Source organism: Solea senegalensis, linkage group LG6 (assembly GCF_019176455.1).
Source record: "Solea senegalensis isolate Sse05_10M linkage group LG6, IFAPA_SoseM_1, whole genome shotgun sequence".
Taxonomy (NCBI): Eukaryota; Metazoa; Chordata; class Actinopteri; order Pleuronectiformes; family Soleidae; genus Solea; species Solea senegalensis.
The window spans coordinates 19,524,830-19,659,645 of record NC_058026.1 but is presented as its reverse complement, the minus strand read 5'-3'; the positions used below and the strand labels follow the sequence as shown (position 1 = coordinate 19,659,645).

The 134,816-nt window shown below is 39.5% G+C and overlaps 2 long non-coding RNA genes across 2 annotated transcripts; one reads left to right on the top strand and one right to left on the bottom strand.

Annotated features, from left to right (window-relative positions):
* Positions 1-69,985: 69,985 nt before the first annotated feature.
* Positions 69,986-112,371, top strand: LOC122771446. Its single transcript, XR_006360604.1, has 3 exons — positions 69,986-70,030; positions 110,288-110,396; positions 111,476-112,371. It is a non-coding gene; the product is annotated as an uncharacterized LOC122771446 (long non-coding RNA).
* LOC122771445 lies at positions 85,650-102,420 on the bottom strand. Its single transcript, XR_006360603.1, has 2 exons — positions 102,218-102,420; positions 85,650-85,921 (listed from the first exon to the last, which is right to left on the bottom strand). It is a non-coding gene; the product is annotated as an uncharacterized LOC122771445 (long non-coding RNA).
* Positions 112,372-134,816: the final 22,445 nt, after the last annotated feature.

Below are 134,816 nucleotides of genomic sequence, written 5' to 3'. Positions count from 1 at the left end.
CAAACGGCTGCAGGCCTCGACGAAATTAGACTGAGTGCAGTGTAATGAAGAGCATGCCAGGGAGAGCTATGATATTAAATGTCACACAAACACAAACCACACAGACACACACACACACAGAGTCACCACACCCACAAACAGCTACATAATAACGACAGGACTCATGAAAGTTTTTGAAGGATGACGAGAGCTTGTTTGTGCGTGCATCATGTTCCCCAAATGGAAAGACGGCGATGGTACAAGCGAGCGCTGTGCTCCTGAATACATGCTCCATTAAACTGATTGACTACGAGAATCCAGGTGAAAGCCCCAGTCCAGTATTGATCCCCTTACTTAGAAATCCATATAAAATCCAAATCACTAGTTAAATTAAAGTCAATGTTGATCAAGATGAACGGGAGACTCGGGTTTTCAGTGAATTTGGATGCTCTACAACAACAGAAACAAAAGTTGGTCAATATCAGAAACATGTCTGAATTTGGGAAACGTTTCACAATGAATGTGGTGGCAGGATACAGGTCTGATTCCTAGGATGCAAAACAACAAAGGCTGTAAAAGGGTGAGGGAAGGAGAAATAAGCTGGCAGACAAAGGAGAAAGAAGTAATAAGATTCAAAGCAACGTGGTGAAAAAGGGTAGACGGTGTTCAGTGAGGGAGACGCTCGGAGGCGGAAGCAAGCTTGGGGAAAGATAAATGGAGTGGACAGTGAAGCAAGCAGGCTGACACGCAGAAGGAAATTTTAGGTAGATGGAGAAGATTGGGAGTGAAAGCAGAAGGGAGAGATGTGGGGAAGATGGATAGAGAGTGCAGCGCTCAAAGGCAGAGGTTGGCTCAAAGGTTAGAGCAAAAGAGACGAGCAAGACCATAAAAGAGAGAGGTGGAGAAAGATGACAGAGGGAGCGGGGGAGGAAAGCGGCGAGGTGGTTAGTTGGAATAAGAAAGAGAGATGGAGAGAGAGAGAAGGAGGGAATGATGGATGGACAGACAGTGGCAAAATGGAGAGGTGGGCTTAGTGGTGATGAATGAAGCCACAGTGTACACACCGTCTGCGTCTCGCTTGGTCCCTTTGGATCCTTGTGTGTGTGTGTGTATTTGTTAACTCTTTAGGATCTGTTCTGGTTAGGTTCAGGTTAGGATTAGACACTAACTGGTTATGACTAAAGTTAGTGATATTGCTTTGTTTATGCCGTCCAAATGAATGAAAGTCAATGAAGTGTCCTAAGAAGAAACACCTGTGTGTGTCTGTGTTTGTGTCTAAATGCATGTGTGTATACAGGATACTGTATAGTATAGTAGAATAATACATGTGGTAACTTTTTTCCTGCTCACACCAAACTGATTAAAATGTTCTCAATGTGTCAAACAAGTTACAAAGTCTCCATGGAGAATCCTCCACTGCAAATTCACAACACTGGTTTGTGGATTTTGGAGTTGTCTTTTCTTTCCCTTTTTTTTTAAAGCTTTTTTTTAATGAGGAGAAAGTGGTTGTGGTGTATGTCTGTCCTCATCATTCCACCTCCTTCTTGTGTTCTCCTCACACCTGCTCACCAATCAAGAACAATCAATCAAGAACACCTAATCAACTTACACTGAAAAGCCTGCACCTGATGCCAGGCCCTGCTGCCCTTGCTGTAGCACACATGGTAGTTCTCTGTGCAACTTTAGCCCACTGTTACAACCACGGTTTGCCAGAGGGTTCCTTGTCTTCCTGAAAAACCCCCACTCTGATACTGTACTCTGCTTAAGATTCCCCTGCCTTACCAACTGTCAACTAAACTAAACTCCTCAGTTTTAAACCTCATCATTAATCTTTATCTGTATCATCTTTATCATTGAAACTTGAATTCATTTACTACATTGGGTGTTTTGCCTTGATCGAGATAGAATGATTATATCATCTGCATATACATTGTACAGTTAAAATCCTTTAAAGAAAAATGTGCCTGTGTTTTGCACAATGAATCCTACATCACAGATTTAAAGAGAGAGACCCTGTCTCACACCTTTGCACACTTTAAAATAGGCCCTGGTGTTCTACCAACCAGGACATTGACTTTCATTCAAAATGGTTTTAAATATCTTTATTTCTTCAGAAATCCCATCACTGCTGGTGGCTTTTACACGCCCATGCCTTGCGGGGCTGTTAACATTTCTTGTAACATCAATGGTGTCTCCAAACCTGCATAGATATAAGCACACTGCTCATTTAAATACATTATATCTCTAGACTCTCTGAGCTCTTGTCCAGTCCTAGATCACAGAGCATGAATAGACCAGTTTGACCCACATCTCTTTGCAAATCCAAATAGATAATAGAAATTAGATGGTGAGGCACTCTTACACTTTTAACATGATCTTGTTTTCCAGGACACCGTTCCAACATCTGAAGTTATACAACTTCAATCTCCAGATTTTCCATAGTGTTCCTTGTGTTTTACTGACAGAGCAGATTTATTTCCACTGGAACACAATTCTGCCACTGTCTCAGAGATTTGAAATCTGTTTTCCTGCTCTTGAAAACTCTCCAAATGATATAAACCAATACATTTATTGGTTTAAATTAAGAGTACTTAAGAGTACTTTGGAGTTTTGTAATGGTAATTAAAATATTACAACATATACATTTAAAACAATAAAAACTGGTCTAAGCTAGCCAGGGTTATTACATTACATTTTCTCATACACAATCCCATGTACTGTATATTGTCTCAATTCATTCAGTGTTTCCAGAAGCTGCTTCAACAATAGTTGAGGCAGCAAAGTCAAACGAGCAAATTGGTTTTGGTCAAAAACAAGCACAAGCCATTTCAAGAGCAGAACACTGGTTACAGGTATAGGATAAACTAAGGATTTCACGTCCGAAGCACATAACCAGGCACATGACAGATGGAAATGCAGGTGGGATACGGAAAGTTGGGCAGGTGTGTAAGGGCAGGGTGAGAGGTGGTGATCGTGGGTTACTGCAGGGTCAGTGGATATGGGTGTCTGGACAGCTGGTCAGGGAAGCATCTGGTGGATGAGTAGAACATGAAAATAATTGAGAATCTTCACTGAAATGCTGGGACTTGTGTGGACATGACTGACAAGAGGAAAAAGAGGCAAAATGAATGACTTTGACAGGACAAAGTAAGTGATGTTCACAATTTATTTCAACACCACACATCATCTTTTCACACTTTGAAACTATTTGGTTTCATACAATTTTATTTGATGACCGTTAAACATGATTCCTGGATTTTGAACAGAGCTAGGTTAATTATTGTCTTGTTTCCCTGTGTCTGTATGCAGCAGGAATGTGTTCATCCAATTCTCAGCTAGAGAGTGAATTGAGTCAATTCTCAAAATGTCACAGTATTTTTCTTTATGGATTTGTTCAATACACAAACTACTGTCCAATATCAGTGTTATCACAGAATGTTCCCTCACAGTGACATGATTTAATGTGTACTAGATCCCGTTATTCTTCACTTTATGTAATGATATCATCAGCAAATTATATCGCAGCACTTTATCAAAGATTTAGGTTTTGGCTCTTTTCGGTCTCATTTGGTCATGTTACAGGGATGAGTAGCGAATGATTGGTCATTTAATACCACTTAGTTCTACAATATGCTGAAAAAGCAGCATTCATGATGGAATGATTCAGAGGATGAATATGATGTACTTGTGTACTTCATTTATTTATGCATCACATATGGTTATATGGTTGTGTTAAACTATTTTAAGTGTACATTTCTCCCTTTCAGCCTAAAATTAGCAGGTAATTACAAGATTTTTTTCAAACCTGGGTGAAGCCGCTTTAAAAGAGACAATCAACATTCCCAATCTGATGTGTGTTGATTTGTCCTCCATTATTGTGTCGCATTTGATGTTGTTGTTTGTTGTCATTGCACAATTTGTCTCGCTTGATGTGGCCTTACTAAGTAATGGTACTGTTCGACCCAGGGCTTTACTGTACCAAACAGAACATACCATAATGGAAACCTGGCATTTGCCTCCCTCAGTCCTATAACACAGCAGCATCACTGTACTGTAAAACACGCACAACGAGAGCCGCTTGGAGCTGTTAGGCTCCACCAGCATTGTGTGAAATAATTTGGCAATGGCTTAAATGTAAAGGACATTACTTTATATTTAAAAGTTACGCACTTCCGCTTTAACATAATCATTAGTTGATCAAGTTTTTCTCTTTTTGCGTGGTCTGTGTTACAATCACGACTGGGACCGGCTCCATCTCCCCCTGCGACTTTCGGAGGATAATTTATTTTAGGACCGCTGCCAACATTTGCGGCTAATTATTTTCTCTGTTGATTAATCAGACTATTTTTTAATTAAAATTTAAATTGATTGCTTTATTGTTTGGGCTATAAAACAACATAAATTAGTGGAAGATGTCAGATTTTTATTAGGTGCAAGATGTTATCTTAAAGGGCACACAGGTGTCAAATTACTATCACACCTACTAATAAGAGAAAGTCAACACTTTATAAAGGAGCTGCAGCCATGCTGTGTGGTTTATAAACTTAATGATCTGATTGTCTAAATAGTTACAGATTAAAGCTGCCGTGGTTGGTGATATTATTGTCATTTTGTATAGTATTTAGTCAAGAAAGAAAAGATGCGTTGTATGACGCGTCCTTCATTGGAAAATGAACTCAGACCAGACTAATGGAGCATGTATGTGTGTCTGTTAGAATAAAAACAAACCAAGAGGGGCGCACATAAGAATTACAAAAAGGCAATTATACCACTGCTTCCAAATGCAGAACTATTACTATACTATTATACTAATATATAATAAATCTGTACATTAGAGCTTGAAAGGTTTAACTAACAGCTGAATGACTGGGTTTTTGAACACAATTGTTCTTTCATTCATACTTTTTTGCAGCTGTCTTGCTCTACTAGCACATTGTTCCATTGTACCTCCTTCTGTTTTGACTTAGCACTTCCTGTGTGCAGTGCAGGAACAACGCCCGTCACCACTACACTGAGAAACACAGAGAGATGTGTGGAGCTTAATCAGCGCCGTGTGAACTCATTTGTTTATATTTAAAAGTTACGCACGGCAGCTTTAATGACATTTCTATTTTGAACAATTGTTTCAGCTTTACTGCAGCTACTGGCTCCAACCACATTTGGACATATTGTATTTCCGATGCTTTCAGAGGAACAGGTAAAGCTTCAGTAAAAATGTAGACCTCCCAAAGCCTTTGTACTCAAAGCTGCACTCAGAATGAATGCAGTGTTAGATGAAAGAAGAAAATAACAGAGGTGGCAGAAGCAGAAGGGTGCAATGAAAAGAAGAGAGGGAAAAGCTACAAATAGCAGAGTAAAAGGACGTAAAATTAGAGGGGGTACGGGTAGGTTGTTCCATCAAATGAATACTATCACATAGGTGGAGCAGGTGCTGAATTAAGGGGTCAGCTTGAAAGCTGCAAAGAGAGAAAATGGAGAACGAGAGGGGAGAACATTGAAAACATTGAGGACAAAGCCACTGAGCAAAGAAAGTAGCCTGCCTCTTGTCTAGCTTACTCAGTGTGGACAGCTGATAGAGATTAATGTCTCGAGTGGGTGGGCAGAGGGGAGAGAGAGGTTTAGACTGGCTGTGTGTGAGTTGGATGCATGATTGATGGAGGGAAGCAGCTCAGGGCAAAGAGACGACGGAAGAAGGTGAGAGAAAAAGGTAGTTAGGGGCGAGAGGAAGGAGTTGAGAAGTTCAGCGTGGTGGAGCGAGGCGGGAGAGACAGACACGAGCGAGGCGAAAGGGATCGGTCGGCGTAAAGAGCACCGCACTCGAATTGAAATGCCGAGGCTTCACGCGACAAATCCAGGTCTCCATTTTCATGCAGCGCAAGCAAACAACTCTCCTGCCAAGTGCATGGATATGAATTTACACGTAGTTTGGACACCACACCTACTTCATCAAATTCTTTCCACTCCTCTCATAATACGGTGGTGAAAATATAAATTTAGTGGGAACGTACACACACACTGCCACTATGGAGATAAGCTGTAATGAGCTCTACCAGCACCTTCTACACACCTTTCACAGTCCTGCAGCTGTGTATCTCTCTATTACCTCATTCTGTCCATTCTCTTATCTGTCGGCCTTTCACCTCGATTACTCTCCGCCACTTCGTCTTTTCCGCCCCTCCCTTCCTCCATCCTCACTCCTTCCACCTTCTCATCAACTTTCTCCTTTCCTCTTCCTCTTTATCTCCAGTTCAGTCTTCAATGTCACTTTTTTTTTTTTTTTCAATTTTAATATACATGCCTTTAATCACATTGAACTCAAAGTGCAGGAGACATTCTGTATCACCCGTCACCCAAATGTGCAAGAGTTAGACTAAGATTTTAAAACACACGTCTGCACTATCATCATGGGATCACACGAGAGAAGTAAAGTCAATTCATTTAATGTGTTAGAACTTGCAATATTAGACATATTGATTAAAAATCTCCGGAGATCTTATCTTTGTCTTGGCACATATGACACAAATAATACCATGATTAGGATGTAAGTCAGGACTGTTAACAGATTGCATCGTTAATGGCTGCCTGCAGGTGAAATGAGAATGGGAATTTAAGGAAGCAACCCAGAATTAAGAGCAGCTGATGTGTTAAAACTTTATTAGAATTGCTTTTCTATTATAATCTGACATTTACTTAATCGTGCATATGATCATGATGATCATGGCCGTTGTATAATTGTTAGTTTTGGCCTTAATAATAAGTATTATATAAGAATTTAACGGAACGGGTCAATTAATTGGAAAAGTAATTGACAGATTAACTGATAATGAAAACAATCATTAGCTGCAGTCCTTTACTCTACATCTGATGACTTTTATTTAGTTGATTTATATTATGAAATTTTTGTTTAACTTTAGCTGTATTGTGTTTCCCTTTGTTGCTTCTTTCCTTGTACGTCTCTCACTTTGATTACTTCCTGCATGTGTCCTGTTGGTGATTGTCTGCACCTGCATCGCAGCCCCTGTGCTCCCTGTGTTCTTTGTTGATTTGTTTGTGCAGTTCTGTTTGATCTTTTCTCTGTGCTCACTTTCACGCTCCTCATTTGTGCTGCTTGTGTTTCACTTTGCCTTTTCAGCCTGAGGAATTCAAATTCTGGACTTCTACATGTCTGTGCCCCCGCCATGAAGATCTGTAAGCCATCTTATTAAGATTTAAATCATCACTTCCTTCATCTGCTTGGCTGCGTTCTGGGTCCTGTTTTCTACCAACCACACATAAAGCTAATTGATTTTCACGTAATATCTTAATGTTTGAGTCATGTCTTGCTGTAGCTTCATGTTTAAAAGACATGTATGTAAAATTATATTCATGCTTATTAATTTAAAGACCTTTTACCTCTTACACAGAGGCCCTAATGTGTGGTTCTTCTTAAATATGACTTTTTAGACCTCTGTAATGGCATGTTGTTTGGTTTGGTTGCTCCATTCTTCAGAGTGTTGTCTTGGGGGGAATTATTTAAAATATAGTCCTGATTTAGAGTTGAGGATGAGCTGATTCCAATTTGATAGTCAAATTCAAGGTTGTTGTGACGTCACAAACCTTTTTCTGTCAGATTTGGCACAAATATTCACTTCAATTTACATTAAATAACTGCTCAGATTTGAGTGAGTCAAGGTGACCTCACAAACATGGTGGTCAGACGAGGCATTAATCCTCTGAGTTATAAACCTAGTTTACAGACTTTGTTCTGTGTTTTTTTTGTTTTGTTTTTTTGCATTAAAGGTATTTCAGAGATCAGAAGATAAAGTGAGTGAATTTGGATGGGAGGAAATTGGCAATGATGGACGATCCTGGGAAGAAGATGAGAGCGAAGGAAGTGAATTAGTTCCAGGTCTGAAAAACTTTCCCATCCACTTTAACTTTTGCTGCATTTTTATGCAGGATAATTTTTCAAAAAATGCAAATGCAAATTAACTTTAGATTATTTTTTACGTGGGCTTTTACATTCTCATACATCAAAAGTTGTTGTCTTCTGCTGGGAAAAAAAACACAGTGTTGCCTGCATCTTACACTCCAAAGACTCCACAGTGGATGAACATCTAGTAAATGCTTCTGCTGAAAAAAAAGAGAGAGAGAAAAATGGCAGAAGGAGCAGCTGGTTATTTTGCACACTCTGATTTGTTTGTAATTTACTACCCACTTGCATCTTTGCATGATCCATTCATATAAATAATGTTCAGTTGATTAGAAGGCAAAAGCGTCTGGGATTAAATGTGTGTGTTTGCAGTGACGGCTGAACTCTGAATACAGCACAGATTATACGGCTTTTCCTGGCATTTGCACATGTTAATGTTTGTCAACATTGGGCCCATAGAGTGGAGTCTGTCATTTGATATTTCATTTATTGGGTGTTGGAGAGAAGTGGAGTGAGTTAATGTGGTGAAAAAAAAAGATTTGGATTTAGATGTATGTGAATTTTGACCCAGGTTCGAGCCCCGGCTGAAACAAGGGCTTTTTCTCCATGGAGTTTGCATGTTGTCCCTGTGTGTGCGTGGGTTTTCTGCGGGTTCTCCGGCTTCAGTCCAAAATGCAATATGGAGGTTAGGTAAATTGGACACTCTACATTACATTTACTAGAGATGCTAGCATTATTAGCATAAGTTACAGTGACAAAGCCTTGTTATACGAGGGTGACATGTCTCTGTCAAGTGATCTGAAACCAGATTTAGGTAAACTGATTGACTAATGCATATGCAGATTTGCACATTCCTACCAAAATATGTCATAATCCATAATTGTAAATAATCTTTCTTTGTGAAAGAAAGCTCACAAATCAGACCTTGCTAATTAACCTAAAACAACTCATTCACATATGAAGACACATATGAAAAATGATGCTGTACTGTAGAGTGAGATGGTGCCTTTAAATCCAAGTAATCCTCCATTTCTGTTTGTTCTCGTTTGTTCTTTTCTATCGTTTTTCTTCCATGTGCTTCTTCCACAAAGCCTCTTATCACACTTTCACTTCAACTGCTCTTTATGCTCTCATCAATCCCACTTACAGTTGTGCTCTCGCTACACTTCAGCCATTTCTGCATACATCCATATCCTTCTTTCATTTCCAACGCCTCCTACTCTTTCTCTTTCTTTTGGCTCCTCATTTCTCTACATTCCCCTTGATCCCCTTTCTCTCACTCTGGTGTGTGTGTGTGTGTGTGTGTGTGGTAGCAGGCTGCGCGTGGTTATTTTTCAGGCAGCAGCCCAGAAGATTGGACTGTCATAATCTATGGTCCTGAGTTATAAGTGTTTCTAACCCAAACCTGGGGACAGGAACATTTTTCCTCTCTTCTTCTTCTTCATCACCCCTTCTCTCTCTCCTTCTCTTTCCCTCTGCCCCCTTTTGTGCCACTTCTCACATCATCCCTCACTCTTCCTCCTGTTCCTGTCACCACGCGCCGCCATCCATTTTCTGCAGTGACCGCAATTCAAGCTCTTGCTATTGATCACCACCCATGGGGACATGGCATCTCACCAAACTTGAAGTTTACTGTTCCATTATTTGACTGGATGGAGCATTGGCAGGTTAACCTTTTAATAGTTTTTGACTAGCCTTCTAAACTTCTTCCAGTTTGGATGAGCAAATCCTGAGCTTTGGCATCTTTCTGAATAAATGAATGAATGAATATGCTGTATATACTATACTATTATCACAAATAGAAAGTTCCTGCAGCCGTTGCTTCCCCACAAATCTCTCTCATAGGTAAAGAGGTGACCCTTTCAGCCCGACCTCTTCGAAAGTTACCATAAAAATACCATCTTTAGGGTCTAGTGTGTACTATTTTGGATGGTCTATTGGCAGAACTGTTTATATAAGTATATATTTGCTTTAAAATAAAAAGAAAATGCTTAGTTTATAGCATGAAAATGAGATGTTTATATGCACTTTATGCAAGGGCCTTGCTTTACGGCCTTGCTTTGAACAGACAAACCAGCTAGAGTGGAGGAAAGAAGAAGGAGGAAATGGAAGTGGACATAGTTGTGAAAGAGTGTTTGGATCGTGTCCGGTATGCAAAGGTCATACTTCTAACAGGCTTTAGAACGGGAGGGGAGAAATGAGGTGTCTTCAGGTCCACAGGACCTTTAATGTAAATATTAAATTTGCTACAAAATCCACGGCCGGATTTTTCACATAATATCAATTAGAGTTTGAATGCAGAACCTGGTTGTTTGGGTTTCAGGTCGGCTCTGTGTTGAAAATGTGTTGACCCACAACCATTGGAGGCATAACGGAAACACTGCAGCATAAACAGATGTTTATTTATTTATATGTCTTAAGGCATATATTTGCATTTTTTTTTTTTATGCGCAACGTGTGTGTGATGTTATTTTTCTCTGTTTGTGTAGTTTTGGGTGTTCTTCAATAGTCAATGTCAATTTCTTTTTTTAATTATGTTCCGACTGAGTTAAAATAAATGATAAAGCATGGCACATATGAGTGGACACCAGTTCGATTGACAGCTGATATTATAAGTATACCATCCAACCATCCATCCATTATCTAACGCTCTAATTCTCAGATGACATAGAGCAATAGGCAGGGTACACCCTGGACAGTATACCATGTGATAATAATAATAATAATAATAATAATGATAGTAATAATAACAAACTGCATTTATAGCACTTAACAAATGTTACAAAGTGATTAACATTTCAATCAAGCTTAATCAAAGATTTCAAGGTGGCAGAGCCAGACTCAAAGATGTGCAGCCATCTGCCTCAGCTGGTTGGGTTGAAAGGGAAATTATAGACAGATGAGAGTTGGGGACATAATTGGGGAGAGAAAAAAGAGAGGACTAACATGGAGAGATGAGAGACAAAAAAATCAACATCTCAAAGCTAGTACAAAAGAACACACTAGAACCACAGCAACATGACCAACAATAGAGTAATGACAAATACAAGCCTTACCCAAAAGCAGCCCAGTTGCAGGTGACATCTGTGAACTTCCACTTGTGAAACATCAACATGGTGGCATCACAACAAGCTGCCCGTTGACTATGGGATAGAAAAAAGAGGACATGGGAAATAAGTAAATCAGTCAGAAATTTGCTTTACTCACACAAGGAAACGTGTGTGTGTGTGTGTAAGACAAGAGGGCATGTATGGGGTTTTTAAAATTACCCAAACAGAGGGTAAGTGCATCTTTAAAAGCTCTTCCATTTGTGCAAGTAAGTCAAGGCAAGGCCAAACACAAAAAGATGGGGTTAAAACAAATTGATGAAAATCGACACTTGTTGGTTCCAACAGGGGTGAAGTAGGAGGGAGGAGAGTTTAAAAGCATCCTCTTCCCTTTTCTCTTTTATTATGCTCTTCCATCGAGGGTCATTTCTCTATCTCCATTATTGAGTGTACCTCTTTGTCAGTATTTACATCACCTTGGGTTCCGTCTTTGCTTCAACATGTATTGGTAGAACAGCTTGAAAATGGTGTTTTTCAAAAAGCATCAGGCAAAACTGGAATACCCACGGTAAAAAGAATCAGGACTTACATAACCCTGAGTGAGCACTATGACATAGCCAGTCTCATTTTATTTTTCTCACAGTCTTATTTTTTCATCCCTCATCTATCAAACCAAGAACGATAACAATATTGACATGGAAGACATCATAACCCCATGGCAATTGGACATTTAAAGCCCCTGCCCCCTATTAAACCCTGTCAATGTGATGAAACTCCAAATCCTGCAGGACACCACCAGAACCGAAAACGCTTATCCCACACAAATCAGAACACACACCCGACAGGATTCAATTGGATTCTATTTCACCGGATTCCGAGTTTTGCTGCCTTCCTCTGAAAAGCAGATGGATCCAAAGCAACTCTTTCATCATTCACTAATCAAACGAGAAAACAGCAATAACAAGGAGGAGCTGTGGGAGAGTGTTTCTCAAAATCTGCAACTGAGAAGCTCGGAAAGTCATTTTGTTTCACCCCCCAAGGCCTTGTATACTCTATCAGGTAAGAGCTAGAGATAATATCGACTAATCTCAGGCACTAATCCCCCCACCTTTTATAACAAAAGTGCATTGTACTTGAAAAAAAATCCCACCGGCTACGACTTATCTGGACAATAAAGAAGCACCACAGATCCAAAAGCAAGGGTCACAAAAACAGAAAACAAAGAATGAAAGGATAAAGAAGGAGAAAAAAAACACAGATTTATGAAAGGTTGGGAGAGGTTTATGAGATTTGGGAGCCACATTTGTTGGGAGGGAGAATATGATTTGCTTTATCAGTGGCAAACAAGATGTTTTTTATGAAATAAGAGGATGTTTTGCTTTGTTATGAGGGCAAGGTGAAACATACAGAAGAGGACTTCTGCACTGGTCTGTGCTTCACTTTCTTTTCCTCTGTTTTTTGATAGTGTTTGGGGAAAATGCAAGTCATGCTTTTATTATTTTAAAAAATTCTATTCTTCAACAGCGTTATGTTAAACAGTTCTTGCTCACCTTGTACACGAAAAAATATAGGTATATAGGCTTTGAGCTAAGGGCTGGGTCAAACCATGTTACAATGCATGAATCGGAGCGTGTCCTGCCACCTGCTACCCTGACCAGTGGTCTCACCCCTTACCTGGAAGACCCAAACACCACCGATTTTCCAGACCCAGTTCTGTGGAAAATGTCCCCAAGTTCATGGCTGAAAACGGCGTCATAGATCATTGCTGTCCTTTGTAGTAGAAATGCTTGGCCCCCTCCTTTCTGCCTTTTGAATCTCTTACCTCTCTGTCTACCTGAATATTAATCACTGTGTGTTTTTAACCTGTGTTTGATCATTTTCCCGGATTCAGCTCCTGCTGCACTCATCCAAGCTGGACTCCTGCCATCTCTTGCCTCAGCCTAAAACTCTCTGAACCAACCTGTTCGACTCTATTACCACCTTCAGTCTTACAGCTTTTTACAATAAACCTTTAGAACACTCTTTTGTTGCTGCTCCTGGGTTGTGCCTTAAGAGTCCACTCTTTAATTCAAACTTTAACAAGCGCTGAGGGTCTTCTTTTCCCTCGAGGAAACGTTATTATTTCTCTTCACTCCTGAGCTCAGTGGTTTTACTAATGGGAGTGAGCAGTTTAACGATGCAGCGTACACTGATATAGTATTTGACAGTTTGGAGAAGGACCTTTCCTGTTTTAGTTTGACAGAGTTCATCTGCTCAAAGCCAAGTCCATAAAAAGTCCATCTTACGCCTGTTGGTGTTTAGTCCTAACCTCAACCCCGTCCACGAGTGACAGAGCCAGGTGTTATCACCCCACATCAGTGCTTCACCTCACTTGTCACTCATGTTACGTGAGCTGCTGTATCTTTACATTATTGCAGATGGTTTTGCTCAGTGTTGTGTGTGTTTTCCTGTGTTTTTGAATTTAGCGTTTGTTTAAAGGCACCAGGTGTAACATTCAGTACCGTGTACTGGCAGACACTGAATACATATACTTGTGTTCGGATGAGTGTATACAACCTTTTTTTTTTGCATCATTAGAATAAGCCTTTGATGAGTAAGCATGTTGCATTTTGAATCAAGTTTTTTTTTTTTTTGAAAATGAAAAAAGATCAACATTCTTTTGCAGACTTGCTTGGGAAAGGAAGGCTAGTGGATGAGTCTGGATCTGCAGTCTCCCCATTATATGTCACTAATTATTACACACTGAACGTCAAGGCCAATCTGACAAAAAGGTATAGAAAAGAATCTGAGACTGCAAATATGGAGTGTTCACATATCTAAAAAGAGGGAATACTTTGTGTTCAGAGAGATGGATAATGGGGTTCCAATATGGAAGACATTTTAAATCAGAGCTGAAAAACACTGCTGCTGCTGATGATGACAATAAAACAAAAGTAGGACCTCTGAGCATAGGCTGTGATGTAGAGATGTCACATGTTAAAAGCTGAGGTCATGGAAGGGTGGAGGGTCTCCATGGTGTTGACAGAAGAGCGAGAAAGAGAGAGAGAGAGAAACACCTTTAACGTTGACAGTAAACAAGTGATTGGTGACAACTGAACATGTCAGGTTGTGACTGAATGACGACATGAATGAGCTGGTGAAGTACTTGTGAGGTAGAGGACATAGTCTGCACTTCCTGCTAAAATCACATACTTTTGACCATAATTGATCTTGATAATTGCTCAAATTCAAGAGCGATGTGACACTTCCTGTCTCTTTACTGACGTCCGCATCGCTCTCCTCTTCTCAAATCCCACATTCCCTTTATTTTTCCATCTCGCACGTCTTGCAAACATCAAAACAAGTTCTGTTTGTGTAAAAGCGACATGTCCGTTTTCCTCTTGATTCACTTCACTCCACTCTGCCTGGCAGCCTTGCAAGGTTCACTGTCAGTCAAAGTTTGAATGACAAGGGAAACAAAAGAACTGCCACCATTGCTGATGGTACAGTAATATTGGAACTGGCAGAAAGTAAAATGGAACAAAACCACAGCTTAGAAACTGCCTCAAGAAACATAGGTGCTTGTCATTTACTCTTTGTGTGTGTGTGTGTGTGTGTGTGTGTTCGCATCTGTGAGAAGTCACAAAATAGAAAATGCTGACCCATGTGCTCATTACTGCGCTTTGTCTCCTACCAGTAGGATCAGGCCACACTGACAAGAGGCTTCCACACATTTCTCTGGCCCTACAGTCACCTGAAAAACATGCTGACAGACAGGAAAGTATGAAAACTCTTTGATTAAGAAAAAAAAAGAAAAAGTATACCAACAAAAGTTTTAAAGAGATGAAAGAATATGCATGTTTTCGGTGCAATGAGCAATGTCTACACTCACTTTGAGTGCTTAATTGAAATGTCTAATCAGTCAATCACATGGCAGCAGCTCATTGCATTTAGACATGTTCACATAGTCAAGACAATGTTCTTTGAACAAAGTGACTTTGAACGTGATTGTTGGTAACAGAGCGGGGGTTTCAGGAACTGCTGATTCAATGGAATTTTCATGCAAAGTCATCTCTTGATTTTACAGAGAATGTGAATAAGCGAAACATATCTAATGGGTAGAAATTGCAGAGGTCAGAAGAGAATGACCAGACTGGTTCAAGATGATTTAAAGGCAACATAAACTCAAATAACCACTTGTTACACACACACACACACACACACACACACAGCACGGCGACCCTTGAACAGACAATAGATACTACTCCTGACACTTATTTATCCTCTTTATCCTCTTAAGCCCTAAGCCTATTTTTTAGGTCTCTGCTCGAATATTTCATTCTCATAATATAATGAGTATATATCTGCAACCACAAGGTCTATTTTAATACTTTTGGTGTCATAGTAAAGGAAAAAAATGTGTTAAGATGTGTTAATATCAGTGTAAGTGTTACTGGTACAAAACAAAATGAAAATAATTCAGCTTCGCCTGAAAAGATAATAATAATAATGATGATGAATATCTCTCTGAATGATGGAGAATCAGCTCTAAACTCATTCAAATCAAATTAAAACCTATGAAAATAATCTCTACAAAGTTGGACTTTAATCAAGTGAAGCAGAATAAAATTAGAGAGATTTTAGAGCAAAAATTCCAGACGAGGACTCATTTGTCACATTTTGGAAACATCTGTGCCATTTGTATTTAAACCATGTATTAAACTACATTCTTCACTTTTATATAACTATTAATGTTCAATAAAACTATTTCTGGCATTGTTTTATTATTTAAGTTCCTGCAGACTTTAAAATGTTTTCCATTCAAAAAACAAACACCAGGTGGGTCCATTGAGACTTGTCTCTCTTTGCTGGCCTGGATCTCAGCGAGGGAATGGTCTACATGACTGGATGACATCTCATTGGCTTCCTTACGGCCAATAGAAGGAAGCTGTTGTCTCCAAATGTTGATTGACAGCTTCGTTAGCCAATGAGAAGCAACAGAGCATGCGGCTGTGACCTGACTGCTGCCTTAGGATAGGGTAATGCTTCTCAAAACCTGATGACATCACCTAGAGACACCCGGAAGCTTTTGAATGTAACACATGAAGTCAGTCTAACCGGGGAGTGCTTTGTTTGCAGTGAAAGATTAATTTTTCACAGAGAAAAATTGAAGGTAAGAGCAATTTTACAGTTGTTGTTCAGCGAACGACTTTCTGTTATCTGTATTCTTTGGCTTTCATCTCCGTAATGCTTTGTCCTATACTGCTTGGGAGTAGAGCAGAGTCTCAGCTTTCATTTGAGCCATAGGGTGTGTGTTTGGCGGAGCATGAGCTCCAGAAATGCGGCAAAATGCGCAATAAATTAGTTTGACACGTAGTTATTTGAGCAGTGTTTGTCACATTTAAACTAGAGCTTTATAGCCCAGATTTTGCTGAATTATTATATTTTATATATATACATTTTTTAATTATAATAATTATTTTATAATTATATTTTTTCAAAATTCACTTTTTTTCGCAATCCTTATCGAAAATAGGCTGTGCAGACTCCGTCAGAGTCTCCGAATTGGGGGACCTACGGGCTTAAGAGGATTTATTGTGTACACTGTGTACACAATAAAGCTCACCATGCTGTGTTTAGTACACTAGTTAGATAGTACACCAATATTTGACTGTTTAGTCATGTAACTGCTCCAACTTTGTTTACTTCTACTTGACCATTTGGCATTGAACAATTTGACTCCAACACTTGCTGATTGGTCAGCGCTCCTTCAGCACTGACACCAATTTGGTGGCACATTCCTCCTGTCCCACTGACTGCAGTTGAATGATTACGGTACAGCCTGCTTGAAAGGGTGGACTTTCACCTTAAATAGGGAGAGTACTGGCCTAAAGTGCCTAAAGGTGTTTCCATTCAGAATTTTGGACTGAGGGGGATTTTCCTAGTTGACAAAAGGGACTCTTTACACCCCGCATCCGTATATTCATGTTGCATTCGATGGTTTCTCTTTAAATGCATAATGTTTCTCTGTGTAGTTTGACCCACTGTTTTTTTAACCATGAGAAGCTGAATTTAATTTAAAATCTCTGCACACTTTCGTCTCTATAGTCTCTTCCTTTTAGGTTCTGACCTCTCAGTCTATCTGACTGAATCATGTATGAATGAATGATGTGTGCTCCATGATTCACACGTGTTTTCTATGCCTGCAGCACCCTAACAGGTGAAGTCAATCCTTCATTGTCCTTCATTTATTGACAACAATTAAATAATCAGATATCCCATGCATGTAGATCTCATATTATCTGGTACCTTCAGACACCATGCATATCTGTGTGTGTGTATATATATATATATCTATATATCTATCTATCTATATATATATATATACATACATACATATATGTATGTATGTGTATATATATATCTATATAGATATAGATATATATATATATATATATATACATACATATCTTCTCTATCAGTTTCTCCACCTCATCCAGCTGTAAGGTGATAATATGAAGAAACTGTGAAAGACAAGAAAAGACCTGTGAAGATGCCATTTCTTGCTGGTGACATAATCTTTCATTTATTCAATATTATATTTAATTTGTTGTTCTATCTGTATAAAATGTGTCACTGATATTATGACCGTTGTAAGGCTATTACTTCCACAAAAAGAATAAGAAATCTTCCAGCACTTATGTGGTTGTTTTGTTGTTTGTATCGTTGTATGTTTCCATATATTTTGAGTAAATGTATTATTGTTTTAAAGGATGGTTTGGTTTCCATGGCCGTAGAATAATCCTTTTATATGTACTTGAGGCAAAGGTCTTGCTTTACAAAGGCCACCAATCTTGCGCAGCCACGTTTCTAAAGCAGAAACGGACATGCAAAGTGGAATCTCACTATACTACAAGGCACTCATTGAAATACTTGGAAATTAAGTTTCCACCCTATAACAAGACTTTTTGCATGTCTTAGAAAACCAAGATCCATGAAGGTACCATTTATGGTTCCTTGCCCGTCTATGGTACAAACAAACGCAGAAGACTCAACTTTTGCCTTTTGGAGCTGCACTGACGTTTCGAGCATTGCAGGCCTCCACTGATTCATTCATTTCAAGATAAAGCTTTCTGTGAGGTAGCTGAATCTCTGCTGATTGCCTGGGGGAAATCCTTGTGTTTCTGAGATCTTGCGCTAACGCACAGTACAGATTCAGATATCTGCGGAAAGACGTAGTTACCACTGTACACTTGCAAGTTAGTTTCTTTGGGAAAGAGTTGTTACATTTTTTTCTGACAATACAGACAATACTAAGTGTCTGTATATCTATGTCATTGTTTTTTTTCTTTATGTGTGATGGTGGGGAGCAGTATCAAAAACATGGATTCACATGGTATCTGTGAGAAACGCTGGCTCTTGTAATAGCCTATCATCAGTTAAGTTTTTTTTTTTTATCTTACGTGGAAGCTGATTGTAATCTCACAGAAATAGGATATATTCAACACAAGAGCAGTCATACCAGCCCATTCAGGTATATAGCAAAACGAAAATCCTGATAATGAAAGTAAATTTTTCATTTCAGCCCAGCTTTAAACAAACCAACAGACCCATTGCCATATGTTTTTTTTTACTCCCTCTCACTGCTTCTCTTTCTCTCTCACACACACACAGCTACCACCACAATTCTTCACACAACATGTGATCAAAAAGACATAAATATGGGCGAAGCAAGAGTCCAAAAGGTTTTCCAGACAGCCTAAAAGATAAATGTGTGTTTCTGTGGCTTTCTTTCTGCTGTAACTCAAGTAAAGAAAGGCACCTTAACTCAGTGGCTGGAGCCATTACTTTCCAACTGTACTGTTATACTTTATGTCAAACTGTGTTGTATAACACTCCTATTAATTTGCTTGCTGTCTGTGAGGTAATCAATTGGATTGTCGCCATCTGACAGAAATAGATCACTTACATTAAAAGTGTGATATCCACTTCCCGGAGATGCGGTTGAAAGTTTTGTATAAAGCTATTACTTGTCAGGAGCACTCAATGCTCAAATTTCCGTCTTCTTGGACATCATTAATATAGATTGCTGCTGCTGTAACATGACTTTTTGAGACAAACACGTGGAACATGCAGCATACATAACAACATAACAATCATAAGCCACTCACATGTTTCACTCAGGTTTTTGTTGTTCCTTGTATCCTAAAGTCGTTGTTTTATAATTCAGCACAGGAGTCTAAATGTAAGACCACAGCAAATTAAAATCACAATTCACAAACCTTTGTATTTAGTGACCCACTTTTAAAGATGACAAACCTTTTAGTTCCAATTTACGTGTTAAATATAATCACAATGTCAGATCGTGACATGTGCAAATTTTGTTCCGACTATTTTTTCCTGCCATTCCTGGAAGAAACTAAAATTATTTCAAGTAGTGTGATTTTAATTTTAATTTAATGCCATTTCAAACATTCACACACACAGTTTAGGTAAAAGTGCTGCAAATGTAGTCGCCGTGGCAACACAAGTGGCTCAACAAGTCGTACAGTAAAACAAGAGACTAAAATGACAGTCATAAAATGAGCAATAGAGCAACAAAGTGAATGCAGTGCTGTTGCTGTATCCATCTGTCTTTAAACAGTGAGCGCTGAATTAGCATTACATTATAGTTATGAATATGTCTCTTTCAAAAGCAAACACCTGTTTAATCGTCCAAAAGGAGTTTCAGTTATGCCACATTTCCAGATGGCTTCAGTGCAACAGGGTGAAAAAAAAGAGGAAATAACGATCAAGACTTCCTCTACTGAGAGTCTTAACCCATTTAAGACATTATGACACATTCAAGCAGCAAATGACCATTCCGGGGCGAGCACTTAAATGTCCTTTTAGCCTCTTGCTGCACTGCTCAAAGACAACACACACACACACACACACACACACACAGTCCTAATGTCTCCTGCTGTCACAGCTATTGTTTCCGATGAGGCTGCCAGTGAAGTTGATGAAACACGGGTCTCTGACAACAAAGTGGTCCAACGTTTAAAGATAGATAAGTGCTGGTGATCTCCAGAGCCATTATAACTTTGACAGAGGAGACAGAAATGCTGCTGGACAGATTGAACAAACCTCTTCTTTAAGATCTCTACAGGTCTCCTCATCAAAGCTGCAGCTCCTATAACTTCAAGGTCCAGTGTGTAAAACTGAGAATAAATTATTTTTGTTTAAATTGAAGATCAAATAATTATACTTATTGTGTGATTTTACTTTTTTTTTATTACCCAGAATAAACTCTTTTCTTTAAAGGAGCAAGGTTAGCATGGACCACCATGTTTTTGCAAGAGACCACAATGGACAAACTAAATATCTTGTGTGTTTGATGCTAACTGAAATCTACATACATTACATATGACACACTTGCAATGGAAAGGGTGAGGTTAGAGATATTCAGCTGCAACATGCCACTTTGCCAATTACTGTTATAACTATATGCACTGTACCTTTAACTCTACAAAAACAACAATAAGCAGCACAGTAAAGTTTGTGTGTTGGGCCCTTTCCATGATGTTCACATCAGGTCCTCACCTTGTTCTGAACTTACTTAGCTGTTGCATTATTATGACAATTTAAATAAGTTCTAGTAACAACTTGCATGGTTCTTGCATTAGACTAGACAGAAAACCTTTTTTGTCCCATAGAGGAAACCATTTTTCGTTGAGTGAAACATGCCAGGCATGACACAAGAAGTGGAATTAACACAAGACACATTGACCATTTGACACAGCCTAAGAAATGTGACAAATAGTCTAAAGTTGTCCATAATATATACAAGAAATTGCCACTTTATTAGGTACACCTTTTAAACTTCATGTTTCAAACAGAGTATCAGACTGGGGGTGAACAGTGATTTATGTTACTTTTATGTTTGTTGATGATAGTCTGAGTTTTTCAGAAACTTCTGATCTACTGGGATTTTTATTCACAACCTTCTCTAGGGTTTACAGAGAAAGGTCCAAAAGAATTAGGAACATATTCACTGTGCTGCAGTTCTCTGAGTGAAAATGCCCAGATGTCGAAGTATGACCTTAAGTGTCACTTTAGCCACTTTATTAGGTGTCCAGTGTACCTAATAAAGTGGTGGGGAAGTGTATGTTTACAGTATTGTTTCATGAATTGTACAAAACACAATTTGAAGTATTCAACCATACTAATGCCCACAGAATCATCATCACCTCTCATCCACTGTAAAATACATTTTTAAATAAAAATGACATATATGTATATTACACGTGTATGTCACTATATGAGGTGCAGCATTAGTTTTAGTCATTTGTGACTGACTGTGACTGCTGTGGCTGTTGTACTTGCTGCAGTTGACTCCTGCACTGTTGCTGAGAGGCTTGTTGAGTCGCTGGCCGTGGTGCTGATCCTCACAGAGTGATTCACATGACAGAGGAACCTCTGTAGCTATTCACTCGCATTCTCCACCCCATTTCCCTTTCTGTGGACTTAGCAATAGCCTCTGTATAAGGCTGTGATCCGTATTCATAGCATTTGCCATCCTCCACTATACAGCTTATACATTATTCTATATTATGAATATTGTACAGTTTCCCTCTGATTGTTTGTTGCCAAGTGTTGAGTCTTATACATGTGTTACTCTGTCTCTCCTGTTTTGCAATGGCAAATTTGTTTTGTTGTTTGCTGTATTTTCTGCTGTGGCAATATTGTGTTTTTGTAAGGCTATAAAACACAATATTACAACAATTTTGGCCAATTAACCCCATTAAATGCTACACACTGTACATTTAAATCAATTAATGGCATTTGTTGCTGGAATATTTTCATAACGTGAGTCATAGGCTGTTGTTGGGAAAGTTGAACATTAATTTCTCAACTGCTAAAACAAAAAGAGACTCCACAATATAGTTCAACAGTCTGTGACAAAGCTCCCTGCACAGTGAATAAGAAGCATTTCATTAAATACTCTCCTTTGCGTTATTTATATTCTTCTTGTACCATATGGCTTTAAATATGTCTGTCTCTTATTGAACAACTACGGATAAAAAATAAAATCTAGAAGAGGTGCATTTCACAAGAAGTGATGAATGTTTCCAACAATTGTTTCCTGCACTTTATCCAACTGTTTGGAGTAAAGGCTTACAATGGTTTCATTCATTTTTAATAGAAAAAAATCACAAATTAATGAGAAGGTTCAATTCAAAAAAAGTATAAATAGCATAAACTATTTGGATGTTAGCAGGAATGTCCGGCACAAGCTCAACTTCTTATTTGTGAGTTTCTCAAATTGGCTGAAAAATGTTCAAGGAGATCGTGACATAATACTACTACTAATAATAATAATAGTAATGTCTATATAACTTTTGAAAACAATGTTAGAAACTCAGAGCAATACAAGCAGTAGGAGAACAGAAACAACAAAACCAAGTTAAACCAGTTTCAATAGGGTTCTTGCAGCCCTTGTTGCTCGAACCCTAATTAAAGGACAAGAGGGAGATGAGGTAGAGACAGAAGAAAGAGACCAGGAGCAGACATCCCAAACTGTCATTTGGTAGCTGGTTCCACAGGAGAGGAGCCTGGTAACTGAAGGCTCTGTCTCCCATTCTACTCTTACAGTCTTGGGAAACCACAAGCAAGCCTGTATGTTAGGACCTCAGTGATCTGTTAGGGTGATAAGGTAAAACTACTTATTTCAGGTATGAAGGGGCATGATCATTAAGTGCATTGTATGTGAGGAGGAGCCATTTTGCATTGGTTTTCCTCCTCGTACCACTGTGTGAGTGCTCGGGCTCTAATGATGTATTCAAAGTAACACATATTGGAGTTGTCGGAATAATTATTGCAATTATTAGATGGTCTTTTTGAAGAAGTGAGTTTTAAGAGATGACACTTAAGTGACTTTAAGTGGAGAGGGGATAATGAAAACAAGAACATAAGAGTTGGGAATCACTAATTTAGTCCCATCTTATAAGAATAAATAAATAAAACAGGAACCCTAGGAAATGCTGACTCAATGTTTCCACCTAAATAAGATATCAAAACCTGATTTTTATGCAGTGCTTTTTTTATTTAAACGGTACTGTCATTGTGCTCAGACATAATTTACTTTTGTATTAACACTGTTTGCTGCTTCCTGTGTTAATTCTATCACATGGACCTAAAAACATTTGTTGATTAGCTCTGAATATGAATGAAGTTTGAAAGTTCAGTAACTGCGAGAACAAACCTATCCAATATTCAAGCTGCATGAGAAGGAGAGACAGCTGTGACATTATATTGCAGTAAAAATGTAAATTTTTCGATTTCTATCCATTTCAACTTCCATTTCTATTCATGTGTGATTTATTCAGCTCTTTCCCTCAAGTCTTAAAGCACTAACCATATTCCAAAAGTAAAGTAGAACTTTGATTGAGATGTGACGGATAACGTATGAACAATTTCTAATGTTCATGCTCTTTCCAGTCTACTTTTATGGCTTTCCTAACTTTTTCTCATACTGACAAACAGATGCAGGTGCATACTTATAACAACTAATCCAAGTTCCACACACACACACACACGCACACACGCATACACACACACACACACACACACACACACACACACACACACACACACAGATCAGATTCACTTTTTTTAATTAGAGGCAAAGCTGCCTCTCTCTCCTTGTTTTGTCTCACACGGCTTCCACTTGCGACTCATGGCAATCTGTTCATTGTGCCATGATATTAGGTGATTAAAAATCACCATATTTGGAGACGAGGAGAAGAGAGCGAAAAAGATATAAGAGAGAAAGAAATGCTGCGGTTGCTTGACCGGCACCTGAGAAGAATATGGAATTTGCCAGATGCATCTGCGCTTGCTATTGATATTCTAAGCAGCTTGCATGTGGTGAAAAAGCCCATCCATAAAATAAAGAGAGCAAATAGATAAAACAAAAATCACAAAAACAACCCCCTTGTTCTAATCTTCGTTGCTGGGAGCTATTTGGAAATCAGGCTGATGGGCATTTCTCCTGTGTGTGGAAGCAATAACAAAACCCTTTCCCATCCACAATACAACAAATAACAGTGGTGATTCAAAGGGATATAAAGAGTCAGACTTCTATGCTAAAACAAGGGTGGCGAAGTGTATAAACTGATCAAATTCAGCAGGTGTTACTTCAAAACTGGCAAACCGATAACTCATTTATTTCATCTATGGGAAGGATAATGCATTTTGCTGTCATCCATAGCAGTAGTGTGTATCCTAATGGACAGAGAGGAAGCGAGTCACAGCGGTGTTCCTGTAGCTGTACGAGACAACAAATACAGCAGACCCGGCACAGTGGGGAGGCGCTTTTTAGCTTCCACATAAACACCACTCCTCATACGCAATGGTGGCGATGATTACGATTCTGATCACAGTGAGTCAATTATCCCGAGCTTGTTTCCTGTGAGGGTGGCAGGAAGGAATTTGATGAAAGCTCAAACTCGCACTAACTAACTCCCCCCTCGCTGCTGTCATCCATTTGCATCGCATTCATTGCACAGAAACAAATATAAATCTCTTAATGTTCTCCGCCCTAATAGAGTAGATGCACCTTGAATTGCAACACTGTTAGATTAAAAAAAACAGAAGAACAACAAAACTTTCCCATTGTTTTCAAGCAAATAACACACTATTCATACAGATAATCAGAGTGTAAAACTGTTGACTTATCATGTTCCAACGGAGCTATTAGGCTTTGTTGATTAAGATAAACAGCGGAAGGAGCAGAAATAAGGTTCACATCACACATTAGGTTCCAGTTTGTAATGATCGACGGTATTTAACATTATTTTATTGATATAATATAAGTTGTATTTACAGTAATTCAAGAAATGTTTTATATTTAGATGTATAATCGATGGTAAGCAGTAAAGCAAGGTGTCTTTGAACTGGAAAGTTATGGGCAATAACTCCGAAAACACAACACTGCATCGTTTAAAACTTAAAGTCTTGCTCTCACTGGTTGTTTTTAGGAGCATGCTGGACAACTTGGAGGCAGACACATTTGTGTGTACTTGTTCTTGGGCTTTTATGATTAAGATGGTGATCCTGAAAATTGGACATTTGATTATTTTGTTAATGTTGTTATATGGTATGTATGGCTGCTGACTGTTTACATCTCAATGTGGTTTGTTTTTCCTGGTTAAATAATGCATTTTATTTTTTTATTTTTGTACACTCTTTTTTACAAAACAAACAAACAAACAACAATAGAAAACAGTAAACAGGACGACAGTAAACAGATAATGGAGAGGAATTAGGCTATTTTAAACAGGTGGGTTTTGAGTCTGGATTTTATGAGGGGAAGAGAGTCAGAGTTGCGGATGTCTGGTGGGAGTGAATTAGATGGGGAGCAGAGGAGCTGAAAGCTCTGCTCCCCATGGTGCTGAGGCAGGCAGAGGGTACAGTGAGGTGGATGGAGGAGGAGGCGATGTGGAAAAGGTTGGAGAGATAAAGAGGGGCGAGGTTGTGGATGGCCTTGAAGTCATGCTTTTTATTTGTATTGATTTTACATTGAATTAAATTGAAATTAAATAAAAAGTCCATCCTTATACCGATGACAGTCAGATTTATATGCCACTAAAACAGGAAAATGCAAATTGTGTGAAACTAATACTAATAAATATTTCAGAAATACATTTTTTGCCCTTCAACGATAACCTGGGTGTATGACTGGTTAGCGATCTTAAACTTGATGCACAGATTAGCTCAGTGGTTAAGTCCAGCTTTTTTCAATTGAGACAACTTGCTGCAAGAGGTGCTGCTTGCTGCTTTTAACTTGTACGGATAACTGAGAGTACATTACTCCAATTAATAATAGTGTCACGTCATTGGCTCCGGGTTTATTTTTGGATTGATATTAAAATGATTTGATTTGTTATTTTTTATAAATAGTCTTGCTCCACATGATCTGCTCAACCTGCTGCAGTCATGCGCTCCCTCATGTTCTCTCAGGTCGGCGGATCAGTCATTGTTGTTAGTCCCGAACACTAGAGGAAGCTTAGAAGTGACTGCGTTTTCAGTCGCTGAAAATGTGCAATGAGTTGCCTTTGCACGGCAGCCCAACTCACTTCCTTTTTAATTCTCTCTTAAAGAACGTTGTTTCTATTTGGTTTTTAACTCAGTTTGAATGTTGTTCTTTTTTTACATTTGTAATTATCCTCATGTCTGTGTGGAGCACTTTGTCAAATTTTCTTTTGCAGACTGCAAACTCTGTTTAATCCTTTTATTTCAACAGGTTTTTTTTCCCCCACTGCTCTTCTTTAGCATTGCGTTAATAATTACAAATGTACTCTCACACTTTGTTTTTGTTTTAATTACATTTTTGAAGCACTCTGAGCTACATATCATAACATGAACAAAATAAAAAACAACATTTTCGATCAAGAACAATGTTGTTGGAGAAATGAGGTAGGGTGCATAAAGTCAAACCGTTACACTCTGTCGACAACATTCATCTGCTTGAAGAGGGAGACGAGAGAGCTGGAATGAGATTTACACATTGTTTAGCTAAGAATGTGGACAGCAGAGAAAATGTGTTGTATAGCCCAAAACATCAATAACGTTCTAACATTATGCATTATTTTGTATATTTCCAGATATTGGACATAAAAAACACCAAAAAAGCCAATCTTCCACGGTATAACACAGCTTTGTGTTGTGTCTATGTGCGTAGGAATATATTAGAGCGATAACATGGTGCAGCAGGAAAGAGGTCTATACGAGCATTGAGGTCAAAATTGTCTATTTTTGCATGTTTTGTTTACTTGGTTGAACTCGTGTCTCTTCTGGTTTCAGGTCCCTTCACTTTGTCTCCCCTCTGCTTATTTGATCACCTGCCCCGCCCTAATGAGTGTCACCTGTGCCTCATTAGTTACACCTGTGTCTCATTAGTCTTTACCCCCCACCTGTGTGTAATCTCACTGCTCACTTCGTGCCAGTCTGTGTTTGACATTTAAGCCTCAGTTTCTTTTGCGCCATCATTTATGATTCTATTTTTCTATGTTTTTCACACAGCGTTTACAAGGACATCGCGTTTTTAACTTAGCTCAGTGACTCTGTGCTTCGGTCCAATGTACATTCACTAGTCCAAGCGTGATCATAACTGTGGACCAATTAATGTTTGTCCATGAAAAAAAGGGAATTGGCCTGTGATTATTTAATTACTTTTAATTCATTATTTGTTTGTGCACGAGTATACATTTAAAGTGTAGCTTTTGTTGGAGAAAAACAACAAATTATAACAAAATCTGCATTGAAAAGCTTGTTAGCCTATTAGCTGACCTCTATTTGTATTTTGTGGCCTGACGTATTTAAGATGTAATTCATTAGTAGAGATATTTTTCTTTCAATAATTGTTCAGCTCAACAGTGTTGCTTTATTAACATGCAGATTATTATCAGTGAAGTCACTTTTCCCCACTGTTGAAATGTTTTTCCCTCTTTAAATTCATAGTTTTGTCTACAAATATACTGAATTGGTTCAGTCTCACTTTCACAAATCTCATTCCCAGCAGCTGCAAATCTAAATTTACAGCCAAAAAGATCTGAGACTAGACTCACCTCATGCTAAATTCATTAATTAATTCATTTATTGTCTACAGCTTTATCATCTACTTAATGGTTGCAGGGCTGATGGCTGATGGAGCCAATCCCAGTCACAAACCTGGGCCTTTTTGCTGTAAGGCAACAATGCTAGTCACCATGGCCCCCATGTGGCCTCACGCTAAATTCCCCTGCAGTAAACCAGCAAACAAAGTTAACACTAGTTGGCGAGGAAAGTTCATGAGAAAATAAATGTTAAAAAGAGGAGACAAGAAAAGATGATAGAAGTGGGGAAACAGAGAGGACAGGAACAAGATAAAAACAAAATCAAAATAGAAACCCAAAGTAAACTTGTTGTGTGTGTGTGTGTGTGTATGAGCATTTGTGGGGACGGCTGTATTACATTAACAACAACAAAGACAGTGTGGAAATATGTATGTTCCTGACACCTATGTTCCCATGACAACTGTGATTCTTGGTGACATAGGCAGAGACATAATTCCAAAGTCATATTGGAATTACAGGGATGCACAAACACACAGACACACAAACACACAAGCCCTCCTTCTCAGCTTGACTCTACATCTCTCAGTCCTCCACCAGCCCATGTCACCCCTCCTCATGTGTTTGTTTTTTCCTTTCAACTTGGTTGAGTTTGGGTGGGGTTTTGTCATTTCTAAAATTCCCATAAGTAACCATTTTGAGTTTTTCAAAAGCTTTTGTCTCAAAGGCGACTTCTTTCTGTTGCCTGCTTTGCTTTTTTTTGCCCCGCGTTTTTCTTTTTTATTCCGGTCGGGGTGGGGTGGGGGTGCTTGTTTCCTATCTTATTTCCTTCTTTTCAGTATCTTTTGTATTGAGGCAAACATTGAAAAGGATTTAATCGACAAGCTGTGCTCAATCAGCCAACAAATCAGCTCATTTGTCTGTTTGCGACTTTGCCCTGAGTCTTTCTCTCTGCCGCTGCCTCAAGCTTGATGTGGTGCTTTTCTGAAGCCCATCCCTGAGACCCCACACACACGCACACACACTCTCCATGAACACCTCACAGGCAGATGAGAAAGACAGTTTATAAAGTCAGTGATCTATTTTTTTTCAAAAGAATTATGACAGCTTTCAAATATGTACCCATTAGCACTTTAAGTGTTTGAACTACCATTAGGGGACTCACAAAAGACTGGAGATGGTTCTCTCTTCAAAGAATTCATCAGGTAGAAAAAAGGCCTGTTGGCACATCTGATACTGGCTTATTGCAGGTTCAAAAGTGAACTTGTATCTTGAGGGGAAAAAAAACAGCTTTGTAAATAAATCACCTCACGTTCTCTGGCATCTTTACCCCAGAATCTGATCAAAGTGCAGTGTTTGTGATGTGCATCACTGTGCTGAGACTTTCCCTTGAGTTTGAGTAAAAGTTTTGTTTGGCTTTAGTGACTGCATATATTATAACTGGATTAACTGCTGCAAGAGGTTGCTTTAAATATATTAGGGTTCCTATGCTTACATTGTCATTTAAATGAGAGACAACAGCTCAATGGATAGAAAACATCTAAGTTCACTTATTCCAAGATTCTCTGACAAGCGAAATAAATCATAGGTTTTTAGTGTCATTGTGGAGAGTTTTTTGTCTGTGAATGTTGGCCGGGCTGGGCTGGCAACATGTCCGGGTTGTGCAACACTATATTGTCCTTTATTAGCTTCCCCACGACCCTCATGTGAAGGATAATGCGGTAGAAGATGGATGGATGTATGTTTATATTTGAAAGAAGATAATTCAACTCTATGAATTGCTCTATGATCGAGTCCTAGTCTGTGAGTCAGACTATTCCTATAATGACCATCAAATGGTACAAATCTGAAACACATTTTGTCATTCTGTTGAATATTTAAGTTTGGGCCAGTCCATTATTGTTGCTAGGCAGTAAAACACTGTGGCACCAGGTAAAGGTTCAGACAGCACCACTGTATGTCTTTTTCAGAACCATCCCATTGAATGCATTTCTCTCTGAGCCAAATTAGTGGACAGGCAAACCGACCACCAACCAACCATCCACAGCCACTGGAGAAGCTATGAACAGAAGCAAGCCACACATCCAATTGATTGTGCCCTTATGGCTGAGGTGTTTAAGGTCAATTTGAGCATCTGTTCCCCTCTTTCCGACTTGTGTGGCTGTGGCTTTCATGTGCTGACACCGAGAAAAAACAAATCTGGCTTAAGATCCCGTTTGTTTTAGAGCTCTGCATGAAGACCAGGAAGTCATTTTAACAGATAATCCAATAAGCCGGTGCCATCCTGTTCCTGGCAGGGCTGCATGGCAGTGTAGCCCCGTGAATGAGAGTAGTAGCTGAGGGGGGGCGACAGGAAGAGCGTCTCCTCACCTCTCCAAGCCCTACTGGCTCCTCACAGCCACAGCTCCCGCCGCCTGCCAAGTCATTCATTAACCTCAGAGGAGGGACTGCGGGGAGAGAGAGGAAGATGGGGAACGGAAGATGAGGGTAGCTGTGTCTCTGTGGGAGAGAATGAATAAATAGATAGATGAGATAAAAAAGAGAGAGAGAGAGAAAGACAGCTGTAGCTTGATGCATAACCAATTCGGTCCAAACACAGTAATCCAAATGCTATTCTTATTCATACATCCCGTTGTCACCGTCATCAATCACAATTGCACTGTTCCTTCTCGAATCAACCGATATTTGAATCACATCGCCGGCAGACTGCCGCCCCAATGTCAGGGCCTGAAAAACACTCGCGGCGGTGTAGCGCAGGGAATTTAAATGACTGTTGAGGAAAGCATTCAAAGTTTCTCCATGGATGACCTGTTTGTGTTGGTGACTCTGGGAGGATAAGCCGCGTCTTATAATTCAAGCAAACAGTAGCGATAAGATAAGAGCTGCGTGGTGCAAAGTGAGCGCACAATGCTGAGAGAGTGGAGGCGAGCAGAGAGGAGGAGGAGGAGGAGTGACAAACTTGAGGAGAGAAGCTGAGTGTGATGTTAAAGTATAGCAGAGGCAAACAAAACTTCTGGACTTGCAGTGAATTTGGAGGTGAGGGAGTTGTGGGGGGGGTTGGGCACAAGAAAGAGGGAGAAGAGGAAGAGGAAGAGGCAGAGGAAAGGCCATGTCTGTTAGATGGGAGTAGTATGGTTTTTTTAGTTGTCAGCCAGAGAAGTAAAAGAAAGCCACAGGAACACACTTGCATGCAAATGCAAAAAAAAAACACAAGGCTATTTCATTTCCTCCAAATGAATCTTCTCACCTGTATGGTTATGGTACATCCATCCTACACACACACACACACACACACACAGAGGAAACAATCTGATTCCATGGTGAGAGCGAATGCAAGGCTGCCCTGCTTCTGAGCAGGAGCCGGCTGTAGATGGCACTGCAGCACTGCAGAAAAACACTGTGTTGTCGTCCAACCACACACACACACACACACACACACACACAGACACATACACATGCTCGCATAGAGTACGTACATGTGCGTGGAAAACGCACACACATGATCTTCTGCATTTTCCACAGAGAAAGTATACTGTATACATTTGTTGACAGTTTTGCAGTGTCACTGGATAATAATGTGGGGATGATTTTCTTTGTTCCCCTGTGTTTGTGTTCACACCAAGATTCATGCACACACATGAAAACACAAGTCCATCCACATGCTGCCGGGATTTAGTTCCTGTTCGTTGTCATCAGTCTTGTATCAAATGACACTTAAACTGTCTACAGCGTTACGTTCTGTAAAATGTCACTCGAGCTTGTTGGATGCAGACACACAGTCAGCGCCCCGGCTCCTCTCCCTCGCCGTCTGTTTTATGAGCCGACATGATCAGCACTCGCATTGATACAATATTGAGATTAACAAAAAGACGAGAAAAAGAAAGGAAGAAAACCCAGAGGGAAAGACAGTCAGATTCCAAGAACAAGTGTAAGAAAGTGTGAAAAGCAGATAATGAGAGAGAGAAATCGACAGCAAGTCATGCTGAAATACCGGGCCTGTCCCTCTCCAGCTTGGAGAGTTGTGTTCAGAGGCGCTGCGTGTTCTGTTGCGTTGACTAGAGGAGAGAGGAAGGTTGCTGGAATAGATGACTCGCTCAAGGCTGAACACACCCGCGCACACACACTCAGAACAGATGCAACCACAGCACTTCCTTAATAGTGTTCCTTGCACAGTAATAGTGGGAATACATCTGCAGGGTGAATGTGTGTGTGTGTGTGTTTGGGAGAGTGACTGCATATATGGATTTCAGCCTCTTTGAACTCTCAACTTTTGAGCTCAAAATGAAGTTTGAGTTCTCTGATGTGCAGGTTAAAGGAATAAGGAAATTCATATAGTTTGTGTGTGTGTGTGTGTGTGTGCTCATTCATATTAAAAGAGGGATAATTGAACATCTCTTTGAAAACATGATAAAGCACATCTAAAGCCCACTGGGTAATTTCTTTATACATTTGATACTTTGATACCTGATTTGAGTACTGAACACATATAGACATATAGCACAAACATGTTTTCAAATGATTGGTGCAGCATAATTTAAATCATTTCAGCTGTTTTCTCATATGAAGCTTATATCATTATCATTAACAGCATGTGCTGAGTACAAATGGTGTGTTTACCTTCTGGTTCTTTGAAGTGCCAAGTCTCCAAACAACACAATATGGCACAAATCGGCTCCGTAAGACCGTTGTGACATCATATAAAATAAACATCTCCTTCTAACATTACAGTACATTTAATGAGGCACTCATGTTTTATAATTTACTGTTTACCAGTTTACAACTGTCAAGGTGGGATTCAAACAAGGGCCTTTCTGTTCTCCCCGTGTGTGCGTGGGTTTTCACCGGGTTCTTCAGTTTCCTTCCACAGTCCAAAAAACATGCAGATGTGATGATTTGGACACTGAATTGTCTCTAAATTGTGGAAGGTTGTTGGCTTTATATGTGACCCAGTGATGGACTGACGACCTGTCCAGGGTGTACCCAACCCTTGCCCTATGTCAGCTGAGATTGGCACCAGTGCCCCCCACGACCCTCATGTAATGTATCTATCTATCTATCTATCTATCTATCTATCTATCTATCTATCTATCTATCTATAATGTAAATGACATGTAATGTAATGTGGAGGATAAAGCTGTGGAAGATGAATGAATGAAAGGTGGAATTCATTGTTTGCAGACTGTTAGTGGGACTCACATGCCTATGTCACTTCAATGCTTGGAGGTGGGCGGGCCTAAGGCTTGATGGATGGCTGCTTTGTAGCAAGAGTTGGTATGATGTTTTTTTTTTTTCATCTAAGAGCGTGATTTGATTAGCTCCCAAACGCAAAGCAGAGCAACAGACCCATAATGCAGTCTGACAAAGTGTGACGCTGCAGGGTGATTGAGAAGTGTCCACCTGTGGATGCTGAGATATTTCCGTTGATGAAGTCTGTATACAAAAACACACCCAAATAAAAAAATGCGTACCCGCTGAACTTTGTGAATCATTTTGGAGAACTTTTTTTGTCCGTGTGTCCAGGCAGCAATATGCTATTGAAATAATCAAATACCAAGGCATAAGGCCAAATGAGGGCCCTTTTCCTTACAATGACCCATTAGTTAAAGTCTCTGACTTGGAAAAGGATGCATGATTCATGAGCGAGCTTGAGAGCCAATCCTATTTTTAAGTCCACACTGAACCAGTCATTTCCATAAATTTCCTTGGTTTGCATATGAGTGCAGACTGTTGTGAGCCTCAGCCAAAGGGCCAGAGGTGGAAGTGGTCCACTTGTGTTGAAAGACTCTTGATGTGAAATAGCTCTCCATTTCTTTTTTTCCCCTCTTTTCCTCCATTTCTCCATCACATCCAAGTTCTCCATTGCAAACCTTGGCCCAGCTTTGCCCTTCCACCTGCACATTCTCTACCTGCCCCTCTTACCTACCTCATGCTGTTGTACCTCTATCAAACACCACTCTCCTATTTAACCTCCCTCCACCCTTCAGTCTGTCCATTCTCATTCCACAGGATTTTTCTTCCTCTCTGCTCTCTCTATCTTAATAGTCCCCCCCTCTACCTCTGCTCCTCCTCCTCACTTTATCCCTCCAACCATCCCTCATATCCCTCCATCCCATTTTTATTTTTAATCCATATTCATGTAATTTCTATATGGCAGCCCGGGGCTGCTGTTAGGGACTGTTACTTTGTGTTAAAGGTCTTGAAAGCCTGCCTGATTTACAGTAATAACTTGGGATATGTCCAGAAATACCATTATCGAAGCATGAGGAGAGAGAGAGAGTGAGAGAGAGGAAGAGAGAGAGAGAGAGTTATTTCCTACCACCCATACCTTGTGTCTCCTACTTTGATTTAAATTTACAATGTACTTGTTAGTCTGAGCTGCTGTAACGTAAAACAATGGGACTTTTGCTGTATGTAAGTGTGTGGGGTCTGTTTTTGTGTACGTCTTCTATCTTTGTCTTTCAAGGTGCAACATAAATGGTATAGATTTTGACAAAAAAGAGCCATGAATTCATGCAGTCAATTTGCTCAGAGTTACAATAACCACACAGATACAGGCAGAAACAAATCAAAGCTCGTTTGATACAAAAGGTGTCATTGTTTAAGCCCTGCAGTAAGCCAGCTGGATCTGATACAAATGAAAAAATGAGTTCTGAAGAATTAGCTCTTATCACCTGGGATCTCATGATTTCGGCTATCATGGCCAGTCGTCATGTGATAACACCAGTGAGGCCAGACAGCTGTCACATGAGAAAATGTAATCAATAATGCAACAACAATGAACACACATACCGTATGGATAACTCCACATGCACATGACACATATAGAATAAAAGACATCAGACGTTGACAATGCAATTTAATCTGTATTAATGATGAGATATGATCTGATAACCACCAGCATGGAAGTATTCTGCTTTGGGGTCGTTAAATTTTAAATAAATATGGGTAAAATGGAGTCCACTAAATATTAGGGATGGCATGATAACACTATAATTATAATATTTTTAGACTTTTTAAACCTATGAAACTGTTAACAGCCATTTCAAGCTATTTCAAGAAAGACACAATTATATGTAACTGTAACTATAACTGTACAACATAAAGAAGAAATAAACAGCCTGCAACATGACTCAGCTTAATCACTGTTGCTGATAATTCTTTACAGTCTGTGCATGTAGTGAAGCATGCCATATAATAGAATTTTTGGAATTTTTTTAGATTTTACATTTTTATCTGTCCAATGCCCGGTGATTTTGATCAAGATTGACCCAATACTGAGTACTGTATCATACCAACCTACTAAACATCAACAGATTCTATAAGTGCAAATGTCCAATTGTAACAATGACCCAAAGAGGAATAGAACTTACTACAAGCAAAGGGTTTTCATACACCCTCCCACACCTCAGACCTGGATATCACTCACAATCTGTAGCTCTTACACTGAACTTCAATCTCAGAATTTGAAATGATTTGGCCTGATACAAACAGCATTCAAAAGCTGTGATATATTTCTGATATAACATGAAACAGCACATTTGATTAAAGTCTCATTTTTAATGTCTGATAGCTGCAGGTGTTACACTTCCTGCTTTTCACTTCAAAAGTCAAAAGAACACATAGACTTGACTCTGGAAGTGAACGGACAGATGATACCTGGCTAAATGTAAATGAACTTGAACTACATCAGTATTTGCTCATAAAACAGCATTGCAAAATTTGACGACATTTTAAGCTCAAGCTTGTCCCAGTGTTTGCACTCTGACTAAACACATCCAATCGAGATGAAAATGGATATTGATTTTACCTGGAGACTGTGGATTTACAAAGAACATCTGCGTAAAACATACCCAATTTCCCAAAAAGATTGATTGTTTATTTATCATATCCCTTTCATACAGCCTCAAGGGATGTTGGAAAGAGTTATCAGGCAGCCACAGTGTACTTGCTTGCTGTTAGTATATACTGTATATTGCTCTAGGGATACTGTATCATACTGTTGGCTGTTGTACATTATGTCCTCATTAACCCCCATGGAAAAGGCTTCAAAATGAATTTAAGAATGTTGCAGCCCTTTTTAAATCCTGAAAATTGAAGCCCTTCAACCAAATCTCTGATCAACATCCAAGACTTACGGGTCAACAGGGTTCACAGGGTTCTTACCTTTTTGTTTATATACTTAAATGTTTTATCTTGTTTCATCAGAGTGACTTGGCACCAATGGCGTATTTGCATTAGGGGCCCCACAAGAGGGAAAAGACAAAACCAGGTATGACGGTATGAGAGTAATTATGTGGTATTTCTGGATTGCATTATACGATTTTCCTGCATGGCCCCACCAGAATTTCCAGACCAAAATCGTCACTGCTCGGCACTACAGATTAATTGCATTTGTTTGCATTTTTACTGGTAAATGTTGATTAATGTGCAATGTTCAGCCTGTTTTCTTGACCTTGAAATTGCAGAAAGAGACAGTTTTTCCTGTGCATTGCACCATGGAATTATCTGAAGAAGATGCATTACTTACATACATTCATCAACAATTTGCTATGAACACTCTTTGGTATCAACTGTAAATTGTTCATTGTTATTTAAAACTTAATTACACAAGTGAAAATGCAAAACCTTTTTATTTCATGTTTAATGACCTCTCACATGTAGTACCTTCCAACCCTTAAGGGGGCAGCAGCCCACACTTTGCGAAGGACTTTTATAGAAAAACGGCACACCACCATGATCAATAACTGTGACTTAACTTTCGCGCGCACACATTTTGTGGCAGTCTGCCATTTTCCTCTTCCACAGCATGTGCACTTCAGGTTTATAAAATACATTATGTAAGAGCAGAGTGTGTTTTCCCATGTTTCTCTGTATTTTTACTCACAGTCCTCCTTAAATCTTTCAGCATGCCTCGCTGTAAAAAAGTTTGTGATGGCATTAAAGGCTAATGTTGAGAGAGTTTATATAGCAGCATGTGCATCAGCACTAGTGATCGAAAATGCACAGTTGGTTGTTCTTCACTCAGTTTTGCGCCTGCTGTCCAACATGCACTTACAGACACTGACCTTATCAGCTACTCGGTTTGTTTTAGACACATCACGGCTGCTGCATTAATGGATATGGATTTATTATTTTGTTTTAACAGACAACAAGTTGGAGACAGATGTGGCTTCAATAAAAGTAACGCAGAGTTAACACAACAGAATAGCTGTTTTTTTTAATGTGTAGACTCTTAGACAATGATTGTAAGAATATTATTATATTATCATAAAACTGCCATGATATGATAATATAATCATATGTGTATTCATTCATGGCCTACTATTGTCTATAGCCTGGTACCCTCATCCTACCAGCACTTGAAGAGATCAGAACCAGAATCAGAATTAATCCCAGGGGGACACTGGGTTTTGTTAAAACTACTTCAACAGAAACAGCATTTCGGTAACCCTCAAACACAATTCTTTTGAAAACGGGTGCCAGAGTGGGAAAATCTTAAAACACCACAATTATATTTTCATACAGACAACAATGCACTACCTTGGTAAAAACGATGATGTCAGTCCCACATTCACTGTCACTATCTTCGTCGCCGTTCTTGTCGTCCTCCTCTTGCTGTGTTTGGAGATTATTAGGTCTGTTTGCTTTATAATACAGATCGGTCTGTACGGTCAACTGTGATGGACAAACAAGAATAAGGTGACCTATTATTAACACAATTTAGTACAGTGCTGATTTTGACATTGTTTAATGGAAGAAATATTGTTGCTTCAACCTCCTCAAAAAACAGGCACAGGTACTGCAACTATAAAAAACACAAAACAGAATAGAATATTTACATCTGTGTCACAGTACATTCATTTTATTTATTTATTTGTTTAATATGAATAATAATTATACAAGTTATAATTGAATTATGTAAATAGAGCATACTGCATCAACACCTACATTTTTCCACATGCATAATAGTGCCAAACGAATGATAGATTTTCTTGATGCTGCACATGATGTATTTTTTCACACATTTGTTCACGAGGTGTTGCTTGCTCCTGAGTGTGACCTCCTAAATTACTTCTGCTCATGTGGAGCTTTATGGTAAATGTTTTATGCCATTCTCCACCACACTCAACCCCCCCAGAGCAGCCATCACACTATGTGCATTTTTAATGAGTGTTTCTTGATTAAAATTGTGTTGAATATACATAAATGCAGTGCAGTGACCTTTCTGTAAATCTCTAAAATTCACCTTGAGATTCCAGCTTTAATGATGAAATTATTTGGAGAGGTGAAAACGGGACAAGCAGTCAGAGATTCACCCAGACCCACAATGCAAACACCTAGGCATTACACACACACATGCGCACGCACACGCACACTTATAATAATCAAGTCGGATGAAAATCAGTGGTTATTGTTTACACCAAAACAAAAGCAAGACAAAGTAAAAAAATGGCCAAATGAGTAAGGATTTGCCATCTGATCCCAAAGAGTTGAGACTAAATTAAAAGTTTCATCACTCTGCTAATGACAAATTACATGAGTGGAAGGAATGATTGAAAGATATAGAAGGAGGCACACAGTCCCTGATTACTTTCTGAATAAGGGGAACTATTAGGGCCAGTTTGGGAAGACGGCACGCACGCGACAGACATTGTAAGTCTGCACACATTTTTGCTCACTTTGCCTAACACACACACACAGAAGCAGCGACTTGTCACTGTAATACAAAGCCTGTCCTGCTAACAAGAAGTAGGGGCGGTTGTGGGGCAAGCATGAGGGATTTAAAAATCAAGGGGTGAGAGACAGATAGAACGACAGCAATCCCCTGAGCTGTAACGAGCCCACACCACTCCAGCCCCCACCGATTATTTTTTTTTTTTCATTCCTTGTTTCCTCCGCTTCAGTCCCTCTGATGAAAAGAGGAAAGGTAGACAATGGAAGCTATCAATGAAGCACAATGGGAAATGGTTATTGTGGTGTCGTAAAACTGCTGTTGGCTGAGCGGATACATGACTGGCAGGCATGAAAGGCAAAATAAAAAAATATAATCTATGGCTGCTTTAAGTGAAATTACACCCTACATTTTCTTAAAAAGAGAGAAGAAAATGGCTGTGGGCAATGATAGCACAGAGAAAAAGAAAACTCTTTGCCCTAATGATATCATTTCTCAACTGAATGTTTTCAGAAGGTGCCAAGACGTAGCTATTGAGCCTGCCGTAGTGTTTGTTATATGCATCTGTATTAATTTACATAAATCCAAAGCCTGACCTTTTGATCTACCGCATATATCGGTCTCAGATGTCAGGACACCTGTTCTTAGCAAAGGGGAAGACTGGTACAGGGCTTTGCAAAAATATCCCAAAGACGTGGTTTCCAAACTGTGGTACGTGTACCTCCAGTGGTTCCACCAGACGGTACATGGTATGACAAGTTTGAGAGCCACTGCCTTAAGCCCATGACACCCTGATAGCAGACAATGCTGTACTGTCACACTGCCCCCTACTGGCATGTGACAAGCAACAAGCATGCATGGTCTGTGGCTGATGGAGCAAATTCAGCAGAAATTGTGATACCACAGTCACTTCATGCCATAGCTGTACTCGTGTCCAAATGTCCACATTAAATGAGGAACTTAGAGGGGATGTATGTAAGATTATTCATGCATGAATCATTTTTCGAATATGAATGAATGGCCAGATGAAATCACGACTTCAAAACTTGCCTACAATGGCCTTGACATTGACTTTCATAAATGAGATTTGGAATGTAATAAGGAAATAAGGAATGTAACATTATTGTATGCCCCAGGTTCACATCAGTGTCTGATTTTTGCCCACAGTTACCAAATGTGTGAGTAGTGAGCAAGTTGTAGTCTGTGGAGGAATGGAGTCAAACATCAGGCTCGCAGCTCAGCACAAAAGTCCAACAGAAAACACGTAATAAAATGGTGAAATCTCCTCAGTCACTGTTTTGAACATAGAGAACAGTGCTGAGGCTTCGATTCAGTTAGGGTCACGCATGCCGCTATAGGAATAGTTGTCATTTGAACTTAGCCCCTCAAAGGAAGGAGGTTGATATGTATGAGTCCCTGATGTGTGCACCGTCTTGTCATGGATTTTTTATTTTGCTCTCTCTGTCTCTTCTCCTCTTCTGTGTGGCTGGAGCCAAACAGCCAATGACGAAGCTGTAAGGCTGTACAAGTTGGCGCGGCTTATGTCGATGGCTTCGGGGCCGCACACGCTAGCCTGATAAGTCATAATAGATGGTCATCGCTGCCCAGTGGCTGACGTCTGAGTGGTGTGTCCGAGGCTTTAAAGATAAAATCATTGCCCTTCTGAATTGCCGGATGGACTTGTCACTTGTTAAATAACAAGACATTTTTTAGCAAAGAGGGACTGTACTCTACTGCAGAGTGGGCAGTCTTTTGGAGATGCAACTGCATTCTTCCTGCCAGTGGCCTGTTGTTGTTGTTTTGACACATGGCTGATTTCGGACCTAGTTACCTGCTCGATGGGTTCAAAATGTGTTTGTTTTTACTGCCAGAGCCTTCAAATAAGAGAGAAAAATCTTTTTAATATTGAAAAAGAGGGAGATCAATAGAGTCATTAACAAAACAGAACTCCCTTATGTGCACTGCTATTATAGAATATTAGATGTTCTTTTAAAAAAAACATTAAAGAAGAGTGAATAGTATTAAAGAAAACACAAAATCAAATCAGAGGAGCACAGACAGACTCTGCAAAAGGAAAAGGCAACAAAGTTTTAGCCGTTAAGTAGATTTTATTTTTGTTTATGCAAAATATACATTTATGACTTGTGGTTTTGGCAAGATGCTATTTAAAGTTTGATTGCCAACTTTACTTTTTTATATGGGTCGATTCAGTGATAAAATAACTTGTGGAATTTGCTGAGCGTCACAGAATTTTGACAATCTACAAGATATCAAGAATGGAATTTTTCATTTAATGTCACTGCAAACTCTTTAACACATGTTGATGACTTTGAGAGGTGTTTGTGGTAGAAAAAGAAAGACAGTGAGGCCAGACATTGGAGGCTGTATGTCTAAAGAAAGAACATCAGAGTTGAAGTCTTCCATCCAACAGACAACAGGAGGTTAGTTATACCTAAATCCACACTTAGGGGTCAAAATGGGATCTTTGTTCAAGAGACTAATGTCAAGTCCTTTACAAATCCAGTGTATTTCCAGTGTAATTCCAGGACAGCAGCAAAGTGCTTCATTGAGAACAGAAAATACAAAAAAGCACATTCAGTAATCAATGTGTTGATAGAAATGCAACTGCTTGCATTTTCAGTCAGAGGAACCACACAAAGATGAACCTTCTCACTGTCAAATCCATCTGATTTCAGCACAAAGTGACTGCAGGAGGGCTGTGGCTATCCCGGCTTCCAATCAGAGCCTCAGCACGCAGCAAAGAGAAGACCCTCGGGTCAAACTCAACAGAGGACGGGAGGAAGTGGTGGTTTTACTGTTCAGCAGTAGCCACCAGTGTAAAAGGAACAAATACTTTTGTTCTTAGCACACATAACGTTCACATTCTTATTGGAAGAAGCACAACAGCAGTACCAACAAGATAAAAAACAAAAAACAGTCCTTGGAGCTCATATTGGGGTTATTCAGCGTTTACTCTTGGGCCCGATTGTTTTTAGACATTCACTTGATCTGACTATTGCAAACATGAGGCAGCATTTCTGTCTTCAGAAAGCCTTCATGCACGTCGTGACAACACACCAGCTTATGAAATGCCACAGCAAACAACTGGAACCATGGGAAAGAGGCTGGTTCAACATTCTGTTGTGTTGTAGTATAGTTGTTCAGCTGTTATTACGTATGTGGCTTTTAACTGAATCTCTGTGGTTCGGAATTGATTTCCACTCCTGTGTTCCTGTTTGCTCTTTGAGATATCAGGCTCATTTTGCTGTTCAGTGATCACTTTTAGCCTTATCACACACGTGATAACATTGCTGCGGCTGCAGAGGCTTTATATCTGTGAATCAGAAGGAGGCGTTTATTGTGAAGCAGCTGTAGGAAATGCAATGTGTTTATCAGCAAGTTAGTGCAAATTCCCTCCTTTGGACACTTATTTACACAACAAGTTACAAAAATAGTCAGTTTCATCTCTCTTTGGTTGGAGTTTTTACTGCAGGAAGGAGTAGAAGTGTAAAAAGCCACAGTCAGACGCAGTGGTGTGCAGTTACAAAGAGGTATATTGAGTTGCAGAACCAAATTCACTCATCATTCCCTCCATCAGCACCACAAACTACCGTGATGAACAAATTAACCCATGGTGACACATATGTTGAATAGTACTAAGGTTTTCATTCAAATATAGAGATATATAGATCTTGGTGAACTACATGAATCATGAAGGATTTGATAAATAAAAAGTCAGGAGCTGTTGATATGGTTGTGTTTCGTTGCTGCCTCCCATCGATCATTGTATTTCCTCTTACAGTATGTCGAAGAATGTTGTAGTAGTTTCCTCATCATTTCACACATACTTCTTGCCTGCCATATAAGCCATTTCCTTTATTTTTTTTCACCCCAGTGCAGCGGCATGTGAATATCATCCTTTAACCTGTTGCCATTGCACTTGCCTTTTACTGATGGATTATTTTTTCCGCCTTCCTCAAGTGTTTCCATTAAGCTCAACAGGCTGATTTAAACCCAACTGGTGATAATAGCTTTGATAAATCACATTGATTCTTGGTCTTTCCTGTCTCATGATTTGTTGCCGCATGTCTTTCACGTGCTGAACGTCTTCTGCTTCTTGCTGCACTCTGCTTTGCACATCTTCACCTCACTGAACCTTGCCGTGGTTGAAAACTTATTAGGATTGTACCTTAGAAATGACAGTGAATGATGTAAATGTATTCTTTAACAATGCAGATCTGCAGATCTTACAGGGAGAACCCTATCCTTACAATGTGTAACTTGAATACATATATAAGAAAGTCTATACCTATAACTAATTATAACTAATTATAATATAATAATTCACCCTGATAATGTATGTATGACATGTCAACTTATTTAAGTCCCCTTGAGCATTGTATTGGATGAAAAGAGACATTTCAGGGACACCTTCCTCACCTCACTTACACATGCACCAGCCTCCATTTGAAATAAGAATGAGTAGCTGAGGCAGGACAATTTATTCTAGAGAGGCAAAGAAACAAGAGTGCTCCCTGAAAAAAAGGTCAGAAAGAGCTTTACTAAAACTTTCAAGTCATTGTCAAAGGCCAGACTATCTGAGGTCCCAAGATACATTTTCACCTTCTGTCGCTGAAGCTTGGACAAAAAAAATGACCAAAAGGGGGGTGGGGGTGCTGCAATGATCTCTGCCCCATAAGTGTGTAGAAGGCTGCATCAGACTTTGAAACTCTGCAAAAGTTAGTCCCTCTCACTGAGTTCAAAGTCGATGGTTATTGTCATGAAAGGAAAAGAAGAAGAAAAGAACAGGAACTATTGATCTACTCCAGTCACTGTTGGATTTTGGCTTCTATTGCAGATACATTTTCTACTTTGAGTCTCATCGCAGATGTTGTAATAGTATAAATGTGCGTGTTCATGCAATATGTCTGGACACAAAGTAATATATATATTGAATGGTTCAATGGTCCCACATAAAGCTTCTCAATCAGTGCAGCGAGACTCGACGTGTAACAAAACCGAGAAAAAGAAAAATGCTGCATCTTTGAGTGAATTAGTTTTGAATTGAATGGAGAGAGCTCCATCGATCCGCTTGTGCCAGCTAAAGTTGATTGCACCCCAAACCACAGATGTCATCTCAGCTTAGGAAGCATGTAAACATTTTATCTCTCTTTCCTCTCGGCCCGAGCTGTGGAAACAGTTTACTGAACAGGGTTTTTTTTTAGCCACTCAAGAGGTGCTTATGGAGGCACTTTGCAGCTTCAAAGGTTGACTTATATCTCAAGGGCAACCATGATTTCAAGCAGCCACACACACACACACACACTGTACTATAATAGTGGGTTCCTTTTGCCAGATGCATCCTGTTGTTATTGTTTTTCTCCAATTCACTCACCCATCTCACTTTTTCCCGAGCCTGGGTTTTGGGGCATCAAACCAAGGACATTACGAGTGAGAGAAAGAGTAAAAAAAAAAAAACAACCCAAAAACAATAAAGAAAAGATGCAGCCAAGAGAAAAAGGAATAGAAAAATATCAAAACCCTGTTGGGTGTGAAGGTAAGGCTACGAGCAAGCTGAGGGTGAGAAGAGCAATAAAGGACCAAAGAGAAGGCGCAGGAGGAGGAGGAGGAGAAGGAAGGAAGCAGAAAAGTGTAAAGTAACATATGAGAAGGAGTGGTTTCATCTCGCAGGTGACAGACTGTAGACAGAGGGCAGAGTGAAGTTGCCGAGATGAAAGGAGGAAGTTCCTATGAGGACAGTGGTTTTTTGGGACACGTGGGATATGTGGGAATTGAGGAGCAGCAGGGGAGGAGGATCGAAATAAAGTGGAGGATGTAAAAATTTGACAGTCCACTTCAGCCCCAGTTACTTTTGTATCTGACTATCATTGTCATTGTTTAACCATTTACCTCTCTCTAACATTAGTACACTAGTGTACACCTTTTACATTTGTTATTATTTGGTTTACTGCTCTTTTAAACAGGAGTCTGCATGTGCTCTTCAAGGTTCAAGGTTCCTTAATTGTCAAGTATACTGTAACTTAACTAATAAGCCAAGGAATATTGAGTCATAAAGTCCTTTTAATAAGAATAAATAACAATGTATAGCGCTAGTGCAATTAAAAACACAGCAGCATGATGAAAATGTAGCAGCACAGCAGGAGGTGTAAAGTACATTCAGTGTAGCATGGAGCTGAGCAGTCTTATAGCCTCTGGGTAGAAGCTGTGTTTGAGCTTAGTTGATGCTCCTCAGCCTCCTGCCAGAGGGGAGTGGGGTCAAACAGTTTATGAGATTCCTATAATCATTCATACCCTTTCGATTTCTGTCCCTTTTTATCGTAGATTTAACTGTCATTGCTATTTTTACCTTCATGTTCGTGAACGAGACATGGGCCAAACTAAAAAGTCAAAGTTTACACCTGATGCACTTTCATTTATAGCTGTTGTTTCACACAGATGTATGTTTATTGTTTCTCGTTAGATTTAAACGTCTCACTTCTACTGTGAAATGTGCCTTGAGAATACTGCTGGCTGTGAATTCTTCTTAATTTTATTTGTTAATTACAGTTGATTTTAACGATGTATTTGGTGTTTTAAAATAAATGTCTATCAATACTGTTATACTCCCAACACACGGGTGGGGAGTACAGACACATCTATCACTTTCACATGCAGTTTGTGCCTCAACCTCCAATATTTTTGTTCCTGACCTGAGGCAGCAATGTTCCGTTATTGTCCCAAATGCTCTTGAAAAGTCTTCCATTTCACAGGAAGAGATGTAGATCGTATCACAACATCTGTATCACTTGTGTTTTCTTCTGGCAGTGCTCCCTACATTATTCAACCATGTCAAGTTCTGGGTGGAGCAAATCTCAGATGGCCGCTTCATGGGGAAATGTAGTATCTGACCTGTGAATGTGGAGGGCAAGTGTGCTCCCATCGGCCCTCCATGTGGAGCATTGAAGGGGTGGGGCCAAAGGTTGGAGCTAAGCTCTGAGGCTGGCAGAAGGAATGAGGCTGTGATTGATGCGGGAATGCAGTGGGGTCAAGCCCTGCCCTCTCCATCATGAGCTTACCCTGAAAGTGTGATGTGGTGTAATGTACAGACCATACACACAGTGCATCCACACGTGCACCACCTTCCACACGCACAGACACTTTCTCATTCTCTGAGGAGAGTGCGTCTGTGCAAACGGAGGGCCTTCCTATCACCTTTCAACTCACACACCCTCACTTCATAGTGTCCATCTGTCTTCCTTTCGCCTGCTGACGCTAATCAACGCTGACAGTCAAAACTCACCACGCTTTCTCTCCTGTCCTTTGCTTCATCCTTCCATCTTACTTAACCTCCTCACTCACTTCCACCCTATTCGTCTGTCTCTCTTCGTCCTGTCGCCGTTACTCCTCGACAGCCACGCCATGTCAACGGCTGACATTGAGGAGATTATTGTATTTCTATCTCACTATTTCGTGACAGCAGGAAGCAGCTGTCCCGATGACTCAATTAAAATGAAATTACAAACTCGCCAACAATCAAAGCTCTTGTAGAATAGCTGTTGTGCAGTGACTTTATGTAAACTAGTGGTTTTCCTCCTCTCTTCCGTTCCTCTAATCCTCTTATTTTTGCTGCGGGTGATGAAGCCAGTGGCAGACGCAAATACAAAAACCAAAGCAAAATAAAAACCGGACTATCCGTCATGAAGTAAAATCCTCACACACTTTCTGATATGTCGCCTTCCAGTGAATATTGCAAATGATTCAAATCAGAAACAGCAGCAGCTGTCGAGTAAATTGCTGTAAATGGTCCGAAACGATGTGTCCTCTGTGAACCAATCACATGCAAACAGAGTTAAAATGAAAATGAAAATGTTCACACCTCGGATTGAAATGCGTCCTGGATGCATCTCATGTGACCACATGAGATCAGATCTCTCTTCCCACACTCTTTATTCGAAAAGGTGCCAAAACCACCAGCAGATGTTGAATTCATATTTGTACTTATAATAATTTCCATTAGATTGAATCACTCAGAGTGGATGTTAACACCAGGTCTGAATGGGGTCTTCAATTTTACTAATTAAGATCTTGTCTTTTGGAGTCAAACCACTGGTGTGGTTGGTTTCATGTCTCCCCTGCCTCACCTTTTACCTCCTTCTCTCCCCTTTCATTGTTTTTTTTTCCCTCGATTTCATTTGATAACTGCTGAGTAGGAATTAGAGTGTTGGTGGCAGTGCTGTAAGGGGTTAATGGCCACATAGACCTTGACCACTGACGCTTTAATGGAATCAGGAACTAGTTCAACAGAGGTGAAGCCATGACACCACTTATTGAAGCCCACAGAGCAGGAGAAGAGCATGTACAATTAAGACCCATTTTCATTTATACACACCCTCAGTTCAGCCAATAAAAGCTGATTGAAAAACTCAATTGGTACAGAATTTATGAACGTTCCCACAAAAGAAGAAAAGGAGGAGAATTTATGAAGTTTATCTTTTCTCCTTCTTCCATTGCTCTCTATGTCTCCGCCTCACTCGACTGATTACCTCTATAAGTAAATCCATCCATAATGTCAAAATTAGTTTTCTCATTCCACTCAATGTAACGGTGCACGCGGTTTTATGTGTGTGTGTGTGTAGGTGGACCTGCACTACATGCACACACAAACACAACAAGAAGGGGTTTCTCTGACGTCCAATCCCATTTTTCTCCACCTTCACTTTCCTCAGCAATAAAAATGTTAATTGAAACAAAGTCTGCCAAGAGATATGTGATTACGTGCGTGTATGAGTGTGAACTCAGCGTGTGCTTATGGATTTAAGAGCATTTCCCATCGTTCTCCCACACACAAATGCATCCATTGGAGGATGATTCACGGCGTGTGTGTGTGTGTGTGTGTGTGTGTGTGTAGGGCTGTCATAGCTCTGTGTGATGGAGTTAGAGAGCTCAGGCTCAGCAAGGAAAGTCATTAATTTTTATCTGCTCTGACGATTCAACTGTAACTTCACAAATAAAAGAGCCCATGCTAACCACCCCCCCCACACACACACACACACCCACAGTCATATGAGGAAACACAGAAGATCAACCACACACACACACAAAATATCCTTTCAAAGGAAGGAAACTCCTTTCTAAGGAAGGGACAGAATTCAGCACCATCTCACTAGAGACTGTTTGTGATGCAGTCTGTCTGTTTCATTCCCAATGATGGTCCTCCATTCCTTTTAATACTTTGAAGCAAAAAAAGAAAAAGAGACATATGATGCCGGACAAAGCATGTTATTATTAGAATTATTAAATGGTCCAATTTATGTTCCTGAATAAGATAAGATCTATATTTGGGCGTGGTTGAACATCATGCTGAGGCACATGTTAACAGATGAGATGCATGGGAACTATAGAATAGAGTTTGACAGCTTAAGGTTAACACTGGAGTCAGTCATGGCATTTATTTGAGTACAGAGGAGTATTTTCTCTATACAAAAGTATGCTTTTGTAGTGATGACCAATTATTAGCTGCTACAATTAGCTAGCCTAACCCCCCTCACTGTGGCTGTTCCCTCAGTGAGGTTCCCTGAAGACCTTCTCCAAGGCCACAATACAAGTGTAGACTGGAAAACTACCACACAACTCCAATAACCCCGCAATGGTCCATAATCGTTTAAATATTACATGCCCTGCTTATTTTGCTTCTCCCAGAGCTAAGAATTGACACCCACTTCAGAGACTAAATATTTAGCTGATCTTCACTCAGTTAATCCTCACAAATATAAAGTTCTCTATTCATTTTGATGTGCAGTTCAATGACACAGTAGTGTTTGTACACTTCATAGATAGTGGATTATGTATAATAGCCACTCACTGAATTTGTGTGTACACAACTGTAATCACTACATCCTCTCAGCATGTGTATGACATGCCTTGATAACCGTGGATACTCTCCAACACCAGACGTGTGAATGTTAAACAGTGGCAGCAACCGAGTGACATCTATTCAAGCAAGTAGACGTGTTATTCACCTGTTTGGTCAGCAAACACATCTTTGCAGCAGTATAGATTTAAAATGTTTTTTTATGACTCTTGTGTTCAGTGTCGCCATGATGAGAAATTCAGTTTGGCTACTGCTGCTCCTCAGTAAGGGGCTACTGTAGAGGAAATATACATTTTGTTTGGAGTTGTGGCTACGTGCACCAGGCAGAACATTTACCATTTTATTTGCACAATAAATTTACATGAAACATAACACACTTACATTCATATTATTAAGTATCTAATTACTCAAACACTGACATGACAGCAACTCAATGACTTTAGGCATATAGACCTGATTAAGAGAATGGGGAAATAATGAAGTGCTGAGAAACGCAAAACAAAATGTGCATTAAGTCATGGCTGAGAAGATGGAATCAACTTGGCTTGTATAAGTTACGGTTCTAAACAAAAGACTATAACATCCGTTTCCTGGTCAACTCGCTCTCACTGGTTATTGCAGGGTTCTGCTCACGCCCCAATCGCCATTCAGTTGTAAACATGAAGCATTTACATCCAACAGAGATACTTACACTTTAGAACAAATGTCTATGTGAGTGTATGTGTGATTTCACTATATATCTCTTCTCACGTTTGCAGCCAGTCAACACAGCCTGTAAAATAATTCCAATGGTCTGATGTGACTGAGGCAAGAGACCAGACCTGACTGTGTTGTGTCAGTGGCCATCATTCCGTGGCTGTTTGTTAGTTTGTTTACAGATCCTTGTTGCAGCAGCTGAAACGTCAGTAACCCCTGAGTCTTTCTGTTGTCTGCATCACGCAAGAAGACAGTGACATCAAGGAAACAAAACCAGTGATATAAAACAAATGCCCAACAAATCTCAGCGAAGGAAGATCAAGCTTTTCTCTCTGGATCAATGACAAGTCACAGAACAATGCAATAATAATTGTGATATATACCACCAAACGAATATATAGGTTCCCAAACATTGGCCTTGGATGAAGTGAGGGATAGACATGTTGAAAGAATCCAGGATTTAAAATATATACAGTATATATTCTTTCAACTTTCCTCTGTATCTTCTAACAGCACCGTCACATCTCTCCATCCTTCAAAAACCTGAAGGAAGAATCTGACCTGCCTTCAGGTGGGGAGTTTTTTAAAGTTCAGATTCAGGAATAAATCATTGACTTTATTTTATTTATTTATTTCTTCAGACACAGAGTCAGGGTATGTTTTACATGTTCCATGCTGATAAAAATGAGTGATGGCATGATTTCATAGGCCAAGGCAGGCTCGGAGCCCTTTAAAACTCCTTTCAAAAGCACCTCCCCATGTCTCTGTGATAGGAGAGGAGATGAAAGCAGTAGTCTAATGCTTGCTAAGTGACATTTCTCCATCCCTGAAAAACATGGAGTTGGCATCAAGAATTCTCCCTCCCTCCCTCTTGCGCTTTTTTTGTATGTTTTGGTCTCATTTTCTGTCTCTCTGTGTGTCTGCAATCTTTTCACTTTTGACATTTGGCTACACACAAACCCTCCTGCTCCTCATTTGTTACTTGCCTCCGAATCTATTTTTTATTTATTGTTTGATGTAAACACTAAAAAAGTTCTGTGTAATTTGTAAGTAGTTTGTTTGCACTGCCTGCTTATCTTCTTTGGTGCATCACTCTGTAACCTTGAGATAAAGACGAGAATGACACTGGATGCTGTCGCTGTGCAATTAATCACACAAGTGCACTCCCATACACAAGATATAACGGCGTTTGTGCACGTGTGTGTGTGTGTGTGTGTGCACATGCACAACCCTGACATGAAGTCTCAGAGGGACATTTTGTTTTGCATCAACAGATTATGACACACCACAACTGCGTATCTTGCAAGCTTGTGAAGAAATGTTTATTCATGAAGCTGACCAGCACACACACACACACACACACACACACACAGACTGCCTTTTCCGCCCCTCATCACCATCTGCATCACATATCACAGCGCTGCTACCTAATCACCAGGACTCAGCTCCCACAGGAGAAATAATTATGTCATCAGGTCTCTGTCACTGTAACAAATCATCCAACAACAAAACACTGGAATACTAACCAAGAGGCATCGAATTATCTCATCGAACAGTAACAAGACCACTGGAAAATCTTCGGTGTCATAGCTTTAGCCATTTATATAACATTAGCCAAGCAGAGATGAATCTAGGAATTGAGTCTAGGAGTGTGTGTCTTGTGCTCTTCTATAATTTCTTTCCATTTCAATGGAAAGGCACAGATCCATTTAAAAAAAAAAGAAAAATGAAAAAAAACAGTATGTAGTATGTGATGAGAATCAGTGTTATTTAATGATGTTTTTTAATGGCATCAAGTGATCTGCACCGACGCTCGGGCAGATTTAATAATGTGGCAATAGGTTTTTCGTTGATAGTTTTCAAAGGGAATATTTGGCTGTAGCGGCGAAATAAATGGATTTTGAGTAATTACTGGGAGAGAGTGGAGTCAGTATGTGTTGATTGAGCAAGGCATGGTGTGTAGCCTCTGTGCCTCTCCACTTCCACCCACTCCCTCATTAAAGCAGCACTCAATCTCTTTCACTCATCAACTGAACTCTACCTGAAGCTAATTTAGCTATCTCAGGCTTATTATGCCAGAGGATTTCTTCTCTGTGCATCTCTACAGTGTTCTTTTTTTAATCTGGCAATTATGTGTGTGTGTGTGTGTGTGTCGCACTGCTCCCTACAGACATTTTTAACAGGCTGTTGAAAAATGTCATCATGACATGTTTGTCATCAGGCTCTCTAGTGCAGGCCCACACCAGCGATGTCAGGATTTAAAGAGATCATGCTGAGTGAGTTTTTACTGTAAGGTACTGTAAGCTGCACATTTACAGCGAAAAGATGCAGTAAACAGTGTCCTTGAAGGTACGATGAGTAAAATATTCAGAAATGTTGCGACCCAATCGAAATATATAAAGCATGTTTGAAACACCATGTTTGACCAAAGTGCTGTACAGAACCACATCAATAAAATAACATAGGCATACTAAACACACTCTCCCTCCCTCCTTCTCCCCTTCATTTTGCACCCAGCATTTTGGCATTTTTGCATCAGGTATTGGGTGGAATTAGCCTCACAATAGGGGGTTTAGTTATCCTTTAATTTGCACTGCATCTGTCAAGGTGTATTCAACAGTATGTTTGTAGCATTTTTGTAATTATTTTGTAATTTGTAGCGCTGTTCAGTTTGTTCATCTTTGATTAAACATTAACCGTCACTTTTGTAACACCATGCAACAACATTCATTTTTGCGACTTCTGCTACAAGCAAATGGAAGCATCGGACCCAGAAAGCATTTCAGTTCAAAGTGTGACGCTCCATTCAAAGTGAATAAAAAGGCGTTTCAGCAGTCGCCATACATGTGAGTTCAGCATACGAATTCTTCCACAAATAAATAAAACCAATGAAAACAGTGATTATTTGTATCAACCTGGGCTGCTGGGCCAATTTTGATTGGTTCATTTATCTTTGAAGCTGCTGTGGTTCATGTAACTACATGATTAAAGGTCCAGTGTGTAACATTGATGAGGGTTGGCTGAAATTGAAATTTAGTTTGTTACAGTGTGCATTCTCACCGTTTGATGTCACTAATTTTTTTCACTCTGGAACTTTGCAGTCATCTTCAACTTTTATGTCCCACTAGTAGCCAATTTTTGTAAGATGCAGCATTGGCAACGTGCTAGGTTCCCTATTCTTTTCCATGCTTAGAGGAAAAACACAATGGGTTTGTGCTTTTTCTTAAAAAAACTGCTTCATGCAGCTTTACATGTTACATTTAAACCTAAGTGAGCTAAAACTTTCCATCTCAGCTGGATCTTTCATTAGTTTCCCAGAGCAGAGAAGTCCTGCTTCATTTGCTCACAATCTACCCTGATCTCAACGTCTGTATAATCCATGAACACCTTTAATGCTGCCAGGGAATATAATCTAGACAGCAATATTGTTTCCCCTTAGAATGAGACAAATACAATAATAGAATACAATTTATCGCCATGAGACAGTGGTGCTTAGAGACTGTATGCTTGAAGTTTGACCGTAACTATGGGTCATGGTTCTAACCCTCTCTTGAGGTACATACAGTTATGTTATTTTATGTTTTAATAAGCAACAGTCAAAATCTTTAATATGCAGAATCATCATCATCCTTATCCTTAATTGGACTTTATTGCACCTCAAGTGAACAGTGACACTTGAGGTTTCATCGCATAGTGTAAAAACGCCATATGTAATATACAGTTTTGTATAATTTAAGAACATTTTTTAAATTCATACGCATGCTATTTAATTGTTTTGCTTTATTTCTCTTATACCCCATCTTGTTTATCTTGCCTCCCCCTTCCTCTCCCTCTCTCGTTCCGTCTCACTACTCCTTCCTCCTTTCAAAGAGTTAATCAGAGCGCTCATATCCAAGAAAATTACTACCATGTTCAATATGCTTCGGCTCACGTAACTTTATGCCCAACAGGAACCAAATGAGCGAACATAGTGAATCTAGTGAACAATTTGTCCTTTTGGCACAGCACGTATAATCTTTATTAGATTGAGCCGTAACTTGGTATTGGCAGCAATTAGGCCCTGGAAAGAGGCACCACTGCAGAGGTTAATAACTGCAGTCTGTCTGCGTGTAGCTCTGTTATGATAGAAAGGTTAGCCGGCTATATTAGTGATGGTGGCGGTGGGCCAAGCTGAGAAAAAGACAGAGAGAATGCAGAGACCGTGGAAATATTCTCTTTCCACTATGAAACACATGCAACACTGTTGTTAGATTGGTTTGCAAAACCAAGAGCTCGGCATGCTCAATTTTTCCTCTTTTTTGGCATTAAGAACATCTAACGATTAATAGTAACTTCTTGTGCTAAATCTTAGAAATGTTTGATGGTGAAAACTGGCAAAGGTGTTGCAGTGAACTAAAAATTCCATAAGATGTAACCAATATTATATTATACAGATGAGGTAAAATCTGTCTCAAAAGAAAAAAAAAGAAGATGAAAATTTCAAATTCTTAATTGTGATTGTATTTCTGTGTGTGAAATTGAAGCTTTTATTTTTATAGAAATCCCCGGGGATTCAAATTTTCCCACGTGTTGCCCATATTCTGTGATCTGAACACTTTGCAGAGGCCTCTGTTTGAAAGCTTGTGTACAAAAAACACTTTAGATTCATGAGTAAGGATTTGAAGATTTGATTTGACTACAACATAAACTGTAGAATAACTTCTAACTTGAAGTCAAGAAAATAAACTGTCATCCTCCATAAATTAAGATCCTACCACCGTTGATTAGATGGCAATTCAAGCGTAAACAACAAGGGATTAAGACATTTTGGCCCAGCACTAAATAACTGTTATAAATTTCTATGATCTACGGCAGAGTATTAGGGCTACATTGATGAAAAAAAAAAAAATCACAGACTCCTAGAATAAAGTCTTGATTTACAAGATTAAAGTGGTATATTTATGAGAATAAAGTCGTAATATTCTAACCTGTTGTTTTAGAAGAGGAGAACAAGAAAATGCATCTTTTCCGCAGAAAGAACCACGCAGATTTGGAGGCGTTCCTATAAGGTGCTGGGGTCTCTGCAGGTGCGCTCGCCGGACCTCGACTCAGTCGACCAGTTCCAGCTATTTTCCCATTTAAAGCAGGGATTTACTTTTCAAAGCCCTGATACTGTGATGTGTTGCTGATGTGCCAAAAGCATCTCCTTGTTTGTGAAACCTATAGTACGATTCCATGAAATGCTCCACAGCCCTCATTTTAACAACTCTCCTCTTCTAAAACAACAGGTTATAATATTACAACTTTATTCTCGTAAATTCACGACTTTATTCTCGAAGTCTGTGAATTAATTTTTTTCTCAATGTGGACCTAATACTCCGTCATAATGATCTAATGATTGTCAATATATTTTAGTTAAGGTTCTTTAAATTCTGGGTTGTTTTGGATCAGAAATGGGGGCCAGCCAATGACAAAGACACCAACAATGTGCTTCACTGAACCGAATAAGGCTAAAGAAACTTCATTTTCTGAAAGGGGCTTATTTCTTTAGTGAAGTCTAAGTTCAGGGCCATTTTTATCTTTTGAGTGGTACATGGATAATAACACAGTAAAAAATCTTCTGGAGGTTGTGACACTGCCATTAAGATTCAGCATGATTCTAAGAAACTCATTCAAATTAGACTGAAGAGAAACAAACCGCGGTTTACGGAGGTGAAGCCTCCTGGATCTATGAAGAGTGTGGAGAGGCAACATTTATATAAATATCAATAATGAAGACATGTAATCAAAGCCTATAAACACATTCACGCTAAGTCACTTCCATTTAATTAACAGTCACTGTACTACATTCCCTTGAGACCTTTTTGCCTGTGTCGGTGTGTGAAGTAACAGACCGTGAAGGTGTATGAAACAAAGATGACACAAAGTCACAAAACATCACTATTCAACACAAGCCACTCAAAGCAGACAAGCAGCTCCATACAGTGACGACACACACGCACACACACACACATTGCCTACAGGTCACAAACTCTGAGTCGCGGTGAGAACAGACTTAACTTTTATGAGATAAAGGGACATGTGCCGTGACTCAGTCGCACATGCACATATGCCAGTGTCAGAAACGTTCACCTGCCACTGCTGAGGCCATTTGAAGTCAGTGTTTTACTTCCAAAGATGAAATCAAAGGCACGCTGCCAAGATGGCTCATTCGCTCTCTCTGTTTCTCACAAACACAGACACGCATACACGCACCAAAGACGCATGTACGTCAACTGAGAGAATTAAAAAAGGAAGGTTGAGATTATACGAATTACACAGAGACAGAGGAGGAGACAGGAGAGAGAGAAGTTGATGCCTCTAGTTTTTCTGTTGACTATGTCTTTCTTCATCTTTCTTGGCTGTTTGCATATTTATATAGTCTGACTTGAGTAAATATCTTCTTTACCCCACTACAGCAAATAAAAGGTGTCTGATGGAACTTTAAATCCCTCTGTCCCCTTCCTTTCCTGCTATGCCTGTCATTTCTCTTGTTCACTTGCTAACCTCCAACTCTTTTAATTAGAGGCTTTTTTTTTTTATAAAAAACAATTTAAATCTTAACCCTTTCTGCTCTCTGTGTTCCCTCGCCCTTTTCCTTCCACATAATTTACAGCATTATTTATGACATGTAGTACATGTACCATACATATAGACATACTATGGTTCACAATAAGTTGTGGTGTGTATTTGATCTTCTGTGTGTGGAGTTAACTCTCTCTTTCATTTTTTTTTTTTTTAAGCTATTTTAATAACTATTTTAAATCAACTCAAGCAGGGCTAAAGAGTTTCATCACCCCACAGCAAGAAGGTCCCTGGTTATAATGTTCATCCGGCCACGCCTGTTGTTCCTTTGTTCTGCTGTGTGAAATGTTGTTTTCCTGTTCATTACCCAGGCCCATGCGAGGGTTTGGCAGCTTGTGTGACTACATCTAGTAACTTAACGTAAAACTATAGATTCACACATTTGGATATAAGGCATCCAAGCTGTATCCAGGACACTTAATTGGAGCTGCTTAGTGAAGGAAAGAGCAGCAGTGATGATTGGCACATGAATGCTGTGTTCACACCAGACGCACATTGTGCCGCTGGATAATTTTGTACATTTTGTGACGCGATGGGCACAATGAGAGAGCTGGCTGCAAGTCGCCATATTTAAAGAGAAGTATTGGGCATTTCTTTTCACCATCAACCATGTGGAGTCTGGCCAATGTCAAGTATGTGACGTCATCTGGAGAAACTTGATGCTGATTGGCCATTTTGTCTTTTTGCCAGAGTTGAAAATAACAACTTTGTATGTGAACTTGTGAACGCAGCATAAGTCTATAGGCTGTTGGCAGGGAGTGTTGGTTGATGTTCTCAGAGCAGGCATTTTTTAAACACACAATCATTTTTAATAATCGCACTGACTGTGATGAGATTACGATTGTGAAGTCCTACTGAACATCAAGGTTTAGAATTAGCTGTAGAATCCATATCTGACACGTTTAGTGGGTTCTTGTTGGTGTTTTCAGCCATATTGCTGCTGTTTGAAGCTGTCTAGTCTTACCTTTGCTGTGTGCTTTTTCTGACTCACCTGCCTCGAGTCGTAATACCAAATATGTCACTCTGTGTGCAGTGTGGGAATGTCTCCACAGACACAGAAACACAAAAGAAACTGCTATAGTGAGAAATACTGAGAGAGAGTGAGAGCAGTGTGGATCACAATGGCTTAATCAGCATTATGTGAGGCCTAGCTGCAGTCAGTGGCCCATGTTTAAATCTGGCTGCATGTCATCCCTTTTGTCTCCCCTACTTTTCCCATCTGCCACCACTGTCATCATCAATGAGAGCAGAAATGAAAATCTGCACTCACTGGATTTTACCTTTTCGTTTTACTATTGCTTTGCAGACAAGAATAGTGAGCGACTACTTCCAACCAAAAACGATGACTGGTCAAATGTACAGCTTCTTAACTGAAACATGAGCATTGGTGAGATTTACTACTAGACTGTAACTCTTCTGGATTTTACAGAGCATTTATGATGATTTATTGGCAAAATAGAATTAAGAATTAGAATCCCCTTGTTTTCATGGCCTTAGAACAAGTGTTTTACATGCACTTTACACAAAGGCCTTAAGGATGCAACCATCTTGAGCCGCCATAATTCTTCAGCAACCTGAACAGACAGTCCGGCCATGAACAAGCGTGAGTTTCACATTTTGAAGCTTACTATGAACAACGTCCTTTCTGGTATACTTGTTAAGGCAGTTTCCTGCCTTAAGTAGTTTCCTGAGTCCTCGGTTTGTTACACTCTGTGGTCTTGCCATTAGATTCATCTAATTCTCACACACTGGACCTAAATTGTGTTTCAGCTCACTGTTCATCTGTCCAGCTTACAATTTTCCCATTTTTGTTTGTTCTCACCCCCTGTCAAAGTGTTGTTCCCAGCTGCCACATGGCAGTTGATGGTGGAGAAAATGCTCTCGAGCTAACTATATACTACCTCAAAGAACAAAAGACACATTTAGTGATGAGACTGTAAACATATGGAGCACTAAAATCCACAGTGTTTTCCTCCTCTAGGCCATAAACTAAGCAAAATGTGACTCCAACGGTCATTAAATATGGTTCAGATGATTGATAAGACTTCAACATGAACTGCATAAAGGTTTAGATTTAAAGGTGAAAACAATGCATGAACAACATTCAGACAATTTTCTTATTTGTATGGACTTGTGCTATAAAAGGAGGCTGTGACATGAGCTGGGTATCTTTATAGGGACAGTGGACACAATACTATATTTTAATGTATATATTATTACTTATGTACTGTTGCTATCGAATATAAAGAAGTTTACTAACATAGTTAACATTTTGCATATACTCCCTATAAAAAATATGCAAAAGTAAGTCTGGAATGGTTTCCCAAAAAATAAGCAACTTATTCTGTTAATTAAGTGCCATTATTTTAGTTTTTTATGTCTATATATATATATATATATTATTTTTTTTTTATAAAACAAAATCTTTATTCTCTTCATTTTTAAAAAGACACAGCTGTCTCATTGAGTTAGTCCACCCCCTGAGTTGCACCCCAGTAACAACCTCACCTCTTTCAACTGTGCAACTCTGGGGGAATCTTGTCGGCTCTGATTGGCCTGATGAGATATCAGTAAAAAGTAAGTAAAAACAATGGGTACACATGCACACATAGGTCTGGAGGGAGGTCACGTGTGGGAAGGAGGTCAGAAAGAAGAAAGACGTAAGAACATAAAAGAGAAATAAAGACAGAGGGAAAGATGTGAGAGATACTGAGTGGCTGGAGATGCATGTGTGGTTCAGCATTTATGCTGCACCCATCCATCTCTCTCTCACCTTCTCGCCTTCCAACTGCAGACTGTCCCCAATGTGGACGTCCACCATAATGAAAAAGGATGTCTTGGGTGTGTGCGCGCGCGTTCTCGCACATGGTCGCTTGCCTGAATGTGCACACGCATGTGTGTGACGTGTGTGGTAATGAATAAGGATGGGCTGTGTGTGGAGCTGGTCGTTAATCACTGGCAGTGCTGGCAGCTAACAGATAAGCAGATTGATCCAAGGCCACCGAGGGAACGCCGCCTGGCACCGGCCCATTCATCACACACACACGCGCGCACACACACACTCACAGACTCGCACCACACAGACACACACACATTGTGTGATAAGGATGGCCAGAGTGTTTGAGCTCAAGATCATCGCTGACCATTCATGTTAACATCTGTGAGTGTTAAGAAGAAAGAACAGAGCGTGAGACAGATTGGTACAACACACACCTGCAACTGCTCCATGACTGCTCACCTGTGAATTTGTTACAGCATCAAAACTCAGAACGACAGAGAAACACACACACACGGAGAGAGGTAAAGGTCTATGCTTTGGTCATTCAGAAATCCCACAGGGGAAACAGAGAAGGGGGAGCTCCAGGTGGTGCAGATGGATAGGTGGATTGATGGATGGATGACGGATGGATGGTAGGAGAGAATACAGGATGACAGAATGGCAAAACAGAGTTAAGGACACGCTCCAGTACTGTGTGACAGCTCGGTGGACACACCGGGGACTGAAGGGAGCCAAGAGTAAGAAAAGAAAGGAAAAACAGGGAAAAGAAAGCAATAGGTCAAACATCTGTGTGTTTTTATTTTCTATGGCTTCAATCACATGGTCAGTGATGGGAGAAGAAGCAGTGACAAACATGGATGTAGAAAAAGGCAGAATGTATTTTTCACTAACAGTTTTATTTTCATGATCAAGGTACTAACTTTAATACTGTATATTTACTTAACAGAAATATCTTATCAACCAATTACAGGGTGTGTACACATGGTCAAGATGATCTTCTGAAGTTCATAACAAGCACTAGCGTGGAGAAGAAAGGTGATCGAAGTTACTTTGTTTGGTTGTTGATGCCAGAGGGACTGAGACTGAGGCCTGAAAAAGAGAAACTATCCAGTTAATTGCAGTTTTCTGATCATGCTAGTGCTTAACTGACATATATTATTTCAACTGTCACACTATATGTTGAGTAAAACTCCGTTTTGGAAATTTCACCTCAACTCACAGCAGCATATTTGCACACAGTGAAGTGTTTTCACTGTTCAAGATGAGGCCACTCAGTGAGCTCATTTTTATATGCTCAAAAAAAAGTGACCCCCTCCCCAATAAATAAAGAAATATGAACAAATCCTTTGATTCCACTGTAAGGGAGTGGGCTGCTGTATCGTGTACTCAGATGTAGTCTTGATGTGATCTTTCCTGGAATTAAATAATGACGTGATTTACAAAAACAAATTGATCAACACAAGGCTATAATTATATTTTTGTTCCACATACTTTCAGATAATATTTACATCATCCTTTCCAAGCTTGCATGCTGTCAGAAACTGGGGTGGTATGATTTCTGAGTCCTATGCCACCCCTTTCTTTTGTCATATTTCTTCAGACCATTCATTTTTCTTGCGCAAACCTTGTCCTTCCTGAAACCAATTATTACTCCAGACATCAGTCTCTCCACAGGAGCCCAATTCATTTCCAAACAATATCACATGTTTTTTATAGAGCACGACAAATTAAACATGTCACTGCAAAGGTTGATGCTGTAAATATAGCTCTGTTTGCAAAAGGTAGACATGATCCATGGTGGCAGTGAGTGGGTAAAAATGCCAGAGCTTCACACTGGCTCTTAAAAGCATGTTGAATTGCTAAAACCATGGGATGTGCCCAGCATAAAAATCTAACTGGAGTCACTTAACACACCTGTTAATGTGTTTCGTGTGTGCATTGACACAAATTGTAGATAATAATTTTTTTATTTCACAAGGTATATATGTTTTTTTTTGTTTTTTTTTAAATATACAGTATAAAAGGAATCATGACTTTGACTCAACAACACATAAGAAGACAAACAAAATGCACTCTGTAAAGCTTGAGGATGTGACCTATACACGCACAACCCCACAATGTCCATATAAGGAGTTGTGTATTATTCCCACCGCAATTTCAAGTGTACATATCCGTGCCACGTGAGCACTAAGGGTTGATCAAGACTGCTTTTCATTTCTAACTGAAGGTTGAAATGATAGGGTTGACAAATTCCTCTACTAATCCAGGCTTTATCTGATATTATTTAAATTTATTTTTTTTAAAGATATACACTAGTCAGCTGGTTCTAATATTGTGGCAGACCAAAGTATTTTGATAGCTTTTTCCAAAGGACATCAGTAATGTAGTTTCAGTTATTTCCAAAAAAATATTAGTAGGCTACAAATGACCAGTTTCAATGCTTTTGCCTCTCACCTGCTCGGTGTTGTGCTCTTTGTGTTTTATGTTTTTTTAAATGTTTGCTTTATTACTGTACAGCACTTTACACAAAGATTGGATTGAATGCTGTGGTCATTTTCAAGGCTTTCTTTATATGTGTCTATTTATTTATTTTTTTTCAATAATATGCTGTTCATTTGGACTTTCAGAGTCCCACACAATCCACAAAAAGCTTTCAATAATAATAAAGTCCCATGATAAAAATATAAGAACATTGAGAAAATATTCATTCATTTTTGGCAATTGTAACCACTTGAATTATGCTGCTACTTGAATTTAGAGCTTATTTTGTGTTCTGCCCACTTTAAACAAAGAGCCCCTTTCCAGTTAAGTATTTGTATTGAAGTCATAAAATGAAACAAGATGCTGGGACATTGGGTGTATGCTTGTCGAAAATAAATTGATTGAAGAAATGTCTGCAAAATGTTTAGTTATTTTTTTGTCAGACATTTGTAAATTAAGCATTTATTTCATTTAGAGCGGAATGTGGTCAACCGTATAGACTTTCACTGTATTGCCACCTGCTGGACTGGGGTTGAATTGTTCAACCCCAGGTCGCTGTGGGTTGTTTAATGAATACTTTATTAATCCCCTTAGGGAATTTATTTCTCTGCATTTGACCCATCCTAGAACTAGGAGCAGTGGCCTGCCACACTGAGTAGTGCCTTGGGAGCAATGGGGTTTGGGTACCGTGCTCAGGGGTACCCCCAGCCCTTTCGACCTGGTGGGCCTTTCCGGTTACAAGCCAAGTACACTACACTAATTTGCTCAGTCTACCCTGGCCTTCCACCTTGGATGAAGTTGTGGCAGCAATGGTCTAGAAACATTCAAGTTCCTTGAAAAGGGTTCCTGTTTTTTTAAAGTTCCCGGGGCAGTGGATAAGTGGCTTATGTCAGCAAAAAGTCAAGGATTCTTAACAGATGATATACGAGGTGAGCCGATCTTTTCATCAAACCTTTGGATTAACCTTTTTTCAGATGGTCAGTGAGAGTAAATAAATGGGTCTGTCAACCACTCACATCGTTCTCACAACTTTTCATCTGACCTTTTTCCTCCTGAAAAAAATCAAGTTTCTCAGAGTCTCAAAGGGCAGAATCACATGAAAACAGTGCCGTGACTAAGCCAGTGCACTTCTGAGTGGTAGATATAACACCCCCCCCGCGCATGCGTCAGTCAATGACAGAAAAGCCCAAACCTCTTGGGAATTAAGCAGTTTTTACTGCTGTACTAATCACATTACCCAGCAGAGCAGCTCTGGTACAGAGAGCGTCCTGTGACTGATGTTCACACATTGTGCCAGTGAGACCAAGTGTTCACAGTTGGATTTTAATACAGTCAGTGAACTGAGATCATAGAATGATCCTTGCCTGCTTCCCTCAGTAGTCCCACTAAAGTTAACAAGTCATAGTCAGTTAGAAGCAGATAAAACTACTGTATGTACTACGACGCCAAAAAACTACATGGATGTGGACCTAAATATGTATTGGACTGCTCCCACGTTTGAAAATTGCAATATTCTTGCGTCAACTTGAGTTGTGTCCCAAGTTGAGTCTTTAAAGACATTTTTATTGTTGTAAACGTCAGATATCATTTAATACAGTTTAAAAAAAAAACTTCACAGACTGTTTGTCATCTACGTAAGTCTCTGATCATGCATTTAACTATAGCTTGAAAAATAGCTGAAGACATTTCTTTTAGATTGCACCCTGTGCTTTTTTTGTAGCTCTTCAAGCAACTCGCTTCCTTCTTTTTTCCACTAGACTCTGAACCTGGATACAGTGAGAAAAATAGTGCGATGATACAATGAAGATACAGGATGTGTCTTGTGATAGGACAACAACAGTAATAATAATAATAATTATTATTATTATACTGCAGTCATGAAGAAATGAGTGAGGAGGTTGGCTATGATTGCAGTGAAATTGATAGATTGCAGTCAGCTGGCCGTCAGCTGATTTCAGCTGGACCACATGACCTACATGGACTAAAGCCAAGTGCTCATTTGGATTTATTTGATAGATGACAAAACACATACATACAGTAGATAATTAGATAAAGGGAAACATTCAAGGAAAGTTATTTAAAAAGATCCAATATAAGATTTTTGGAGTGGGATACTCCTAGATTTACTATCTTACTAATGGAGCTGTTTTACACATATGGCAAAGATACCGTTACTTACCTGATAACACAACAAGCAATTTGTGGTCAGAAGGTAAGATTGTGTCTGTGTGTGGAGACGAGAAGAGATGAGAGGAATAAACAAAAGAAAACTTGTTAGTAAACCATGAGCCCTAATCATTCAGCAGAAACACCAGGATGCTTTTCCATTATTCATTTCCTCCTCCCCTCATCCTCCTCTCTATCACAGCAACACATCTTCTTTTTGTCATCACTTTGTCAGACAGAATATAGGAAATTAAGAGTTTTGTATCTCTGTAAGATAGTATTACAGTACACTATTTCCACTTACCTACCCACCCACCTACCAACTCATCCATCTCTCCCTCTCTACCTACCGACCAACCTACTTAGTGCTTTTCAACTCTTAAGTGCTGAAAATACTGCCCAAAATTAATTAGTAAACCAATTTATTGTGCCTAAAAAAATGATGTGAGCCAGCGAGAGTAATCAACCTACCAGACTTGCGAGCCTTTTTGTGTTCTGTGTCAAGTAAAGCCATCAAAGTGCCGGTGCATCACTCACAGCTATGTATGAAACAATCAAGAAAAAAAAGAATTTTAAACATTACTTGTGTGAATCATAGAACAAAGCTGTCAAGAAGGACATGAGTCTCCGGCTTGCGGCGTTAGAAAGCTCAAAAAGGTGATGAAAGAGAACATGTCATTAGTGGGAGTTAGAGTGACCTGAAATACTCTGAGTGGAACATCCACATCGGACTGAGATCAAACGTGTGCTGAGGCGGTTGTGCATTTGTCTTTAGATGTATTCAGGAACTCATTCTCTTGCATGTGACCTCATGTTCATTCCCAAGGGTTGGTGGTAGAAGGCTCATAGATTAAGTTTCTCTTCCTCTTGCTGTCTTTTTTGATGTGTAAAGACGTCCACGGAGACTTCTGTGATGTAGAATTACAGGCACATGAGTACAGAGAGAGCCCGGGTCAGCCATGAGAGCCCGTGATGATAACACGAGGGTGGTGTGGAAGATTAAAGGCCAGTAATACCAATACATAGGTGTCTTAATAATAGAATGAATGTAGGAGGCACAGCCTGGGTACAGATGAACTTTGAAAATAGACACTAACATTTTCAAAAGTTTCAAAAGGATACAGAAAAAAATAATGAGAATGAACAGAATTTTGTGCACAGTCTAACATCCATGAAATTACTAATTCATGTACTTGTAATCCCATAAAGTTTATCTTCCATGACTGTAACCCCTGTTTTGTTTTTAGTGAGAGATACCAATTCTCTTAAGTTTCGATATTCACAACTTCTTCTCCAACCAAGCAAGAGATCACTAAGGTAATGCTCTGCTTTTTATTTCAACTTCAGTAGCGAGGAAGCCTCTGGTCTCCCCTCGAAAACAGCACACAAAGGAAATATGTGAAGAATCTATTGAGGACGGACAGATCACACGTAAAGCAGGACAACTCACCTCAAGGTGTCTCACATGGTTAGAGTTTTTTTTTTTTTGGGTGGACCAGGCTCTCTTTCTTTTCGACAGTTTTGCTATTTTGCGATTTTTCTATCCTACAGTTTTCATACCCATTCAACGTGGGATTAAGTGTCCTGCCACATTGGCACATAGACGAGCAGAGCCAGGAATCGAAACCACAACCTTCAAGTCGATAGATGTCTCATAACAGATACAGTCGCTCCCAAAACTATGACTCTGGTGGGACCTGAACCCAAAACCTCTGAATGTCTGTCTTGAAACCACTATGTGGTCAGTTATGTGCTCTGTAATGATCTAATCTGATTTTTGTAATGATCTAATCTGATTTTGCTCTGTGGAGAACTATGTAAAACCTCACTGAAACCTCAACTTGACCCAGAGTTTCAGATTGAGAGATTTAGACGCTGCAGGCAGGGGGATAAGAAGACAAATCTAAATTAGAAATTAGAAAACTTGTTGCTGTGACTGCAGCAACACTCACTTCATCTCTGGCTCAGAGTCAAGATGCACAATGCTGCGTCTAATGAAAAACACAAATGTTGTTATTACGTTTGAAACATTCACAAGATGCTAATGATTAGATATTTACATCTTTAAAATGAATCACAAAGAAACACATTGTTTTAAATGTAGCGTTATCCTTATGTATTTGCCCTGATTAAAATCTAGATTATACATCATACAAGCAACACAAAATGTGTTAACTAATGCTTGTTGAACTTTTCTAAGAGCAATCGCTATCAAAATTATATTAGATGTTACAGATTTGGCTGTAAAAGGGTCACTATGCACAGATATGCTCTTGTAATCATGTATATTGTGATTTGGGTCATGACATTTAAAAAGTGGGTTCACATATAGGAAGTTTGTGAGGATAATGTCATCACTTAAACAATGGGAGCAAAATGATCAATTGAAGCGTTCGAGTGTTCGCAGAGGTGACTTGTGTGTCACCCATGTCTCGGTGAGAAATAAAGAAAAGAGACTTCACTGTCTTTGCATTGAACAAAGCAAATTTAATCCATCTTCATGGTGTGAACATGAAACGGGTGATAATGTGAGGTGCAACAGGGTTTTCTCATTTGCACGGTCACGCTTGCTTCATACCTCACATTAATCCACCCTCTGTCTCTTTCTGCTCTTTCACCCACGTTCCTCTCATTGCAGGGAGCGTCGGTGATGCCCCGATTTTGCTCACACAATCTCTTTTGAAATCCTCGTTAACACCACATCCGTCCCCATTCCTTTCCCCGCTGTCTGCCCCGGCTCACCTTGCCCTCCAAGAGTCAAGTCTTCTAACAAGGCACACAGTGCAGTGTATTATGTGTGCTCTCTTTAATCACATCCTCCTGTTTTCCATCACACATCCTGTGTGCCCCTCCCTAACCACCACCTACACACACTGAAGAGGTGTATTAATATATAATTCATTATCCACATCTTTGCTCCAAAGCTGTTGATGATGCACCACCTGAGACAGACAGGACTGAAGGAAACAGTGGTATAGAGGGCGGTGGATAGATTCTGCTAATTTCATTGAGATATGATGCTTTTTGTCAGCTGAATCCTCATCATGTATTTATAGACTGAGAAGGTAATTCTAATTCTAATACAGGAAATAACAATGTGGAGGGTAATGTAAGGGTATCACTTATGATGCCTCCTTGGAGCTGTCATTCTTTTTAACACATATACAAGTACTACAGACCTTGGAGCAAAGTAAAATGACAGTAGATGGAAAACAGGATGGCTTGAAGATAGAGGAAGAAATAACAGAATATGAGGAGAATAATAAAACTCCGACCATATCTGCAGCTCTGGGGTTTTGACTCTGTAAATAGCTGATATATAGAGAAAAACAGGAAATAGAGATGAGAATGATGGCAGGAAGAGATAGACTGTGTTTAGAATGTGAGAATTAGGCACAGTAGACACGCACACACACACATATATATATATATATATATATACACACTCATGCACATCCTTAATGATTTAGGCTGCGGCGTGGCATCTCTATGACTTTCAAAGCAGGCAAGAAGCGGAAATGAAAAGATGATAACACATAAAAATAATACACACACACAACAATGCACATACAATCACACATGCACTTGTGCTAAATGTCACTCAGCTCTGGTTTTATTGGAGTCGGGTAGGGTGTCATTTCCACAGCGGACGGCAGTGACTGGCAGTCTGCTGTGATTTACATGACAGCCTGAGAAACCCCCTTACCCCACTACACACCCAGTATATACATTGTCAGTCCTATTTTTCACTTTCAGCCCTTTTTTCCTATCCATTGCCCCTTGGAGCTGAGTTAGATGGTGTTTAAAATTGACCTTTTACGAAATGGCACAACCCTTCAATAATGTGCTATGTCATCAGTAGTTTCCGATAGCAGACAAACCGTGGTTTTGCAGTGGATCCAACATGCTGTTGTCAAAAACCAAACAAATGAATGCCCCTTTTTCTGTTAGCCATCTATCATACACATTCACACACTGTTGGGGTTAAGTGTCTTGCCCAGGGACATGGAGTCTGGGATAGAACAGCCAACCTTCCAGCTGGGAGGTGACCCACTGTACCAATGAGTCATGGCTGTCTCCTGACAAAAACAAACAAAAAGACCTGGAGACATGTCAGAGAATGTCTTCCACATTTAATGTTTTAAATATCTCATTATCCTCCATTTGCACCCAGAAAAACTTTGTATAAAGGGATAGTGTAGGCATAGTTTATAATGTTGACAAATCCCCTTGATGAAATCATATAAGTGCAAGATCTTATGTTTTATGGTATAAGTTAGGTTCGGGATTAGTCAAGCAGTAGTTATATTTAAGGTTAAAGTGATTCTCTAAGTAATTAATGTCCACTGAAGTAAATAAGGACATGACTGTATCTGGATGTGTGTGTATTTGTACGCGTGTGTGTGTCTGTTTGTCTGTCTGCTGGCACCCGAGTGGAAGGCACATCGGGTGGGCCAGCAGAATTTTAGGGAGGCGTGAACACAGCTAATTACTATCTGGATCAGTAGTGTTAGTTGGCATCTGTGTGTGTGTGTGTGCGTGTGTCACCCTGGTGAGAGGAAAGTGGATGCTCCTCTCTCTCTCTCTTCATTAATGTTGTCAATAATAGCTGGATGGCAGTCACTACACTTTGGAAGTGGGACAGCATATGACGTTGACAATTTTCATATTTCGTTGCCCTGTGCAATTAAAGAAACAGAAACAACCACAGGAATGGAAAATTAGGAAAGAGCTCTCCCAAAGATTTCCTTTATTGAGGGTAAAACCAATATAAGGGTTATTTTAACAGAACAAAAACAGAAACCCTCAAATTAGCTTCCCTTAAGAGTCGGAATAAATCCGATCAAGCCTAGTTTTGATCTCAGGCGTAAAAATTGGTGTATAAACTCGATCTATTCTCACCCTAGCCTTTTGTTAAATTTAATTCATGCATCTCATGCTGAGCTCAGACTGTGCAAATAAAGAGCTTTAGAGATTCACTCTTCTCTTATCCAGACTCAATTAAGTTTTTGTTTTTTTTTGCTTTGTCTTTTGTTCAAATATTAGATTTCACCATTCCTGCGCATCAGTTATATTGACAACTCTGCTTTGTATTATCATTTTAGACTGTTTGTTTGTCAGGCCTTAAGTCTATGTGACTTACATTGTAAGCTAAACATATTTATGGACAAGGCAGTTGCAAAAATTAAGAAGTGCCTGTTGCCCACTGCTGTAAAATGTATTTTTAAGAGACTACTTTCAACACTAGATACACACAGGAGAGCAGTGACAGCTGTGGAAGCAAAACCAATGCCTGGTGCTTGTTGTGTAAAAAAATAAACTTAATAAAATACTAATAATATCTATAATTACATGGAAAGACAACAAAACAAACACTTGCATGGTGAAAACTGTTTGATTGTTCTTTCCTTACTATATTATAATTATTATTTATGTTTTCATGCACTTTATACTTTCACAGTTTCACAGTTTTGTATTGTTAAGCACTTTTACCTGAATTGCATGTATGAAAAGTAAGAGATAAATGATAAAGGATAAAAAAAGCATGACAAGTATGATTGTTCAAACAGTTGGTTGGCATAAATCTCAAATCTGTGTGATATATGCTGATGTCTCTCTTTGGTGTCAGCTTCACAGAAGTGGCAGTTACAACTATTAAGCCACCCCTCCCATTACATCCATATTATATTTGAAAAAAAATACATTCAAAAACCTGCTCTTTAACAGTTAGGAAACATATTCAGTCTGTTCACATTCTAAACCCACAGTGTATTAGTGCAATAACCTGTGCCTTGTTCTTCTAAAATGCACTGTCCGTCTCAGCCAATGCATGCCCCGTTACCCTGTCAGTAAATGAGGATTGTTCCTTTTGCTAATGCAAAATGGAGGAGCCAGCCAGCCCTGCTGAATAGATAATGAAGCCCATCAAACCCTCTGAGATGCTTTGGATTTCTGGCTTTGAGCTGAAAAAAAAGAAAAAAAAGAAAAGAATTGTGAATAAATTTGAGGCTGTTTTCTGTCTTTACTCACCTTTTTGTCTCATTCATCTGAGGAGGCAGCCAAGGCACCTTGACAAGAGTTTGGTATTGGCTGTGTGAGAATAATTTTGATAATCGGATGCATAAATATCAGCTGTATAATGTTTAGCTCCACAATGTTTGAAATGATCCACACAGTGTTTATAATGGGGCAAACTCTTGGTTTGACCCAGTGTGTTGACACCTCTGTGTTGTCACTTGAGTTTGCACAACATGAACTAGTCAGATAGATAGATAGATAGATAGATAGATAGATAGATAGATAGATAGATAGTCATGGGAAGCTGGAGCCAATCCCAGCTGACATAGGATGAAAGGCAGGGTAAAGCCTGGACCGGTTACCGATCGCAGGATCAACATACCTAGATGAACAACCATCTACTCTCACATTCAATTTTCCGACTGTGTGAGGAAAGTGGAGAACCTGTGGAAAACCGCAAACACAGGGGGAACACGCAAACTCCACACCCTCAGTTGGACTGGGTTGTGACCTTGGGTCTTTGTGCAGTCAGGCAACAGTGCTAGCCATTGCTTTTGTGCCTTTTGTGTAAATCTAACCACATTTATATCCAAAGGTGTTTATCATTCAGCTGATTTCTTAATTTCTGCCAAAAGTGGCACAAATTGGTAAAACACTATGTTTATTGTTACGGCCGCTGCTGGCTGGCGTTTAGTGTATATTCATTGTGTTGTTTCCATGAGCGATTCTACCAGGCATGCAAATCCAGCTGTGTGATTCCCTGTTGAGGATTGGTCCTTCTGAAGCAGAGTCTACTTCCTGCTTCCTGTTCACTGGCGTCAGTGATTGGTGTGGCTGTGCTTCGACCAAGTCTACCAATCAAGACTCTTCGATCAACCCCAGCTGCAATATAAATAGCTTGTGTGCCCTCATGTCCATGGCGGCTGTGAACCAGTGATCAGGTTGCCCCACTGTTGGTTGCGTACAACTTTGTGTCTAAGAGTATTTTAGAGAGTGTATTTGCTTAGTATTGCCTGTCTGAGTGGTTCCAGTCAGTGTTTAGAGTCTTTGTAAAACACTTTCTGTTTTCATGGACTTTGAGTTATAATGGTTTATTTTGTTTCTTATTTTGTAGTTTTCCCTTTGTGTGTGAGTTTTTGTTAACTTTGCCTCCTTCCGTGTCCCGTTATTCCTGCCTCCCTCATGTATTTTCTCTCTGCGCTTCCATCTCCACTGGATCGTTGGTTCAGGTCAGTTTGAAGTCTCATTTTATGTTATGTGCTCATGTTCTCCTGTTCGCTGATGCTCCCAACTTATGAAAATTAAGATGTAAAGGAACTCCATTTCTCTGTAGGATACTTTGGTTGAGTAATAGTTTGAGAAATCTTATCCACTTGTATGTTCTGTTTAAACTGAAATAACACAGAGACAAGAGAACCAAAGAAATTCCTCCTCTGGCCTACAAAACAGAGGAAGCATCTTAATTACTACTACTGGAGCCATTACTGTTACTAGTTTAAATAATGTTCATATTGTTACTAGCTAACATGTTATTTGTCGCTGGAACTTTTCTGTGTTGATATAAGGACAGTGTTCATTAATTAAAAGATAAAAAAAAAAAAGAGCCAGAGATGTGAAGTTTCCATCAATCCAGTTATTTTATTTGAAGTTCTCACACTTACAAAATGATCTGTAAATGCAGTTTCACAATGTCACATTAAAACAGCATCAAAAAAGTATCACAACCATGGTAAAAGGGCTTGTGCCAAGAATTATTTTGCACATAATTTGAAGTGAGAACATTGTGTTTTTCCTGGTTGATAGAAAAATGTTCTGCTGTGTTCTTTTCAGTAGCATCCACACTTGTGAGGTTGCCATTTCCTTTCTTTTCAGAAAAAGGGAATACACATCCTCCTGCAGTGCCCAAAAATAATATTACCATAGAAACAGGACCATTAAAAGACAATGCCCATGATCTCAATAGTGCACTTGACCTGTTCCCTTCCAAGGCTACTTGTGTATTTGCTGTGAGCTATTATTTTGATGAAATGATGTGGCTGCTGACTTAGTTTCCCCCTTATTATTTGCTTCAAACGAAAAAAACCAAAAACAATTATAAGTTATGAGTTGGATGTGCTGGTAAAAAAAAAAGAAAGAAACTTCTGTTTTATGTAATGATGAACATTTTTTGTTTGTTTGTTTTCAGAATCTGACAAAAATGGGTTCCAACATCAGGGTTTAGCTTGGCATTATGACTGAAAACACAATCCTTCACTTGAATTTGAGTAATTAACCCATCATGTCTCATGTAGACATCAAGTGTACAAATAACACTTTGTGGTTTTACATAGATAGTTGTGGTGGCTGGTGGCAGTGACTTTGCCCACTGCTGTGTTTGTACAGAGGTTGGCAGGCAACCAGCAGGGACTCCAGCGGGTCACTGCACCAGCTCAAAGCTTGTTTATGTTTTCATTCAGTCTGTGGGTGTGAAATAAACCAGTGAAAAATGTTATGTTTAATTATACAGTTTACAAACTTTTATACTTACTTTGATATGGTTCTGTTTCTTTCCTGTTTTACTTTGAAGTTACTTACCTTGTACTGGTCCTGTATGATATGTGATTGTTTGGTTTTGGCCTTTTTGAATCTCTATGATGAATTTTTTGTTGATTAGTGTTTTCATGGTCTTCAGAGTCTCTCAATTTAGTTGTCATTCCTAGTTTTCTCTGTCGCTTGGCAGTTTCCTGTTTTATTTTGTAAATGTCTTCCCTTGTGTACCTCGTGTTGTAGTACTTCCTGTCTTTGGGATTGGCCTGTGTCTTGTTAGGTTCCTTCCTAGTCGGGCTGAATGAAATAATAATCAAAAAATGTTGTGACAGCTATTGTGGTTGCAAGGCTACACGGTGGTACAGTGGGTAGCACTATTGCCTCATAGTGATTTTGAATTCTGCTTTAAGCAGTCTCTTGAGATAATGTACACTGTTAAGTTAAGATGAACTCTTACCACCTCCTATTGAAATCCAAAATATTACCAAACTTACTCTAAAAAGTCAGAAAGGGTAAATATCCTCCCCTTTTAAAATATCAACATGTATAAGAAAGCACATTTCAAATCTCCTCACCATGTGGATACTGCAGTTGACTTTAGTTTCATCAGCTTCATTTTAACCCGAACCAATTTTTCTTCACAGATCCACCAAACTCTATGACTGTGTTTCCATTACAATATCTGAAAAGCTACTTGACATTTAAGTCAATCTTCCTGTATTTGAGAAGGTCTTTTTTTTTTTTTCCAAGGACAAACAGCTTGATTGTTTCTTTTTAGATGTGTATAACCTCAACCATTTTCAGCAGGAGATGTGATTTGTGTTGAATAATAAATGAATTTAAGGGGTAGGAAATACTAAAGTCCACATCATAACCTTTATCTGAGCTCAAGTGTGATACGCCATTATGAGCGAGAGGTGTTTTTACTCTGTTAGATTTAGTCAAAATAAGCTTGTCCCTTTTACTAGCTTCGTTTCAATGGGTTACTGAGTTCTTTGAATGTGACCCTTTGATGGTCTTTCTTTGAGATGACTATTTTGTTTCCTCTGTTGGATTCTGCACACATGGTTGTGAGTTTCATTGTGTCAAGAGAATAAAGTGCGAGATCAGAGGCTAACAGATTTTTTGTAGTTCAGTGTTTTACAGCTCTAGAGCCTTCATATTTCTTCCCATTTAAAATGCTTTCCACTTCACTTTTTACTGCTGTGATGCTTTAAGTGCCCTTGCATCTTTTGCTCTCTCTCAAGGAAACAGACAGTGTTTGCAAATAGATTTTTTCCTTCAATTTATTGGCTTGTTTACCATCTGAGTGAACATGAATGAACACCCCATCAGCATAATTAAAGCTTACCATCTTACCATTAAACCTCCCTGTTTTCCTACCTCCTGTCGACCAATTTCCACTGAGGGAACAAATGTTACCGTGACCTTTTTAAACTGATAAAACAGACTGACACCCTGCATTATCATCTGACATGTACTGATTGCCAACTCTACATCTTTGCTGCCATGCAGGATTTAGCACCACCAGATGCTACCTAACCCTGATGCAATTGTGTGACGTAAAGAGCAGCCAACAAAATGAATGCAAAACAGCACTGTCAGCAAATGTTGCTATAGTATATTATTTAATGTTTTTTTTTTGTTTGTTTGTTTGTTGTTTTAAATAAATTATATATTTATTTCTGGAAAAACAAACAAAAAAAAAAAACTTTACAGTTCACACTGGTATTGTTTGTTAAATAATGTTGTTTTTTTGTTAAAACCACACTGAATAAAAGATGCAAGTACATTTAATGTAGTTATATATATATACTTAATTTGTTCATTAAGAATATTAATTGGTTATTGTACTGTTCTTCCATCCATCCATTTTCTACCGCTTTAGAACCCGCGGAAAACCCACGCAAACACGGGGTGAACATGCAAACTCCACACAGGAAAAAGACCCTCAGTCGGACTGGGTTGCGACCTTGGGTCTTTGTGCTGTTAGGCAGCAGTGCTAGCCATTACTACGCCGCGTGGCTTGCAATGCTGTTATATATTCTAGATCAGGGGTGTCAAACTCAAATGACCTGGGGGCCAATGAGCATCTAGTCTGGTCAAGCAGGGGCCGACAGAATAAGTGAAAAAAACAACTATTTAGTAGCCGGTGGGCAATATAAGATATTGGACAGATATAAGACAGAATTGCAAAGTAAAAGTGCTTGTTTTGATATAAAATGATTCCCAATAAATACATATTTATGATGCACAAAAATGGAAAACAGCTTAAACAAATGTATAAATGAGTGTAATACATTTAATAAAGTAATGATTACAACTGAAAGTCTTATTACTGTTATTAAAATATTGCTGGCAAATACATTTAGTCTTATATTCTGTCTCTGTGACTGAAGTTTCTGAGAACATCCACCGCTTTATCCTCCACAGGAGGGTCGCGGAGGGTCTCAACTGCCATGGAGCAGCAGGCAGGGTACACACTGGACAGTTCAGCCAGTCCATTGCAGGGACGCATATAGAGACAAACAACCATACACTCTCACACCTATGGTCAATTTAGTGACCAATTACTTACTACATGCAAACTCCATGCAGAAAGGTATTTTTGCTGCAAAGGCAAGAGTACTAACCACTACACCAACCATGTGGCCCTGTACTGATCTTAGTTCTGAAAATTCCATGAATGTTCCAATTTGAATCTTTGATTCAAAATTTGAAAAAGTCAATTGAATCCAAAATGTTTAACATTTCTTGCGGCAAACGTCTTGCAGCAAACGTATGTTAAAGTCCATAATGTGGACATGGCATTCTTTATATGCTGATGAAATACACCTGTCATGGGGTGTATTTTCACAAGCGTTTAAAAGGAACTTACATGTTCAAAAAAAAAGTGTTAATTATCCAATCTGACCCACATTGAAAAATAAATATTCCCATGGAAGCTGTCAGAGATTTATTGCCATTGAATTGCATTACAAACCCAAGTTCAGCCAATATACTGTATGTGTTCCACTTTAATGCAAAGTGTTTATTCGTTTGTTTTTTTTACTTTTTCCAGTGTCAGAAATCTAACAAATAAGAATCATTTTTTTTCACCAATATTGCTTCTCACATTAATGGAATCTCACGTTATGTTTTCTTGCATAAAAATAACAGGTAGCATTGAAAATAATAATTTGAACAAGAATAAAACTCCCATTATGTCGTAGGAGAACGTGAAAATCTGTGAAGTTTTATGAATTTTGTGCTGGAATATAGTTTAAACTAAAGTCATGCCACTAGAATCATAATAACTGAAACATTTGATAAATGCTCACACTCATTTGACAGCTAATTTTCTTCAGTACAATACATTAAAACGGAATTGATCATTAGTGTTTTGAATTTAAGTTACAATGGGTGATTTTGGATAAGTTAATGACTAAATGATTAATTATGGAAATTTGATAACTGTAGTTCCACATCAAATGCATGTTTTATTTATAGCCTACACTTCAACACAACTTCAGTCAATGTCATCGTCTGACAATTTTATTTTTGCTTTTCGCCCAATTTCTCTCTGCAACACACTTTCTCCTCTTTTGCCTTAAGCCCTGCATTTATCTCCATGTCAATCAAACACATGAGAAAAAACAAAACAAAAAACTAATTAAAATATTTTTGTACCTGTACTCTTGGGCAAATTTCCGACAGTGTGCATCAAGCTCTGTTGAGAGATCCCTCTAAAATTAAGTTCTGTTTAAAAATAACCAAATCAGCCTCAGAAAAAAAAACAACAATAATACACTACCTACTCACTGACATGAAGAAGTAGGACTAGATGGAAGAGGAGTGCTGCAGGCAATGTGAGAAAATAAAAAAAAAGTTTAATACAAGTGCATCAGTGATATATATACATATCTCTGTGTGTGTGTGTGTGTGTATACAGTTGATGAAAATCAGACTTTAGGTGATTGAGGGACAGAGGGTATATTTTTCTCATCTTGGTTTATCTTGGTGATTCATACCACAGTGCTATATAGAAGTTTAAATACATGCTGTATTGTTGGCTACAAAAGAACAGTGTCATATTTCAAATATTGAGATGATGTCCTTTCTTTGATTGTGTTTCTTAAGGAGGTAAAGCATGGCTAAAATGAATGTGTCCTCCCTTTTTTCTCTTAGTCTTTGTAGTCACAAGAACATGAATTGTGTGTGCCAAAGCCACCACCTCAAAAGCACATCATAACCAACATTGTCACTACTTTTTTAAATCATGGATGATCTGTAAAACCAATCTGTGTGTGCATTAAGTGAAGCTAAAGAGTGATACAATCACGATAGGAAATAGCTTCTGAATGCAAAGATATACATGATATTTGCATGAAGTCTATAGCAACAGAAGAACTGAGTTTTGTGGCAGTTTTTTTTGAAAGAGCAATAAGGAAATGACATGACTTATGTGTCAGTGGTCATTGGGACTATTTTCCTTGGGTTTTTAGCTATTCCTATAAAGAGTTTGTGGTTAGTTCTGAAAATTGGTCAGTGCCTGAGAGCAACACTGTCAGAAATGGGTTTGTCAGCACCGGTTGCATTGTTGAACCAAATGGAAAATGAAGCAACATGAACCAAAAGAACATGGAACAATTGCCTGGACATCATCCCCCCCACTCCCACTATGAATCACAATCTAGTTTCCATGGGGACCTGTACAAGTATTGTGCTTTGCACGCTGTGTTTGTGTGTCTGTGTATTTTGTTACCTTTAGGACCTTCTCTGGCATGTCTCTGGAGGACATTTTGATCTTGTGAAAACAATTTTAAAGGGCAGTTTCAGGGTAAAGACAGGGTTATAATTTGATTAACGTCAGGTTTAGGTTGAGGAAAATATTTGGACATCATTTAGTTGTGATGGTTAGGGTAAGGAGCCATAATATAGGACATGATCTCTCCAGGTGTCCTCACTAAGAATGCTGTACAACAATGTCTGTTGTGTGTGTTCATACTTGAGAGGGCTGAGGCTGCAATAAAAGGCCTTTGTTTGAGTTATTGAGGGCCAACGTACTTCAACCGATTCAACAGACATTTGCTTTAATTAATAATTAGACCTCATTTTTGCAGTGTGTGTTTGTGATATAGTATGATATAGTGTTGATGTCAAAAGCTCTGATCATTCCAGATAGTGACTTTGATGTGCTTGTATTTCATGCTGAGAGGATTGCAGTGAAAAGTGTTTTCAGCTCCATCAGTTTCTTTCTTCCTCTGAAAGTTCTGTTGAGATATGACTTCTCCTCTCAGATCACATGCTTTTCTGGTTGTGACAGGACAAACCCATTCATATTCTCACACACACACACACACACAGACAGGTTTAGGACACTGTTAGGTTTCATTAATTTGGAAAGCTTATCCCAAATATTATTTCTGAATCTATAGTCAATTAATATCTTGCCCTAACCTTAACCTAACCACAAATCACATCTTATCTCTTAACCAAGTAACCAATTACCAACCATCCTTAACCACTTTAGCAAAAATATGATTCTGCTTCATTAGGACCAGGATCTGGTCTCCATAAGGATTACTGGTCAAGTGTGGAATGAGACTTTATTTTCACAGCACATTTAAAAACAACCAGGGTTGACCAGAATGCTTCAAAAGGTAAAAAGTACAGTAGCAAGGCATAGCAACATAAAACACAATAAATATTTGCCGTTAGGGGGCAATGAAACATAAAAAGACAGCGTTTTGTGCAAACAATCTGTGGTGCTGTACCCATGAATACATACAGTACTGAATGAGATGGATTTCACTCACATATCATTTGCTTTTCCAAATGTGCCTTTGCATATAGCCTTGAGCAAAGCCAGAACATGATTTAACACAAAGAAATCTCTCCCAAACAACACTCCACTCAAACACATTTACATTTGTTCACACTTTCACATATGATTGCACACACAGGCACACTGCCTTCCCTGCATATGGGCCATTGGGACATTCACCTCCAGTGTGAAAATGATGAGTATGAAAAAAAAAAAATTTGCTCTTTGTCAGGTCTTTACCCTCTGTAGCACTTGTCTGTCACAAAGTGATGTGGTGCTGACCCTGGCTAAGTATGTTTTAAAGTTGTGGTCGCTGAGCTTCATGAGGTGTCAACAAAAAGTCAATCAAGAGATATCCCACCGCCCCACAAGCTGCCAGACCTCATCACTCAAAACAAACACTGTGCTTCCACGTCTTGCAACAAATATCTGGTCAAAGTCAAAGTCTCTGTCCAGATCATGGACTGTATAACAGAATATTGGCTGTTTTTGTGTCCGTGGAAGTGACCATAGTTAAATGGCCATCAGTTTCTATGCAAGTCTATTGCCACAGCCATACCATTACACGTCCACATGAGCATTTCAGCAAGTAATCTATGTGCATACTTACATACCCCATCCATGTCACATGTCCATGCAGGTAAATGCCTAACTGGATGTCAGAGTTTTTCATTCACAGCCAATAGTCAAGTTTTGGCCCACAAGAACTAACCAGGAAGTGAATGTGGGTAACATTTACATGTGGGTAACATTTAACATAAAAATAGTTTAGTATGTATGTAGCTTGTCAAATCTGGGTTTGTGGTTCCAATCATGGCCACTCTGTTGGTGTAGTGGTGAGCACCCTTGCCTTTGCAGCGAGAAGACCTGGGTTTGAGCCCTGGTTGGAGCAAGGGCCTTTCTTTATGGAGTTTGCATGTTCTCCCCGTGTATGTGTGGGTTTTCTCTGGCTTCCTCCCACTGTCTAAAAACATGCAATATGGGAATTTGCTAAAATTGGACACTTTAAGTTGACCATAGATGTGAGAGTGAATGATATTTTATCTCTATGTGGCCCTGTGATGGACTGGCAAACTGTCCAGGGTTTGTCAGCTGAGATTGGCACAGCACCCTCTGCAACTCTTCTGTGGTAGAAAATAGTTTTCAGGTCTTCTTCAATGCAGCAAGTCCATTTTGTAAAGTATGGTCCCATTTAGAGTCAAATAAACACAAAGCAAATGGGACACCGTGTTATTGATAACTAGCACTGTCCCAATAGGTGCATGGTTGCAGCTGGATATGCAGTAGATGAGCTCTTATGTGTTTCCACCACAACTCTTCCAAATATGGTTTCTGAACCACAGCATAGCTTGGTAAAACACTGAAATCCAGGCATACATAAAAACAGTTTAGCCTTGGATTAACCTCTGTACTGAAAAGTCAGATCACATTTGACCATGCCGCTCTAATGAGATGTGTGAATTCACTCATGTATTAGAGATGGTTTCATTCAGACCACAGTCAGGGTCTGTGCTGCATGTGGTCACAATCTCGACTTTATTTTCGTTGATGCGACTCTTTTTTCAGAGCTGTGTGGACAGAGAAATCCAATCATCAATTACATTTTTCCAATCAAATTTGTGTCACAGGAGTATGTGGGCCAAGAATAGATATATATTCGATATGTGGCCATGAACCATGAGTGAGAACAGTCATATGTCACCATCGATCTGCACCAGCAGCGCGGCAAAGACAAACCACAATGTCCCCCACCCAGTCTATCTCCTGCTTTAATACTGAGTTGTTGTGGATGACATATGTACAAACGTATCACCATGTCCATGTGTGATGTGTGAGAGGGCACTCCTGTTTACATGGAAGTCAAACGCAAGACACTTGTACTTCTTAATGTGAACCGTCAAATCTGATTTGCAGTGATTCAGCATTTAATTGGATTAGTCTGAATATAGCAATTTTTTTATGAGCCACTGCAAATGGGTCACATTGAAGGATCACCTACTCAGCTGACATCTTCTGATCAGCTGCACTTTCACAATCCACCAAACCAAAAGTATATTTATGCCTCTGTGTCCCATACAATGATTTATTTGTGGCCACCACTACAATATCAACATTGACCGCTGCACATCGATTTTCTATTTCTTCTTTTTTTAATGGGTAAAATCTTATTTCATTGTAAAGAGCATTGATTCACTCTGCCCCTCCTGGCTCTGCCCCCCTCCCCATTCTCTCCCTCTTCCTCTCACACCAACACACAAACACAAAATGGGCCCATCTGTGTCGTCAGAGTGGCTAAAAACAACGTTAATTGGCCTATTTCAATACAAAGGATGTGGTGCTAAAATGAGCTGTGTTAAAAAGAGTGTGGGTGGTCAATTCTTCCATTTTTTTTTTCTGGGCTGGTTTAGAGGTTTGTTTGAAACACGTGAGACCATCCCACAATTAAAGCAAACCGGGTGACTACATTGCTATTATGACTGATATAAACCCAGGGGTTTCTGGGTTGGAAATGATCCCAGACAGTTCCAAATGTTTTTCCACACACACACACACAAAGATTATTATTTTTTTAAATTTATGTTTTAACATGCCCAGGCTTTATTTGGTCAATTTAAGGCAAAACATGCTGAACACTGCACACACGCACATGCACACAGTTGATGAGCTAAGGCCTTGGTCCTGGGCTACATTGTGAGGCCTTGTAGAGACAGGAGAGTTCCATTAGCTAAAGCAGTCAAGCATGGCCACTGCTGGCTCATCACTATCTGCCACCCCATCGAGTCACAAGCCTGGAGATAGAGCACGAGAGAGAGAGTGAGGGAGAGAGAGCGCATAAAAAAGCAGATTTGTCCTGAAGAGGAAAAAGGGAGATGGAAATAAATCTGTGCATATCACTTCACACATCATAGTCAATTTGGTCAGCAGATGATTAGTCAGCATACATGGTACAAAAGAGCTGAGGGACCGATATATTTACCATTAAAGCAGTGGTTCAATGTTTCACAGTGATTTACAGAGGTTTAAATAGCACATCATTCCCCAGTTACTCCCCATATTGTTAACAATATATCAATGCTACTCCACTCTTATTGGATTCTAACTACACATACAGAACAATTACTCACAGTGCTGTGGGGCTTATTCTCAGGATGCTCATCATGCTAGAGTTGATTAAGTTAGAGAATGTGTTTGTGTGATTGTTTGTCCATCTGCTTTCGAAACAATTAAGCACATGCCTTTTTTCCCTCTCCTCTCCTCTCCTCTCCTCTCCTCTCCTACATGGTATCTCCCCCTGGAGCCACCTTCTCTCCGTCCTTCCTCATTTCTCTCCCACTCCAGCTCTACTTTAATTCCCTGCCTACGGAACTCTGAGGAAAGTGCTGATGAACAATTAAACATGGTCCTTCCCTAGGGAACCAAGGTCACATATTGTGTGTGTGAGGGAGGGGGAGGCGTGGGTGGTATGAGCAACAAATGTGCTTGTGAGCGAGTGAGGGAGAAAGAGGAAAAAAAGGAGAGACTTGGCAGAGACGCTGATGTATGTCAGACAGAAAGTAAAAAGCTGAATAACTTTGTACTGTTTCTGTGGGCGTTGGAGCACTAAGTGTTGATAATGATATTTAGTCCACAACACTGCACGGTCAGTGAAAGGTGAAGAGCCAATAATTCATAATGCAGGAGGTGTCGGTGTTTAAGCATCAAAGATTAATCACTGATCATTCTTGTGAGGATTATTGAGCAAGCGTACATGGAGTAACGTGCAAATATGTCATTAAGCATGTATTTGGTTTGAATTTGAGGTAAAACTATACAGCCCAGAATAAATAGAACGTCTTTCAAACATCGCTTAGCCATTCGCACACTTAATTTAATCTAAAACAATGAGTTATAGGAATAAAGTGTTCATGTGCAAAAATAGAGAGTAGAGATTAAAAAAAATAAAATGTTAAACGCCAAAAAATATACCACTAAAAATAAAGATGAATAAAATATAGAAATATGAACTCTAAAGCGTCCATTCTAGGTATCAAAATGAATTAACAGAAATGTTTACTAAGAAACAGGATTATTGCATTAAGGTAATTATAATCATTACACTTGAAAAAAAACATAGTAAATTGCATGTTGAGCTAGAATAAGAATATCACTTGAAAAGAGTTATGTCATGTTATGATTTACTGATTGATTTCACCCTGATGATCCTCGGATGAGGGACGACGATGGGGAATTGGTTGAGTTTTGTTGAGATGGCACAGGGGTAGAAACAGTTTTTCAGTCATCAACAGAACAAACTCAGTCGTAGTTTTGGCCGCACTAGCTTAAGCCGTCCAGATTGAAATATATTAAATCATGCCATACAGGAGGAACCGTCATTAAATTTTATACAGAAGTTAATGATTTGGCTTTTCCCCACATGTGCAGCCTGACATTCTATGGCTTTTTGAGAAAAAGCTTGACAGCCTTTGGATTGATTGTCATAAATTGCATGGAGACATTCATGGTGCCCATTCATGACTTTGGTGATACCCCGAGTCTTCTGTAACAAGAAGTCAAAGTTTTTTTCCTACAGTGAACTACCTCAACATCTCCTGAAAGTTAGGGTTGGTGAGTCCGAAAAACTAACAGGCTGTACATCCCACCTCCTATCATTAGCCTTCTTGTTTAAACTCCACCTTCAAAACAATTCTGGATCCAGGACATTTAGTTGCACTTTCTCTGTCTGTATCTCTGGAGCTTATGGTTCTGCTTCAGTGATGTATGCCTGTTAAGCTTGTTGATGGCACAATTTTGCCTTAGTTTGGTCCTAATAAACACAAAAGACCGAATATTATTTCTAAGCTGCATCTTTCATCTTAAACAGGCTATGTCAAGCAATACTATCAGACCTGACTGAGGGAACGTTTATGTGTATGCAGTGGCAGCACATTGACTTACGTGATGTGTATTCAGTCAAACAACCTATTTGCAGTTGTCTCGCTTTATAGTGTTGCTGTTGTCTCCATCTGTCCTGACATTAAATAGTTTACTTCCTGTGTGCAGTCTGGGATGTTGGTGAAATGAATTTTAAACACTGCTGAGAAACATAGAGAAAGTTGTGTCGAGTTGAGAGGCTTAATCAGCATATTTGCCATAGTCATATGACTATGGTTTATCTATGACATTTGTTGATATTTAAATCGCATTTAAATCACGGGTTATTTTTATTACAGTACTGCGATGGATACAAGCACTTCTTTTTCATTTCTCAGACAACTTCATTTATTAATTGCTATCAGGATGTGTAGAGGTTTTGAACAAATGAATGCTTTAATGGATTTCTACAAAATGCTTTGCAGACATTTTGGTTTCCTGAAGGTGCCTCTAATGACTTGGGTTCTACTTTGACGTTTGTAGCTTCAAATTAATCATCAACGAATATTTGAAGAATTGTTGGGGAATTTCTAAACACTCAATGATGATGATCATTTTCGTGTCATTTTGTTACAAAGTGCAGAGGCGCACTATTGTAATTTTCATCTCTACGCTATGGGACTGTTATTGGAAGTTTTTTTTTTTTTTCATTTTGTGGTGGAATTGGTCAGGTCACTGCAGAGGACACTTTTACACCCCAGAACTCAGACACTCAAATTAAATGGCAGACAGTAAATGTAGTGTACTCTGCCATAAATAGGGCAAGGCTTTTGGATGCAGCGTTACATGCTTAATTATCTTGGCTCTTTGCTCCAACACACTGTACTTAAAATGAAAGAGGGAGTGAGGTGAAAGTTTTGACTTACATCTTTAGTGAGGCTGTTTCCATCCATACTGGGGCATGATGGCAGGAAGTATAGCTCTTTTTAAAACATGGACAATGATACAGAGAAGACAACTGAGTACTGGTGTGCTGTCGGGCCAAATATGTCAATTTGTCCTCATAGTCACTGAGTGTGTTTTACTCACTGAACTCCAGGGTAAAGAAAAAAAGGACCTACATTTAAAAAATAGAGATGATTTTATGTCGGTATGAGGGTTTGAGTAATACAAAATTATGTATGGAACATTTGTTTTTGTTGTTTATCTATTCTTATTAATATTAACACAAATAATCAGTTTAAGAAGAAATACAAAAAGATAGAGAATATCCTGCTGTTATCTTCCAGCACTGTGAAGGCGTGAAGAGTGGTGAGGAGAGAGGGGAAACGTTTTATTTCAGCAATAACAATAAAGTCTACACTTTATTGTTATTTTTATGCTTGGTCATTTAGCATCCGTGACACAGCGAACACAACAATGCAGAAGTGGTTACCTTTTAGGCCAATATGAAGAGCGTTTGAGCAAATATTTGCATATCACACATTAAGGAGTTGCAGGGCAAGTTTAACTTTTATTTGGAGCCATGTGTCATTAATTAGTCTCCTAAAAATAGAGCTCTATGAAATAAAGGATCAAAATGTCCTCACTGTAGGTAATGGTTTACCCTGACGGTCCATGTGGTCAAATTTCACTATATGTGATAATAATAATAAAAATAATAGAAACAAAAATATTAATAATTATAGTTAATTGGCTGGGGGAAAAGAGTAAATAATCCTCAATATCACTTTTAGAATAATGTTTTGTAATTTAAACGTGATGTAGTAGATGTAAACAATTCTCCTCAACTCAGCTTGTAGCAGTGGTGAAGCACTGCATGTTTATGTGTTTTTAGAGGGGCGACTAGATGATTGCAGATTATTACTTTTCCACTTTTAATAATAATTTATTAAAAGACTTTTTTTTCCCCAATCTTTTGCTAAACATTTTTATTTATTGATGGCTAAAAGGAATTTCATCACAACATGTACATCAAAATATATTTCAAAAACTCTTTACATCTATAGAAATCTGTATTTATATTAATTGTAATGGACCATTTCATTCTTTGCTTTCTAATGAAATATTATAGGCTACTGCTGCTATGTTATACATTAGGTTTGCCTTTGAAACATTTCCATAAATAATAAACCTTTAAATGCTCTGTAGTCAATATAATGCCAGGACTCTTTAGTATATTGTATATATTACCAGATTCTACTTTATTATTGTATTATTATTTTTTATCTAATATTTCATTCCACCTTATTGCCTATTTTACTGTTGGTTTTTTTGTATATCCATATCTTATGCCTTGTTTCCACTACCGTATTTCTATTTCTTGCACGGAGCATCTGGAACAAAAACAATTTCCCCCCAGGGATTAATAAAGTATTCTGATTCTGATTCTGATATGAAGCCAGGGATCTGCTGGTACTGCAAACAATTCACAATAAAAGCCTTTTTGAGGAGAAAAATATTAATGAAATCAGGCAACAGAAATGCTTTTACGTTGAAAAAGTAAAAGTAACTGGATTCATTGTGTCCAATTATTCCCATGGTACCCTGCCACTCTCTTTTGGCCGCTAAAGTATCCCGTTTGTTATAAATGAGCTTTGGAGAAAGTTTGCAGCTTCACGTTCACACTTTCTTCTTCTGTAAGCATTTCCTTAGCATAGCAGAACTGAGATTGGCGTGGGCATGACCAGAAGCATCTCATCTAATTTCTCCTTGTCTATCTTCATTCATTGATGAAAACACAGTTGCAGTAACTGTAACTTGTCCACGTAGCAGTGGCTGCATATAAAGTAACCATGTGTTTCCACTGGGACACACAGTTGATTGGCTGAAAAAACAACAAAAGCAACTTCAGGAAAAAAACCTAGAGGATCAGTCACTTTATCACAAAGCGAGCCAAAGCTCATCATCCCACGCTGCACCCCAACATTAAGATGTACCCTCATCATCGGTGCTTCGTACATGCATCCATATATCCATACTGTTTCCATGACACCACCAGCTGAATATCAGCCTAATATTGCAAATCCCAAAAAGAACTCACAGGAAAATACCTGAATTCATCACGGCTGACAAGACATGAAGCATTTTGACCTCCACTTAGATAGGTGGCGATATGCCCCCACTTTAGCTTGTTAGTATTTGGTGTTTTCCAGTGGACAAATGATATATCAAAACATTCTTATTTGATGGCTCAATGTTCAGCACCAATATTTAATGCTTTAAGCTGACAGAAAATGCACTAATATCCATCTGTCTTCTTTTTCTTTTAACCAGCTTCTTCTATTATTTCCAGAAAAAAAGCATGCGAAAATCATGTTATCTGGGTGTGTTACTTTGACTGTGATAAATCTGACTTTGAGCGATTTAATGCTCATTAACGTGCTACAACATCAGCTAAGGCAGGGCTTGAAATCAACAAGAGGAAAACTGAAATTCCAAAAATCAACACCTTCTCCGACATTCTAGTCACAGTAGCTGGAGAGCCAATTAGGGAGGCTGAGTCCTATGTACCTGGGTAGTGTTTGCCACTGCTGACTTTGTCAAGCTTAAGAACACTTGGGCTTCCAGAGAGATCGGTACAGCCATGAAAATGCGTATCTTCAACTCTAGTGTCAAGTCAGTCCTAATTTATGGTTCAGAGACCTGGAGGAAAACCACAATAATGCAAGAGAAAATTCAGACCTTTATTAACACCTGTCTGGGGTGCATATTAAACATCAGGTGGCGTGACAGAATCTGTAACGATGAGCTGTGGCAAAGGGCTGGACAAGAGAAAGTTGACGTGCAGATCCCAAGTAGGAAATGGGGCTATATTGGAAACACACTGAGGAAACCAGCATCCAGCATCTGCTGTCAGACTCTGACCTGGAACCCGCAGGGGAAAAGGAAGAGGGGATGGCCCAGGAACAGCTGGAGAGATGATACTGAGGTGGAACTGAAAAAAAAAGAAAAGTAATTAGCTGGAGAGAGGCATGAAGAGTTAGCCTAGACGCAAAGTCGAATGTGAAAAAGTGTTGTTGACAGCCTATATACTTTATTAGGGTTGACAGGTAAATTGAATACAGTAAACATGTTTACACACACATATATGTAGGTGTACATATATATACATATATGTACATATATATTTAGATTTCTTTTTCCTGACTGCAGTGACTGCAACCCCAAATGTCAAAAATTCAGTACAACTCCAAACCCACAATGCAGCATCATTGTGCTACTACAAGTACAACATCAGCCCCCTCACCCCCCTCACCCCCTCACCCCCACACTGGAGACTGTGTTCAGCTCCTTGCTCAAGTTTAGTCATCTGCTGTCAGGGCTGCTGCGACTCCCTCGGCGACCACACTCCTTTCAGCCCCTACAACTCATCCAGAACGCCACAGCATGCCTCGTCCTCCACCTTCCCAGACCCTCCCATGTTACCCTCCTCATACAGTCCCTCCACTGGCTGCTTGTAAGGAATATAAAACCCTGCTACTGGCAAACTAGTCAACACAAAGACCCTCACATGCACACCACAAGGCCACTGTCTGGGGTCCATACACACACACACACACACTGACCTGCTCTTCTTTCCTGCCACCATTGGTGATTCATATTCCCAGGCCTGGCTGTGGTTCCAGCTCCCACAGGCTTTCACTCATGTCTGCCATCCCATCCTTCCATCCTGTCTGTCTTTATTGCATAGCTATTGATTGTAATTCTGTTTCATTGGCAGGACTTTTGCAAATTCTACTGTTGCACCCCAATTAAATTGCTGAGAATGAAAGTGTCAGTCATCGTAATGAAATGTGAATGTCAATTTTTCTGCTTGTTGGTGTTATTCATTATCTCCACCCTTGTTCATGAATGTATGATTATGTTGTGGTGGTGTGAAAAGTATATTTGAATATAAAAATGATGTGTTATATGGGCTCACTGAGCCATCATGCTGGTTATTGTATCCTACCTGCCCTGAATGTGTTGTACATGTGTCCCTGGGTGCATGTGCAGTTTTAAGTCGGTCACATTAACCCTGTGAACTGCAGGCGTGGGGAGCCAGACTAAAGACTAGTTAGGTATGTGAAATCTGTGCCTGAGTGTGGATTGGACACTCACAGTAAGGCATGGGTTGGGGTGCTATAAGGTGACCATAAAACTTGGGAAAGCTACAGCTTGATTGCTTACTGCCTGCACAATGACCTTGAGATGGTGTTGGCAGGGAACTGTATATTTCATAGAGCCATCTATTCCATTTGCAATTTCTCCCACAAGACGTGAGGTTCCTTGCATTCACCGGCTTTCCCTGTTATCATATTAGTTTTCATTTGATGTTCTCCTGTTATTTTTTTACCAGTTACAGTATGCAATTAAAATTGGCATGCATATGTCAAGATGTAACGTTTTAGCCATTCTAGCAGCATGGTTTCTTTATTGCAAGTGTTTTTATTGTTGGACCACCCCTTTTGCAGACAGAAACATGACAACGATAAAAAAAATGACTTATCATGAAAGGTTGTCTGTTGACTATCATGATTCCTGAGAATAACTCTATATTATTCTGCTAAACTTCTGACCCCTCTTAGGCCTCCTATAAACTGTGAAATTTGAGCAATCTTTTATGTTCATTGCAAGCCACACATGGAACTAATAAACTTTGGTAGGACATCAAATTTGATGTATACAGACTGTGTGACGACTGAATCGCAAGCTGCAATGTAAGTCAAGACCATCCATCGTCAAGACGCAAGAGTAAAACATCAGCAAGCACCTCATCAGCGTGCGTCATCCCTCTACAGTGCTACAGTGCCATACTAGAGATAAACAATGAAGCGAAGGACAAAGCGTCTCTTTGTTTTGGTTTTATGCCTGTGCCGCGTTGACCAATGTGTCATTTCATGGTCCATTTCTATTGATCCTTTAGTAGAGGTGGGTCGTGGTAGTAGTCACACTGTGCGATGTTCATCCTAAATTTCCGACTTGCAGTTTTACAGTATGATGTAAGGCCACCATTTTGGAGGCACAACCAAAGATAGCACCACATTTAGTCTTCTTAAGTCAGCTTTAGCGGCTGTTCAAAGCTAATTTTGGAGAAGGACAAAGACCAGACTGTCTGATTTATTTTGAATCAGAATCAAAAGAAACACTAAAAGGGCTTGCAGTGTTCGAAAAGGTTGACATTTATTTCATCTTGATATGACAACGAGGGCCACATGGTCGGTGTAGTGGTTAGCACTCTTGCCTTTGTGGCAAGAAGACCTGGGTTCGAGACCCTGTTGGAACAAGGGCCTTTCTGCATGGAGTTTGCATGTTCTCCCCGTGTGTTTGGGTTTTCTCAGGGTTCTCCGGCTTCCTTCCATAGCCCAAAAACATGCAATATGGGGATTAGGTAAATTGGACTCTCTAAATTGACCGTGGTATAAGAGTGAATGATTGTTTGTGTCTATGTGGCCCTGCGATGGACTGTCAAACTGTCCATTGTGTGACCCTGCCTATTGCCCTATGTCAGCTGAGATTGGCACAGCATGGGTGGATGTATGACAAGGATGTGCATAAAAATAACAGTTGTGTCACAATGAATCACTAATCTTTGCAATTGAGCATGCATGTCAGACCAAAATTAAATCATTTGTGCCACTTAGGCAGTAACCCTTGCCCATCCTACTAATAACAATTATGTACGTAGTATCTCACTTTTTTTGTCTGTTTTGATTTTTTATTATGTATTTATTTGCTCTGAATCAAATGCAAACACTGCTACTTTACTCTCAAACTTAATCCAGTTTGACCAAGGGTCTTTCTGTGTGGTTTTGCATGTTCTCCTATGTGACTTCCTCCCACTGTTTGCAGTTTGACAATGATTCGATTAATTGGACACTCTCAATTGGCTGTGAGAGTAAATGGCTGTTTGTGTATGTTGGACCTGCATTGGACAGGTGACTGGTCCATGGTGTATCCTGCCTTTCGCCCTATTGTCAGCTGGGATTGGTTCCAGCCCGCTGTGACCCTCATGTGGAAGATGAAGTGGTAAACAATGAGTGAGTGAAAGCTCTACATTGCTCAGTGTTTCTCACACCTATTATCTTAATGGGTCCACCATGTTGTCGGTGAGGTAGGGAAAACATCTGATTTGGATGAATGAGGAAATAAATAAAGATAGAGACAGGTGCAGACAGAGAGATGGAGAGATGGATTGAAGATGGGTAGTGAGGTGAAAGGGGAAATAGGAAGACAGATAGAAGGATAGATGCATGATTAGGTGGGAGGGTGGGGGAGGTGGCATCATAGGGAATGAATGGATGCATGGCTGGTTGCCGGCTGAATAAGTGGATGAATGGATGGGTGGGTAGAGGTATGGATTAGATGGTTAAGAGATGAAAACTCTTGAGGTATAAGGAGGGATGTTAAAAGATGAATGAGCGGTGCAGTTTCTTCGCTGAACATTTTCTCTTCTTTCCTCAAGCTCTACCTCTCATGTCTCTGTCCTGCTTTTGGTCTGTCTTACTCTGTCACTGTTTCAGTGTCTTTGTTATGCTCTCCCTCCATCCCTCACTCCCTCCCTCTTCCCCATTCACTCTCCCTCTCTCTCCCCCTCCTTCCCTCCCTCTCGTTCTCTCTCTTATTCTGACCAGATGAGTAATAGCAGTGGCACTGTGGCTTGACTGATTAATGCACTCGAAGAGCCCAGGGAGGTGGAGCACAACAAACAGACGGAGGAGGGAGGAAAAAAAAGAAGTGAGAAAAGAAACTCAGAGAAAAAGAGGTAGCCTTCCCCTCATCAGTGGAAATGTTTTCTCTTTTCCAGTTTTGAACAATCATGCTCATTTATTGTATGACCAATCAGCCAGCAGTGGGATCCCTGTGTGGGAATGATGGAGAGATACAATAAGGAAGTGAAGAGAGAGAGAGAGACAGGAAAAAATTGACAGTGCAGACAAAATCAAGAATAAGACAGGTCCTGTATTTATTTTTCTCCCCTTCCCTCATTTCCTTCTCATCTTCTCGTTAGCTTTTCTTCTGTCTTTCCGCACCTGGCCTCGTGTTAATGATGTGGTAATGATGCACTGCACAGACAGTCAGACCTCCACAATTTGTTGAGTGTCTTTGTTTCAGATAATGGAGAACAAGGTGATTCACAGTGAGTCAGAACATGAAATCCAAGCATTTAACCAATCATTAAAATGAAAAATGTTTGACCCATGACTGAGATTGCGTCCAAGTTCTTTCAACTGAAACCCACACTGGGATTTGTGTTTGTTTAAAGGTAAAATGTCACTCTGAATTACCTTTGACGGAAATAACTTTAATAACCCAAAAATAACTTTTAAAGGTCTAAGCTTTCGACTGATTTTTGTTTCACGTCTGTGAAGTCTGTCTGCTTCGGATATTGAAAAAGCTTTTAGAGAGCAAGCTTTTTGAAAAAAGAAAAGAAAAGGACATTTAATGGGTTATCTAACTCATGTTTAATTAGGGTTATGTCTTGCTTCCTATATTGAATCACCCTAAATATCCAATTAAAACCTTTATGACATATTAAAATATAGAAAATGCAAGAAGTATATGAAAACAATTTGTTGGTGCAGAAACCAAACAAACAATTGAAGGACATAATTCAGAGGAAATGACCGTCTCACATCTTGAGTGCTTTTCATTTCCTGCTTCCAACATTGTCTTCTACATGTCTTTAAGTTACTGGCAATTTCATGGTGATATCTCACTTTGAGGCAGCTGGTGATGGATGGGGAGAGAGAAGAGTGAGGAAATTTCAAAACTGTAATATTGCTCTCCATGGGAATGAATCACTGAAGTCAAAAGTGATTTAACCACCTGTGAATGTTTTTTTGCACCCGGCCTTGGTGGCTGCATGGTGACGATGTGGTGTTTCATAACTTTAGCGTGGCTACTTTTCACTCAGAGTTGAGTTAGAGGAAGAATGTATTTCATTATGCTGAGCTTAATTTTCTTTTGTATCCAGTCATTTTTCTTGATCCTCTGATGCGACACTCCGCTACCTTTGTCCGTCTCCTCATTTATCTGAGAGTCTGTTTCACACGCACTGCTTTCACTCCCTGTAACTGCTAACCTTCACTCTCTGGCTTTTCCGATCCATCACCACTCCAGCTCTGTGGCTCTGAGTGTATATGGGATAAGTGTTTACAGTATGTGATGCTTCAAAGGCTGTTGTGTTGTTGTAGACCACTTGGTGGCACTGTGGGATTTGGAGTCAGACAATAAGCAATTTTCTCTGAATTCTTTACTTATTTCGTGTGGTTTTAATAAAGGGGCAGGGAATTAGAGGACGGTGTGTGAGAGGGACAAGAAAAGCACAGAGGTGAAGGAGACAGGAAAATAGAGGTGGGATGAAACCTGCAGGAATGGGGTATTCTTGTGTGGGTGGCTCTGACAATCCAGAGACACACACATAAAAAGCAGGGATGTGGAGACATCAGACATTCTACAAACCCTCATTTTCATGCCTGAGTCTGGGTGCCTATTTTACAGTAAAAGGGATGCTGAAACCTATAGTGATGTAACATAAGTGGAGCACATAACCATGACTACCAGCTTTCAAAATGCCAAGTCTCTAATAAGAGCTTGTACTAAAGCATCCTTTTATGGCAGATTCGGCAGAAGCACTACCTTGCAATTAGCTGTCATTTTTCTATGTCTCATTTACAAAGAGATTGAAAATGACGATAATGATCCTCCATTAATACATATCACATTCGTGATCGGTGAGCAAGATTTCAAGAAAAAAAGTTCAAATTAAACTTTTGCCTTTTTTTAGTAAGTACTTATCTATGGAAAGTTCAGTGAAGGAAGATGCTCTTGTTCAGTGTCACGCAGCCTCTACAGTAACTCACATAAGCAGCAGGAGTTTGCAGCTCAAACCCAGTCCTGGCCAGAGTATTTCTAAATAGCCACAGAGCAGTTGAATGGAGAAGGTAACTTCATTTATTAGTTGGAAAATATCCATGCTATTTTCATTTTTATCCAGACAGGAAAACATGTGCACTAAATACACTGCAAAAGAAAAGTTATGTATAACCAATAAAGAAAAACGCTTTTCAGCCTCTCTGAGACGCACACATGCAGTACTGTGCAAAAATCTAAGGGAGACAACAGTCAACAGGTTGCCACTGAATCTGTATGTCACTAAACAGAGAGACTTTACATTATTGATTCACTGCATCCAGTCAAAAAAAGAGTGAACTCATTTTCACATTCCAACCATGTCTGAGACCTCTGGCGCTGTTGCTCTCTCTGATGGACATGTCGAGACAAAGCGATATTCCAACTTTATTCTCAAAAATTTTAATCTTGACATGTTTACTGCTAAGAGGAAGATGAAATAGTGAAAATCTACATGCTTCAATGATCAGTGTGACTCCTTGGAAGCCAAAATCCTCCTGTATGTGTAATCAGTGTAGCATCAGTGTTGATGTCAAAACTCCATTTGAGTTTAAAGTCACTAAAAATGATTGTTATAATACAATAATATAAGACTCTGTCATATGACTGACAACGTAATGAAGTGCCCCCTTAGTCAGTCTGATAGTATTGCTTGACAGAGCCAGTGTTCAGTTGAAGGAGGCAGCTTGCAAATCATGTTATGTCTTTTCTGTTCCTGGTGAACAAACAATGACAACATCAACAATCAGAAAAACATCACCAATAGTTACACAAGACACCTTTAATGTATTTACACCCCAATAAATGTGTCTTGCAATGATAACACCAACAAATGAAACCATTTAAATATGCCTCATCTACATGAATTTGCAACAAATTAAAGAAATTCACATTCCACCTGCTAAGAGGAAGATGAAATAGTGAACATCTGCATGCTTCCGTGATCAGCATGACTTTGTGGAAGCCAAAGTCCTCCTCCTCCTATGTCTGATACTGTCTGTTTAGCATCAGTGTCGGTGTCAAAACTCCATTTGACCCAACTGATTTAGCCAAGGGCTAAATGGTGTTTACAGAACAACACCGCATCAACATAAAAAAACAATAGCGGGGCTACAAACTTGAATGCGCGAGAAGGGCAGGACAAGGATTTTGCTGACTCCAGACAAAAAGTTGCGTGCTGTAGTTTGTAGATTAATGACTGAAGTTGCACAATGGCTAAACCCACTAACCCACTCCACTCCAGCTGTGGGGGGCAGCTTGGTCTTTAGTGAAATAACATTTTATATTGACTGTGTATTGATGTGTGGAGAGCCATTATGTGGTTTACAGTTTACACAATATGGTATATATACTAATGCACGCAGGGATTTCTGTGAAACCGAAATCGAGCATCACAATGAACAAGAAAGGTGATTTAAACACCTGTGAACATGACATGGAGTATTTCAGGAACTGCTGATTCCCTGCGACTGCTTTATTATTTATTTATTATTAGAACACTGAGATCACTATGAGAGTTTTTTACTTCTCAAATCATTTCCTGAACCGTATGTGCTACACACTGTCCACTTGAAGAGCATTGATTAAAGAAAACAACATACCCAATATTTATATAAATATCAAATACTTCGTAGTCAGCTGCACCCATATAATTTAACCCCCGATATGCACCAATTACGTCTAAAACACTGATGAATCACATTAGAAAAAAACGTACGCAGTAGCATTAATCATGTGTAAGGCAATCAGAGATAATTTATGGCTTCTCTGTGTTTCTAAATGATCTCCCTCCTGTCCCTGATTGATCCATTATTAGGTCGTAAGCAGAAACATGTTTGCCACATCAATCAAACAGAAAATCACAAATAATTGCTCCGACAGCTGAACATAATATACTGTAATACAGTTTGTGTCGGGAGGTTGTTTTGTGGGGTTGCAGAAAAAACGAAGGAAGCAGGTCAGTGCTACTGTAGTTCACTCTTGACTCTCAGAATCATTAATAGCGACTATCACTGAAGCCTCTTTTCAACTGGTCAAGTACAATTTGCTAAAACCCACCAACAACTGGCTTTTGTCTGCAGTGAAAATAGATAACGTCAGCATTTAGTCCTGGGTCAAATGACTTCCAAATAAATTCAGATTACAAGTGGACGACTGAAAACTTTCACCAGTGCATATGCTGAAAATGTTGAGTGACAAAATCAGGCTTTAGTAAAGTGCTTTGGGGGGACGGGATAATGTCCTCTACAGCAATGGGACATTATTTTTGTGTTCAAAAATCAAAATTTGATGTGAAAGAGTGTCTTGTGGAGTTTTCAATACAGCCAATTATGCAGTTGCTCCACTAACAAATGTTTTTTGTAGTAAAATTGGGTTGAATGGCTGTATCTGATGTAAAAAAAAAAAGGGATCTCTTTTGTTTTGACAAACCTTGTGTTGCTTTAGCTCAGAGTATTTAAGCATGTTTCAGGTCCATGTTTTGGTTCCACAGCTCAATGAATATGCCCCTTTTTAAACACATGAGCAAGGTAGTGACACAATTACAAGCAAAACAATTTGGAGTTAAGTTTAAGTTTGTCTAGTTTGTAGTTGTGGTTGTTTTGTGTTGTTATCTTTGCATATTTTACATCTATTTGTGCTATTTTTGTGGTTGTTGTTGCCTCTCCTTTTAGTTTGATTGCTATTTTATCATCCTATTGCTTCATTTTGTGTGCATGTTATGTCTCTTTATGGTCAATTTGCTTCATTCCACAGTTATTTTGCTTCTCTCTGTAGTTCATTGATATGTTCTTGATTCTAGCACCTTGTTTAATTGCCACTTTGCTTATTTCTGTGGCTGTTGTGTGCATCACCATGTGCCTATTGTTACGGTCATGCTGTGTCTCTTTGTACTACTGTGTTTTGTACTGTGAAATTTTGCCTGTTAGGTCCCCAGAGCTTGTGCCTGATTGGTAATCCATCCGTGACTGTCCACTGCTCAAACAGTGACCAATTAGAGCACGTAGCATTTATTTAGAGACAACATAGGGATTAAACTGAATGCTAAATGGGTCAAGAGTTGAACAAAATTGAGCTAAAGGGACATTATCTCCAGAAACACAACAAGTGAATGTTAATGTGACTCTGTTTGGAGCAGTGGCAGTCTATCGGTTATAAGTCATTAGTCAGGGATATGGTGATGTTGTGCATTCCTTAGTTTCTTTTGATGGTTCTCTGTCCTGTAATGGCCATACATGTGTAAATGCAACTGAAGCACCTTCTTTCTTCGCACGGACGCCATTCAGACTTTGTATTCTGTCCTGAGTGAGCCGATCACATACAGACTGCAAAAAGTACTGGTGTGATCACATAAAATCACATGTGGAGGGGGTAATGCGAGTCATAGTCCAATTATTCCTGCATGTATACGCTTAGTCGGACTGCAGTTGATGTGGTGCATGTGCAGAATGCACATGCAATTTCCTCCCCGGACTTTGACCTGGAAAGAGAGGGAGTTGACGTATATAAACATACAGTGGTGGCATTTTTCTTCAGTCAAGAGTCATGCTCCATCTAATTTCACAATCAACATGCATCGATTTGTACGATTAACAGGTACGAAGCATACAGAACCACAGCACGATCCATCTCACCGTTCGATGTTTGTTTTTCTGTGACGTAAAGGTCCACAAGAAACTGATTCAATATGCACTTGCTTATGGAGACATACAGTGCCACCTACAGAGGCTGAATCAGACGTACACGGCCAATAATTTGATTTTCTCCTCTGCATGTACTCAGACTTGGCGAGTTGTCCAATTGTCTGTCTTAGTCGGACTACAGCCTTAGCTTGACTAAACTGTGCGAACATAGACTGAGTGAGAACGAAGGCTACTAGTGAGGTAGCAACTGATGGAATTCATCCCTTGATCCCACCCACTTCCCTGCCTCTTCTTCCTTTACCCTCACTGCAGTTACCTAGCTCAAAGAAAAAACGAACAATCGCCATCCCTGTTGTCTCTTCCCCGATTTCTCCCCCTACCCCCTTTCTGCACCTGCATCATTGCCCTCCTTCTTTCTTCTATCCATTTGTGTCCGTCAGACAATTACCACCTCCAATACTCCTCTCCATTGATTGTTCTACTCCCCTCTCTCTTTCTCTCTCTGTTCATCTTCTTCCTCCTCCGTCCCCTCCCACTCACACATCCTTCCATGCTTCTCCCCCTTTTTGCCTCACTTTCTCTGGATTTTACATTCCACCACTTGTCTTTGTCTTTTGAGGGAGTCTGTATACACAACTACCACCTCTACTTTGTTATTTCTTCTTCTTCCTTTTATTCCCCTTTTCCATTCTCCCATCCTTCTTTCTTTTAACCTTTTATCAACCCATCCACCTGTGATTCCACCAAACCCCACTCTACCCCAGTGTCTGCTGTGAAATCTCCATAGACAGTAGCTGTCTCCATTCTGCCTGAGTGAGCTAAATTATTCCACAATAAGTCACTAGGCTAATTCACTGGTATAATCACCTCATGCATTTGAAATTTAAATGATTTCATGGGCGCCCGCACCGCTCTCTCATTAAAGAATCCCACTCAAGACTCAGCCAAGCAGGTAGCGGTGCACAGGAAGGTACGGCGCAACTTCCACCAGTGGGCACATGTGTCTGATGGCATCATGCATTAGGTGTGAGTGGTATGCGTATGTGTCATTGAGTAGGAAAAGTCTATTTAAAACTGACAACTGTGTATTCCCAGCTCCGTCACAGCCCACTAATCGATCAGTATCAGTAGAGTTCTTGATTAACTGGCATGGGCTTATCCATGGTTGACTTTTGGCCTTCAAGGTCAAAGAATAGGTGCATTATGAAGATGTCCTTCAGCTGCCGACGTCCCACCTGCCTCCTGGTGACAGCGTGACTGGATGGAGACTCATGGGAGATGTAGCATTGATTGGTGTGTTGATGTGGCACCCAGACAGCAAGAAGCCGGTACGCGTGTGCACACACACACATACGCAAATCCATTTCCTTCCACAAGAAAGTCATTTTACATATGGAAGAAAACATGCACACATATATTCAACTAAAAAAAGGAATGCTAGTTGAAAAAAAAAAAAAATCACCAAGGAGGAAGAAGTTGAGGCAGAAATCATTTTAGCAGCTCTGTCATTATGTCCTGTGTGTTTGAATATTTATGGGAAATGTCTGCAGAGAGAAACCTGCCAGTGATATGCACCAACACGAAAACATCCAAAAATATAAAAAGAATCAAGTTTTACACACACTTACTCTCTCTCTCACACACACACAGTCTGCACCTGCTAATCCATTAGCCTGAACAGAAATCTATTTTGGAGGGGATATCAAATTTTCTGAACATCAACCAGAGACTCAGTGCAGAGGGTGGTGGAGGCTGGGACATATTGCCTCTGGCTACATAGTGATACTGAAACCTCTTTACCTCCAAAAGAGAGAAAAATGACCACAGATAAACAATGAAATAAAAATATTTTGCATAGTGTGAAGTATTAATTAACCTTTTAGTCCTGACGGAAACAATATTTTTTTTAGGATTAGGGTTTTTCTAATATTTCTAATCTTTAATGTAACCCCTTTTAATTGTGGTTGTGTCTGATTGCAACTAAACTAAACTAAACCCTTTTTCTAGGTGCACCAGTGCAGTGATAATGTTGTTTGCTGGTCCAGGTGCAAATCTTCACAGTGTTGAAATTATACATGATGTGATAATAATCAGCTTACCTTCAGCTTCTCCCTGGTCAGACACCAACTACTGCATTAAAACTTTGGCATTGGCCATTTAACTCCATGCCTGTGTCAGTGGTGCACACTTTTCTCACTCAGACACAGTGTGAGGCTCGTTGTCCAAGGCTCCTCCCTTTTTTCTTTTTAAATGTTCTGTTTTTTTCAATACGGATGATAGAAGTCACACATTGGAGCTTTAAAGGGCTACCTTAGTTATACTCACATTAAAATGTCTTATTGTTTCAAGTAGCTTACATCACTTAGACTTTCTCATAGTATCTGAAGATACATGTATTATGCAGTATGTACTCAAGCAGAAAGTGGGAAGGATAAACAACATCCAACCACATATAAAGTCAACGTTCCGCTCCAGGCTACAAGCAATCAGGCATGACTCACTGCTGACCAGCTGACCTGACTACAGACTAATGCATCTTTTGCCCAATTCCAAATGTATTCAAACCCTGGAACCACTCTGTCCACTGTCCTTATTGTATCTGTGTGTAGAACTAATCTATAGCTCAGTCCAGACAAACAAAGCATGACACAGTATGAAAACATAAGCAGAATCAGCTGAGAGGGAGAGAACATGCATTTACATTTGACTTTGAAAGGCCCTTCTCTTTCATTGTATCCATGTCCAGTAACTCATCATAATTTGTGGATTCACTGTGTCTTGGCATTTCTCTGGATTTTTAGTTGAAGGTAATTTAAAGCAGACGGTTTTCGGCTTTAGTCACAGGGAGCTAAATTGACTCACACAGGCATGGTGGCAAAAATCACTTGCCTGGTTCTGTCTTGTTACCAGCGTTCTGTGAATTTATACACCACTTCCTGTAACACAGCAGGATGCACAATTCACCTGCAGACAAAATACGGTATGATTGCTGCCAAGCTTGTAGGGAGAATCCATAATTTTATCCCACAAACATCAACAGCATGTGGCAAACTGTCAGCGCTTCAAAGTACAATGAATAGTAAATTAATTAAGTTTCATTTTGCAATCAGAGGTAATGCATATATTACTTTCTAATCACAACTTATCATTTTCTTTATCAAAATTCAAAGTCAGTATTCATAAGGGAAATACACAAGTGCATGTCCAAAATAATCACTCTGCGTCAATGGATTAGAAAAAAAGTGGGAGACTCTGGATTTATGGGCATCATTTGTAAAATATGCACAGCAGCAACCACTAGTGTTTCAAACAGGTATTGCAATCCCAAATTAAACTGTGGAGAAAGTGGTAGACAAAGAAAATTCTGGTATTTTTCGACCTGGGCCCTTTGTTTATAACCGTGGGTCTGTATGTGAATAATACTTACAAAAAGTTTCACAATTAGTCCAATAAATCGCACACCTACGCCCTTGTGTGTGTGCGAATACCGTGAGAGAAGCGTGAGAATGAAAGTAAGCGGATTTTACGAGCATCAGTGAACACCCTTGGTAATGTTTACAGACTCTTGCCATAACAATCCATTGCCATTTATTGGCGAAAACAAGCACTTTTTATGGAGATAACTCAGAAGGGTGGTTGCCCCCGTAAGATTTCACTGCAGCCAGTGCCGCCTGTCATTACTTCCGCCAGCGGCGATCTACTGGACCAATTATGAAACTTTTTGTAATCACTATTCACATTCACACCCACATTTATAAACATAGGGCCCAGGTCGAAAAACACTGGAATTACCCTTTGAATTGCCTTAGGCTACCACATTCTCCTCATTTTGATTTGGGATTGCAATACCTGTTTGAAACACTGGTGGTCACTGCTGTACATATTTTACACAACATCCCCTTTAATCCATACACACCCAAAAAAATACCGGAATTCCCCTTTAAACACATAAACAAGGTGCTGCACTTACACTGTGTTCACTGTATGTGTTCTCTTATAAATTTCAAACCTACAATATAGGGTTAAAGTGTCAGCAACAGGCGGATGTGAAAGAGTGGTGAGTCATAGCATCGGAGAATATCACATTATGAGAGGAGGGATAAATGATAATAACAAACAAAACAAAAATAAATGTATCACCCCTGGTCAAGACATTTTTGAGAGGGATAGTGAGGCTTTTTAGATAAAAAAAAGTGAAATAATTTGTGCCATGGGCTGCATTATGAGGTGGGTGGCCACTAGAGTTTGCTGCCCACAAATGAAAAATCTTAGATCCAAATTAATCGACTGCACCATTGTTATCAGTGAATGCAGTATTTCATTTTAACATTTTTCTCTGCTCTCTAATGACACATCATGGTCATTTTATGACTCAATACAATACATTTCTCATATGTAGCCCCTTTAAATGCACTGTACGATGTGGATACTGCCATTTATGGATGAGCGAGTGCTATTACTTTTTCAAAAGATAACATGCCACTAAATGAAATTCTTACATGATACTTTCATTCAATTACTGCTGCATAACATCACATTGCAATTTAAAGCACATTAATTAAACTGTAGTTCATAAAGTGCTCAATGCAAATAGTGTGTGTGTGTGTGGGGGTGGGTGGGTTGTTTTACAGCAGCCTGGTGTTGGATGTGAATGACTTAGTCACAGTATCCACAATGGGTCGTTGTGTGTAATGGCATGGTGCTTTCAAATTAGAGACTGCAGATGGAACGCACACACAGTACACTGCAGGGATTTAATCAACTGCAGGAGACTCAGGAGAGTCTTCACACTGAGTAAAATCACTTGTAGCAGACAGTCAGCGGTAAAAAGTCATGACATGCCCATTGTAGACTCCTCACATGATATTTTTGCTATTGTACACTGAATCCGTAAACACAGTAGATGACAATACTAGACCCATCTCTTCAAATACTGTAGGGAAGTCTAAACCTTTAATTGTTGATATACTTACGATGTAATCACAAATTGTTTGCTCCAATTTTGGTGGAAAATGTGCAACAAGTGTGACATGAGTACAGGTTTTCACTTTTTTAAATAGAATTTTACAATTTCTTTCTGGGTGTGTGTATGTGTGTGCAGACATATTGGCCTGACGGCAGTTACAGACATTGATGAGTTTTGTGAAAGAGGGGAATATGAGATTATTTTCTGCTCCATTTAATTTAGAAAATAGTATTCATGTTCATGTTCAAGTGTTTTGTTTTTTTCTATGAATGAAATAAACTAAATGCGTGATTAAAAAGTATTATGTGTGCAAAGCAAATAAAAAGTGGAAGGTTCCTAATTCTACTACAGTAAATCAGTGAAAAACAAATAATACAAAAGATGGTTATAATGATAGATAATTAAAAGATAATGCATTTCATTTGCATTGGTTTTCATTGCTTTCAAGTTGATTTTGGATCCTGACTCAATGCCAAATGATTATATTTGGAGCCCAAGGGCAAGTAGGACTTGAGTATGTACTAAACTTTCAAAAACAAGCTTCTGTCGGAGCTGCATATTATGGTAACTGCATAATATGTAATCAAATACACAAGGTGAAGAGGTTTTGAGGTAAACATGAAGCCACTCTTCTTATCTTTTGTCCTACAATATTTAGTGTATTTGTTATTCAACAAATGTCCATGTCTGCTAAATGTTGGTTGGTTTGTTTATGATTAAGTGGTTTTATTTATTTGTTTTATTTCTTGACATTCACACAGAGAGAAGGAGCCCATTAAGCTCTGGTAAGTGTACAATTTCCTATGCTGTACAGTGCATCTGCATATCACATCAGTAACACTCACATGGCCTGTCTGGCCTGGATTCAAATATATCTATATCCGCAAACCAATACATTAAATGTAAACTAAATGTCCCAGCATTCACTGTGTTTATATTTAAACTGCTAAAATGACTTGGTGAAAATATAAGGCAGTATAACTGTTGCGCTTCCCCTGCATGTTTAGTGACAAAGCTATTCCTGCCCCAACCCAAACCCATGTAATGCAAACACAATGACTTCAGCACAATCCAATATCCAGCAAATTACAAAATTTGGCCCCACTAAGCTGAGGGTTTAATGCTTTGCCTCTCGAACAGTCATTAGATTTCAGGTCATCTGAGTGACAGTGTGTATCAGAGGTACTGTCACTCCATCCTATTAGCCTGTCAAGACTCAAAGGCATTTGTTCCATGCTTCACACGATTACCTGCACGGAGAACACATGCAGGCGGCTTTGCAGATAACCTATTTGTGTGCTGTGTCACAAAATAACTGTTCATGCAGTAGACTATATGCACTGAAGCACATGAATAGGTGCAAATTAAATGTGAATGACACATTGTGTGGCGATAGGTTACTATAAAATGTTTGGGTTTTTTGCATTTAGAAAGGTGTTTTTTATCATTCCTGTCCTTGTTTTACATTTATTTTAGGTTGTATTGAGCCTATCATAGAAATCTGTAATAATAGATCACATAAATGACTGAAATTCAGACGGAATGACCATATTTATAAGCTCACAGGCACAATGAAACATATTTAAGGGCAATGAAATTACAAAGGCACCTACACCATATGTATGTTCACAAAGAAAGGCAGTCAAGGGAGACACAAAAAGCGAGGCAACAAACAAGTCAACTTACTGCGTTCACAGGAGCTTGCTGAAACTGAGTGACATGTGTTTACCTTTTTTGTTCTCTCCTCGATGCTGAAATTGCTCCACGGATGGAAGCGGTAAGAGCTCCCCAAAGCACAGCGCCTGAATATGTGCATTTTTATTTTCCATAACCATCACTGCTGACAGGCGGGAACACACGTATTTCAGAGGGATTTTTTTTTTAGCCAGTGTGTTTTACACGGTGGGTCATGTCAAGTCTCGCTCACCTTGTTGCAATAGATTGGCAAAAAGGCACGTGCAAAATAAAGAGGGGAAGCAAAGTTTGAATGTAACCTTTTCTTCCTCTTCTTTTATTTTCACAATATGCATTTTGAAATGTTTCCTTTTCCCCTCCCTTTCATATTAAATGTGTCTTCCTTCATCTAAAAGCAAAAAAAACCCCAACAAAACTGAAGATAGTTTTACAAGTTATTACATCAACTACCCTGGGAGAAACTTTCCACAGTTTCAACATTTCTCTCCAAATTGCACATAACCTTGATGAACTTTCACAAGCAAACACTCAATGAAGGTAGTCAGAAGTTATTAATAGCTGTCACCAGCATGCTTAAAGGGGAGTTTTCATTTGGTTAAAAGAAAGAAAAGTGACTGAAGTCCCTGAGAGAAGAGGTGAGGTGGATGAGAGGAAGAGGAAAAGAGAGGGATAAGAGAAACACACTGATTCATGGAACCCTAGAGCAGCCCTCAAGCTAAAATCCATAACTGTTCTGCTGTGTGCTTGGCTGTCATATCTCTGCATTCATCCAGTCACATACATGCACAATCACATGTACAAGCTTCGGTGGCCGCTGCATTCAATTCACACATACTCATCAACAAACCAGCCGTCAGAGATTCATTCACAAATTCACAAATATTCACAAATATCTTCAAAGTTCTTAAGTTTACAAGTCAGTTAATTATGTAAAGCAAAATTAGGGTCACTATCAAATGAGTTATTTTTATACAAACGTGGAGCAATCGCACACATTAACGCGTAGGCTCATTCTACCTGCGTAGATCGGGAGCCAGGGCTTGGCGGCGATGTTGTAACCCACTTGGCCCCTCTTGAAACAGGGACCAAGGAATTTTTAGGTTTTATTTGACAGATTATGTCAATTTAACCGTCTCATTATCGTCATGGAAAAAAAGGGGCGTCAGTTAAATAATTTTGTCATCGTTGACAAAAACAACACTGCTTACTTGTGGTTCCCAGGGTCTGTAAGAGCAGAATGGGAGGCAGAGCCTTCAGGTACCAGGCTCCTCTCCTGTGGAACTAGCTCTCAGTGACAGAGAGGGAGGCGGACACACTCTCTGTATTTAAAGTTAAACTTAACACCTTCCTTTTTGATAAAGCTTATAGTTAGAGCTGGCACAGGGATCTGGACCATCTCTTAGTTAAGCTGCTATAGAACTAGAATTCTGGGGGAATTCCTGTGGTGCACGCACACTCAAGGTATTAATATGACTTCAAATGTCTTCAACCTTGTTCTTTCTCTCCCTAGTTTGTGTCCTCATCTTGCAGGTTGCAGGATCCAGATCCAGTTTCGAGACTATTATTATTATTATTACACATATAATCTCCATTATTAGGCTATTATTAAAAGTCAATATCAGTATAATTTTTATCAACAATCTCTGCTGCAGCTTATATAAATGACATCATAGTTCTATAAACATGCCATCATTGACTCAGAAATGTCCTGTCTAAATGTATAACTTGATACAATTGTTGTATATCTGATCCTGGTCTCTTTCTTCTGTCTCTACCTGTTTTCCCTCTTGTTCTTTCTCCCCCCCCTTTCTGTCCCCCACCTCTCCTCTGTCCCACATGTTTCCTTTCACCCCAACCGGTCGAGGCAGATGGCTGCTCATCTTTGAGTCTGGTTCTGTCAGAGATTTCTTCTTCTTTTAAAAGGGAGACTTTTTATCTCCATCGATGCCTAGTGTTTGCTGATTGTGTGAATGTCTGGGTTCTCTGCTCTCCTTGAATTTGTCTATGTAAAGTGCCTTGAGATAATGTATGTTATGATTTGGCGCTACACAAATAAAATTGAGTTGAATTGAATGCAGAACATTTTGAATCTCGAAGGGGCTACTCCTGCCACTGTATTAGGCATCCTATGTTCTTAATAAAGTGGCTGGAGGTTGCATTGTACATAGAATATGCTAATGTACATGTATACATTTGCATACCATTAACATGAGCAGAGTGACACTACTACATTTGAAAATAACTTTTCCTGTGCATGCATGTGTGTGTGGTCAGCTTCCTGTCACTTTTGGCTGTCACTCTTCATGGTCCAGTGGTGGCCTTCCAAACGCCTCAGGCCATGCCTCCAGCCAATCAAAGTTCAAAGTCCTCACCATGACAACAGCCCACTCTCCTACCTTATCACCCTAGTGATGACAGTAGATTTTGATTTCTTTCACGTTAAAAAAAAGTCTTAATCATCGCCTGTCAGACACCAGGGGCAACAGCAACGAAAGCATGTTTGTGTTTTCCACTTTATTTTTATTTCTTTGTGTGTGTGTGGATAGAGTGAAAGGAAAGAGGGGAGAAGGGTGACAGGTAAGCAAGTTACTGAATACTAAGTCTGAAAGAAGTTTGAAGAGAAAACTGCAGCGTGCAGATGGCTGTTCATCTTCCAAAACAGCAGAGAAATTTGGGAGATGAAGTGATTAAAGGATGAAGGGATAAAAGGAGGGAAGAGAGCTTGTCAGATCAAGGAGATGCTTTGACTGGATAATGAGGCATTCGAAGTCAACATGGATACAATTTTCACCCGTGTAATACAGCACACTGATGTTCCACACTGTTACCATTTAAAGATTGGTTAAGAGTAACATAGCTGGGATTCACACCCCCACCCCGATGTGACTTGCAAGTGTAACTATTCTTTCAATTTATATAAAAATAAAAAATAATTGAGGTCACTGGATGGAAATTTCATTTGTATTTGTTTAGTTTTATGGCAGTATCCCTTATTTCTTCTATTGTTTGAATTAAAATACAATTTAATCCATTCACACAATTTCAATCTTTGAGCGTGAGTAACGAGACAACATGGCAGAACAACTTGCTTTTCATGTAGACATCCAAGTTATCAGGATCAGAGCAGCTAGGCCCACTTAAGTTGCACTGCTCTTGTCAAAATAAGATGTCTCACCTGTTTGTACAGTGAAAATTATCTTTGAACACAGTTTCAATGTCTTCATATGTATGTCTGTCACAACACAATATAGGATCTGTACCCTAAAAGCTTTTATATTAAGTGATGCTGCAGGATTGATGGATGCATGGCTAAATTCTGAGAGGTCCTGGCATTGAATTGAGAACAGAAACACTTCTACAAGTGTGTTTTACAACAAAACTTGTGGCAGACGCTCCCAAGCAGTTTGAGTAACATAAGTGTGTGAGCTGTAGTAGATCAGCGATGCAGCCTGCACATGCGGAGTGTGTGGAGCAGGTATCAGGCTGCAGCAGCCAACTGCTTTCAGTGAGAATACCACCTGCTCAGGACCAAACAGCAGACAGTCACAGCTTATCATGGAGTATTTAGCAGGTAAAATACACGGGGGTTTTTTCTGCAGGAGATGGTAGAGAACAAAAACTAAGCTAAAAGACACAGACACTACACTGTACTTACTACCTTCTCCTCCAAATGGTAATTTTGTCATCAAAGAATTTTTACTATTTGCATTTTATCAGGATTTGTTTCATTCTGAGTATTTTAAATTAAAAAAATAAATAAGCAGCCACATTTTTGTCCAACAAATTGGAGATGATGATAAGTTCCAGACATTTTTGCACTTTATAAATAACCACAACAGAAATAAGTAGACCCATAATTCCCTCCACTGCTGCGGCTTCTTTGGCAGAACATTGCAACCCTTATGCCATCTTTGGTAAGTCTCCTCAAGCTTTTCATGCCTGGATTTGGGCAGTTTATCTCATTCTTTCTGCCAGATCCTATCAAGCTCCATCAAACTGGATGGGGAGCATTTGTGAACTGTCATCTTCAAGTGTCTGCACAGATGGTCTGCAGGGTTTCAGATGGTCGGGGACTTGTCCTAAAGCCACTGCCGTGGTGTCTTGGTTTTATGCTTCAGGTCAATGAAATTTGAAAGGGTCCTTGATGCCAGGAAGCTAAGATGGTGAGCAGTGGCTTGTGTTCACTAGACGTGATGTTTGGAGGTCTTCCTTAAGAATTGCCTCTTTAAACCTATAATCATATTACAGAAATAATTTTCTTCATGCTTTTAGGAGTCCTTTTAAATGCCGTCTGTCAAACAGCAAGTGGCCTGCCACAGACATTTCACTCAAAGTGGCTTCCATCCTACCTCTCTATGATAAAAGGCTTGATTAATCGAGTGCTGCTGAAGTTGGTGGTGGGTGGAGACTGATGACATTTGGTTCCAAATCTTACTGACATATTCCTCTACATTCATTACATTAAATTATAGCAACCAGAAGTGGCTGCAGAGTGAGTAGTCCATTCATGCTGCTTAGTCCAAGGTTGAGTCTTAGGGGGGCACTTATACTTCCATGCTGTATGGTATGAGAACTTTTTTGTGTTGTTTTTGTGGTCATAACACATTATCAATAATGCTAAGGTTGTGGCATGTACATCAAGAGGCTGTGACATTGTAGCGTCCCTGCTAGTGAAAAGGAAGTCATCTGTAAACTAAATGTTGTTTACTGTTAAACTCCAGGAAGCTTGGAGCAAAGGTTTAGCAACCACAACAATCAAACATGAGTTCCGCGTTTCACTTCAATGCAGCTCCCTTCCTCCAAAATGTATAAGGCTGCAGAGCCTGAAAATGAGAAGCAAAACAGTGTGAGGAAGGAAAGGGGGTAGCTGATAGATGATAGCTTACACTGAAGCCCAATCGGACCATTTATGCTGATGTAAACAAGAATAATGAAATGTACTGTTTTGAGTATAGGCAAGACTAAGGCACAGTCATTCATCCTCCGTCCAACTGTAATAAAAAAAACTGCATTTTTGCAAGGTACAAAACCTGCAAAAGCACAAGAAAACAACTAAACCAGCATTTTTTGGCTCGTGTTTAACAGCCTTCCGCCCCGACCCACACGTCCACAGACTCCTAGTGTACAGCAGTAAAGTCTGTCTCAACCACTGCCTGCTGCTGGTTTTCAAATTATTCACCCCGCAAAAACAATGTCTGGCTCTGATTGTCATTTCACCCTGGCACAAACAAGAAATTAAATGGAAATGTCAAATGGTAAACAATTGCCAAACAATGCTAACACACTTCCTTACACACACATAACGGCACCGTACAACCTCATGCATGGTTCCCCTCATGCAATATGAATTTCCATTTGTTTAGCTCACTTGGCGCTGTGTCCCAGGAGAAGTTTTGAGCTGCTAATGTTTTATTGATGGAAAGCAGGAAATCACCTGGTCTCTGCAGTTTCCTTTGACACAAGTGCAGCTCGAAAGATATGCAACAGTGGGATATTTCTGTTGTTTAACAACATCAGAGAGGGGGTGCCTAATTCCTTTTGCTTCAGGTAAATGTATTTGTCTCTGCCTGAAGGAATGAGGTTATTACGTATTTATTTTGCAATTTACTCCATTATTTTGTATTTCTTGCCAAACTCTTTTGACCCTCTGGCACCTACAGTCATTTACCTTCCATTTCCTAAGCGCCCACCACCTCCCCCCACCAACATCTCTCTCGCTTCCTCCAGTACCTGAATGTGCATCCTGGCACTAGATAGCATTTACCTATTGTTTTTCCAATATCCATTTCTCATGCTCACATGAACTCTGCAATGGCTAGGAATAAAAAAAAAAACTTGGCACAAACACCTGAACTCCCCTCCCATCCTGAGGCCGGTGTGATTTTAACATGCTCATTCCACACCCACACCCACCTAGTCTCCGCCACTGATTTCTTTCCTCCTCATCTTGGAGGGCAAATAAGGGACAGAAAGTTGGGTATACACAGAATCCATGAAGTGAAAGTTTGGGTGAAATAAAAACATTTTTTGGGAAGTAGTTCTAAAAGAGCTGGTGGTAGAGGCATTTCACATGGTGAAGCAAGACCCTAACAACAACATGATAGGAGCATGGAGACTTAGCTCTACCTGCCTCTTCAATACTCTGCTTCCAGGGTTTGGATTGCTTTAAAGCCTCTATCTTTGTTGCTCTCTCCCTCTCTGTCTGTCTGTCTATGTGTCTGTCTTTCTTTCTGCCGAAGGCCATTGTAAGTCTTCTCACAGTGTCTGTCAGCACAGTTCACCAATGTCCCTCTGGACCATCTCACCCCTCTCTCCTGCTCTATCCTCCTTCCGTGCTACCCCATCACCCTCCCACACTCTCCCGATTCCAGTCCCTCGGGTTCTGACCCCAACCAAATGTCTGACAGCTCACTAAACAGAATGGCCTCGTGATCTGCATGGCGATAAATATACACACACAAATGCAGATGCTAAATAAGGCAACCAGAATAACAGTGTGTGTACTGTAGGCATTTTGGTCCTTTGGTGGCGTGTGTTTTCTGTGATTAGGTGCTTTTGACTTCCCGAGTATAGTTCTCCAAAGCTGTGACACTTGGCCGATTATTGATTCAACCATTATTTCTAAAGGACAGAAGTGCTATGAATGATATCACTCTGTGTGTGTTCGTTTGTCCTCGATCGGGCTTGCATTCTCGTGTGACTTCTGTGTGTCTGATTGCATTGTGCGAACAACACAAACTCCTCCCAAACAAAATGCTGTTTTGTGTCACACACGCAAACAGACGCATACATCAGGAGCAAGCTAAATGATCCATAAACTATGATTTATGAGATGAGCGGGGGAATGTCAGAAGTGGGATGTGAAATATTCAGCAGTCATTCCCTATTCAAGGCAGACTTAGAGGTGCATGGCTCTCCGCTACAAAGCAGTGGGTTATACACACACTGATGCACTCTATCACCCTGGAGATCGAAGCGAGCATGTTGGCTTGTCAAACACTGGCTGGGAGGAAAGACTCATATGTTACCACTGCATTATAGGCTGCATCATCAGTTTTTGTTTTTTACACAAATGTAATCACCCCTGTCCCGCTCTCTGTAGGTTATGCAAGTTTAGAGGCAAAATGTGTGGCAAGCAAACCCACACATGCATATAAAAACACAGACAAGCAAAAATATGCAGTACTGTACACATGACACACATGTTCGGCTGCATCATTTGATGGAATTGAAGTGAAGGCTGGTAACCATGTTTTTACGTTGTATTAAGTATTAAAGAGTTGGTTTCTCTCCATGGGATTTGAGGCCTTCAACAATCCTCTGCTTTTATACGCTCAGCTGCCAAGTCTGATTTCCATTACAGCTTGACAATGACCCACATGCTCACAATACAGGCACACTTGATTTGCCCTTTGCCTGATTTTTATACGATTCTCATTTTCAAGTTTTGGTCACATGGATACTTCAGTCCACATACTTACAGATGTACTGTGCACTTCTGGAATGGTTTATGCATCTTAACCGTGAGCTGTCCCAAATGTGACACCGCCATGTTACGACCGTGATTGCCTCCCATTAAAAATATCTAACATAGGGATAACATAGGCATGGGACATAATATTGATGTGGCGTTTACTTGTAGAGACTGACAGCAGGATACTTATGGACAGAGCTAAAGGTTCCTCCTCCACTTATAAGACACATATAAGAAATATGGTGTGATGTCTGGCTTATTTATTGTAGCAGAATCACTGTATAGTGATATTACCATCATAGGATATGTATCACATATTGTATCAGTTACAGTTACCCTATGATTCCTACCCATAATATAGAATACTGTCTATGTTTTATAAAGCCAAAAAGCCAATTTGCAGTGGCGATAGTAGAACCCTAACCCTAACCCTAGTAAAATAGTAGAATTCAACAAATACGTGGTAGCACTGAAGGGTTAAATCTACATCTGGGTATTGCAGCAATAAAAAAAAGATGATATGAAGTCCATGCAAGTTGATTCAACACTGGTTCAGACTAGCTACTACTTTGTGCTGATCTGTCCTTTGATTTTCTTGACATCCACTTACCCAGTCTTCACATTTGGCAGGACCCAAGGATATGCTGAGGAAATCGAAAACACAGACACAAAATCAATATGACAAGAAGACGTGGGAACCCATACAGCATCACCATCAGAGGCTTTTTTAAAGAGCAAGGTAAAAGTCTTCCCATGATTTCTGTACACAAAAGGATTGGTATGCCATGCTTGAACTTGTTAATGGCTTGAAATGAGAGGAAATGAAAGCATTGCCTGTAGTAAAAGTAAAGTATTCTTTGTGAAGACTCAAGGTGGATTCAATCATTTATTTGACATTTAACTGTGAGACTTTAGATTGCAACAAATGGTGGACTCCTTCAGTCACCCCTCTCTTTAAACATCAGGGAACAACTGTGGCCTTCCACACCTTCCATAATCACACACTCCATCCTTCCATCCATCCTTGTTCTTCATTTGTTTATGCATCAGAGTTATGTAGGCAGACATATTCCTTCTTTGCTTCTTTGCATAGTCCGCTTGCGCAGGTAATATTACAAACATTGTGGGCAGTAGATTCCATTTCTGCCAATAAATCCTCCTAAATGTTAAACAATCAAGTGAGTGAGTGAGTGAATGAGTACATCTAGTACATCTGGTCAGGATGGTGAGTGATATGAGCTTAAAATTAGATCACAAGTTTGAGACCTCTGTTTTATACGATTTGCCATGTTCACATTCAGATCTAAAACATTCTTGTTTATTTTCTAATGACTCTTTGTCGTCAGCCTATTGCCTGCCTGTTTTTACCAACATCTTTCATAATTACCACAAGTGGGACAGAAATGTGTCTACCAGTGAAAGCACTCAGAGAGCACAAATCTCTGCCAGGGCCGCTCAGTTTTCCGCAGTGTCAGTATATTCTCCTTTTCCCCTACACCTCTAAAATTCGGAATCAAAATCAGGATCGTCAGCAAAATGTAATAATGTCTTTCTCGGGCCATAAACTATATCTCTCAAAACATTTAATAAAAATGTGTCATTTACTTTAGGAGTTATTCAGAGTCAGACAACAAAAGAAAGAAACAGCTTGGTGAAGGAAATAAAGGTTGATAAAACTTGAACAACTTCAAAGTCTAGACTCCACTGACATCCTCATCTTGCACTTGCCGGTGGGAAGATTTTTGCATAATCATTCCTGTAGTTTCCTTTGTGGCTGCACATTATTCTTGTTTCTAAGGTTCTGTTTTCTGATTTTAGCTGTAGTCATGCTGCAATTTGGAGGAGCATTTCCACAACCGGCAGGGTCAGCAGCTGTACACCTTCTGCTGTCTGGCACCAGAAGAGCATCTGCATTAGCTTCTACATCAATATGGGTAAGTATCTCATCTTCTGCCAGACAGGCTGCTCCCTCTGGGCATTTCATGAACTTTTCCAAGTATATTTTGTGTAAAATCTGTCTAAAGATACCACATTTTACACATTCCTGCAGACAGCTGTGTATAAAATGGACATGGGGAAACTGCAGGAGTTAGGCTACATCCTTACTACTGTGTTTCTTTTATTCAAATATAACATCAAATATTTTTTATAGAAAAACCAAACAATCTGCAGCCTTTCAGCTCCATATCAGAAGTATGTGATCTATCAGGCAAAATGTACACCCATGTGCTGGTGTAAACAGGAAGCTGATTCTCTCCTTTGCAGTTGTAGAGTTTTCAAACAAAATGTGAGGTAACTTCAGTAGAGCTTAAGAACAGGGTAATGTTGACAGCAGTTCCATCCAACAAAAATGGAGTGATTTGGATAGAGGCATGATTGCCAGAGTGTTTTTGAGTTCAATGATTTACATCTAAAAAATCCAGCCAATGTGTGTAACTGTCATATCCACATTACATGGGAGTGGGTTTTCCTACATCCTTAATAGAAAGTGACTGAGCTCCAGTCTCCAGTTAACCAAACCCCAATCTGCATGTTTTTGGACTGTGGAAGGAAGAAGCCAGAGAAACTTGACACAAACATGAGAATAACATGCAAACTATTTCTGACTGTGATTTAAGCACTTTTACTTTTGAGAAGTGTCAAGAGAATCACTTAAGAAAGTGAAAAAAAATGAATCTTATTATTTGTCAAAAACCCTAGCGACACATTGACACCTCTGGAGTGTGTGTAATTACATTATATAAGACCTTAAAAGGTTTTAACATATCAACTGTTGAGCTGAGTTGAGTTTCTGTAAAGGTCAGGTTGAACGACTGAACTGACCCCTGCCAGGCTGTTGTCAGGAGAACCATTAGCCTTTGGTCAGCAGAAACACCTGATTAGTCTTCAAACCCCACGCTCACTCACTATGTGAGATACGATGGTGGCACAATCACTTTCTACCTGAGCTGTGCCACTGTTTCTGACTTTGATTGGCTTCTGAAAACAATTAACATTCTTCTTTTTTTTTCACTTTTACAATAACTAATTGTGACAAGCGATTTATTTTTGGAGCAATTTTCCTTAATTTATATTAATACAAAGACACTTTTTTTTGTCCGAAAGTAATGACTTTTACTTAATGAAGTCAAAGAGTCCCCCCCCCTTCTTGTCTAATTTAATAGTCTGTCTGAGTTTGATCGCATACACTAACAGTCCATTGTTCAGTATATTGTGGGAGCCATAAGTGGAAGTGATGTATTGACTGTAGATGTGCCAGGTAATCTGAATTCATGGCCAGGAAGAGGAGATCCATCACAAAGAGAGTGAAAAGCACTGCTGTGACTCAGCTTTTCTGTGGAGAATCTCAGCCTAAAATCTCAATGCAAGGAGAAGTGTCGCAAAGTAACTTGTCCCAACAAAACTTTGCTGGACAGCGCTGCTGAAGTGTGTTGTTGTTGTTGTGCTCAAGACTCGTCTCAGACTGTGACACATTCTCACTCAGTCTTGTCTCGTTCTTGGACACCGAGGAGTCTGGATTTTAAATGGAGACCAACCAAAACTGATGTAGTTGAATGAGTATCATTGGAATTAGATGAAAATCTTCAAATGCAGCCAGAAACAGACGTTGGTGGAATATTATATATATTATAACTGCTATCTCTCCCCCTATACTAAGTAAATGTAGGATAATTGAGATGATAATATGATGACTTTGTCTGGGAAAGGAAGTGTTATATAGTTGCCTCTTATACAGTTTGGTTTCCTAAACCACCAAGAATCTGCATAATAACAAAAAAAGTAAAACATTAATATGGTTTTATCGCTGAGTGCTGGAAATGCTGTTTAATTTGATGATTCAGTATTTCATTCTTCTTCTTTTAGATGAATATTTTATTATCATATCTCGTGTCTCCAAAATTTCACTATAATTTATTATTCTGTCTGTCTGTAACCCTGTTGAATCTGCTGCTGTCTCTTTTGACCAAGAAAGAGGATTTTATGTTGTGTATATATAGGTTATAAATAAATACATAAATAAGTAAAATGCAACAAATGAAATGAGTCTATTAGATGCAGTATTGGCCTGTCAAAGATTTATTGATGAATGTTGTCCGCAATCAGCTGATGTGAAAAAGTTTTGGATATAAAAAAAAAGTAATACAAATAAATGCTTGATATTCTTCAATTATGAGTTTGCAGTTTCAATTCACTGCTTATTATTTTTTTTGAAATAAAAGTTAAGTTCTGAGAAATTGCGCATGGCTGACATTAGAGTGCACTGGGTTAGACTAAATGCGTGCTCTTGACGACAACACCAGTGTGAATTGTGTACATGAGAATTAAACACTGTCAACAAATGCTCTCAGTGTCTGAGAAAAGGAAAGCCAGTAAGTTCACGCACAGAAGTTCCACTTGACCAACTCCTTCAGTTTGTTGTCAAAACGGCCACGGATAGAAAAGCTGCGAGAAAAGAAGATCAGGCGCCTGACTTGGAAAAGTGGATCAGGGCATGATCCTCGACTGTCCTTTAATAAATACCATCCACAACACAGGGTGCCGTGTTTAGCTCAGTGTGAACGACATATAATTTCACTTATTTTGTGGTTCAGTTGAATAATTTCAATTGATGTCAAACAAATCAATTTTAAACAGCTTCATTAGTTCCCACATATGCAGCGACTACAGTATAATTTCTCAAATTATTAATAGAAGAATGTTTTAGGACAGCAAGTTCTCATTTTCCTACAAACATGTACAGTTTGTTAGGTTTGCTAATTGGCCCCCAAGGACAGGTGCAGAACTGAAGGCATCTGAAAGTCTTAGTAGTTTCTTTGCCAAACAAATGTTTTCCATTTTTAAATAGTGTAACTGTGGTCTTTTGTTGTGATCATGTTTCCATGTGTTTGTGGCGTCTTATGTCACCTAGAGTAGATATACTGTAAATAGACAAGTATCAGTCAGTTATGTGCAGATTACGTCAAAAGATGGAGATCAGAGATTAAACATGTCACTCGTGGGCACGTAACAAAAAAAAAGAATGAAGCTATTTCTCGACTCAGGGTTGAGAAGCACAATTTTTCAAAAACACTACCCCTATTCTAGTAATACAAAGCTAAATGCAAATCAGTGAAATATTCCTTTAAGGGAATGTACATGAACACAACGTAACACCAGTTATAAGTGCGGCTCCTTATTGGAAACTTTGTGCCAACCACTACAATGTTTGATATGACTTGGCATATTTAGCATTCATGACATTCTTTGGAGTCAGCCCAGGTTAGACATGTCCACCGTAAAGGCTTAAGCTGATCTGTGCAATTTCTGCTGAATCCTTGACCCTGGTATACACCTCCACATCTCTTCATTAAATGAAGGCTGGTGTTGGTTTTGCTGGTGTCAGCCTGCACCGCCACGCTATCCACTTTTTTTCAAGTACTGCTGAGAAGGACAGGCGGGGGTTGGGCAGAGCTGCTGCGTGGGAGCTCAGGCTATCACTCCCAAACTCGCATTCGCAGAGATGGGGCAGTCGTGGTTCGTGCACTTGACGGAAAGTCACTGCTTCTATCAACAGCTTCTCCATGTTTAAGTGTCCCTGGGCAAGCTACTGAACCCCAAATTGCCATTAGTGATACGTGTGTGAGTGAGGCGCTACATGTGGTGAAGTGCTGTGAACGTGTGAATGCGACCTGTGTCAGTAAAAAGCGCTTTGTGTCAGTACACCAGATCAGAATGTTTCTAGAGCACTTTATCTTTATTTTTACAGAAGCCTTGAGGGTAAATGGTGAAACTAAACTACACTACTGACACTCACTGATGTTCACAGGACTTTATGTAGTATGCAGCGAGACTGCAACACTGAATTAGGGTCATACTGCTTTTGCAACCAGTGGCAGTGTGTGTTTATCTCTGTAATGTACACCAGGCATAAGTGGGCGAAAGGAGGACAAGCAGCGAGGAAGAGCAGCGGCTCGAAGGCTGGATGCTGCACGCACAGCAACACTACAGATTTGTATCTGAGTCGAAAACGAGAAAGGGCAATTTTCTATGTTGTATTACATTGCTCGGCACAGAGAGTTAAGGATTTAGATTCTTACGAAATGAGACATTTCAACACTTCATTATGCCGAGGAGTTGGGAGGTGGAGCGAGGCAGCAAACAGAGCTGCAGAAGGATTTGATGTGAAGCCAGCAGAGAGCCAGCAAATTTTACCAAACATCTCCCCAAAAATGTATTTCACTGACACTGACATATACACAGCAATAAAACATAAACAATTACACATTTTCCAGTGGGCAATTTCCATGGAAAAGCATTGTTAGGGGGAATTCCATCCATCCATTTATTTCCTGCAAAGAGAGCACGCATTTTCAATTAATTGTCAACCCGCGTGAATTATTAAGGCATCCATTTTCAACCCCTGTGTTTCCTCAACATGTCATGATTCTGTCATGAGCTCAGCTTTACAAACCTGAATTAAAAATGTCAGCAGTTGACCTTAATAAAACAAGGTGGGAATTCAACTTCAAAGCCCGCAGGTACATACTGTGAGATGCTGCACAAGGTCATATCTTATTAATGACCAGGAGGCGTTATTGTGGCTAGGAACAGGCAGCAATACACAATGTTCCTGACATCCACTGATGATGTCGTCAATGCTGTTGAATAGTCTATGCTGTGTGTTTGTCATAATGTTTGTAGTAATGGTTCTGATGGATTTTTCCCTCTTTCCCTCACCGTTTCAAAGTGCCTTATTGTCCATGCAGAAGGTTTCTCGTCGTCATTTTGCCTTATCCCTTTTAACAACAAATGAAGTATTCACTGGTCAAACAAGATCAGACTTTTGAAACCATTTGATGTTTTAAAAATCAATCTGAAACACTTAGGCAACAAGAAACATCATCATCATCAGTCACACAAGCCCATATTTTAGTCACATGAAAAATGTACGTGAAAATAAAACCAGTATACAAAAGGGTATTTGATACACTTGTCCTTATCCTTGTAAATACAGGATAATAAAAGAAGAAATGTCTAACTTTTGTTGCATTTTCAGCATTTGATCTAAGATCTAAGTACAAAACACTCTTTTTGAACTGAAACCACATCTCAGTAGTTTTTAGTGGGACTTTGGGTCACATAATGCACACAGAAAGGCCCATCATGTCGTCTACAAACCAGATTATTCCGCAATAGATTTGCAACATGGAAAAATATAATAAATTAAATACAATTCATCAGGAGGGAAAAAAGTCTTTTGGCTTTGCACTCAACAATTTGCAAAGTGACACTCAACAAGATAAAGAGCGATCACAAAATGGAATGATGAGAAAACCTGGAGTGCTTGTTGTGGTGATATACAGCGTTTCCTGGTTCAAAGCCAGGATGAACGCCTGCTTGTTTACGTTCCAGTTAGCTGAGTTACTGCTGTGAGTTTCTGCCAAACTCATAACAGCAATGTGTTGATATCTAGATGGATTTCTCTGTGAAAGCTATGAATTAGGTGTATAAAGTTCTATTGCACATTTTGCAGAAAGCAATAAACCAGAAAATAATGCGTGTGAGAGTCTTTTGTATCCTAATTCTGAGTAAAACATGCTGAATATGTATTTAACAAGAGGCATTTTGTCATTCTGGTACACTGTCAAACAGTATAAGCTAAATCATCTAGTCAGAGATTCTTGATGCCAAAATCAAGTTTTTACCCTTGGATATTCATAAATGAAGGTCAAGTGAGGATGAATGCAGTCTCCCAGGGTCTAACTATCTTTCCTTGCCTTTAATGCATAATATTTAAGTTATTAAAAATGCATTAGGTCAGAAATTTCCCCATCAGTTTCTATGAGATTATGCTCTGGACCAAATTAATATGTAGGGTTTGAGCACAAGGTGCGTAGAACCCTCTTGAAACTGTAAGGCTTATTATTATTATTTTTTTTTCTTTGATTTTACCTTTTTTTTAAATGCCTCACAATTGAATTGTTTTTGTTGACTACAGTGATGTTGAGAATAGCATAACCGTACATTTACGAACCACTTTATTAGGTACACCTGTACCAGAGCAGCAGCATGGGAAGATGATGATGACTGTAAGTGACTGTAAATGCATAAGTGCAAACACATTTTCTTGATATGAAATTGCAGATTTGCACAGTTTGTCTGTTTAACAACTTTGTCGTATATTAAGAAGTTTAAAAACGCAAGTGTGTGGTTTCTTTAACATTCATTGAGGAGAAAAAAAACGATATTAATTACATAACATTTCACCATGGCAGGTCCCTGGGCCAAAATGTCTTATTGAGGCCACAAAAGAGGGACGACAAGAAGCTGTTTCCAAGTGATAGAAATGCATCAGTAGCTTACAAGAATAACTCATTACAACCATGGTAAGCAGATGACCATCTGTCGGCACGCAACACTTTGAACCTTGAAGCAGCAAAACACCCCAGCGGGTGACACTCTTGCTACTTTATATGGTGAAGGGCAGTCCCTGACCATGTTAGGCACACAGTGAGAATTGATTCAGCTCAATGATGGAGTTGTTCAGCAAACAGCTTTTTGGAGGAAGTTGGATGTTTATACCAGCTTGCTACCCATTTTCTACAAACAGACTGAGGCCGTCACGGAAGAAAATCCAATTAAACATGATGATGAATACCTTCTGCACCATTTTTGTCAGATTGTCTGGATGTTATCGTCAAAGTCCAATATTATAAATTAGAGCCAGCAGCAGAAGGAAAACAGAAACAAATGTAAGTGTTGTTCTCTCCTCCCTCAAACTTTCTTGACTTCTCCTCTTGTCTGCCTCCACTATAACGTTCCATCTCTGTCTCTCAGTTAGGGGTGTATTGTAAAATATTGATTGGTGGAGAGATCGGGGCGTACAGGGAGAGAGGGACACAGAGAGAGAGAGAGCGAGAGAGAGAAAGACACCACTAGCCTGCAGCCAACCTAGAAAGGAGCAGTCTTCTGTCTGGGTCCCAGCCACAGATGCTTTCAACAGAGCCCTGTTGCAAACAGAGAAACCTCTCCACAAGTCTCACACACTCATGCGTGTGCACGTATGCACGCACACACATACACACAAATGGCTGCAGCCTCCAAACAGTGTGAGAGCCATAGTGAATTAGTCTCTTTCACATTTGACTATAATTGGCAGGGGGCTGGACGAGGCTATCACTTATCTTGTCACTGAGCAATTGTTATGGGGAATGGATGTGGCGCGCAGGAGTAAGCGCGTGAGCCAAACTTCACACATCTGTGTGTTTTTTTGGGTGTGTGTGTGCGCGCGCGCGAATGAGTGGTGTGTCACTCCATGTGCCAGATGGAACGCCATGCTAATTGGGTGGAGATCAGTGGGGGGAGTTTGGAGCAGACTGACCTGGGGCTGGGCTGCTGCTCCTGGGTTTGGCACACTCCCACCCTTGGCTCGGCAGCTGGTTCTGCGGCTGCTAGAACCGGGCTGCTTTCCATCACTTCATCTGCTCATCCATCCATAGATAACCCCGTCTGACCAATAACCCAAATGACCCGCTTGTTTGTACTATTGTACTCCTCCTTCTCTCCCTTGTTCATTTGCTTCTGCTAGCCTTGGATCTTTCCGTCTGTATCACTTAATATTTCCGCTTCATTCTGGCTTCAACTTTAATCATCTCCCCCCTTTAACCTCTTTCGGTTGAGCAGCTGCACAAAACTCCAAAGCCTCCTGTGGTACCCTCTGCCATCCACTTGATACATGCCAACATATTTGGCAGTCCAGAAAAACATCTGAAAGCTTTACAACAGTAAAAGATTGTTGATTATTGTGTACATATGCCACCTATACATGATTATTTATTGTGTAGTAACACCTCAAATGTTAATTGTTCTGGTAACAGTTGTGGTGACCGTTGGTGTCACTTTGTTGATTTGTTTTATTTCATCTTCTGCATATACACTCAGAGGTCATTTTATTAGGTACACAGGACACCTAATAATGGACTTCTGCTGCTTAAGCCCATCTGCTGATCATTCTCCTCTGACTTTTGCCATCAGCAAGGCATTTTTGCGTAGATAACTGCCATTCACTGGATATTTTTCTCTTTTTTGGACCATTCTCTGTCAAAGGATGATTGTGTGTGAAAATCCTCATATATCAATAGTTTTTGAAATACTCACCAACAACCACGTCACATCCACACTTAAAACACATCTTTTCCCATATTTTGATGCGGGATTTGAACTTCAGCGGGTCGTCTTGATCATGTCTCCCTGCCTAAATGCATTGAGTTGCTGCCTTATTTAAGTTTTCCAAAATGTATATATGGACATATAAGTACATTAGACTTGGATACATGCAAAGGTAAATCAAACAATATGAAGCACTATGGAGGTCTGCACTGCATTCTGTCTCTCTGTTCTCTTTAGTGATGAGGCTCACTCTCCTTATTGTTCTTTTGTTTTGGCTGGACCCCAACTTCTCCATTAAACCCACATGTCTGTCCTTAACTTAGTGATTGACTGACTGACTGATGAAGTTACACCATCAGTCTTCTGAGTGTTGTTCCCTCCATTAGTGGTTTCTCCTTAAATCACCACAAACACTGCAGCGTTTTTTTTTTTTCCAAATGTATTACACAATGAGCAAATTCTCCACACGCCCTGTTTTGAGACTGGACTTTGGACCCTACCTGGAATTGTAACTACCTTTTACTAATAGTGATAATAGTGTTGAGATGTATAATTGCTCATGCAGGGCAAAAGAATTTGCTATTTCCAAACCACGGCGTGACGTCACATGGGCAAACATGAGGGTAAATAATGAAACATTTCCTCAGGATCATGAAATCAGGACAAAAACAAGATGCAGTTGTGAGCTAATCAAGCAAATCTCTCATCTTCCTTAGATAATATAAATACCATGGGGAAATCCCCATTATAAACAGCATATGCAAGGGGTTATACTTTTTGCATGAAGCACTTAGAGGAATGGAAGCAGCATTTGAAATCATTGCATGTCTTAATATAACAAGACAACAAAAGTTAATTGCATCCCACACGGTGTCTCACGGTGTCTTTATTTTTCTCTTTGCCTCCGTTCGAGAGCATTGGTAAGAAAGTTTGCAGGCAACTGTTTGCCCTGTCCGTCTTTATTTGCTCATAAATATTACCAGCCTGTGATTCCACTCCACATTTAGAGAAAGTTGTTTTTTTTCTTCACAGACCTTCATGTGGTTTTCCACATCACCCCACCCACTTACTCTGTGATTGAATAATCCTACAGAAGCAGAATTATTCAACTCTGGCATTTGCACTCATGGTTTTCCCCTCCCACATGGCAGGAGTTCACTGCTGGGGGCTCTTGTGTGCATGAGTTTGCAGGGGGTTGTGTGCTAGGGTAAGTCTGAGCACTCTGTTATTATTTGATGGCACCCAGTGTGCACTTATCCATTATTCATGCCATGCCGAAGGGGCAACTTTGGGCCAAGGCTACGGCAAAAGCATGCCTGAACCTTTCATTATATCTACAGGCTAGTGTGTGCATGTGTGTGTGTGTGTGTGTGTAAGTGTGTAAACGTGTTTGCCTGATTTCAGAAGTGAGACGTTTCCTGATACTGCCAAGATCAAGGTGGTACTCGTGGAAAATCGCAGCGCACAAGAAAGCACCTGGGAAAATTGTGTGTGTCTGCGTGTCTGTGTGTTTAAGACCGTCTATAAAAGTGGACATACTCCTCTGAATGGACAACAAATGTCAATATTTTTCAATTTGACCAGCGGCAAGTCAGTTTTTGAAAAAAGTGGTTCCCAGTTGTCCCCTTCAACCAGGCATCTATTGGACGGAATAAGCTGTCAGTCCCTTGGTGTTTACTCATATGTGCCATGCTTAATTGTCTATTTGCCTCTAAATGGGAACATCCATCCATCCATTTTCTGCCACTTTATCCTCCACACAAGGGTCACAGGGGGTGCTGTGTCGATCTCAGCTGACATAGAGGGATAGGCGGGATCACACCCTGGACAGTTCGCCAGTTAAATGGGAACACAATTTATAAAATTACTGTCATATTCTATTGAAGAAGACATGAAACTAACGATTGAGACCTTTAGCTCAGGGAAATGTTTTTCTCATTTACGGATTTTTGCAAGCAGTGGTATCGCCCCCTGGTGGCTATTCAGTAAATTCTTAGTTCATAGTTAGATTTTTATACACCTTCTATGATGAGTGTGTGTGTGTGTCCAGACCAATTGTCATCATGGAGACCAAAAGCTTGTCCAAATAAGACAAAACTTAATTTCTGAGGAAAAGGTTAAGTTAAGGTCTGAGTGGAATTTCTCAGAATACCTGTATCCAATCTGGAGACCAGAGTTGGAATACTTTTCCTCACTGAGTGAGGAGGGATTTGAATATGTATTCTCTGTCTCAGTCCCTCAAAGGCTTCTCTTTTCTCCACCGTCTCCTACAGCATCATGAAAACATTGATATGAACATAATATATTTCTTTGCATCTGTCACACTGGGATACAGAGTTCATCTGAGAGACAAACACGGCTTCATGTTCATATATGATTACCTCAGCGTGGTGCAAAGCTGCTGTGAAATCGTATAAAAAGCTGGCTGACTTGACTTGACATGAAATGTACACACATGCTGCACAATGCGAAGACATCTCCGTCTTAATGAGCCACTTTATTCTGGCCATCAGTCTTTTAAAATATTTTCTTTTGAACACATCCAAAACGATAGCTTCCAAAATCCTCACTCTTTGCCAAATCAACACCTTTCATTTATACATTATGCATTCACCTGCTTCCAGCTAAAAAGCTGTGATGTGAATATAACTTTGCATAGCCTCAGGGGAAATAAGGGCAGAACTTTTGTTTTAACAATGCAATTTCTATTCCTCTACACAAAACCTGGAGGGTTGTGTGTGTGAGGCTTTTTAAGTAAATGTATGATATTACTTTTAAAGCTAAAACGTTCCTGGCTGGGCTTTTTCCCTCAACTGCCTGGCACTCACTAAGGACATGACAAGTCAGGAAGAAGTATCAGGTGAAGATATTATACCTGAAGTTTACTCCTTGCACAGAGTTTTTATGAAATTAATTCAGACCTGAATGGCATCATTTAAGTACTCTTTAGGAACATTAACATTGTGTTGATTTCTAATTTAGAACATTGGGGAGTTTCATTTTAAAGTATCTGTAATGTGTCTTTTTTGACCATCTTTCAGGACCATGGACAGTTACATTTTAATCTTATGTTCATATTTAATTTGTTTTGTTTTTGAGTTCTAATTTAGAGCAAAGTAAATCAGTGTATCTATTGTTTTCTTAATCAGGACCATGGTTAGTTTTCCTGCAACTTGTGGAACGTTTTTTTATTTTAATTATGTTTTTTATTTGCCACCTTTGATGTGTGTTGATTTTAATGCTAATCCTCTGCAAGCTAATACAGCAACTGCCTTCACACATTTGATCCGCCATAGGTTGCTGAATGCACATATACAAACAGAACACACACTGTTACATATGTACATATGCACACGAACAAAAACATATGCCCACAGAGCAAAATCCCTCAACGAAGAAACATGCTTCATATGCTTGTTCACATTCTCTGTAACAGTCCATCACATGTATCCACACACTTTAAGAACATGTCAGCAGCATCTGGCAGGACAGGCAGGAGACATATGTAGGTAACAGACTGCAAAGCACCATCTGACAGCAACGTACACGCGATCGTCTAACATGAGCACACACAGAAGGACATTCAAGCACATCTGTCTCCACTCAACTTAAGTGTAGCCACAATGTATGAGAATGTGTACAACCAATTGCTTCAAGTTCAATGTTTGAGTGAGTGTTTTTTTTAGATTCTGCTTTGACATTGAAGTGGTAATAATGCATCACTTTTTTAGAAAAAACTTGTCTGCATCACCTGCACCATAATCCACAAGTTTATTACTTTTCATTCCTCATTTCCATTTGATTTGATTGTAGATTCAATTTGAGAACCATGTTCTGCTTGATTGAGTCTGCTGATATTGTTTCATTATACTTCACTCTTCCTCTGACAGATTTATCTCCTAACAACGGGTATTTTATGTCGCGACACCAACTCACTTCCTGTTTCGGAATTTGTTCCGCACGTCATCTCCATCTGTTTACATACCACAGTGTGTCATCACTGTATGTGTGTGTGTGTGTGTGTGTGTCTGTTTATGTGCCATGGATCTTATAACAGGCTCATCTGGTGGCATCGTGTCAGTGCCATTGACCCCTGTGTTCCCCATCTGGTTAGTACACGCGGCGCCAGCAGTGACAGCTGTTCAATCAGGGGACCATCACGCATAACAGACACACAAACTTACCCACATGCACAAACCATGAAGTATAATCAAAGAACCAACTCCACACACACACGCGCGTTCAATCGTACACACACGAGACAGAGCGAGAAAACGGATTCCATTACTCTAACAAGCTTTGCATACTTTAATCATATTCCACATCTTTTTAATATAAATGGGGGAAAAAAACATCACTGTCTGTGATGTTTTTTTCTTTTTTTCTCCATTAGATAAGATAGAACGTTTACAGATGAAGCAGCTTAGGCCAGAGATGTAACCTAATCACAGTTGTCTTTTGTTATCTATCATTGAGCAGAAGAGGGAAAATGAGAGGAAGCTGGCACAGCAGAGGGGCTTCTCAGCAGAAAAGGCAGCGATGATAACTGGTGCTCATTTTCATTGGAAAAGTTAAATCTGTGTGTCATGTTTTATGCTAAATTATTGAAGGACAGTCTTTGTGAAAATAGGTCCTGCATCAGGCAGGTGCCTGGGTGCCTGGACCCTGCCGAATAAAAAATACAGACCCCGATCAAAGCAGAAGAGTTTAAAATATTAATTGCATCACCAGGAGGACTGTGTCTTATACACTTTGAGGTTTAGTGGTGTGTGTGTGTATGAGAAAGGCACAATTGATGTCAAGTTTATGGAGAGCCAAGGGGGTGATTAAATAGGACAAAAGAAAAATTATTTTCATTATAGAAAAGTTGTTTTTTTTCCCGTTGCTCCTGATTCATGATGTTGCCACAGCAGATTTCAGATGTGGCCCTTACTGACACAACTCTCGCCACTTGTGCTGGCTTGGAACTGACACCAGGACTAAACGTATGCCCTTGGATAGAGTCCATGGTCTCAATCATGAGTGTCAGGTTTTCTTCTATCGAACATGATGTCAATTTTGTAAATGATGTTCCCGATTCAGAGGTAAATAGACGATATAAAGCACATCATAATGTGAGTGGACATTGGGAACCAGCAGAATTGTTTTCATCAAGAAAAAAAGGTTATTTAGTTACACACGGTGATGGTATAGATTTCTGTGATGTAAACGGGGCATTACTTTTCATGTGTCTCTGTTGTTGGTCAGAACTCTGGATCATTGTTGCCATGTTGACATTTTTGGATGTACCTTACCAACAGCCATCTTATATTTTGCGACTGTATGATAAACAGTTAAATTATTGTTCTATCAGGCTGATCTGTGCATGGTATAATCGAGCCATTTGGTATTGGGAACATTTCATGTTGTGGCAGCCTATTGGAACGATTGGCAAACATTATTGGTGGAGTATTTTGAGTTGGTTGCCATGGTGTCTGTTGGGACTCATAATGGAAAACTAATTTTTCATAGGGGTGCAGATTTTAGTCACTATCATTTATTTCCATCTGTCATAATAAAAAAAAGATATCCTTTACTAGCTAATCTAACCAAACATGTTGCTTGAGTCGTGACTGCCTCACTGCGCCTGCTCATCACTTGGTGTCTCTTTCAGATCTGTGTCTTAGAGCTACTGAGAGAATTTGCATAGTGCTGCTGCTTATTTGACGCCACCTGCTTGAAGCCAGTGTATGAGTTCATGCCAAGGCAACATGCCACTTGTGAGCACATGCCAGTGACATGTATACTACTACAGTGAAGCAGGGGAATCATTGGCAGGAGAATATCTCACGAGGAGACAGTAACTTTATTTTTTTCCCCAGAAGCACGACTGTGAAATAAAAATGACATCTGTCATGATATACAGTGACCCTGAATAATCATGAGCACTTCTGACATTCTTATGGTAAAAAGTATTTATGATGTTATTACGTGTAAGCAAGTTGCTTTAGTTGTGTAAGCTAATATTGTTTTTTTAAGTAAATGCAAAAATTGCTTGGGAGTTTTTCCTGTTGAGATCACAGTAAAGGAAATACTGTACTAATAAGTGAGACAATTAGTGCACGCAAACACACTCGAGGGACAAGACAACGGTTTGTTTTTATTATTATCATTGTTCATCTTTATTAGCTCATTAATTTGTACAAATACATGTTAAACATAAGGGTTTTCAGATTTATTGGTATTAATGACATTATTAAATAATAGCCAAATGTGTTTTTTAATGGTTTTTATGAATAATTCAGTATTTTACTTCTGCTTGTTAGTATGTTAACCTCTGACTATGATTAAGGCTGATGAGAATGTTTATTTTGCAATGATTTGGTCGCCAAACAGCCTACAGCCCCATTCAGACTGTCCCCAGTGGTGGCATGTATATGTACACCAGACATGTACTGACAATGTACACGCTTACATAATTATATTAATAACGTGTCTGACTGTACAGATGAGTCTGATGTCGATGATAAAGCTGATGTTTACATGATTGAATGTTGTGTATGTGAATGTTGGGCTGCTCTGCAATAACTTGCCCCATGGGGACAAGTAAGTTGTATTGTCTCATTATGGGGACTTGACTTTCTAGGGGCAAGAAGCAAGTCCCCAGAAACATAAATGCTTACATTGTAAGGTGAGGATATATTGTTTAGTGTTATGTTAAGGTCAGAGTTAGTTATGGTTAAGGTTAGAGTATGTTTCCAGGAGAATATGGCGTATTTCCACCGACTCTACTCGGCTCGCACGGTTTAAGTAGCGTTTCCACTAGCAACTAGGCGAGGTTCCAAAAGTGTGCTGAGGACGTATTCAGGTCCTGTATGTGGTCTATCACAAGAAACTGAATGACGATGGTGCTATAGGTGAAGAGTTATGAGATCAGGAACATTTTCAGACACTACAAAATTGTGCATCAAACAACGTGGTTATCCATCTAACTCAGAGGTTGTCAAGCTTTTTGAGTCACGACACCCTGCAGAATAATCAATCAACTTCCTCCCAAAAGCACTGAGACATTTAACTCACAATACCAACGATTGTGCATAACCTCCAGCACCTGCTTTATCATACAGTAATATGGTGCTGAAATGTCTCAAAACTTTGACATAGTTTAGCTCCACACCCGACAGCAAATAAAGGTGGTCCTTGTACAGTGAAATGGTGAGTACAGCTGAATGAGTGTGTGTGTGTGTGTGTGAGTGTGGTGCTGTCCTTCATACTGTAGTATTGAAACAAACTAAAGTGAGTTAGACAGAAAATGTCTGTTTTTTTGTTGCATTACACAATACAAGCTTGCATTATATAACCCCATCAGGGTTACAGTATATTTGGGCTGATATTCCTGAAGCTTGTTGAGAGCATCTTCGTTCTGTTAATGGTCGTTTTCGGAAGCATCTCCTTATTTGTTCCATGCGATGGTAACAAATCTGGCTTTGACACAAAACTATGGAATCAAGAGTCAAAACACATGCGAAGAAAAATCCTTTGACTCACTGTAAAAAAAAAAACTATTTATTACTGTATCGCTAGTACATGGGTTGTAATGTTAAAAACAATTCACAGCCATATTTTTTTTACGTTATGTACACAACCATAAGGCAGTTGCTGGAAATTGCTGGCTCTAGGACCACTGAACATTTGGATTTGAAGTCATCTGACTAAGAGGGCTTTTACAAATTGTCGTTTGGTTTTACTTTGAAAAGTGTTGGAAATATTATTTAAACATTTTATACAAATGATTAAGAGTATCTCCGAAAGCACAGGAACCATCAGACCACCAGCTAGCAGATCTTAAATATTGTATGAAATGTGAATTTGTTTGTGTAGTCACAGGTCACTTAATAAATGTGTTTTGTTTTTTTAATCAATCTTGCAATAGCAGATAATCTGCCTCCATCTTTTTCTATCCCATCTTCATCTTGTTTTATAACTATAACCTATATAAAAGTACAGAAAATGGAAATTAATATAAATGAATCCATCTTAGTTGTTGCTAGATAAAATCAAAGAGTCTTCGGATTCAGTTGAATTCATTGTCTGATGAAAAGTTAAATGTTGGCATACAAATGTTTACAATCCATCTGTTGTATAGATAGCGCAGGTTGAACTGGACACATTCCAACCTGCAGGTGGCACCATTAACAAAATAAAAGCAGAATCACCAAATGTAATAACTTTGTAATAAAGGTAAGCTACACATTCACAATCAAACATCAAAACTAATGCATTATCTCCTGATTTGATTTTTGATTTTGATTTTTTTTTTTTAAACAAATGCCTGTTTTCATTCACGCTGCCTTCTCTCTGAGCCGTTTTTCACTGCTCTTCAGATACACTGCAGCCCTGACACAGAGCACAGTGGAATCAGAGACTTTTCTTAGTAAAATATGAATTAATACCTTCTCCTCTGTAAATATTTAACTCCACTTAAACTTACAGCTCCCCACTGGGGTGCCTCAGCACGGAACTGTCTAGAGACTGTGGGAACGGGGGAGGAATAAAATAAGGGAAAGGCAACAGATTAAGATTCAATTAACTTTGTACCCCACCTCTGTGGTGTCTAGGGAAATTATGTTGAGTGAATAAACACGTCTTGATGGATGTCTGCATGTTGAGAGTGGTAAATAATGTGCAATATACGTACATTTATAAAAGGGAACGTGAGGAACTGAAAAGAAAAAAGGCGAAAATCACTCAGGAAAAATCCCTAAGTGATATCCTTTAAACAAACCGAGCTGTGATGTCTCAGCGTCCATCTCCACTCCACTCATTACTTGATAATGCTAATTGGAGAGGCAGAGCTGGAGTGGAATTTATGCTGCCAATTGTTGGAAATATTCATAAAGTGCACATGGAAACATAGCTTAGTTTTTTTAAACTCACCTTTTAAACTACTTTTATTTGTATGAGGACAAAAGTGTGCCATCACACGTGCACACGCTCTGTCCCAACCAAGAATTGTGATGTCGAGTACTGTCACAACAGCACAGCTGGGGGCGTTGTCACACACTCTTGTAAGTGCTAATTGGTAAAAACCACTCCTTAGATTCCTCAGTGTCTTTGTGAAGTTGTAAACCAGTGGGAGCGAAAAGCAGCGTCTTATCAGAAAAAAAACATCCAAAAAACAAACCTGTGGAAAGAGCCCGCAGAGAGAAACACGAAAGGTCACAAGTGAGGGGGAGTGACAGCGAACAAGCAAACAACTTTGCAGCTCAAAACAACAGTGGCCTTGGATTGAACCATCAATATTAATTCTCATCTCTGTCAGTGAATACTGACAGCTTTTTTGATGCTGGATTTTGCTTCACTCTTAGATAGATAGATAGATAGATAGATAGATAGATAGATAGACCACAGTGCAAACATAGATTGTAGATTGTAGATTGTAGAGATCCTTGGTATTAACACAGTCACTAGTGCCTGAAGTTATGAAGAAGAAGCATTTTTTGTATTATTTGTTATAATTAAACAGTTAGATTTTAACAGATGGAGGGGAGAAGAAAGTCGGCTAAATACAGTATATGGGTTAAAAAAAATGGCATAAATGATCAGCCATTGGCATGACAAATTGGCATCAGCCATAGAAAAGCCCTTCATCATGCGAATGATCTGAATAAAACATGCTCTGCAAACCATTTGGCTTGGACTAAGTGTTTAGTTTACTTACTTTCGTTTCACTGTGAAACAAACAAAAAAAAAAACAGTCAAAGAACTTCCTTAAATGCAAACATTTATGTTGTCATTTTCCTGCGTTGGACCCAGAGCAGATGAAAAGTGGCAAACGCCTCTAAAAGATAGTAAACAGTTCTACTTTTAGTTCATCACATTAATATTTTAGTGATCAGTGGCTTTGCCGGAGCTTCTCCTGTCAGTCTGTCAAAATGTAATGTCGGCTAATGTTACATTAGCTCAGCTTCCACAGACACCTGATAACTTAACCTTGGAAATGGTTGTTGTATCACCCTGGTGATACGTGTGGCCACTTGAAGGGCTTTCCATAATATGAGTCACCCATTCAAACGTACACATGTATGCAGTGCTTCTGTGATATACATTCATGCACAGCAATCAGTGGTGATTGTGCACAAGGACACTTGGATTGAAGGAACTGGAGATCAGACCAGCAACCTCCTTTTTTACTCTCCGTCCTAATTATTAGACAGTTTCTTATATTTACTCTTCCATCTGGTAGTCTTATCATTATACTCTTTAACATGTGTACTATGTTTTCCAACTGTTCTCTCGTGCTCGGAGTGTTTTTTTTAAATAAAATAGCGGTCTTCTATCGCTAAAAACGGCAAAGGGTGCAGTGGAAGTGAATTCAAGTTATAAACTTGTGGGTCAGATCACTGAGCAATGAGCTGAATCGTGATATAAAGCTCCATGAAGCAGTAGAAAGCTGCAGATTTGGTTAATAGTCTCTGCAAGGTCAAAACCTAGTGACCCCCTCTTTTGATGTGATGTAAGCATAAAAATATTAATTATAGTTGCTGTATTACCTTGTAAACCGTATAACTGCAACCAGATGGTTTCTCAATGAGAGGACAGCTATATCGCACATTACCTAATATAATAGTTTATAACAGGGTTGATGTCGGTGATGTTATAAGTGTATGAACTGCAGTAATTTAGCTTTCTACATACGGATAAATTATAGAAATAATCCGAGGAAAATGTAATTAATACACAGGTCAGAGCAACTCGGCACGGCTTGATGGTGTCGATGTCAAACGCTGGAATCATATTGAACAATGCCGACCTGTACATCGTATGACAAGACTTCAAAACCCTGAAAATATGCGCTAATCTATAGCATATAGCAAGGCCATTTCTGAAACCTTAATACTTAAACAGAGGAGTCATGGTGTATTTAGCGATAGTACTGCCAAAAGCCAGCGATCGGGAGTAGTGAACCACATCACAACCCCTTCCGCTTTATTTCAAGTTCAGTAACTGTGTCAGTTGGAGTCTGCGCTCTTGTCCTGCAGGGAGTACTGAAAGATTCAGTGAATCCCATCTTTTTAATTAACCGAGTCTACTGATTCAGTACAACAAACACCGCTGCTCTACTTGAGTCACTAGTTAGTGTGTGTCGAGTGTAAAACAACGTCACAGCAGTTTCATTCAGCCGAGGTATGATGACTCCGCCCACATCGAATGAAGTAATGGAAATAGATATTGATCGATTGTACTTTGTATATGCTCCCACTCTTTCAATCTGTAAAGGACACTGACTGACCTATGCATTTGAACATCTTCAATACAAATACATCCACTTGAGAGTGCTGACCGCTTTACTGGAGGCCAACCAGCTCATTTTGGAGAGGGAAAGTTAGAATGTAGTGTAAGGGCACAGCTGGATGCCATTCCACTGGAGTGAAACTTGAAGAGATCCCATTATGAGAAGCACAATTTAGCTTCATTTCAAAAATCTCCACTTTGCTCTCTTGCAATCAATATCTCGTTTTCATGGCCATCCTGCGGTCAAAGGAACCAATGTGTGTGTGTGTGTGTGTGTGCTCATACATCAACCTGCCCATTGATGTGTGAGTGTTTTGTTCTGAGAGCACAAGATTCTATCTTTGATGTATGACCAAAAGTAAGCCTGTAAAATAATGTATGATTTTAAGGATTGGTGCACCAAACTGCTTACAAGCTTCAGGTCGTCTCAAAGAACAAAATATTGGAAGGATTTTTTTGTCGTTCAAGTCATCCTTGTTATAAACAGGCACTGCAAAGATTAAAGTCAGTCCCTGGGTGATCAGGCGGGTTTCCAACTGTAGCCGGAAGATTTGTTTTTTGATGTTTTGATGTTTCTGGGAAACGTTGATCTCCAATGGTATTTGCAGTGATGCTGACATTAAATGCATGAGGCATTGGTGTTGAATTGGAGCTCACCGCCTGCAGGGCAACATGCCTCTTCTTCTGTTCTTCTCATTCTTTTTTTACCACTTTTTCTTTGTATTTCATTTTTTTTCCCCCTCAAAACTGTACTGTATTGCTTTTATATTAGTCCCACTAATGGAAGAACTTCTTTCATTACTCTCATTTATAAAGAAACCACCCTTAGAAGATTACAGATCATTAATAAGGCTTTCATTCAGTTCCATTTCATTAACGATACAGTCATTGGCAGCATGCTGCTGCCAGGCCACTCTGAATTAACATAAACATCCTTGGACACATGCCAGACCATTTGTCCCATGCACCCTCTCCCTCCTCTTCCTCCCCCTCTCTCTCTCTGTGTTGTAAACGAGCCTGTGATATTCCAAGAGGAGCTCAGTGCCGCTGCCTCATCGATCGGCGGGGCAGATTAATATCAATCGTTTTTTTCTGTTGTTTTTTTTTTTTTTACCTTTTACGTTGGCTGCAGAGAGTCAGGGGAAGTTCATTCTGTTTAGTATGCCTTTCTTGTGTCCTCTGACTTCTTTGATAAGTCAGGCCGTTACAAACCACAAAAGGGGGCAGCAGGTTAAACAAGAAAATGTATACATTAAGCATGAAGCAACTGCAGCTTTAGATAATGTGAACACATCATGACACATAAAATGGAGTCCAACATGTTAGGCATCGTCTCTGTTTATGTTCAGCATTGTACAGAGAGGGAATACAGCATTTAAGCAAATGGCAGCAACACTTATTTCATTAGTTATTATCTTTTATTCCGTTTTATTTTTAGCCAAAGAATGGGGGAGTTAGTTTCCAAGACGGAGGCTGTGAATGATGGTAAAAGCACGACATAATACACAGTGAATGGAAATACTTTATTACAGCTGAGCCAAGCAGTCTCTCCTCCACTATGATTTGTGATATTTCTCTGCTTCTGTTGCCCATAGAAGGCTGTGCCAAACTCCTATCAACTGGCACAATCTTTTGAAAGTCATCCAAAAAAAAAGAAGAAAAAAGTTGTGCACACATTGTATATTCACAAAGATGCAGTCAATCAGGGTTTCCCCCAACACACACACACACACATGCACATAACATGGACTGATACATTACTAATGTGTAGATGGACGTTCTTGTTCCGTTAGTTACCACTAGCAAGTGATCCACCACATTTGGCATCAATGTTAAAGCATTTTCTACACATTCGTAATCAACTATCTTAACAGCAACCGAAAAAGGAGTTTATTAGCTCGTTCGCTTTGCTGTAAGCTGTCACATAATTCAACTTTTACTTACTTGAAAGTCTATACTTTTGTGAAAGTAAAAAACTCCTTGAATAAATTTCAATACATTGTGTGAATTATTCAAATTATTATCCTGTCAGCAACTGCGCGAACAAGCTTGCCTGACATTTCACAAAACTTAAGTGAACTTTGGTACAGCAGTAAGCAGACAGTTAGCAGGCATCGACTCTATTCTCACTCTTTACCTAGAAACCATCTATTGAGTGAGATGATACTTATTGGCAAGAACAACAAACCAGGAGAGACAATAGAAATAACCTCAGGTGGCTGTTATGTTTGACTTGCACTTGTGTACTCGATGTTCCACTATAGGTAGCGTATTGGCGATTATAGCAGGTAGCTCTGATGCTGCCGAACTCCATTGTAATTCTTTCTCTCGGCTGTGCTCGCATCGAGTGAGAAGTTCAGTAACTTTCGGAGCGGCAATGTGAGAGTCAGCCAGTCAAAACATTATGCAAATGTACCAAATGGTGCTGGCTAATCAAATCATGTTCAGCTAACACATCACATAAGCCCAAACGGAGCGCACGGACAAGGTTACTCTCCCCATTACTAACGTTTTGTGCCGGACAAAGTGCAACCTAACAATCGCGGACATCACATCACCATCGCTTTAGCAACAATACAAATTCATGTGCCATTGGGCAGGACCCTTAACCCCACATTGCTCTTGATGGCTGTGCAAGTTATGCGTGTTATGAAGGGGTGAAAGATGAGAGGATGTGCTGTATGAAAGCATGAGTGACTGGGTGAAAGGCAAAATAAAACATTTTGTTTTTCATTCCACAATTTACCTGCGGATTATTATTTTTGGCTGTTCCTTTATCCTCGTTAAAAACCAATTTGTAAAAGACAAGGGGATTTATTTACAGAGATTTATATAAAGATTTATCGGTGTGTGTTTTTTTTTGTCCCGGTTTGTGTATGTGTGTCCACATTGCCAGCAGCTAATGTGAGCTGGTTCATTGGCACTGTGACCTGACCTGTATGTACCAGAAACCACCTGACATGCGGAGAAAAAATGAGCTCGCTGCCTCACACTGCACACACAATGGCAAACGCTCTCTCAGCTAAGCTCGGCAAAGAATTTGGATAATACTAATAGCTTAGGGAGAAAATGGTGGATTTGGGATGGAGAGCATGTGGTGTGTGTAAGGTCTGTAATGATGCAGGCACACCAGGGAGGCAAGACAGAATGTAGGAGAGTGAAGAAAACACCGATCTGAGGTACAGTAAAGTGACCATGGGTGGGTAGAGTGGAAGAATAAGGCTAATGAAGGAAAATTAGGTTCAAGTAAGGGGAAATGAGGAAAGAAAATAATGAAAAAGGAAGTGCGACATAGATGGAAATGGAAATCAAGATTACTTGGTTAACCAATTTGGAAACAGTGGAATGATTATTTTTTTCACATCTTTCCGGGCACAGTGTTACACATTTAATTTAGGAGTGGGTCACAAGGAAATGTACTACAGTATATATTCTTTCTGTGGATTCCAAAAATAAAGTAAGTTTCTTTCTGTGAGCCCTTCTAAGAGAATTATTTTAAAATGTTAATAACAGGAGCAAACCACAAGTTAAAGATGGAGGTTTGGTGCAGGGATGTTACAGCTGAGTGAAGACAGAACACAGGAGAGTGCAGATCTGCCATTGATCACCTTTACAACCCTGACAATGAAATTCTGCCTGTGATGTGCACATGGTCATTGGCCTGTAGCCACTATCCTACACACACACACACACACACAAAATTGACTTACTTCCATTTTATGGACACCTACTTACT